The following is a 140,787-nucleotide window of genomic DNA, read 5'->3' as shown; positions in this document are numbered from 1 at the left end:
CAGCCGGTGGCTGGGTGTCGCGGGAGGAGCAGGGCGGCAGGGCCTGAAGTGCCCCTCAGGTCGCCTGCGGATGAGCCGTAGGGGTTACCATCTGTGTTTTAGTAGCGAAATCGGGCATTAAGATCACCGGAGGGCTGAGCAGACAGTTAAAACCGGCCCGTTGCCACACACCCCTTAGCCGCATGCTCCGTGCGGGTCAGTGCCGTACGGCTGGAGTGATGGAGGAGCCTCTGGAAAAGTTTGCTTTGGCACCAGCAAGGGAGACCAAGGAAACAGATTGTGTGAAATGATTTGTACTGTAGGAGGTTGGACATGGAAAAAGAACGTGGTCCCTGGGAAGAAATGCAGAAATAGATTGGAAATTTCACAGAATCAGCTAGGTTGGAAAAGACCTTTGAGATCATAGTCCAACCTTTATCACAGGACTGACAAGTCCACCACTGAACCATGTCACTGAGTGCCTCATCCACACGGGTTTTGAACACTTCCACTTCCCTGGGCAGCCTGTTCCAATGCCTGAGCACCTTGGTGAAGACATTTTTCCTAATATCCAATCTAAACCTCCCCTGGCATAGCTTGAGGCTGTTGCATCTTGTCCTGTTACGTGTAAACTGGGAGAAGAGACCAGCCCCCTCCTGGCTCCATCCTTTCAGGTGGCTGTAGAGAGCAAAAAGGCCCCCCTGAGCCTTCTCCAGACTAAAGAACCCCAGTTCCATTAGCCGTTCCTCATCAGTCTTGTGTTCCAGACCTTTCAGCAGGCTTGTTGCCCTTCTAGGGACCTGTTCCAGCACCTCAATGCCTCTCTTGTAATGAGGGGCCCAGAACTTGTAACCATAACAGTAAGAAAATATGAAGAGCATCTTCTAGCCATGTGACACTGCAGGGAGCAGAGGAGCATTTGAGATGATGGCTTGCAAGGGTCACTGGAAGAAGATAAAATAGACATTTTGTGGGAAGCTGTAAGAGGAGAGACAATATTTGTGTGGCTCATACCATGTGGGTTTGAGGCTAGTGAAATTCTGTGTCCTCTTCTAGCAGTGATCTAGGGGCAGATGCTCAGGGTGTGGTGTGATAACAAGGCTGTACATGTTGGCACTTCCCAGGAAGTGCTCCTCCCTTCCAGCCAGCTATGACACACAAGATGGTCATCCTCCCCAGTGGCTTCATCCTAACGTGGATTGTTGAACTGTTCTTCAAGGATCAGGTAGACAGTGGGAAGTTTTCTTTTTGTCCAGGAGCTAAGTCAGACTAAGAAATTGGAAAAACAGGAGAAGCTGCTTTGGTCTGACAACAGTGATAGAGTCGCAGGCTCTGCTGTGCTGCAGGAGGTGAAAAACTGAAGAGGTCTAAAAAGGAACTAGAAAGAAAAGTCAGATGACTTAATCCTTTCTGTTCCTTGGTGTCCTGGGTTCAGCAGTAGCAGTCGTTTTTCTCCTTCTTAGTAGCTGGTGCAGTGCTGTGGTTTTGACTTTCAGCCTGGGAACAGCACTGATAACAGAATCACAGAATCACAGAATCCCAAGGGTTGGAAGGGACCTCAAAAGATCATCTAGTCCAACCCCCCTGCAAGAGCAGGGTAACCTACAGTACATCACACAGGAACTTGTCCAGGCGGGCCTTGAATATCTCCAGTGTAGGAGACTCCACAACCCCCCTGGGCAACCTGTTCCAGTGCTCTGTCACTCTTACAGTAAAGAAGTTCTTCCTGATGTTAACGTGGAACTTCCTATGTTCCAGTTTACACCCATTGCCCCTTGTCCTATCACTGGATATCACTGAAAAAAGCCTAGCTCCATCATCCTGACACCTACCCTTTACATATTTGTAAACATTGATGAGGTCACCCCTCAGTCTCTTCTTCTCCAAGCTAAAGAGACCCAGCTCCCTCAGCCGCTCCTCATAAGGGAGAAATAACACCAATGTTTTTAGTTGTTGCTAAGTCATGTTTAGTCTGACCAAGGACTTTGTGAGTCTCATGCTCTGCCAGGAGGAGGGGAAGCCAGGAGGAAGCAGAGACAGGACACCTAACCCAAACTAACCAAAGAGGTATTCCATACCACAGCACGGCATGCCCAGGATGTAGAACTGGGGACAGTTACCTGGAAGGGCTAGATTACTGCCAGGGTCAGGCTGGGTATCGGTCGGTGGGTGGTGAGCGGTTGTATTCTCTTCCCTTGTTATTTCCCTTCTCATCATTATCATTGGTGATAGCAGTAGTAGTTTGTGTTATACCTTAGTTACTGGACTGTTCTTATCTCAAGCCGTGGGAGTTACATTATTTCAATTCTCCTCCCCATCCCTCCGGGAGTGGGGGGGAAGAAGGGGGAGGAGTGAGAAAGAGACTGTGTGGCTGACTGAGTTTAAACCATGACACTTGGTCAAAAGCAGAACATTGGAAATACTGTTGTTAGCAAAGTAGAGTGTTGGGTTTTGTGAAAACACTAGGATAAAGTATGAATAAAATTGGATGTCTGTAGGCTGCATCTCATTAAAATGGGTGCTGAATTTGTGGATGATACAAGAGCAAGAGCAGCTGAGAGAACAAAATAAATATCCTCATTCCATGTTCTAAAAAAGGATGTCACTAAAGCCTAATGAAGTAAATCCAAACGTTACGTTGTTTGTAAGGGTTGCATCAATCTTACATCTTTAAGTTTACTTCATATCAATGTTAGGAAATTCAAATACGTACGACAACTTGGAGCTTGAGAAAGATTGTATGATTAATATAGCAAAGCTAGTGGGTAGAGTCTCTTACGATGTTGAAATTGATGGTTGGACCTTGTTCTTTTGGGATAGCAAAGGTGTATTATGCCAGAGCGGCCATGAGCTGTTTCAAAGTCAGAGAAGTTTCTGAAGAATAAGAAATTAATTATTTATAAATTAAAGTTCTAATTCATTAAATGAAATACTGTCTGATCTTGTTGAAAAGTTGAATTTCTTAACAGTCTGTTCTAATGTGTGGAAAGAATAAAGTGTTTATTGTTACTTCAGACTGAAGGAAGTATGGTGGAGGAATTATAACCTGATAACTCTTTGGTAACATTTAAAAAACACATTTTCTTCATGTCCGTCACAGTGTACTTCACCCCAGTTATGATGGACAAGGAAAAGCTGCTCATTGACTAGAAAATCACGGGTGTCAAGATACATCAAAGTCGTTAGTGGTTACATACATACCATGGTTAGTGGTATAAATTTAGCCAGCTTCTAGTCAAAGGATCTTGTTATGCCATAGAGTTCATCTACATCTATGCCTTTGCAGGAGTTTTTGTACACAATGATTAATGCTGTCACATGCAATGTAGCAAAATATCATTCATATCTGCAGAATTCTTCAAGGCTATCATTCTAGGTACCCTAACAGGACTGTTGAATGGAAATCAAGGGAAGTGATACAGCACAATAAGTCATTACAGTCAAATGGATCCGTGGAAATTACGATGCCACTGAAAATCAGTATATGAACAAAGGATGAAAATGAAAAAAAAAATCAAAATGAATGAATGTACAAGTTGGTCAATAGGACCAATTCGGAGAAGTCCCATTGTCTACAAGTATTTAAAATAACTGTAGCCGTAGAGGATAAAGATCGTAGACAATAGCTTATTCATATCAGGAATAAAATAAAGGACAACCAAACCTAATGTTTGATAGACCGTTGCTAGATGCAAAATGGCAAAGTGTAGAGTGGAAGGGGTACATCTAAAGGACATTTGGCTTTGGAAGATCACACATGTATTATTTGGGCTCAAAAGTAGTCTGTAGCAGGGAAAAGCATTGCCCAACATTCAGTTTCATGCAACAGGACTTTATAGGTTCCACCCACGAGTGTCAACAGTAGCTAGCTGAGGAGGTCTCTGTTAATTTTTAACACACTTTGGGATATACCAGCTAGGGGATGTTGCTGAGGATGTTGCTTTATTTAGTACATAATAAGAGGATAACTCAAAAAGGTAGATCTTAGCAGATAAACATGAATTGTTTTCTTAGAAGTTAATATATCTATCTGTTGTTTGTACTGTGTTTACACCAGTTTTTTTTCTGTAAATTCGCTGAAATTAGAATGATGAAGTGAATGATTCAGAGGAGGACTGTGCAGTCATCGTAGACACTCATGGGAACCTTCTGCATAGTATGCTGGCAGGTGCTTTACTGTGACCTTAGGACTTGCTGGGAAATGAATAATCACACAGAAATAAGTATTGCTCTTGCCTTGTGACTCAATGTTTTGGAGCGCTTGTATGTCTTTTCAGGAAGAATATAGAAATTTCAGAGGAAATTTAAAGAAGGACTAAAAATAATCCTGAAGAGGCAGAAGAAATTTCAGGATGTGAGCTTAAGGATGTTAAGATTAAGAAGGGATTTAGGAAAAAAAGTGATACCTAAGTTAGTCTGGAATTTGTGTGCATCTTATCTGAAGTCATACATCATTATTTTCTGTTTTAAATTGAATGCATCCAATTTGCAGCCAGTGAATATTCTCATGCTATGAAATTCACCCACATTAGCAGTCCTTTTCATGTGCCAGTATCTCTACACATTGATCAGAGGTTAATTTGCACTACAATCACATACAGTAAAGCAAAACTTACTGTTGCTAACCAGCTAGCTCATGTCTTAGTAGATGTCTAGGCCCGCTACATGAAGCTTACTGTAGGCTGGCACATCTGTCTGATGAGCAGTGTGTGGTTTACTGATGCACTGAGAGAAAAACAAATGAATAATAATAATAAAGAAAGCGGCTATTGTGTTCTACTTAATCTCAGACATGATAGAGGTACCAATCAAGTATCTCACTGTTTTGCTGCACTGCTGCTGTAATTTCTTTCTGTACTGACTCTGTAGGGCCAGACCCCTGGCCCTTGAGTAGCACTGGGAGGAAGGGCAGGGCATAGCAATCCCTCCTGCAAGGTCTTCCTGCAGGGCTTTCGGAATGGTTTGAGAGAAGTGTTGTTTCTATGCTAAAGCCATTGTGAAGACTGGTGGGGAGGCAGTGTGACATGGGGCTTAGCACAGTCCTCTGTCCTTCTGCACTGGCCCAAAGATTGAAATAATACAGAAAAAAAGAATTTACATTTTTATTCTTCTTATTTGAGACAGGTGATTGACGTTTGACCTGTTGCAAATGGAGAGGAGGACAAGTTTAAATGACATGTATATTTGCTCAGAGAGCAATTTGATGAGAGGTATATTTGGTGCCTACGTGTTTAATCTGGTGGATATACTATGCTCTGTTTCCTAGGACAAAGGTAGATTCTGGCCAAGCCCTGGGCCCTGCTTAGATGGTGCTCCTGGCAATGAAACAAGAGGAGTGCCAGAAAGGTGTAGTGGGCTATGTCTCTTCTGCTGGCTCCTTTCTGTGGGAAGCATCTTCCTGTGTCATGGCACTTGGTAGAAATCCTCACATTCCTGTGAGATTGGTGGGTAAAATACTCTTGTCCTGGAGACTCCCAAATATATGTCAGATCTTAGGGCCTTGGGAATCACCTGCCAATTTGTGTCCATATTTTGGGGGAGTCGGTGTTCACAAAGCTCACAATTTGCTCTTTGCACCTTACAGAGCCTTCGTGGCAAAACCAATTTGGTTTGTTGTAGAGAAGTTGAATGTTGAATCCTTACAACAGTGTTGAAAAGAAGGCTGTGACAGGAATAAAACTGTGATGAAGTGCAACTGTAGAGCAAACCTGAGACTGAGCTTCCTTCTTAGATAACATGTAGAATCTCTCAGGTCACAACAGGCATTCAAGAGAATGACTTAGTAACTCTTCACCTACTGTGGAGGTCCCATTTAAAGTCACAGAACAGCCGAAGCTGGAAGGGGCCTTGAAAGATCATCTGGTCCCTTTGATGGGAAGGGGAGCATAGGTGAGATTATCTAGCACCCTGTTCAATTGCATCTTGAAAACCCCCCTCCCTCACAGTGATGGGTACTCTACCACTTTCCTAGGGAGGTTATTACAGTTAGTGATTGTTCTCACTGTAAAAAATATCTTTCTTATATCAAGATTTTTGTTCATACCTTAGAATTTACTGTCCTTTGGCTTCCTTTTTCCTCAAGTTCATGGTCTTGCTTACTGTGACATTTTTAAGATTGTCACAACATTCTTTATGCTTCACAACCATAACACTTTTACAAGTTTTATTAATTTTGCATCATATTCTGTGTTTTTCACAGAGACTATGCAATTCATAATTCTTTAGATGACAAACTCAGTATTTAGAGTGGATTTTTTTTGGCCAGTTTTAGGGGCCAATTTACCATATTTACCCTAGAAGCTCTTTCTAGGTTATTTTTAGGATTGCATTTAGATCTTATCCAGGCTTACTCTGTGCCTTTCTCCTCTGTTTCTATTCCTGGGAGTTTTCTCAGCTTCTTTCTCGAGCCCGTCCCCTCCAAGAATAGTCAGCTATATATTTTACCTTATGTAATTCAAATTCAAAGTCTTGTATTTGTCTTTCTTTTGACTTGTACCTATGTTTTAGGAATTAGATACCTATGTTGTTTCTTAGATTTATCTTAAAATGCAGGTCAGTAGTTTGCTTCACTGGTTGCAACAAGGCATATGTATAAATTCTCATATAAATATATAAACTCATATAAGTTGGGGTACTTCAAGGCAGATACAGTCTTTCAAGAATTAAGAGTGGGATTATTTATTTGTGATACTGAATTTTTATTCAAGGATGGGAATGTGCAAAAGTGGGGTGAAAAAGCGCAGGTGTTGAGCATTTTAGAGCGAGGCAACAAAAGAGAGGAAATACACTTAAGTCTTGCTGGCTGCTGTTGTTGTTCCAGTAGAGTTAAGGAAGCTGCAAGGTCTTTGAAGGCAACAGGCAATAGTGCAGTAGTATCTGCAAAGAGCTGAAGGCAACAAGGTGATAATGATGAAGTGCTGCATACCTAAACTATCTGCTTTTAGGTTCTAGGCTGTCCCAAGCTATCTTTTGGAATGAGCAATGCTTTTATAATCAAAATTCTGTACAGATTTTCAGAGGTGAAAAGAAATTATGTTCTACTGATTCTGAAACCTGTAATTTTAATACATGGAGTATGTGTCAGTAGGTTCCTGTTAACATGTTTGTTATCTTTGCTGTCTTAGCATGTTAGCCATTTAAAAGCCACAGCATTGGCTTTTAAAATGTTGTCTCTACATGCCAACTTCTTTTCTTCACCTGTACTTTGACTTTTTGAGTGTATTGTTTGCTAAGGTTGTCAGCCTTGCAAAAGCACTTCATCCAAAATTTCCTGATGAAAGAATCCCGATTTCCTTCTGAACTGTAAAACGAAGTAGTGTCAAGGAAAGAAAATTAGTCACTGCTTAGAAAACATCTTTCATTACACAGTATCTTCTCTTGGTGCCAATTTGTTTAATTCTGATGCGACATAAGGAACAACAGTGTAGTAAAAGTGATTCCTAAAAGTATTCTTGAAGTTAGCAGTGCATGATGGAGTGCAAGTACTGAGCAATTTTAGGGGTTTAAATTACAGCACCAAGGTTTTCAGGAAAAATAGAACAACTACAAAAGTTTTCTCTAGCATTGTTTACAGTGTCTGTGGAAAGGTTGTTAACATGAATATTAGTCTGTGCTACAGTGATAAATATTTTAGTAATAAATATCATAGTCATGTGCTGTGACAGTGCTTTGGAAAGAAGAGTGCTAGCTTGTCTATTTTACAGCCTGCTTTTCAAAGATAAATAAATTTGCTAGAGACAGGTATAGCTGGAGGGATTCTAAGACAGCATTTATGAATTGCAAAGTGTTCAAAGAATAATCAGAGACTGGAAAACGTGAGCAATACAGTTTATCAGCAAAAAGCTTTAAGATTTGTAAGTACTTAGGGAGATCAGAAAGTTATTAATAGGATGTTTTGATGTATTAGGATACTACAGGATTCATGGTCAGAAGTTAAAACAGGACAAATTCAGCTAAAAATAAACTCAGTATTAATAAATAAACTTAGTATTAATTGGCAGTGTAGTTGACTACTGGAACTATTTAACCAAGGCAACACTGGCACTAGCAATTTTAGTGTAAGGATTGACCATTTTTCTACAAGATATATTCTGCAGTTCAGCAAGGACTTAACGAGTCTTGTAGCCTGTGTTGCAGCAGAAGGTATCCAGGAAGATCCTGAAGCAATCCTCTCTGACACTGTATGGCACAATTCTCTGGGTACTTACCCTGTTCAGCAACTGATGGGGAGAAACTCAAGTGAGAACAAAAGTGGCTCCATGGAAGAGCCAAAGAAGACATCTGAGTATAGTTGGAACATAGTAAGGAGCTGGATCCAGCAAGAATGGACTACAGAAAGGGATCTGGCTTTTAAAAGGTGCAAAGAAGATGTACCAAGGAAATTACTGAGGTTAGGGTGTCTATTAATGAAACAAGGAACACCAGGGTCAAATTGAAGGTGTGTAAAAAAGTAGAGTATTGAAATGGGTTTATTTGGGGAGTATTTTTTACACTTAACATACAAACACCTGAGTCTCACCTGAGGACCCTCGGCTCCCATTACATCAACTGGGAGAAATAAGCACTCCAAGGGTGAGATTCATCTGACCTAGTTAAGACATCTGTCTTAGAATAAGATTATTGGCTATAATGAGGTGGCTAGTTCAGATCCAGCTGTCTAAATATTAGGTGCCTGTGTTATGACAGCCAAATCCCCTTTCAGTGTTAGAAGATCAAAGGGCAAGAAGGTGATGAACCAAGGAAGGGGAACAAGAGCTAAGGGAAAACCACAAGGGACAGCTGGAGTTACAAGGCTAAGGGAAGGGAGAAAGGACTATACTTGTAATTCAGCATTGCTCCGTGCTCCTCAGGAATCTGTAGCTGAGGAGGTAAATTACACACTTACCCACAATGGCCTTTGTACCAAGAGGTACAGTACTGTATTTCCGTACTGCCTTTACTGCAGCTCCTACTCAGACATCAGGAATGCTCTATCAATAGCTATTGCTAATACAGAGATAGAGCAGGATTAGGGTTAACAAAGGGAGAGAACAGGATTGGGATTAGGAGGTGTGGGGAGAAGCAAAGTGTAAGGGTTCTGCACCCTGTAATGGCTGAAGAGGGATTTTAAGATAACTGTGTACCTTACAATAGTTCGGAGACTTCTCCAATATGAACAAGTACAGCTGTTCTCTAGTGTACGTCATTCATTGGCCTTTGCTCCGTACTGGGGTAGATTGAGAAGGCAGGACCAGGAGAAAGCTGAAATGGTGCTAGGAGAAAGAAAATAAAATTGAGGTAAGAAAAGGAGCTGGAACGTTGCTCTCCCCAGCCATTAACTTGTTAAAAGAATAAAGCATTAACTCACAGGAATAGAGCAGCCAGCTGATTTTGAAAAGCTTCATGAGAAAACACAAAAATTACTTTCCTTCCCTCTCACTGAGCCTGGTTCCTGTTTATATTTTTAGTTATTCCTTTATGAAAAAGGAAAGTAGGCTTCTAGCTGGATTTATTTGTTTTCATTTTAAAGGAGACATTGTTTGGCAATTGTATTTTTCAACAGGAAATGGCAAATGTGCTGATTTGTTTAATGAAGTTGAGATTCACTGGAGGAGTCCAAATTTCTTTTTCTTTTACTCTCTGTATAACTGAATGTGTTAGAAAGATAAAATCTCAATAAAGGTAAACCATGCAAGCAGACGTGATGGAAGGGCTGAGAATTTTTGTGCCTTTGTAGAGAAAAATGCCTCAGAGCCAGTGGTTCTTCATACTGCTTAACGGTGGTGTGGAGAAGAAATAGTAGGAAGAGGAGCTGGAATTTTGATGTAAAGCAAAGTAATTTTACTTTTGATTGTTTGGCCCCTGAATGATGCACAAAATTAGTACTTGAGTATACTTGCTTCTGACTTCAGTAACAGTCCTGAACTCCTAAATATCTGTGAAAATTAGGACAGTGTCTGAGTGTTGATGTGTGAATGTAACTTCAGTCATCTACTTTTGAAAGAGTTACTGTTTTGTGTATTGATAAGATGACATCCATCTATTAAGAGAGGGTTTTTTTACTTAATTTATTCTGCACTGCTTAACGGAGGATTGGTGCAGATGGTGGTACTATTTGCCTATAGTAGTCAGAGCTCACCTGTGGCTTTGTGGAGTGCAAGATCTGCTTCCTTGGGAGATCTGTTATTTCTTATCTCTGCATAGGGATGCAGTGAAACCACTCAGATGTAAAAGGAACTGACACATTAACCTTACCATTTTCCTTTAGCCAATGTAGTCCTATGTATGGCTATAATAATTGCATTGTTCTCAATTTTCTGGTGCTCTAGAAATTAGTAAATCTCTGCCTGACTACAAGAGAGCCAAGATTTGAGCCACCTGGATTCTGAAGTTGATGATAACCATGGGCCTTTTCAGGTTAAGAGTAAATGATCAGGAATCAAGGGAGGAGGTTACAGACAAATGGGCAGTGTGTCTGTGTGAGGAAATGCCAAGTTTTATGTGTCTATACATTGTCTCAAGATAGCATTTATCTTGTGTGACTTCAGAAAAACCCCATTTTCTTATTTTAAGGCTTCAATTTTATGCTTAATTGGGTTATATAGTGCAACAGAGGTCTGTTGCAAAGAGCAAAATCAATATAAGAAGCATAAAAAAGCTCAGTGCAGGAATTATCCATCATTGTATTTCATGCTTGTTTTGTATTCAGCTGTGATCAGCCTTATAGGCTTCATACTGACACCCCTTTATTCAATGGTTTGCAAGGAAGAATTCCTACCCCCTTCTCCAAGTGTTTCTACTATTGATTATCATTATGGGAATGGGATTGTGATTAGGTTAAGAATTCTGTCTGTTCTTGAGAAGTCTGTAAAAGAGAAAGACTTTTTTTTCTATTTTTTTACAGTAAATTGGGATATAGGGCTAGTTGATCAAATTCTCCCTCAACTGGCATCAAAGGCAACTGAAAAAAGTCTAATGCTAAACCAAAGGGAATATGTCCCACCATAATACTCCCTCGAAGAAGTAATGTTTTGGTTGAGAAGAACAACTCAGAAGAAAAGTAACACAAAGATTAAATGTTAGGTTATACTACTTTAATTTCTCCCTGTTCAAGAAATACACAGAGGAGTAAATCATTATGTTTACTCTGAAAATAATGCTGCCTCTTTGTGATCCTTCAGCAAGTGTTTTGTGTGAACTGATTGGGAGTGGAAAGTGTTAAAACTAGAACTGTATTTTGGTAGTAATTAATAACTCACTATGAATTTTCAATATCCTGATGAAATATTTTGAACCAAGGAAAATTATTTTGATCTTGGAAAGGAAACAAGGTTTTATTCCACGTGTGCTTTGACTAGTTTTCTGATTTTTAGAGAATTGCATTTGCTGTATATATGTGCCTGTTTTAGCTCCTGTTGCTGTTATTATAATGATATCCCTGACTGATATATATCATTAGTCTGACAGAAAGTCTGATGTACTTAATTTCCAGATGGTAAGCTCAGGCTTTTGCAATCTGTGGAGAGTTCGTGCAAATACTGTGCTCCACTTCCTTCCTCACCAGAAGATTTTGAACTTCTGATTTTAGTCTCTCACGTCAAATCAGGATATACATCAAAATAAAGGAGTCTCATCCCTGTTGCGATGAGTAGAATGAAGTGATGAAGAGATGCAAACAGAAATATATCAGAAATATATATATATATCAATATATCAGAAATATATAACAGAAATATATGGGATATCTAGATATGTAAGGCAACACTATCTCATGTGATGAAGAGAGCTCACTATTCTCGTTATTCTCTTTCAAATTTTTGTAGCCCTCAAGTCAAAAGTCATTTTTTTGGAAATTGGCAAAAGAGAGCAGCAGTAAGCCTTTTAGAGATGTTTCAAGTGTAATACAGGAGAAGACAAAAGATTTTTCTTGAGAATGGAATGGCGGCAGGACGTGAGGCTTTGCTAACCTATGAAAGACCTAGAAGGAGCTATAACCAGGGAGGAGGTGGTGAGACACAGGAGAACCACTGTTTTCGTATGCTGTTTGCTGACATGATGACATGAAAAGCTGTTTCTAAGCCTAGTCAAACTTATTTGCCAGACCTGCTGTAACTGAGTCCAGCTTCTCATGTGGCTTGTGTCCTCCCACAGTGCTGGATGTTGTTTTCTGGATGTTTCTCTGTAACACTTGATGTAACACTTGATGGTTGGACCTGTTTCTGATAGTTTTTAGCTTTTCATTGCTATTTACTTGTTTCTGAGTTTGGCCTTACATTCCTTTTAGTCACCATCTTTTCTCTGGTCTGAATCACATCAGGTTGCTGCTGTCACCATTGCTCCCTGCCTTGAGTACTGGACTTCTGCAAGTCAGGGAAGGAAGAGAAGACCTAGAAAAGGAATGGGAAAAGGGGAGGGTGGGGAGGAAGGGAAGAATGTCTCATGTCATGTTTTTTCCGTACAGCATATTACCCTTCACAGTTTCCGTGCAATTCAGCCTGCTCTTGTCATGGGCTATATTTCAGGGAAGGATTTTTCAAATGGAATGTTAATAAACCTTTAATCCAGTTGTGAAAGTCTGTTGCAGATCTCTACACTTGGCAAATTTGGGGTTTGCTGTGTGTACAGTGGAGGACCTGGTGGAGTTACTTGCTGATGACCAGCCCTACAAATAGCCAAGGCTGAAAGGGGTGGTGATGAGGGCTTACTTCTGCCCATTGCACAGGGTAGAGAGGAGCAGACTAAAACAGTCCAGGTCTGTGTCAGCCCAAGGGTTTTGGTTTATGTTTTGACATTTACAGGAATTTCTGTTAGCCAGGCAAAACAGAACAAAAGGGAAACCAAAACAGGTAGTGAAGTGGTTTCAGTGGGTGTCAAGAATACTAGTTCCCTGATGCCAAGGAAGAATGTGGTAAAGAAGGCATAGAGAAATTTCAGTTTTGACTAAGCTGCAAAATATGAAGGATGCGTGCTTGACTACTGTGCACACACATCTGTGTGCTCAATGTCACCTGAGACGTGCTTGATGCTTTTTCGTATGGATTAAAGACTAGTGATACCAGGCTATGGGTGCTGAAAAACCCTGTGAAATATGAGTCCTTGGGGTGGAAAGGAATCTGAGGCAATTGGCATAGAGATTGTAATATTTCTTTTCCTGCTGCAGGATATACAGCCTTTATTTTGGGCTCCCTTTCATAGTTAAGAGCTGACAATGAATGTACATTAATCTAATGCAGAGGGCCAAGTATGATGCTATATGCAGTGGGAGGACTCTACAGGGTTTTGGGAAAAGGAAGCCAAGTCAGTATTCATTGTTCCTGAAAGGGAACATTTAATAATAGGGACATTAAAGCAGCCAGAGAGAAACTAAAATTGGGTGGCAACAAAATGGGAGAGCAATTCTGTGAACTTGTGACTTCTGTGAGGGCTCCTCACTTGGGTTGGACCCTGGCTCTTCTAGGGAAGAAGGTTTAGGTGCAAGCCCTGCATGCTCTGTCAGTGACATATGGGCAAAGAAAAGTTAATGGCTTACATTTTTCTGATAAAAATTATTAGTTCCCATTAGCAAGGAGTGTATTTACCAGGTCTTAAGCAGATAATAACTAGAAAAAGTTAAAATGGCACTGTCCTTTTTTGCTTTGTATTATTGCTCACTGGTGTGTGTATGTATCCATCTAATAAAAGGCCATAGAAGATATCCAGAGATTCTTATCTAATTTGTTTTAGTGCATATTATAAAGATGCCATTTAAAGATGACAGAGGTATTCCAGTGTATCTGTTTTGAAACAGAGCAGTTCAGAAACCCAAGAATTACTGTCAATACACAGCTACTAGTTAAATCTACTAATCAAGTAGGTTTATCTGTATAGTTTTATTAATTATACAAGTGTAAATAGGATTTAAGACTTTCTTCGCCTAAAAGTTATGCATTCCCCAAAGGTAAGCCTCGGGACTTCAGGCACATTGAGTTTGTTAGTAATTTATCAGTCCTTTTGTGTTAACAACTGAAATAAAGAATGATGTGACTGTGCCTTCTGCTCTTTGAACACAGCGATGCACTAGATGGCACTGTTGGTTTTAGTTTTACTGCTGTCTTCCTCTTCCAGGGAACTTGTCTTAATTAGCTTCCTTTTGAAAACAAACATGCTGTTTCAACAGAGGGTCAGTGTGCATTGTTCTGGGCTGCTGCTTTTATGTTTATAGTCATGTAATCAATATGTTGGAAGGGTAATTAATTTTTAACTTCAAGCCAATTGTAGATCAAATGCCAGTAGAGTCACTGGGTGGAGACAGTTTAATTTCTTTTGAAGCAATGATACTGATTAGCTGTAAAGGGTTTGCACGGAGTTGCTAGAGATCCAGAAGACCTTCCGCTTTGAAATACTGGTGTTAACTTTAAAGTAACATTATTACTGTGGTACAGATTAATGAGTTGTGGCATAATTCTGATAAAGTTCCTCTCATGTACTTTCTATATTTTGTCTTGTCAATTCCCATTTCAAAGCAGCTTTATTTGCTTTGACTATTCTGTTCCTATCAAAGGAATGGTACAAAGTCAACATTAAATTGATCAAACTCGCTTTCTGCTTTTTATCCCTTTTCTCTCATTATCTGTCTTCAGGGACTCTTGAGGGCCCACAGCTAACAATGAGATGTGCAGCAGCACATAGGATACTGTAAGGAGCTGGGGGATTTTGAAATCTCTCCAACCCATGCTCATGGGGCACACTGGTGTTCTGGCCTCCCTTCCCTTTCCTCTACTGTCTAGGGCAGCAAAGTCCATCTCTCATTTTCCTTACTTGGAGATACTTGCTAGCTCAATACTTGCAGTGCTTTCAGCCCATCCCCTTGACACTTCCATGTCCTCTGAGCTGACCTGTCTTGATTGTATTTTCATCCGTTCTCTCTCATCTTCTTCCTTGCCTCTGTTCTTCAACATTAAAACAAATGAGAATCTCAACACTCAGTTCTTCATCCCTGTCTTATGACTTTAACATCATCTTCCTGCTCTTTTTTTACAATGAATAAACAGTCTGTTTTCATGGATTGACATTGATCACTTCTCCAGGTGTCTGGATTCTTTCTGATCTAGTGTCTGTGCTTTTTGTTACATTAAAATTTCACTACAAGCTTGGCTATCCATTCTTGGGCAAGTCTTAGAACCTCTTTGTTGTCCTCATCTTCCTTGATCTCTTGGCCAACTTTTGATACTTTGATCATTTAATTGAATGCCATGCCAAGTAAAACCATGAGCACTGTTTTAATCTGAAATTAAACTTTTGTTTAGTCTAACTTTAAAAAATAAGGTTAATTTCAAAATAAAAAATATTTTCCTTTCTCTGAAAAAACCCAGCCTGCCTCTTGTATTTTTGGGCTTAAACTATTAATTGAATTCAGTCTGGACTGAACAATACTTTCTGTCCTTTTGAGTCATACTTTCTGTAAATCTTATCAGTTAATGGGACTGTGTTACTGAGCTGTGCTGCAAACGTCTCTGATTTCTGCTGGAACCGAGAATAGCCCTCAGTATGGATAGGCACCGCCATCAGCTATTGAGTCTTGTCAGATTTTTAACCTTTGCAGGAAGACAGAACATCATAAGTAGGATAATGGTCAGCAGAGGTTAGGGTCCACGCCGATGCATTTCCTGTCAGAAATTAATATTGTGACTAATAAAGGCAAGACTGCAGTTACTGCAGCAGACTGCTCTGTAGACTGTAGTCTACAGTTGTTTGTAAGATATTAGATTAAGAGCATGAAATTTATTCTAGTTTTGAGACAAACTAGAGATGGATATTTGCAGCATACAAGAAGATTGAAAATCCAATTATGATAACCACAAGAACTGAAAAGAAAAATCCATGCTGTCTTTCTGTCTGTTGGTTCTGCAGGATGCATTTTTCCAGTGATCTCAGTCATGGTGCTTCAGAGCAGTACTTTAATCAGAACTGACCGTTCTGGGAGGTGATGGTATGGCAGGCTAACTATACTGATGTATTTACAGTAGAGGGAGCTGATGTTCAGTGAGTGCATACATGAGATCTTACTGCTGTGCTAGTCTTTGTACAGTATGAGCCATCAGAGTGTGTGTGTAAGCACTGCTGAAGAAATAATCACCCTCTCTCACCACAGTGAGGGGGGTACCTCTGCATCCCTTACGCCCTGGCTGCAGGCATGGTGGAGCTCTCTGCCAGTACAAGTTGCCTCAGAGAGCACTTGTTAGGAAGAGGCACCTCCTGGGGCCCCCGGGCTTTTTTCCATGCGTCAGGTTTGACATGAGGGACAGACTGGCAGTAGCATTAGTATAACATTGCAAACACAGAGCCTCTGCACACCTCCTCCCTTACCTACCAAAGTCTGATGTTTCCATCTTTCCAAATATTGTAACTCCCTATTACACTACAAACAATGTCTCTTTTGTGCTCTTAGCTTTGCTCTGCTCCCTAGGTTTGGCCTGGTTTCTGCCTGACCCATCTAATGAGTAAGTGCTCAGAAATTCTTTCATTTATAGCACTCTTTAGAAACCAGAGATCTCTAGTTCTCTGGCACTGCCTGCTGGATTATGCAAGTTATTCAAAGTTAATTGATCTAGACTACTTAAAATAGAGACAAAGTAAGTGTGAAACAAGAGAATACATATGCATGCAAAAATATGAAGAGTTATAATTCTTTTAGTGTATTTAATTGGGTAATTCAGACCGAGGGATTGAAGGATTGGGGTTCCAACTAACATGAGTCCTGCTCCTGGCTTTGCTGTAGTGCTTTGTGTGAAAGCTGTTGGAACAAGTCCAGAGGAGGGCCCCGAAGATGATCAGGGACTGGAGCACCTCCTGTATGAAGACAGGCTGAGAAAGTTGGGGCTGTTCAGCCTGGAGAAGAGAAGGCTGCGTGGAGACCTAATAGCAGCCTTCCAGTACCTGAAGGGGGCCTATAGGGATGCTGGGGAGGGACTCTTCATTAGGGACTGTAGTGACAGGACAAGGGGTAACGGGTTAAAACTTAAACAGGGGAAGTTTAGATTGGATATAAAGAGGAAGTTCTTTACTGTAAGGGTGGCGAAGCACTGGAATGGGTTGCCCAAGGAAGTTGTGAACGTTCCATCCCTGGCAGTGTTCAAGGCCAGGTTGGATAAAGCCTTGTGTGGGATGGTTTAGTGTGAGGTGTCCGAGGTTGGAACTAGATGATCTTGAGGTCCTTTCCAACCCTAACTATTCTATGTTTCTATGAAAGCTGTCCTCCTGGTGAGGCAGCTTTCCTGACCACAATGTTTCAGCTAAGGTAATCACAAAAGAATTAATTAGGGAAGGGACATTGTCCTGAGACAAATGTAGGATATGCACTTAAAAATAGAGGAGTCAGAGAATTGCAGACCCAGCTAACTTGTATAACCAGAAAGATCCTCAAGCAAGTTAATTTGCTTTGTTAGCACCTAGACCCGTAGGTCTCAATTACATCTGTTTGTGGACAAAACCTCTAAGCACGTCATGTGCCAGATGTAGTGCCTTGCTTTTCCAGACTACTTGGATTGTATCACTGGTGGCTTTCTTTAGCCATGAGTGACAGAGCTGCTGACCTAGTAGTTCCATAAGCTAGTACATTTTGAGAGTACCAAGTTCATCCTTGGCACCACCCTTAAGAAATTTGGGTACACAGGGAAGAAACAGCAAGAAGAAAGATGTTTAGAAAATAAGAGATAGGATAAGTTTAAGGGTCAAAACCCACCACCTTTTTAGCTAAGATGAGATTAAGGTGGGACACCTTTGCTTAAAGTCTCTCCATAAATAACATGGCGATGATTTGTTCAATATGTGGCCAGTGCTGGGGCAAAAAGAAAGGGGGTGAGACCTGCTGCGGCAAGGGAGACTTAGAAAACAAATCCAGGAGAACTTTAACACTGCACAAATAACGAAGCCCTGACACCTTCGTGGCTTTTACAGGTGGTTTTGGTTTTTTTTTAATAAAATGTTAGTCAAGTTGTTGCCAAGGTGGCTCAGGTGCATTCACTCTGTCTTAGTGACATGGCATGGGCCAAATGATCTCCTGATACTTCTTCCAGCCCTAAATTACTGTGCAAGTGCCTTGAAATCTATTGGTGAAAAGCACTCTCTCTAAACTGAGTGCCACTCTTCTTTATAGTTCTTCTTCATGTAGTTACAAAGGAAAACTCGTATCTCCCAGATTGGTTCTTTCTGTTCATTCTCTGGTCATCTTTCCTCCTTTGGTCTTGGCATTATCATAGCAGGCTGGGTTTGTCTCTGGCTGTTTAAACAGAGGAGTGCTTGGTTAGAAGCATCAAAAGGAAAACAAAGAGGCTTTTACGATGACACTTCTATTAGCGAATTTTCCCAGTGTTTCAGTATTTCCTAATCACAATAATTTGGGTACTGATTTCCTTAACCAGTCCTCCTCAGAGTGATTGATTTTTGAGCTGTATGCTGTAGTCCCTGTTACTGGATAATAACTTCATGTTGGACAATGTACTGATGTTATCTCGACTGATCACAGAGGTAGGATGGATTTGCCTCTCTTTCAGCAGCCTTTATCAGTTTTCTCTTGTCTTGAAGTACGAATTATCTTTAGCTGAGGAACATTTCTCATATATTCTAAGTATATCTTGCCTCTCTGGGGAGATGTATTGTATATGCAATCTGTATGTAAAGAAAACCCACTCGGCAACATAAGCATCTGAAGTTGTGGATACCTTTCATGTAAATGAAAGATACAACACTGGCATTGCAAAACGGTGATAAGGCAAAGCAGCCACCCTCCTCATTCAGATCCCCTCTATCTGCCTGACAGCTTACTGCTCAGTGGTACTCTCCTACTAAATAGAAGTTCCCTTGCAACTGTGCAAGTCTGTCACTTGGATGTTTGGAACATGGAATACATCTGGAAAGTGAAAAACACTGAGAAGCATTTCAGATCTCGGAGGAGCTGAACACTTCAAACAGATGGCTTCTTTCCAGAGAGAGCTCTTCCAGCTTTCAGAAATGCTCCTCATAAATTTTGGCCTAGCTGTTAGGGGTACTATATAACTAAGTAAGGGGGTGGGGAGGAGTGGTATTAAACTGGTAGAAAATAGTGTCGGGTACCTTGAGCAGTAAAATCCTTTGACCTCACTGCAGTCTGTAATTTCCTGATTGTGGCTGAATGTATGAACGATGGACAAGGTTTCTGTAGTCTTATTCAGGTGGTAAAGAAAGTTTGGTTTTGGTTTTGGTTTTAGTTTTCACTGAAATGAGACCTTCTTAGTTTGAATTCAGGTTAAAAATTCCGGAGTGTTGCTCCTGTGTGTTGTACTTTATGAATGAGCCTGTTTTATAATATCTGCTTGGCAGAGCAGCGCATAAGTACAGTATGACAAATATGATCTAAACCAAGCATTTCATTAAGGAAGGACATTTGTTATTGGCTTTCAGTATGGGCCGTTAACCTTCATGGACACCAATTTCCCTGCAATGAAGTTACTATTTTAACACCATTCAAGGGTTTATGCAGTAAAATACAGGACTACATAAATTTTAATGTGGTTGTGGTAAGTACTGGAAGGGGGTGCAAGGGAAAAATGCCATGTTGATAATGATTTGTTTGGTGCAGCAAGAAGGATTTGTTTATATTGAGCATCACAATCCAAACATTATCTTCCTATTGAGTATTGTCTACAGAAAATAATATTGGGTAGATATTTGGACTCAGAGCTCCATATCGTGATGCTTTCTGGTAGAGTGAAGATAGTAGAGATGAGAAAGCGGGCAAAGTATTTGGTAAATCAGTTCTGGTGGATGGAAGAACCCTCAAGTATTGCTGAGAACTGTAGTTTATGCCAAATAACCCAAAACAGTTTCCCCTGCGCTCACCCCCAACCAACTCCGTTTTGAGAAGAAACAAAACCCATTTCAAGATGCTGAATGTCTAATAGAAGAGAATTCCCTTCATTTATCCAAATAAGCTGGTGAATTCACTCTCCTCGACATATAACATAAACATATTTTAAAATAACTTTCTTAGTATTTTTGTGGTGGCATTAAGAAAACCCTGCTGCTATAAGTTCGTATCAAGATACGTAGCAAATACATTTTATCACCGTAGGTGTGGATGTGCAAGTATTTTTCCAGGATATTTTCAAGTAAATTTAATATTCACAAAACAAAGGAGAAATAGTCCTGACCTGGATGCCCTTTATTTACCTGCATTGTCTATAGCAGGCCAGGTTATACTTGTTGATGAGGTGAGTTTGTTTTTGTCACTTCAGTGACACGATTCAACTCTCACGGGCACTGTGGGCCTGACGAACTTCTACCCCCTTCCCAGTGATTCAGAGCTGCTGTTCGAAAGTTCTGCCGATAGCTGCAACAGTTTGGTACCTGGAGGCGTACAGAGGACATGAGCAAAGCTGGAGCATTGACTGCTATTGAACTGTTGGCCTCTGAGGAAAATACTTCGACTGCTGTTCTGGCTCTTGTGACCAGGTGGCAGGTATAGGCCACAGGCATGGCCAGTCACTTTACAGACAAGCTAACTTCAATAGATATGCTTCCAGTAACTGACAATGAATGAAGAAGATATGCAGATAATTACAGTTCTCTACAGAACGCGAAAGTTGCACGGTGAGAGGCTTTTTGACTTCTGAAGATGGTTGTTCTTCCTGTAGCTGTAACCTCTTCTAAGAAAGAGCTATTCTAAGAAAACCGTTAGCATATAATTGGGGTTGGCTGTGACTCACTCCTTGCTATGTCCCACTTGCTGAGCAGCGTATGTGTGTTGTCACATCATCGCATGTGTTTGCATGAGTTCTGCACCATGACCTCGGCAGGCTGCTGCCTCTGTTAAACTGCCTTTACATTTTTCTGAGCTGCGCGAAAGATAGGGAATATACCACTGCTGTCTGAAGGCCTTTTTGCCTTCCTAATTAAAGCTCAATCTGTATTTTTAGCGTTGGTGTTCAGTTTTGTTGCGCTTGCAAAGCATGCCAACTGCCCCAGTGAGCTCCAACCTCACAGCAGCTGAGGTGTCCATGTTTGGTCATGCACCCTAGAGTTTTTGGCAATAACACTTTTCACATCCTAAAGGAGGATATTCAGCTGTCATTTGTACCAGAGACGGGAGCAACATGCGCTTGGCAATTAGAACTCTGGCAAGTGTTAATATGTAGTGTTTGTAGAAATGCACAGGGCCTCAGAGGCCAGAGCAAGGATGAATTCCATGCCGAATTGTCGCAATGAATGTGAGAAGACGTTCATCAGATACTAATGAACCTCCTAGCGGCACTAGGCTGTGTCAAAGTACTTACTACTGAAAGAGAATGGCGCATGGAAACCAGATTAAATAAGTCGCTCTTTGGTGTCTTACCTTGGATTGTGCAAACAAAATCTTATCAAGCCTGATTTACAGTTTCTGGCTATATTCACTTGAATCCCTAACTACAGCTGTGCTCCTTTGACCTCAGGAGCCTCGTAAGGCTGCAGACCAGAGGGTCAGTGTGCTGCTGGAGGCTTTTCTGGGTCAACTCCAGAGCTGGGAAGGAAGAGGTGAGGTGACAGCAGTGAGAAATCTCCTCTTCCCTGTAACCCCAAATAGGCTAACAACTGAAAACCCAGAAGTCCAGCAGGGTCTGCAGGTGAGAGTCTCCTGGTTAAGCGTGATTCAGCTGGACTGCACCTGATTGCTTTTTAGCCAGGAGGTTCTCCAAGGACTGACTGTGGCAGGGATTTACCCTCAGCTGAGGGTCTTTCCCTGGGCATGGTATATTGTGAGGAGGCTGCTGGCTCTGGGAAGGAAAGCACCAAAATTAATAAGACACCAGCCAGAGAAGCAGCGTTCCTTACAAAACAGAAACCTTTTCTCTCTGTCCCCCAGGAGGTCGTGGAGTGGCCACAAGTGCTTGACTGTAATCAGAAAAAGTCTTTTGGCATCCTCACTGGAAATGATTACACCTAGAGCGTTAGCAGGTGGATTGGGATTTCAACAGGCAAATTCAGGTTTAATGTCAGTTCCAGTTCCAGGGTGACTGATCTCCTCTGGGCTGGTGTAGTCAGTTGCTCTGAATCCTCCCTGCTGCCTGTGAGATCACAATTTCTTGTAAATGTTTTTAGTAATTGGTCTGGCAAAATCCTTAGATTTCCTGTGTCTTTCTTCGATGCTCGGAATACTCAGTTCATGACCTGTTTGTTAAAAATAATGGAAATTGGAATTTCTCAGTAGATGTTTTGTTTAGCAAGTAAAAAATCCATTAGCATTTGTATTTCATTTATCTGCTGACCTCCTGTGATACACTGCTATGGCTGGGTTGCAGAAATGCAATTTCTGAAGGGAGAGTTTTATGTTCGGGTTTAAAACTGTTCTGATGCCCTTTTGCAGTTGCTCACTTGTGCTGCTTCTGCCACTGTAACAAGAATTGCAAGTACCTTTCATCTATTCCCGTGGCGCATGTAGGTCCATTCTTCATAACTGAATTTGACACCAGAGACAGAAAATTACAATATGCAAAGCCTTAGCAACCCAATGGTAGTGTGTACCATTTCCCTTGATTTTAGAAACATTTAATATTGTTGGGTGTATTAAAAATCTTCCTTAGTACATGCAAATTACTGAAAATGGATAATGATGCACTAAAAAGTTTGTGTCAGATCAACAGGAAAATTTCTGTGGGGTAAGAATATCCTGCCCTATTTTTTTAACCTCTTGGCTTTTGTGTAGGGTATCTATTATGCAATGTTTTGAGCATGGGCCATGTTCCCTGTTAATATTCATGTGGGGAGAAGGCTGCCAATGGAAGTCAGCTGAAGATCTGCTGCAGCGTGTACCTGGTGTAAACAAAGCTTCTAGGATGAAAAACTGGGCATGGGAAGCTTGTGATTCTGTTGACCCTTTCAAAAATGCAATATATAGCATCCCTTGGAAATCATGAGGAGTAATCAGAGGAATGTGTTACAAATCTGGTATTTGAGTTCAGACCATCATTTGCTGGTTTAGACTGAAGACCCTGGTATTAACAGAGAACTGTGATAAAACCTGGGAGCTTTTTTACTGACTTTGCAGTGAAATCCTAAAAACTTAATCAGAAAATAAACTGGATATAAGTAATTAGAATAAAAACCTCAGACTTTTTAGCTGGCTTGGGCTTGTGATACAACAAAAGAATGTTTGCATCCTTAGCTGCTATTTTCAATGCCTTTCCCCCTGAAGTACACTGAGTTGAAACTTAGCATATACATTTTAAGAAGCAAATGTGTCTGGAGAAAATGTGGTTTGATATTGGTTTGCTTGGTATTTTAAATTACAAGGTCATATAAATGCTGGTTTTAATCAGCTGAGACTGTGTTAAAATATTTCTGAGTGAGTGGATTATAAAACGTACCCCTGAGATAAGCTGCTGGAGAGGCGCGCTTGTAGCATCCTCTGTTTAAGGGTGGCATGAGAGAGAGTGTGCTGTAGTGTTTGTGGGGTATCCACTCAAAATACACTTCAGGGAAGTGAACTTGTGGATTCAGTGGGAGGCATCTAATGCAGCTGGGAGGAAATGTGTGGCAGAAGAGCAGGGCTGGCTCCTGTTCCTTGGAAGAAACAAGACCCCTGGGGGCTGCCATGCCCTCTCTCTTCAGGTGTCACGGAACAAAGCATCTTGCAGAGATGAAACACTTCATGGATGACTATGAGGGGTATTATGTTCAGGTGCTTGAAGTTTCCTGTGGATGATTACTGGTTACGGACTCAGATGCTAACAATTTGGTTAGCAAGTGCTAGCAAGTGCTAGCATCCTTGCTGGGCCATGCAGGTACTCTTTATGATGCCTTAATTTTGAGCTCCAGATGTCATCCCCCAACTCTAGGATGAGTTTTGAAGATGAAGAATTTTAAGGCTTTGCATGGGTGCAGCCCGTGGTTAGGCACGAGACTTTCTATTCAGACTATGCCATAGTTGTTCACAACAAATATTCTGCACCCTCCTCTTATCTATTAATGGGTAGGAGGCTGACGAACCACGTGTTGGATTTATTGGTATGCTCTTTATATTATGTTTCTGAGTAGTTTCCTCTCTCATACACAGTTCTACAGGTGGTTCTTCCGGTGTTAGTCAGAAAAAGCATATGGACTTTTATCAGCTTAACAGACAAATGTTAGCAGTAATTACAGCACTCGAAGCATAAAGTATTCCAATTTTAATAACATGTTTATTAGGTCATAACAACAACTATAAACATAAGTACCATTCAGCTCTTTGCAGATATATGAACTTACTAACATCAAATCTTTACCAGAATCACGTATCCTTACAGGTGTCCCAGACACAACATTAACTTTATAAATAGTAAAAATGTCCTCTATTTCACATTGCAGCGTTCCTCAAGCATGTATGTACAAGTTTGGAGTATTTTCCCCAAATCTATGTGTCATAAACTTCCTTAGCTGTTTTAACAACCATAGAGATGATTTTTTTTTGCCTGCAGCAAAGCCTTTTGTCCTTGAGCAACCTACAATCAGTATTGCTCTCAGCAGATACGAAAGTTCGTTTCTGAAACGAAAGTGGTGATGAAACACAATACAATATTATCTGCTCATAGTTTGCCTACACACTCTGCCCTCATTATAAATCCTTCAGTTGTAACACTGTCTCCCACGAACAATGTGTCTCCCTTATATCACTTCTGTATCTGCACTACCTCTCTCTGAAGAGCTTCACATGGTTGGCTCACAGCAACAGAGACATTATACTTAGGGTGGAGTGTGTTTGCAGTCGGTTCTTTTCCTTTTTAATATTTACACAGTAATATTTTCTTAAGGTTGCTACAATTTATGAACCATGTATGTTGACATACATTTTCTGAAATGTTCACAGTGCAGTATTTTGTGGCCTAACCAAACTTTGTAAATGTCATTAAAAATAAACTTTTTTTTTTAAATATAAAAATAGAATACTTTATGTGTTTACACCAACAAACCCAGTTCTATCCTATACTCAACAAGCTATACAGTAGTATGCACAGAATTCCACAGGAACAGAAATGACATGTGATGCTTGCCCTAGAGCTTTAGTACTCTTTCCTAATGGATGAAAGTTTTATTTACTATCTCTTATCAAAGTTCTTTCTCTGGTCATAATTAGAAATGAACGCCGGTATCCTAATTTGCTGGGTTGTGTGATCCAAGGAGAGGCTGGGGGGGCTCTCTTTCTTCTTTCAGTCAGTATTCTCGGCTCGTTTGGGCTGGCACAAAGAAGTTATCAGCATTCCTGCTATGGCAGTGTTTTCTGAAGTCAGGGATGGCTGCAACGCCTCCACTCTTTACTCACCTCTGGCAGCAGCTCCACCCAAAGGTAGGTGGCAGAGCTTCAGCTGCTGCCATCTGACTCACCCAACAGCAGCTCCATAAGGCTGCCAACCTGCCTATCTTCTCTTCCTCACTAGAGTAATGCAGCCTGTATTACTGCATCCCAGGGATTAGCCTGGCACTGAATATGGATGGCTTCAAGTTTTTATTCTCAGAGAGTAGATAATTCTGTATTGCAAGGAATGGAGGCTTTGCATTTTTCAGTGAGAGATCTGTCGATATAGGCTGTTTGATTCAAAACAGTGGCTGAATGCTGGAACGAAGTTGACACTGGAATGCTTTAAGCTAGATGATTTTCCCTTCATTTTATGTACCGTCTAACTACTCCAGAGGACTGGCAAGGCTGGCATACTTATTTTACTGCACACCATTTTCTGATGTTGATTTCTGTTGGACATTAACCATGAGATTGGCTCTCCTGGTTGCCTGTGTTCTAAGAAACCTTGTTGATGTAGTGCAAAAATCCAAGTTTGTACTGTGCGGGAGGAAAATACATTTTAAACTCTTGCAACTCTCATTGTTTCTCTTAGCCTTTTGTGTGAAAACCATTTCTGCACTGCTCATTATCCTAAAGTACGTGCACAGTAACAGTCCTTCCACCTGCACTGATTGGTATTCTACTTTCTCCTTCATGGCATTAATGATAATCTTTGTTCTTGGGTCTGAGCACACATTAATGAGAGCCAGTGGGAACTAACTCTGGATAGTAGCACACAACGCTTCCATTCGGTAAATTGATGCAGTTGTCCAAATACTTGGAAACTACTGTGATGGTTTACAGAATCCCATAGCCTTAAAACAATCTGGTATCACGTTCTTGTACTAGTGCAACTTGGGCAACAACATAAACATGTGCAACAGTGTTCTCACAAAGACCGGGCAGTAAAAACAAGTGGACAAAATGTTTTGCTTTTTGTTCATCAACTAAGAAGGGATTTTCCTCTATTTCAGACCTACCCGTCATGTGTCAGCATCCATATCTGTGTTGTCTTGTGATGATAGAAGAGAAGGGTAGGGCGCAACGCACTTCACGTTGACATAAGTAGCATTGACATGAACATAGTGTTCCCCAATAAAAGTGGAGAAGATTGTTGATATTTTTGAAACAAGTTCAGAAAATGCTGGACGCATCTCAGGTCTGGGATGCCAGCACTTCAGCATGACTTCATACCTGCCATTCAAATAACAGAAGTGTTTAATTATGAAATCATGTAAAAAGAAGAAAGCCCTTTTTTCCTCCCACAGGCTTGCTTACTGCAACATCAGGATCAGCCTTGCAAACTGTTTACTTACAGTGGGTCGGGGCAGTATTCAGGTTGCAGCAGCCTTCTTCCTTGTAGTAAGTAAACAGTTATATCAAAAGAATTTACATCAGGATAAGGTGGTGCCCCTCTTGTCATAAGTTCCCATAACAACACACCAAAGGACCACTAAGAAAACAAAGAAATAAGTAGTAAGTTATAGGGTTGGAGGGCTTTACATTCCACTTTTAGAAGATGGTTTGACAGATTTAAACTTTCAAATGCACGGATTTTCCCTTTGAAAAGTTATTTTACTGCATTCAGCTTTCTTTTGAGTGGGCTAATAAATGCTGTGGGGACTTGAGGAGCCACTTAAAGTAGAGCCAGAGAAACTCAGCTAAGTAAATGAAAGAAAATAAAAGCCTATAGGCCAGCTACTTAGCTGGTATAAATTGGCAGACCTTATTTGAGGTTAATGGAGCTCTGCCAATTTACATGAGCTGATGATCTGACTAACCCTGTGTAAATATATACTGAAGAGAATATACGTGGTGAAAATTCTATGCATCACAGGCTAATTTGGATCTGGATTGAAAGGAGAGCTGAAATACAGAGTGATCCAGCCAACTAATGACTTCATCTTGTAATTTTTTCTTCATAAATGGCCAGGTAATACTTGAGATTGCTGTAGGCAGTCAGTAAGTATTTATAAAGTAAATAAAGTCTTTTTGAGAACTATTAAATTTCAAGAATCTCGAAGTTAACCTGTTCTGTCAAGCTTTCCAGAGCCCCTCCTATAGCAGGGTTCAGCTCCAACTTGGCTTCTTGGAATGTCCTTAATTTCCCCTGGAGTGGAATTAAACTCTTGATTCTTTCCTGAGCCGTAACAGATAATCAGGTCAACAACTTGTTGCTTTGTGATTGGCGCAAATACCCTTTTGGGATGTGAAAAAGCTTCTTATGTGAACTAAAGTTATACTCATATACACATTTTGGTTTGGAGTTAGTCCATTCATTAAATACTAAAGAGATGCCTCAGGCCATGTAAGAGAAATTAATAGGTGATACAAATATGTTTGTACTTTACCACATCTGACTTTGTTGTGAACTTCTGAGTTTGTAAACTTTCTAAAGCCATCCATTTCACTGGCAGTTTAGCACCTGTTTTATTGTGCACACTGTAGTATTCTTTATCATAGACATCTCGAGCAAGACCAAAATCAGCAACCTTGACAGTGAATTTTTCATCCAACCTAGAGAAATGACAAAAAGTATTATCTGCAACTGAGCAGGCAAGATTTACAGTGATGGTGGATTATAATGACTCGCATTTTTGAGACAGTGACTTTGGATCTATTAGCTAATGTAACAATGAAACAAAAAGTGCAGTGAAGTATATTTGACACCCATTTAACACAGTGAATGAACTCAGGAAATTACGGATATTGCTTTGATAATATAATTTGAATTACAGTTCTTTTAAAACAATTACTTTGTATAAAAATTTTTTTTGCTAATAGCCTATACATCCTGATTGAGTCTACATCATTTCTTCCTCTGCTGTTTTTATCTTCTGTATCCTTAGAAACCTCTTATCGTTATCTCCAAGACAAGGCACCACCCATCCTATTTACTCTCAGTTTTGATAAGGAAGGACCCATCGTTACCTCCATGACTGCCCATATATGATAATGTAGTTCTGTAACTAAGGATGTGTTTGGTGTCTGTACTTGGAAAGAATGGTGCATAAGGAAAGTTCTGCTGGGGTTACATCTCAGCCATACCAGAAGATCCCCGTAGCTCTGCTCCTCCTAAGCTTGGTGTCTGTCCTGGTAAGTGTTATCATTGTCAGAAAACAGTCAGAGCATGGGTCTTCGCATGCTTAAGCCTATCCTTCATTATAGTTGAAGACCTAGCCACAGCAAACACCCGTGTTGGGGCTTTTATACGCAATCACACAATCAAAGGGTGATGTTTGAAGGGACCTCTGAAGATCATCTAGTTCACCACTACCTCCCTTGCTGAAAGCAGGTATTTATACACATGGAAAAGATCACCCTGAGCCTTCTCCAGGCTAAACAATCCCATCTCTCTCAGCCTGTACATGACATTTCTTGAACTTATGAGGTTTCTGCCTGGACAACTCTCTGATCTGCTGAAGTCCCTCTGAGTGGCACACAACCATCTCCTGTATTTACTGACATAATAACCAAACCAGTACCAATGAAGGGAGTAGGAGGGAACTTTGATGGGTCAACAGGGGACAGTACATGCCACAGCAGCTTCCTGCACCTCTTCCAAGAGAGTGGAATAGAGTCAAGAGTCCACAGGGACTGCATTTGCATCCTGGCTTCCTTTCTGACAGATATCACTACTGTGGCCACTGAGGAATGTGGGTCTTCAGCCCTGCATCTTCTGCTCACATGGGAGCAGCTCTCCAGGCTCTGAAGTGCTGAGCCATTCACAAGTACAAAAGCAACCATTCAGTTGGCCATGTGAAACATCCTGACAGCTGTTCCTTCCTCACCCAAGGAAGAGACAGTAGGCCAGAGGGAATGTCCTGTTGACACTCTTTGGACTTTGATCAGATGAACCAGGACTTTTTTATCCAGTAACCCAATTCCTTTCTTCTTAGGAAACCTGAAAATCATGTTCCTTGCGGCTTTTTTCCTCCCTTAAAAAGCCAGCAGCTGTAAGAAAACATTCTTTTTCAGAGGCTGTTCAGTTGCACGAGTGTGCACCCTTTGAAAAAAGAGTAAGAAATCTGATGTCACAGGTAAATAACCTTTCTGCAGATAGAGTTCCAGATTATGATGGGCTAAAAATAAACTAATGTTTAATCCTGTACCTCATTAATTCACAGCGTAGGTATGAATTAGCATAATAGTATCAGCGCCTCCTGTATCAGTTAGTATGTGTGTGAACTGAACTGTCTGGCTACCCAGACACTAGTAAGATTCTTTGCACGCTCTGATTTTTTAATGTTAATCTGTGTGTGTAGTTGAGCTGAAGGAGGCTCATACTTATGTAATGAAAGACTGCTGTCAAGAGGTCTCACTGGTGTTTTCTTTGTGTTCCTGGTTTTCTCACAAAGTTCCTGTGTTCCTCTCCCTCCTTCTAGGTGTGGCAGCAGAGACGTGCTGCTTCTGAAGAGGCTGGGTGGAAGCACAGCAAGTTTAGACAACCACAGTTTAACTTCCCTTAGGAGATGCCTTTTAAACTCTCTCACCAACGATTTTGAGAGGCTACACTTTCACCTCAGCTTTTCTTATTTCCCACACTCGAAAAAAGCTTATGTGTAAGAAGCGAGCTCTCAGCAAGCTGAGTAGCTCATCAGTATGCAAGACAAACATCAGTATAATTACGGAAAAATGAAAAAAACACCCTGTTTTGACTAAAAAAGCAGAATCCTGAAAACTTTCATTTATCTCATCTCACTGTCTTTCTTGCACAGAAGAGTGTGATAATGTGGCTGGAATTGGATGTTTATACTTACATACAGTTTCTTGCTGCCAAGTCTCTATGGACAAACTTTTTGCTTGCAAGGTATTTCATCCCTTTTGCGACCTGAAGGCCAAATCCAATTAAGTCTTTTACTGTTGGGTTCTGTAAAACACAAACAGTTGTGATATAATGAATGCAGAAACCCAAGGAGCAGACTGTTTTTTGCTGTGACTCTCAAGTTTTGACACACCTATCTTGCCACCAGAATGATCAAGACAGGTTGGCGCTTGTAGGAAAACTGGTGTAAATTTAGGTCAAATTCTCACCTCCAGTGAGGAAACAAATTTAAGAAACCAAAGAACCTGACAGGCTCCCGAAGCGTGGAGTTTGTAGCATAAGCAGCATGACCTGAGCTAGGAAGTGGAACAGTATGCTGAAACCTTGGCATCACAGCCAATACACAAAACTCACATTTGTGAACTTGTAGTAATAGTGTGTAACTCAGTAGAAGGTGTTAACTATGAACATGGCACTCATCAACCTGAAATGATCAGGAAAGAAGAGCCCTATTTGGTGCAAAATGAGTGCAAGCTGTCATCAGTATAATACCATGGAAAAGGTAAATAAGACCTTAGCAGCTACCAGAGGAAGATTTTCCACTAAGATTGGCAACTCTTTCTGCTGGTCTATAAGAGTCCTTACTAAAAACGTTAAGTATCAAAAGAAGTATAAACATGAACCTCTAATTCTTGTATCCAGCAGCATGAATTGTTTTGTAATAGTAAGGTCCCACAGACTTTTGTGTTGTTGGCATTGCTCCATATAATTTTCTTCTCTGTAACAATCTGTTCAACTGTGGTCATTGTTATATGTATTTCAGAAAGGACCATGGCACTATTGGCTGAAAAGGGCCCTGGTGCTTGTAGAATGAAGGAAGCTCAAAAGTGAAGAGGTCCCTCCCTCAGAAAGTTTAACTCACCCAATAATGTGTCAAGATGCATTTTCTTTTTAAATGTGTCCTGGCTATTGTTGACCACTATAGTGACAGGGGCAAAATCCTGCTGGTTCAGAAATCACTTTCTATTGTCCTAGCACTGTGAACTGAGTAAAATACTACAGCATAGAGCGGGCTTACACTATCTGAGGCATGACCTGTGGTGTCATACTTGAGAGAAAGCACTGAGGCACATCTGGGAAATCTGCAGTCCTTCAATAGAAGCAGGGAAAACCTCTGACAATACAGTATTTGTAGTTTGTGCAACAATTGTTGGTTTTCTTTAAGATAAAAAGAAAAAATGTTGATAATAGCAGGACTGTGACACTAGCTGGACATGGAGATCCCTCACCTAGGAGCTGGAGGAGCAGATGGTGACGACTGGCACAGCTGTGCTGAAGTCAACAGAGATACGCCAGTTTAAACCAGCAGATGGTTGAGCCCCTTGACTTAGATTTCATAAACACATTTGTTTATAAAGGGGCTTATGGATGGGAAATGAGAAATAGTTATTGTTGATAATTTCTGGGAAACATTCTAGAGAGGAATTTGAGGGGGAAGGGAAGGAGTGGCAGTGCCGTGGTCAGGCTTGGTGCCAACCTAAGCAAGTGCCAAAGGTTAAGGTGTAGTAACAGCAGCAAGTTATGGATGTAATGTAATTGTCAGAGCTTATAACCTGTGGTGCTGGAGCAGGGCATGGCTAGGCTCGCATTACCATTTGGTAGACCTCACCACGTACTTACATGAGTCTCATTCCTAATGAAGTTTCGAAGATCTCCATGTTTCATGTATGGAAGAACAACCAAGGGGGATCCTTCATTGGGCAAACAGATGCCCAGAAGAGACAGAACATTGGGATGAGTGAAATCTTTCATTATTATTCCTTCTTTCAGAAACTGAGCTACTTCTTCCAGGTCTGTTATCCCTGAGAAATCCAGTAATAAAATGAGTTAATTAAGAGAAACCCAAACAAACTACATTTCATTTCTGTCCAGCATGTCATTGCACAACAAAGTGATCATGAGAAGCTACAAACATGCTCCCCACCGCCCGCATTACAGTGAGGTTATGTACATTGGTTTTCTTACAGTGACCAAATACAGTTTGTTGCAGATTTTAATTCCGTTTCTCCTTTTCTTATTATGAATTATCTAGAATTGAATAACGACACTTGAGTAAAGCCTTTAATAAATGTTGTTATAGTATTTTCCTGGTTTTCCAGCAGCTTCGCCCACTCTTTAGCAATTTAACTTCCAAAACCAAACCTTCAGTAGTTAGTAGAATAAAAAATGACACTGCCTTTCCCTCATTCTCCTGTGCCCTTTTCTTTGTAGAGGAAATATATGGGCATTTTGTTTGATGTACAAATATATACCAATGCCTTGTGGTAAACTGAGGACATTGAAATTGCGTCAGAGATAAATCTGATCCAGCTGCAACTAAGAATCTTTATTTGTGAAAGTACAGTTCACTGTAATAATTAGTTCACCCTGGTTACCTTTGGAATTACGATAATGTCTCACTATTAAACATGCAACTCACTGTTCAGTGACTTCACAGCACAATGAATCTTCCTGCCATCGTTATCCAGCAATGTCCCATGGTACACACACCCAAAATGTCCTGTGTAAAAAATGAGCAAGATTTAATAAGTAAAATTAGCTTTCTGGTATTTTCCACTGGGCAGCAATTATGCTTCAAGAAAGTGATCACACTGTTTCTGTCCAGTTCCCAACACTTGTAATGTATACTTCATCACTAACACATAAAACTACCATTACATAAAACCATCATTACATAAAATGAAAACTCTATTTGCAGCATAACTGGCATTTCTTAACCTAGATACAGAGTATAAATACTGACAAGGCTGGCGCCACAATTGCTTCATGTTCTTGTAATGACTATGCACACAAAAACCGTGCCAGTCCATTCCCACCTTACTCTCCTATGAGATACATGTCAAAGGAGGGCATTGGAAAGCCGAAGCAAGCAGTTAGGATCTGACCTGACCACTGGATTGGTGGTTCCAAGTGGTCTGTAAGCCCATGCTAAGTGGTCCACTGGATTGTACAGCCTTGATGCATCATCAGTAGAAAGTTGCATAAAAAGGGTCACTGTGGGCTTACAGTCTCTCAGGCTTTGCTATTCCATGGAGAACACTGAGTGCTAAACATGGTGTGTTGGCCATGAACAGGCTGGGAGTTGCTCTCCTGATCGCAGACTGACCGCATCACTAGGCAGCAGTCTTTGGCCTCTGCTGTGGTGTAGTTCTGACTGTAAAATGTCACTAAAATATGATGAGCTAAAAAAAAAATTGATGAGCTAGAAAAATTTGCCTTCTTTCTCACAGTCTAAGCAGTGAAATAAACTGCCAGGGACATAGAAATCCTTCCTGATCCTGTGCTTTCCTGCCAAGCAAATGGGGTAGTCTAAAGACACCTACTACGGGGATACCTGCTATGAGAAGTCAGGTGGACCTCTCTAGGAAACAGAGAACTTTGAGATCCAGGCATGTGCATGAATTTATCCAAACCAAATAATGGTTGCTATTCTTCAGAGATGTACTATTTACAGGATACTTTAAAAATATTAATATTTGCAGTTAGAGAGCAAAATAGGTTTTAGTCAAGTGTGACTTCTGCAGAGAACAAGACTATCTGATTAATTCTACTAGTTTCCAGTTGTAAGAGCTGGTCAGAGCTCAGCTGGCTTTGATTTTGGCTTGGGATAAAATTAATACAAAATTTGTTTTATAAAAGCAACTAAAATCCCATCAGACCACAGATTGTTTGGAGCCTGGGCACAAATCCTACAGCTTGGATTGGGTGTGTCTAAAATATGTTTGAGTTTAGCCCATTTCTAGTTATGGAGGAGAATTACAAATGGTTAATAATATTGGTGTCATTCCTGATATTTTTCAGCACTTAAAAAATGGGAAATTATTTCGACTTTTCTAAAACAAGAAATAATAAAAAAAAAAGGCCCACCCTTACTTTGGGGATGATGAAGTGTAATACATGGAAGGGAAACACACAGGCTGTTTGTTTAATTTGTGGCTATTTTCCTGCAGAAAAGGCATTAGCAATATAATTTATACCCTACTTTTTATCAGTATTCTGATACTTAACAAGAGACCCCATATGCATGATCTGCAGAAGTACTGAAAATCCAGTTTCTATTTGGCTTGCTAATAGGTACTTGATAGCACAGAGTTTAACAAATGCTCCTAACAGAAATACTGGCTTGGGCTATGAAAGAAGGAGGGAACCTGATTACAGAGAGGGATAGGAATGATGGGAGAAATTCAGGAAAATAAGTGACTCGCTATATCAGGGACAAAACTAAGGGGAAGTGAATCAGGAGCTATGCATCACTCCATCTGGGATGAGAGAGAAATGAGGGGGAATGAAGAGCCTCTGGTGGGAGGAAACAAACAGCAAATTCCTCAGAGCTGGGGGAAACCTGTGGAGGGAAAAGCCTATATCACCTGGTGCATGGGGACATTTACTGGCGACACTAGTGCCTGCAGTTTTCTGCATTGTGTCCTGCAGCTCTCAGGCTCTGAGTTTAAGACACTGGTGCCCCTGCCTCAGCATCCCTTGCTGCTTAGGTGTGTGCTTTAGGCTTGTCCAAGATTCTGCAGCACCCTCACTCCTGCAACTGCAGCCTCAGGGATCAGAAGCCCTGGCTGTGCTTTTCTGTAACCCTGAAAGGGATGAGAGTGAGGTAGCAGACAGGGAACCAGCAAGTCTCTGAGTTTAAAGGAGCTCCATCAACTGGCAGCCTCCTTCCTCCCTCTGGTGTCTTCTCCAACTGATGAAATGCACAACCCTTCATCTGACTTCACAGTACAGCCCCTTGGTTCCTCCCCGCTCCCATTCAGTGCATGGGATGCAGTGCTGTAAGAGGTAAAAAGCATGAAAAACCTCAGTGTAGGCACCTTATTCAGAAGGGTTTGTAATGAATGGGTGTGCAAAAAGAACAGCAGTTTGCAAGGTCAGAGTCGCAGTACCTACCTCTTCCTATTACTTCGCTGAAGTGCACGATCAGGCTGTCAGCACCGATAACCACATGCTGCACTTCTTTGACCAGGTCAGGATTCAAGGCACTGATGTCAATGTGGACATTAGTCTGGAGAAGTGGACTGGCTAAATCTGAGTCCCCACTAGACAGGATTGGGGAGAGGTCAGAGTGAGGATACTGGGTGGGTCTGCACGATCCATTCTGCGACATGCTTGGAAACTGATCTGCAAGATGAACAAAACCCATTATAATCCTTTCAGACTTCTCCTTGGAAAATGAAGAGGTTTATTGCATTGGTAAGCAAAGTTCCAGTTTATCAGTTTGGAAGTGGTTTGGCTTTGCGGAAGCTTTGGTCACAAAGGAAAAATGATAATATTCATTACTAAACTGCCAAACTCCAGGAAAACCGTGTCACTAGAAACTTATGCTTGTCTCAGCTCTACTTTTGTGAAAGCAAATGGCAAAACTTCCACTTTTCTGAGGGGATGGAAGGAAGCCTTGTCACTTCTTGCCAAGTGTAGGTTACAGCATTTCTAGTAATTGGGAGTAACATGGAAAAATGACAGCAATATGGCAGGAGGAAGTAGTGAACATGAAACTTTTTACTATTGTCATGTTCTAATGTGGTAGGGAACTTTACATGTCATAAGGTTTTCAAACTGCTGGTGACTAGCTATATTTATCCAATGGTAAATATTCAACCAGGGAAATGCCTAGAGGTGATTCATATCCTGTAACTGCTGAAGATAATACAGTTGGTGCTACTCATGAAAATAACATGAGCCAGCTGATTCAAAATAGCAGAAATTAAAATGTATCAGTGAAGCAAGGAGCATTTCTTGAGAAAATTATTTTTATCAACAGCATGTCGTTCAGGTATTTTAAATTGCTTTTGTTTAAAAGATTTTCTTCTAGTATTTTGTGTAATAGATTCAAGAACTAAGTTTAATTTACACCAATTTCATTCTGGAAGGATTCCAGTGGAGTCGATGAGCAGAATTTAGCCCAGAATCAAAAGGAAAAAAGGGGAATACATTTAACAACAGAAATTATCAGATATTTTATCACAAAAAGTTGTACACACATTTTATATATTCACGTATAAAACTTAGGAAATTATATAGTGGCTGTTATCACTCTAGCTGCTGAGAAAAACTCGTTGCTGCTTTATCTAGAAGCAAAAATACACTCTTTTACATTTACAAAGCCACATTTATGTCACCAAGGGCAAGTACCTATTTAATAATGACAGTAAAATACCCTAGCCATGGTTGTGAAATAATTTTTACAGCTGCTGCATGTACATTTGCATGTTTTCTAATGTCCCTGTCATTTTATTCTTTGACAGTAATTAACGTAAACATTCTTACAGAAACATTAACTGAATGCATCCCCTTCGTGGTATGCTCCCTGCTATGCTTTGCCAGTGCACAGTGGTCCCAGGACCACTGCAGATTTACCTTCCACCAAGTCTCTTTGCATAGTTTTGTCCCATGCACCACTTTCCCTTCTAACCAGTGGCACACTGAAGAAACTTCAATCAAGAAACTTCCTGTGTAAGCTGACAGCAGCATTTAAGGAATCATAAAGGAAGCTGGGAATGAGCCTGGCTTTCAGACAGCTCCACAATTGGTGATTGCAAAGGTGGAATAAGGATTTGGAACAATTTCTAGTGAATTGTATACAGCAGCACCTGAAATAGCATAAGACTATGTCTATACCAATGCTACTCACTCTAAAATGGTGTCACACGGCAAAAAAATATGTTCAGCACAGGGTTATTCTTCCCTCATGCCCACAGGCCTGAAAATTAACAGTGTGTTTTCTGAGACTGGCATCTCAGCACACATGGACTTCCACTCAATTTGTTGCAGTTTTCACATCCCTTTAGCTTTATTTTTAAAATTGACACTTTTGTGCCATACAACGTGCCATTTTATAGGAGAGACACGGACAGAAGAGTATCAACCTACAAAGCTCCATGTCACCTGCTGACAGAACTGCTTTTTAATGACTGTATGAAGTCACTGAGACACACTGAGCCTACAGCCACTCTTTGCTACCCTTAAAATTGCTTTTATTCAGAGTGGATTTGCGCATGGTGTGATGGACCTCATGATAACACAAAATCATTAAATCCACTAGCTCCTAATAAATTTTGAAGCATACTTACAGTGAGTTCTTACTAATGGTATTTTATTTATTCCTCCAACCTGAGTAAGAGAAAAATCCTTTGTACCTTAATCTTGGGAAGCACCTGAGAAGCTCAGTTCAAATAGCAAGCCCCTGAACACATGGAAGTCCCAAATAATGCAGACACAGACAAAACAGATGAGAAACTGAAATTCAGACACTGGTCAAAATGTCTACCATTTGAAGACATACGAAAAGCAAGATGTATAAAACACCATCCATAGGATTCGGAATAGCGGTGTACCTTCTAGAAAAGTTGATCTGTAGTCTACAGATTCGCTTGAAACCATTTCTGTGGTTGGACTTACACTCCTTGCGCTCACCAGCCTGTCAAGGTGAGGGGTGTGCACTCTGCCATCATAGCGCACTAGGTCACTTCCCAGATCTGAAGGGAGAGAAGTAAGAAATATTAGAAAACCCTTATGTTTACTGTGTGTCAACATTCACTTAGGTATTTATTTAAGTTTAGATGTTCTGCTCTGCTGGGAAGAGGGCTGGGTTCTTGCGGAAGCAGATATGTGCAGGACCTGAAACTGAGCTATTTGTACAGCACAAGATTTGCTGTAATTTGTGTTTACCCCCCCATCTTGGCCAGACTGGAAATTCCAAGAGAGCTTTGAAGCCTCTGGTGTCTGCTTCATGATCTGACTGGGTAAGTGCGTCAGGACAAACCCTGGTCTCCAGCTCTCCTGCTCCTTTCCCCTTGTGTAGTGCAGCAGTTCCTGCTGGAAGGAAACCCAGACATGGGGGCCAGAGAGGAGGCACACTCTGACCAAGTTCCTGATTTGGGTGAACTGGGGACCAGGATGCCGCAGCGCACTGCGTCTTGCACAACTAAGGCACAGCCTGGAGGACTACAAGGCAACCAGATGAAGCTGAAGTACTCGTGATTCCGCACGTGTCATTTACTCATTCCCTCTCCCAGGGCTGACTGATGAAGAGAAGTTACTAAGTTTTCTTAATAGCTCAGAGTTCCTCCCAAATCCTTCTCTTTCAGGCATAGTGTGTGGCCCTTCACCCAGTTCGGGCAAGAGCCAAGGGCTGAAATGCAACTAAACATTGGACTTGATTGTGAAACCTCTGCTGACAGGTTACAACAGGGCATTGTATGGCAGTTGAGCAAAACATAAACTGATGTCAGTTTTTAAAATCTAAGATATAATAACAGAATTATTTGATGGAATTGACTATGATGGACCTTTAATTTGTTTCTTCTTCCTTCTCCAGATGAAAATCACCAAAAAGATGAATATTAAAGCTGCTGTTGAAACTAGTCCAGCAATTAGTCCTGTGAAATTCTGATCTTGCTGGATCAGCACTTTTCCGATAACTGTTGACAAAACTTCTTGCTTCCACTGAAAAAAAACAAGAACCAAAGAAAAAATAGTATAATAGTATAATGATTTCAAAAGACAAGAACTAGATTATTAGTATTAAAGCAAGAGATTATACATCCCATATGTATTAAATCTTGAATTTGTGATGCTGTGCTACGATAAGACTGGGAGTGGAGAAACTGTTATACTGGTGTATGTATTTATACATGCAGATTTACATTTTGATGATTCATTACTTGTCTTCAAGAGCTCTGGTAATGACACAGCCATATATGTGCTACACCACACACACGGCATGCACACATGCACGCACCCTGGATAACAGTGTCCTGCTGTTACTTGTTAATTCAAAATGCTGAATTCATACTTTTACTCAAGTGGTGCATGCAAACGTATAGGCCTATGGATATATGAGCCGAGATGTATGTTTAGAAAACCAGACCAAATGTCTTTAGTATGCGTCCTTCTGGCATAAATAGGCTGTAATATCAAACTCTCTGTTGACAGCGTGCCTGCATTTTAGTTCCCAAGGTCACGTGAGCCTGTCCCTTGCCAGCTTCTCGCTTGTTGACAGTTTAAAGAAAGAAAACAAAACAAACAAGAAAAAAACACCAAAAACCAACAACCAAACAAACACCAAGCAGCTAACAGGGAAAAACTGTTTCAGGTCACACGGCGCTAGCTCAGTCAGTTGGAATGCATCTGGCCATCTTTTCTCTTCCTCCTGTGGAATTCATTCCTCTGGGTACTGTAATGATGGATTTGCCCGTCAAAAGAGCAAATTTTCTTCTTTGCTGGGCAGACTGCAATTTCTGAGGCTCCGTGCCAGTAAACAAGCAGAAACCTTATTTAACCCCTTTATGTTGTGTTCTTTTCTACATACAGAATACATGTCACATATCTTTTTCTAGAGATTAAGGAAATCTCACATCATAACACTGATTTAATCTAGTGCCAGTCCTGGCTGCATATGTAAAAATATGAACAGGTACAGAATGGAACATGTGCACAAGTATTTTATGAAACTAGGCATCTACAGGTCCAGGAAACAGATACACTATTAACTGTACTAATAAAGCAAATCAGTTATTGCTGTTTCCTTAGACTGCAGTAGCACTTAGGAATACCATTCACGGCCATCAATAGGATAGAATATTATCCTATTGAGATGAATGCCATAAAGACATAGGAAAAATAAATGGTCCCTGCTTCAAATTGCTCACATAGACTTTAATCCTAATCATGGTTACACGACTGGCTAAGTCTCCACTGTTTTCAGTGAATCAGAGTCCATGATAAGCAAATTTAGTAATTTAAAGGTAATCCCATTCTGCTGTGATTTTCCTTTCATTTTATATTTAAAAAAAAATCCAAATATATTGAAAGATTTGTGTCTTATTCTAGGAATCAAAGGTTGAAACTGCCATTTAAATTTGCGGTAACACTCTGAATGACTCTAGTGGGACCATCTTTAGAACAACAGTGGAACTCAAACATTTGCCCTAAGTGTCTGAGGCTTACAAAAACAATTGCAATGAAACTGAAAAAGCAGACAAAAAATTCTTTAAGAAAGGATCTACTCCTCCTGATTGCAGCAGAAGTTTTTGATGAAAAAAGAGTTTGTGTGCTCCACAGAAAACCTACTCCATTCCAGCTTCCCGTTCTTCCTCATATGTTTCTTCTTGTGTTTGGAATAGTAACTACCATTTTATTTCTGTGCTTAGTTTAGGTCCTACTTTTCACCTAAGGGTCCAGGACGTCTCTACACAAACAGGTAATAACAACAATGATGATAATATTCCTTTAAAGTAGTCAATAATATTTGTATTTCCATCCCAAACACCGCGAACAGGGATAGAGATATCTCTGTAAACAGGCTTAGGCTTGAATGTAAAGTTTCTAAGTTCAATAATGACATTGAGAATGATAATAAAAATGGCATTAATATCTCATGTGTGGTGTAGCTGCCTCACCTCTATATTTAGCTCACTGTTGGATTTCAGGAGATCGCTGGGAACTGTACACAGAATGGATTCTGATTGCAGGAGGAGGTTTTCGCAGCTTTTATTTCCAACTTTTAGCACCTCTCCTTTAACAGCTTCTGAATCAATATAATTTCCCTTGGAAAAAAAAAATCAATTTCATATTACATAACCATCTCATAAAAGTTAAGGAGAAGTCCTTTTATTACTTTGGAAAATGTTTTTAATGGAAAAACATTTGTGGAATAAAAGACTAATGCAAATTTACATTGCCCTGTCAATATGCAGGTATCACGTTTTTTCATGTAAATAGAAGTTTGACAGACAGGCCGAAGAGGGATGATAAAGTTTGTGGATAAAATCTGCTGTCACTAATATTCATACAGCCCATAGAGACTCCTAAAGATGTAAATGGTCTCCCAAAAAATTGGCATTATATTATCCACAAAATAAAGGCATCTCAAACGTTTTGCTTTGCAAGTGGTTATTGTAGCAGGAGTAAAGCTTTCAAAAATAACTAATTAATTATAATCAGAAAAATGCAAAAATCTGTTAAAATCACATTCACAGACCAAAAGGGAACAAACCCTGGTAAAGATGACAGCATGAAAAGTGCACTCCCTACTCAGAAAACCTGCTTTCACACCCCAGACTTGGATGAAATATTCCTTCTGGTAGTGTCCAAAGACCAAGTTCAGGATCGCAGCTACAGGTTGGGCAAAGAAGAGATTCAGAGCAGCCCTGTGGAGAAGGACTTGGGGGTGTTGGCTGATGAGAAAATGAACATGAGCCGGCTTCAGTGTGCGCTCGCAGCCCAGAAAGCCAACCGTGTCCTGGGCTGCATCAAAAGGAGCGTGACCAGCAGGTCGAAGGAGGTGATCCTGCCCCTCTGCTCTGCTCTTGTGAGACCTCACCTGGAGTATTGTGTGCAGTTCTGGTGTCCTCAACATAAAAAGGACATGGAACTGTTGGAACAAGTGCAGAGGAGGGCCACGAGGATGATCAGGGGACTGGAGCACCTCCCGTATGAAGACAGGCTGAGGAAGTTGGGGCTGTTCAGCCTGGAGAAGAGAAGGCTGCGTGGAGACCTCATAGCAGCTTTCCAGTACCTGAAGGGGGCCTATAGGGATGCTGGGGACGGACTCTTCATTAGGGACTGGTAGGACAACAGATAATGGGTTAAAACTTAAACAGGGGAAGTTTAGACTGGATATAAGGAAGAAGTTCTTTCTTGTGAGGGTGGTGAGGCACTGGAATGGGTTGCCCAGGGAGGCTGTGAATGCTCCATCCCTGGCAATGTTGAAGGCCAGGTTGGATGAAGCCTTGGGTAGGATGGTTTAGTGTGAGGTGTCCCTGCCCATGGCAGGGGGGTTGGAACTAGATGATCTTAAGGTCCTTTCCAATCCTAACTATTCTATGATTCTATGATTCTATAATCTTTTGTGCTCAAGAGTGCATCAGGATTTAAGATGTTCTACCTTCTATACAGGCCAGCTTAAGAAGAAACAACAGGCATAGTAAGCATGATTAAAAGGGAAAAAGGAAGATGGAGAATTACACTGATACAGGCTGTTTATGAAGGCTGGATGTGAGAGTTTTTCATGAGAAGGGAGAAAGGCACCATGTCTGACACTGCTATGACGCCCCATACACTGGAAAGGAAACAAGAATCTCATTCTGAGGGGCAAAGAAAGCTTACTTTGGCAGATGTTTTAGGTTTGCTGCAGAATCTGCCTGAACCCTGGGAAAATTTTAATAAACACGTAGGAGAGCCAGTTTAATGTCCTATTTTGACTGGCAAAGCCACACCCCAGGTAAATGCTTTTAATTGCTAGTCAAAAAAAAGGTCCATTTTGCATTCTGTTTTCTGCCTACTTGACGCCATTCTGTTTGGTGTTAATTAAGTAAATATTCAATGGGAACGGGCCAGGGAGCATGTGATTGACTGCTTATTGCTTATTAGTATGGAGACTTGCTGCAGATAGTGAGCCACTCATGTTCAAATCTTTCCTTTGAATGTTGTACCTCAGAAGACTTGAATGAGTTTTCCATCTTCAGGATAAATATGTTATCCCGGGGAGTGTGGGTAAGTGGCCTCTTTTTCTTCTACACCAAATCTTAGATTTTTTTTCTCCACCAAAGATGATACTTACACAAAGGTGAAGAAAAGTACACTGATGTTTCCTAAGGTGGTCCTTAGCCAGTTATAATGAAGATAATAGCTTTTACTTACTACCGCTACCAATATATTACCATTAATATATCATAGTTTCAAATACATTAACTATAATATCAATATATTAAGAATTTCAAAACTCTTTGAGTACTTGTTTTGCTCTGACCACAGAATTTGCTGACAATTTTAAGAAAAGGAGGAAACTTGCTCCTGTGAGAACTGGGAAACACTATTTCCTATTTTTAAATGCATATGTCTCCCTTCTCGCTGAGCAATGCCCTTGATCGCAAGCTGGTGAAGCTCACTGCTGGACTTAGTAGCTGTGCAAACCAAACTGGTGTATCAACTATCTCACAACTTTAGAGAGACTGGAATAATTTGGGTGAAAGTCTACAAGCAGTAGAAATGACGACAAATGAAGGTGTGGTAATTTGATATTGGTGTAAGGAGAATTTGTGAGTTTCCTAAGCAAAGTGGGTTGACCTGGGGAGAATGAGGAGTTACCACAGCTGCAGAGCTTCCTCCTTAGCTTGCTCTGAAGTTGTTTCTTTCCTTATTTATTTGTTTGGGTTTTTTCACAGATAGGACACACTGGGCTGTCAGCAGTCCAGCTTGCAGGTCTGGTTCAGTGGCTTATGTGGGAGGCATCAAGTAGAGACTGTCCTTTTCAGCAGACTCAGATCTTCAGTCATCACCAGCAGCAAAACACCAGAACTTCTGCCCTGACAGCTTCCCATGTTGGTGGGAGATGGGAGCACTTCTGAAGTGCTGTCTTCACAGTGTTGAAGAGAAGTGCATCAAGCTACTCTGCCATGACCCCTCTGACTGGGGCATGGTGGGCACTGAGCGACTTTGAAGACCCATATACTTGGCAGAGGATGACAGTGATGATGTGGGACCTTGAGAGATTCTGTAGTGTGGAAGACAAAAGGGCTGGCACTGAAGACAAGGGCTGGCATTCGCAGCACACGGTGCCCAGTGTTTTACATGGAAGACTTAATGTTTTCCTGTGTGTAACGTTTTCTTACAAAATCATCTTACTGTGATCAGGGGAAACCAAACAGAACCTTTCAATTGGTACCCACTGTCATTTGATGGAAGCCAGATATGTCACACTACATTAGTTTGATTGAAAAACTTGTGATAAAAGCTCCCTCCGCCCCTCTGAAACTAATTAAGAAAAAGATAAAAGAACTTTGGTTTGGTGGAACAGACTGTTCACTGAAGCAAGCTGCCATTTAATTTCATGCTGAGCTTGCTTAATTACCGCACAAAATATAACCATGAGGCATGTAAACTTGCGTGTGTGTGTTTCTGAATGCGGGAATGGGACAAGGGAAAAGCGTTGCCAATATGGCTTGTAATGATCTTTTGGCCCGATTATAATTTCTGAAAGTCGCCTCACTGTTTTGACAGAAGCATCCCACTAGCTAATTCTATTTAGATGAAGATGTTAAATTGGTGCTTGTTCATGCTTTGTTCTAGGAGACCAGCTTTCACTAATGTTATTATCCAGTTGGTTGCTGGGATATAACCAGGGCATTAGCTTTAGGCTGACATTTGCCTTGAGTACCATGACTACAGGTGACATCAATACTACAAAATTGTGTCTCTGGTCAGTTGTCAGTGGGACAGTCCTCTGCCAGCCCTTCTCATCTGAATGGCTTCTTCCCAGCAATACACGGAGAATTCCCTCGAGGAGAATAAAATGTTCAAGAGTAAAAGAAAAAGAGAGTTAAAAGAGCCACTGATTTTTAACCCTCAGTCCCTGGGAAGGCTATGGAGCAAGTCCTCATGGAAGCACTCCCAAGCAGAGCAAGGACAAGCATGTGATTGGGAACAGCCAGCACAGGTTTCCCAAGGGTGCGTTTCACCTGAGCAGCCTGATTGCCTTCTATGTGGAGATGACTGGATCTGTAGATGAAAGGAGAGCACTGGACAGTGTTTACCTTGATTTTAGACAGGTTTGCAACACAATCTCTCCTAGCAAGGCAAAACAAATTTGTATGACATGGACTGGATGGATGGACTCTAAGGTGAGTGAAAAACTGATTAGCCATCAGCTTAGAATGTCTAAAAACAGGCATTCGTGAATGGCTGATACTGGAACCAGTACCACTTAAAATGTTTATTGACAACGTGGACAAAGGGACAGGATGCATTGTCCTCGCACTCTTAGATGACATCAGATCTAGGAAAATGACTGATATACTAGACCACAAGGTGAAATAAGGCAGCAGAATGCCATTGTAATGATAAAGGCTTACCACATACTTTAGCAATAGCAAAGCCGGTAAATTGAAAGCGATTGTTATCCTCTGCTCAGCACTTGTGAGGCCACACCTGGAGAACTGTGTTGAGTTTTGAGCCTCACAGAAGAAGAGAGATACTGACAAACTGGATGAAGTACAGCAGAGGGCCACTAAGCTAGGCAGCGAGCTGAGACACAGGATGCACAATGCAAGGCTAGTGGAGCTGTGTTTCTTAAAGCTGTAAAATCTCAACTCCTGGAGATTTTCAAAACTCATCTAGACAAGGCCACAAAGGCAACCTGACCTAATTTTTAACTTAGGCCTGTTTTGAGCAAGGGGTGTTAAACTATAAAGACCTCCAGAGGATCCTTCCAATGCACGTTATTCTACGATTTGTCTCAAATTAGTTCTCTTTCCAACTGGTTGACATACATGACCTGGAAAATACTGGAACACACTGCTGTCCCTGCATGGAGGCACTGAGCCATGCAGCAGCTGTATATTTCCAGCTCTCCATTGACCTGCACACCAGAACTCTTTCTAGCATTTCTTTATAACTGAACAAGAGGATTGCTCTGCGTTGAGGAAGGAGTGACTGTACGGCCAAGAGTTCCAAGCAGAAAAAAAATAAAGGAAAAAAGAAAAATCAGACTGATTATTCTTTGGAATTTGCTCAAAGAACTTTATGGAGACAGATAAATATTCAGAGAGCTTGTCTGAAACTCTGGCTGACAGAAGCTCTGAAGTAATCCCCTGTGATTTTCTGCATCTCAGAAGCTGGCCCCCTGGACCATCTTAAAGACCTCAGAGCTTCAAGATTTCATGACTCTCACAGGGGAAAAGAGTTTTAGCTTACAGAACTATGGAAGAGCTACATGAAGAGATGACCCCAGCATTATGACTGATACTCTTCCGTAAAGCACTTTTTATAGGTCGTATACTATATAAATTATAGATACTCTATATAAGATACATGTACATGATAATAAATTTTCATAAACATTCACTGTAGATTAGAAATACCTGTGTTTTTACTCTGTTTCATACTCTGACTCACAAAAGCACTAGATTTGAAGAAATCAGACTCCCACAGGATGCATTTAACTTTCCCCACAGCACTGTTTTAGAGAGCAGCCTGTGCCTGTGAGGGCCCCGAATTCTTAAGAGACGTTTCTCAGAGCCATGTAGGCTATTCTCAATGCTCTTTTAAGAGGCACTTAGCATCAGATTTGCATTTTTCATGGATCTGTAAATATTTAGGCTACAGTGGTGACGGATCTTCCTAAGTGACTCTGTGCACAGGCCATAGTTTCTGTCAACTCTAGTGAGCCAAAGCCACTGGGCAATTTCTAAAGGCAACTCCATGTCTTTCATGAGGAAGGATACAAATCCGTGTTCCAGAGAGCCGGGCCTCGCGCACAGACCACACACTTCGGGTTCTGACCTGCTGGCCATGTTCAACCCTCAAGTGGTGACGCAGCCCATCGCAACCAGAAGCTGAGGCAGCGTGGTCCTCCCATGAGGATAAAGAAAGCCCCTCTCCCACCCCACCTGATGCCAACAACCACCCTGGTACGTATCTTTGTTTTCAGCTCTACACCTTTAAAGCTGTGACAGCTGGGGGCTCGAGTGACCGCAGAACTAACACCCTGCTCTCTCTGCCCTTTCCTCCTTGGAGTTTTCCTTAGTTCATCAAAATGTCTGTTCTACGCTATGCTGCTGAATAATTGAAAAACTTATTTCAACATTTCTTACCTTAATTTCCAGAACGTTATGGTTGCCTCTTGAGATGAACACTGGCTTTTCAAAATGCTTAAATACAGGATTATTTACGTAATCAAAATCAAAGTACAAAGAGCTGACACCATCAAAAATAAAGAACACTTTGGTTACAAAGGGTGGTTGGAGGTTGAAGGCTTTCAGTGAAGGAGTTGTACAGCAGATTATCTCTGAGCTGGAGCGGTGGCTACACGGCTAGAAGAAAGAAAGAAAGAGGTAATTGCAGTATGTACGTGCATAGGAAGTCACTGATGAACATAACTGTTCTTTAACAATGCACATATATATTGAGAAAATAAACAGCTGGGGTCTTGTTCTTCTTTGACCAAAGCAAAATCCTGATCAGTGCTACACGGCATTTATTTAGAGCTGGGAGAAAAGTATAAAAACTTCATGTCAATGGTGTTTGCACTCTTGTTGAGGAAATGTTCAAGTAAACAAACTTCCTGGCCTGATTGTTCACAGCGCTTTTAAAGTAAATATTTTGCAGATAATTAATGGAAAATGATTTCCAAAGCCAAGAACCATCAGGAGGCTAGCCTGGTGTACTGAGCAGCCATAATTCAGCTTACCCAGCCTATGTCAGAGTGATTGAGACATGGATTTTTCTTCCTTTTTTGCTACTAAATCAAGAACAAGGGACCAGAGGAGAAGGTAAATACAGGGCCAATGAATATGTGTGAAATAGAAGAAGAGAGAAGTAAAGCAACGTTTACTGACAGCGTAACTAAGTCACTATGATTCTGGAGAGGCACTATGAACTCTGTGAGAAAGCGCTTTAAAGCCAAAGCCACCATGGGATGCTGGGTCATGAAAGCTCAGCAAAGTGTATGTGTAAGGCCCCAGACGTGCGGCATTTAGTACTTAGGTACACAGGTGTCACGCAAGTCCCTCCTGGAGTGTTGACTGCTTCACACTGTATCTCAGACCAGTGGGGATGAGATGTCTGCCTCTTACTGCAGTGCAGGAGCTGCCTGACAACAGGCATGAAGCCACGCTTGCCCCACATTCTGCTGTCAGTCCTCACGAGGGCCTGCTCTGGAGGTGCTTCCTGGGGCAAACTGCTGGTGCACCCCACACTCCACAAGTCCTGTCAGAGCTTTGTGCCATGTGGGTGTGATGTGATCCAGTGTGAGAAGTCTGGCCAAGGTGCTTCCCTCTACCCCATACCACCTCGACACAGGGCTCGTGAGACAGACAAGACGGACCCAGGTCCTTCCTACAGGATTGCTGTGTTGCAAGAAAGGACAGAGGGGATTTGCAGGCAGCCTCATCTGAGGCTGAGTTTGGGCAGTTTGCAGGGATAATATGGATTCTTGCAGATGGGACTCAAGAAGCCTGCATCCAGACACTTGTGTTGCAGTTGTCTAAACTACCTTTATAGTCAGCCGAGGGAAAGAGGCTCACCTAGAGTGGGATTCATCTGATCCATTTTAGGCAACAGCTTCAATTAGATTAACGGTGCTCTAGAAGGGTCAGCTTCCTGCCTTGACTGTGAAGATTTCTATATAACTAATTTGATTATAATGTCAACAGCACATCTACAAGCATCGATGGGAGGCACAGTGGGTGCTGGGCAGTATCACGCAAACCGCAGAGCGGCCTGTTTGTGACTGTACTATGTACTCCCTTCACTGTGCCTCCCTTTCCTGATGCCTACTGTGGATATGGTTGAAGGACTCGGGCACAAACAGAGTTCTTTCAGCTTCACAGAAGCATTTCTGTTCGAATTGTATAAACCTTCTGGAAGTAGTTCCCTGGCAGCAGAAATTACCCTTTTTTTTTTAAATCTAAATATTATGTCTGACATATGCCCTGGTAAGAATGGGGCTTAGCTCCTCATCATCATAAATCTTACATTCGTTCCACAAGGAATTTTCCTGGAAAACCAACAGTGCTGTTGAATACCTTTGTGCATCCAGAGAAGGCCAAAAATTCATGTTTTTTGTTTGGTTTTTCAAATTAAATTGGTTCTCAATATAAAATGCTGCTGAAGGAGCTGTGAAATTAGTTTAAATTTGTCTCTAATATGCTAAATTAATGCAATTTTGCTGTTTCAAACGAGTGACATAACCATTCAAGTTGCTTCAGTTATATACCCACATTAGCGTGAAAAGCAGGATAAAGCTGTCTACAAATCAGCATTTTTTCTTATCGACACAGCACTTCCCGTTTCTGCACATAATATTGTGGAATCTTGAATCTGCCAAGGGAAACATTTTCAAGGCTCTGAAACTGGGCACTAGAGTTTTAGAACTCCACTACAAAGGTTACCTGCCTGTGAGCTGTGAGTTCGGCACTCAGTTAAGTAACTTGCTGCAGCTCTCAGTGATGCTAAAGGGACTTGCACCCGTGTGACAAACAGCCCATTTCGATTCCTAGCACAAATTAAGAAATATTCGTGCATCCCCCATGACAACAAGGTAATCTCTGGGATAAGGGATAAGACAAGGCAGATTTTCGCTCCATTTGCTTACAGTATTAGACTGTTCTTTCTCTTTTGGATACCTTGTTATACACCACTGACCGTATCTCAGGCTTCATTATATCACATGGACCTAGCAATGCATTTGAATCACTTTGGTAATAATAAGATGCATCATTAGTATAATGGATGATCAAGCTGTACTTTTCCATGATACATGAATATTCATAAAGATATATATCATACTGTGTCTACTCTAAAAAAGGATTACTAAAATACATATTGTTATAAAACCAAATATGTCCCAAGGAATCATTATATTTATTTGATTAATGTAAATTCATTAGACTTTTTATCTACTGTAGAATAGTGATGTCTCTTAAATGAATAGCAGTGGTATTCATAACTTTGTTTGTGGCTATCTATTAGAATCAGATACTTTACTTTATCAGGCTGGTCTCTGAAGTGGAAGCTTTCAGAAAATGATAAAAATCTAATAATACTCTTTGGAGGGGATGCAATGTGACTGATTGGTAAGGTCAAGAAAAATCTTATTTGCGATGCCCTTATTGGTACATGATTTGACATGACATTTTTACCTTGAAATTGGTTTTAGCAATTGAAGAATATGATGGTTTAGTTTTCAAGAAATATTGGATTGAGGATCTATAGGAAAAAAACCCTAATTCAATCTATTGCCTCCCCAATTAAGATACTGCCTATCACCCAGCACCTTTAACTTTTATTTAATTAGGCTTTAAAGTACATTCACTTTAAAAGCTAAGCCTATATTCTTCTTGTGACTATAATCTACACCTGAAGACAGTAAGGAAAAAAAGACGTAAAAATTATGGAGCACTTCACAAGCATAAGTAAATACTATACCCCAAAGGGAATAATAATCTATTGCGCAATGCACATGACTCATCACTTAAAGGAATGTATTCTTGTTTCATTTGTAAAATATGACCCTTGAAGCAATTAATTCGAACCTGACCTACTGAATCTGAACCTTGGTGCCCAATTCAATTTTTTTTCATCTGACAGAACAAGAAAAGTATGAGAGAGGATCCCTGAGCTCCAGAGGTCTCCCAGCAGCTGACCCAGGTAAGAGAGGGGCAGTTGGATGCGTATTACAGGATCTGCCCCAGTCATACGGCAGAAAAGGGCCAATTTGTCCTTTCACAAAAAGTAAACTTTTGGATTTCAGTGAGGAATGAAAGATGAATGAGGTTAAAGACAGAGAGACTCTCCAAACGTCTTTGCCAAAGAATGATTTCTAAATAGAAAGAGGTGAGAATTAAGGTCCAATTTAAGGAAAGCTCATTCAGAAGGCTTTTCTGCGTAGGTGAGAAACTGAGCAGTGCCACTCAAGCACTTCAAGTTTTGAAGAACTCACTGGCTTTTGCTGCCATTTCAGGTAATACAATCAATGGCCCTAATAGATTGGTAGCATTTGTATTCTAGTTGTCTTCTTGGATGAAGGCATGGGAGATGATACTTCTAGTCTGTCAGATCACTGGACCAGAAGGTAGAGTAAAACCTCCCTTGCTCCTGGGTCTGAAAGCCAGCCCTTCTCACAAGATGCTTGATACTGACCAGCAGTCTAAATTTCCCCCTGGGCTTTGGATGGTCTTGCTACCATCACATCCCTGGCATCCCGGTGATTTCAAAGCATAGACTTTTCCCTGACATTAGTTGCTGCACTCTTTCCTTGGCAGGAGATGTGCATGAGATGCAGTTTTGGCACACAAACAAAGGCCAATTGTTCCCCTTTGTGAGGGGAACTCTTTACTGGGTTTCTGAGGCAACTTTATGCCACAGAGTCAAGACAGACAGAGGACCCAACCCTGACTGTCTTTGGAGAGATAGTCAGGAAAATCTTCAGTAAACACAAGCTCACCATCCAGTTTCCAGAGAATTTCTTCTATCATTATTTAATAAATCCAGGGAAGACACTCGCAAGTGAATTCTAGGCATTTTGATGAGTATTAGACATATGGCTTGTTCATGAACTTGCAAATATTGAAGGGTGTTTTAAAATTCACCTGTAATAGAGCGGGAAATGGCATCTAGCAGGGAGCAATTAAGAAATGCTAAAGATCATTCAAGGGACTACTTACTAAAGAAATAATTAAAAGTCTGTGGAAAGAGATGATCTTGCATAACTACAGAGTCAGTTGTTCCATCATGTGTTTATGAACCTTAGGGAGAAGATTGCTTCTCCCTGATTTTACAACCATGCATATCTTGGGATATTTGTGTTTAGAAGAGATTAAACAGTGTGAATTTATATCCAAATGCTACAGCAAAGGATCCCTGAATGACCACTTATCCACTAGTGAGGAATCAGTGCAAAGTACAGGCTTTCAAAGAGAAAATATTGGCCTGGAGTATTCAGAAGCACAACTTACAGCAGAGGTTAGAAGACACTTATTTTGTAAACAGGCTTCTGATCAAACACTACTCCAAACCGTGCAGTTTCTTTACAGGCACAACGCAAAGTGAAAGGAAAGAACAAGCTGATTCTTTCCTTGTGCACCTCTCACAGTAACTGGACATGTGAGCAGAAGTGAGAGGGTTTGTGTATCCTTATGCATTATCTAGAGCTCTTGGGAATTTATGCAGCACTGCCTAAATTTTTTCTTCCTAGTCAAAACTCACGAGTCAAAAGAACTCATAGAAATTAAAAAGAAACACACTGCAAGTATTGAAACAGATGGTTCAATAAATCTAAAACCTTTTTTTTTTTATTCACTGAAATATCAAATTCGAAGAAGGCAAAATGTATTATTTTGATAGTGCTAACATAAAATGTAATATAAACACAAGTAGTGTGAACACACTATTGAACAATTTTAAGGAAATTTAAATAAATATGAAATGAAAATGATAAAGCTGAAAGAAGGCATTTTTGCCTTATGGAAGAAAAAAGTTTCAGAAATACTGAACTTCAAACATGAAAGCTGAAATGCTCAACTTACATGTTTCTTCTATAGGGGCCTGGCGTATTGCCCCCAAGACCTTTCAGTCTCAGTGAAACTGCATTTCTTACAGTATGTTTTTCCAGAAAAGCTCTTTTACCAGTTGAACCACTCATTTCTTCCACTGGGATGGAAACAGGCAGAGAAGAACAAACGCCCCAGGGCACATCAGCTGGCTTTGCTCCCTGAGGCTTTGGGATTCAGAGCATCCCCAACAGCTCCTGCTGCTTACAAAAGTGACCCTGTGCTCACACTGTGACTCTAGGCTACAATTAAGCCTGAGGGACAGGTAAGTTACAGGAAAAGCCGAGACCTCTAAGTTGGGCACCACCAGTCTTAGGCAAATGGGAGAAGGCCTCGGAGGTGGTGGGAAAAATGAGGAGAGCTCTAGGAAACAACACTTAGCAGGAGAATTTGGAGTGGTTTGGTTTGTTTTAACTGGAGAAGAGAAAGGCTGAATCATAATGTAGTGCAAATACGAAAAATTAGCAGGAGAGACTGGTAATCAGTTGTTTGTGTCCACTGAGGGTTAAACAAGAAGATAGCTAATTAGCAGCCAGGATTTGGGTTAATTATTAGAAAGGAGTCTTTCCAAACCACTAGGTAAGCAGGTAAAGCAGCTCTCCAAAGCTTGTTTAAGCAAGGTTGTGAAATTTCTTTCACAAGGAGCTTTATTAACAACCTAAACAAATATCTGTCAGGCAGTGGTCTGCATACATTTGCTCCTGCCGCAGGGAAGTGGGGCCAGGCTAGGTCTTTGTGGTCCCTCCCAGCTGTACTTTCCTTTGATGCTTTGGGATGTGTTTCAGTGCTGGCTTTGTTTTTCCCAAGAGCCAGAGTTTCTGAATGCTGACAAAAGCAGCTTCTTGGAGGAGGCTGGTGAGAGAAAACTGAAAAGAAAAACGGCTTAAATAACTATTAAAAAAAATGACTCAGTTAGCTGTCCTCTCCCCAGCTAAGGAAACAGAAAGATAAATAACCTCAGCTATAGGACTTCTTGATCATCTGGTTTGTATTGTACTGTTTGTCTGGGTTGGTTCTATTCAGGACCACACCTGTTTTCTCCTTTATAAATGGGATAGCTGGTCATTGCAGTGCTCTGGATCCCTGCAGGAAACAGTTCCTCATCATTGTTGATTCTTGTTTTGACTGGATGAAAGTTTGTTTTTTTGGCATCTCACTCATGCATAGAGCCCAGAATCTCCAGTGCAGGATGGGGCAGGCTGCAGCCATAGGCATCCTCCACCAGCAATTTCCCCAGTTACACAGTGCAATCTTGTTTTGCCACTTATAAATCTTCCTCTCTTCCTAAGAATTAATATCCTTCCTTGAGAAATAAGCTCGAGGCAAAGACTAATGGCAGAACAAATGGCAAGCAGAGCTGGGCTGTCACAGAGGTAGGGAAAGCCACTGAGTGCCAGAAGCCTTTAATTTCAATAGAGCAAAATATATTGCTTGGCAATGTCAAAGTATAAAACACTCCAGATTAGCTATTCCACCCTTTGTGCAGGGAGAATGAATTCGTGTACAGCTGCTTTACACTAGGGCAGATTCTTAGAGATCAGCAGTGGTGGGGGACAGATACCCCTATAGAAAAGGGGGTCAGACCTGCCTCTTCTTGTGTATCTGCAAATATCATGCACACTGCAAGGTATGAAAATAAAAGGAATAAGGGAGATAATTCTGTCTGTGTCCACTTGTTTTTTCAACAGCAGATTAAAAGGCAGGATGGCAGCAAACCGCTGCTAAAAGTAAAGATTGCTCCTGAATATTTGGGAAGAGAATAAACTTTACAGTGTTCATTGCCTGGAGTTGCAAGTCACTTTTGCATAGTGAATTTAGTTCTTTAAAACTTCCAATACTTTCAATTCTGAGAAGTCCCAAGTGTTTGACAAGCAAGGTATGCAGAACCAGGGCCTGAAGAGAAGCAGCACTGCACAGTCTCACAGAATAACAGAAAAAGTTGAATGATCTTTACTTCAAACAAAAGTCTGCTTGAATCCATATAAAGCAAAATCCAAAGAGCCAATTTCAGCAATGATCTTTTATTTGGACACCTCCTGTACTTAGAAATAATCATGCCCATATTACTTAAAACCTAATGAATTTTGAGTTTGGTTGATATCACTGGAATGTTTTGTTTTTTGACTTGTAGGTAAAGTGTCTTTTCAATAACATTGAACAATGTGTTTCATTGCAGGGGCACTGATTTTCAGATTAAAATCTGAACCCATTAAGTTATAAGCCATGATTACATCCAGCTGAAATTCAGGTCCTGACACTCATAGTATTATACAAATTAGGATCACGAAGAATATTATGACCTTGAAGCTATAAAAGACTGCAAATTTGCAGACATACGATTTAAAATGCTTTGAGCAAACCTAGGTCTAATACTTAGAATTCAATACAGGAAACAGTGTATGATGATCATTAGAAATAAGCCAGGAATATAAGCAGTCACGTAGCATGTCATCAAGAGTGTAGGTCAACTTAGCTCCAGTTAGGCTAAACAGGCCTTACAGGATAAGAAAATGTTGGAGGTGCAAGACAAATGTGTAAGCAAAAGCCTACAGGAAACAGTTTCAGTACAACTACCCAATAAATGTCATTGCTTTATAAAAATTGAAGTAGATCACATGGTCATATCTGAACACTTAGATCTAGACACTGTATTCTCAATGCAGGTAACAAAAGAAGGCTCAGATCCCTGACTGATGTTCTGTTCGTGCAGAGGTACCCAACTGCGAAAGCCTTAGCATGTCTTAAAACTCAGTGGCTGAACTTGGTAAATTAGGAAAGATTTGCTCCAGTAGGTAATGTGGCAATCAGAAATTCTTCAAAATAATACTTACTTTTGCTTTATGTGTTTACTTTTCTTCTTTCTTTGATGCTTGTTCCATTTTCCTCCTATATCCACAGTCACCATTTAAATACATTTCCTACCTATCACAGTAGCACCTGAACTTGCCATGTAATGTGACATACCTGTATTGCAGTGTTTCTGTTTAGTCTCTGGATTTATATTGTTAAACTGCAATATAAAAATCTTGTTATCGGATACTGTGAAAGCTTTATTTCTTTGGAAGAAGCTCCTTGGAAACTGTTGTTCTATAGCCAGCTTAATTTCAAATTTCTTGCTGAGTTTTGCCTATGCAGTGGAAACAGTCTGTGCAGAAAACACCAACATGTCGGTGGAAGCCCTGAAGTTCCAAGGCAAAACATCAAGGTTTTTTGACTGCAAATTCTGTGCCATTCACCACACAAAGATGACAAGATAACAGACTGTCTTCTCCAAGACTGACTCACCACAGAGAAGTTCATTCCCAGTTTAGGTACAGTAATCACCATCTGAGGAAAGCACACTGAGTTCAAGTTGATTCCCTGAGCTGTGATTGTACTTCCACCGCTAGGAAAGATTAAAAAAAAAAAAGGAAAAGGAAAAAGAAGATGAGTAGGATAATGATACATCTGCGATGATAATCTTAATTACAAATTATGTTTTAGAGTAAATGACAACATAAAGCCAGAATTAGGGATATATGGGGTGAATGCTAATACATGGCTCTTAGCAGTAAGATTATTTTTCTGGGAGACAAATTTTACACTTGCTATAACTACTAATCAAATACAAGAAAAATAATTCTTAAAATTGTGGCATCGCAGGATGTGAAACAAATGCGTACATTTTAAAGGAGGGTGTATACTTGGGCTTAGCATTTGCTAACTTACATAACTTATTGCTTTCAGCAGCGCTGAAAAAGGTGTCTTTTTTACTGCTGACAGTTTTTTGGCAAAGGAAGATGGCTTGGATTAGAGCTACTGAGACCATAAATATGTCACTTAAAAACACACATATGCTACCATACATATATATTCATAATATTTATGTAGGCCTGGATTTAGGCTGTTTTAAAATCCATTTGCTCTCCTGAGTCCTGCTAACTTGTCACATTAAATGATTTTCCTCACTCATCAGTGTGATGTCCAGACACAGTGTAGGAGACACGGTTAGCTGTACCGTATGCATCTCAGCAGGACATCACAGGTACACTCGGCAGCAGCTACGAGTTAAATCACATAAAGAAAAGAGGTGCCCTTCTCCTTTCTCCTTCACCTCTGAAAGGAAATGATCTGCCCTCTGCAAGTGCACCATAATAGAAGCAATTGGCATGGCAGATAGAGATAAAAATGCAATTTCTTTTAATAGATTGCTGCACAGCATAGCCATTCTTCTTTCATTCCCTACTTTACTTATTTCTGTAAGAAACTTTTACTCACCTAAGAAAAGATTTGGCCGGATGAATTTTTAAAACAACGGGGTCTTCTCTGTATGTGAAATGGCCGCTTGTGTCTCGAATGGCTTTGTCGATTCCTACCCTCACACGATATTCCTGGGGAATTCGTTGTGCCGGAGTGTAGCACTCCACAGTGCTCGCCGATACACTGGAAGGACAGAAAAAGGCTTGCTTGTCAGCACTGTAAAACATGTACTCAGTTTAAAACACTGCCCTTCAGTGAGCCCCAACCTCTCCTAAGGATCCACTTAGTATAAAAATGTCACTGAGACTCCCACTGGATGATCGTACTGTAACAAACATGCATGCTGTGAGGGAGAAACAGCAACACTGCTCAGGCTCAGGATTCATCTTAATTGGATTGACTAACACCTTGCCTGCTGGAAGGTATTTCCCCAGTGCTTGTGACAGACACGTCAGCCCCTGCACCCTATGAAGGTAGCTTCTATGAAGGCAGCTTCCAGCCTGGAAAACAACAGCACACTCCAGGTTTAAGGAGACTGACTTGTTCTGCTGTAACCATGGGATAATGTTCTCGTTGAAATCCACAAGGTTTACTCTGTGTTAAAAACCTCAAGAAAAGGTGTTGGAGGAAGATGAACCAGCATGTCCTGCCTTGGGGGCACCTGCTGACCGGGGGCGCTGCCGAGGGGTAGGCAGAGGGCAAGGAGAAGGGAAGAGAAGGTAAAAATTCAGGAAGAGCTGGCCGAATTCAGCACAGCAGCAGGGCCTCTGGGATATTCGCCTTTCCCTGGCTCTCTCATATTTGGTCCTGGAAGTCCTCCTCCTACACTGAGCTCAGTGGGTGAGTGGGCACAGAGGCGTGAAGTGCACGAAGTGTGGCTACAGGGAGCAGAGCATATGAGAAGCAAGGATAACAACTGTTAGGAGAAGAAAATGTAACTCTGCTACCTGGTTTCAGTGATTTGGGCCCCTCCAGGAGCCCTCCAAGTGAGGCCATTCTTCAGGGATGTGAGAGATTGCCCCCAGATTAGAAAAAAGGGATATTTGCTGGCACTTCTGAAGCTTTCCAGGAAGGTGGGATTTACCATGTGCTGTAGGGTTCAATGGAATGGCTTGTTCATATGTATCTGGAAGCTTTTTACCATCTTTTAAAGGGAAAAATAAACCCTTGATCTTGCTGCCCTCAGGACTGTGGAAAGCTGCCAGTTTAGGTAGAGAACCTGCCCTGAGAAACTGGCTAAGTCCTGTGGAGAAGTCTCCAAGGCTGGTGAGAAAGAGGGGTGCTGGCGATGCTAACTGGATAAGCCCCAATTATGGTTCGATACCTAGGGGTCCACCTGACCAAAGCAGATGTCTGCCTCTGAGCTGGCTGTCAGCTCACCCCCACAGCAGACTTCTCAAATGGATCAGACGAATCATTCCCTAAAGGTTTACATATTTATCCATTAGCTGACCAGCTGAAATGATGACATCAATAAATGCCACCCTAAACTATTAAGTAGCCATTGAACAGAAGTGCTGAAGATAGATCTTGTTAGTGATTAAATATCAGACTTGAATACCAAAATCCCCTTCTTGATTTAGTCAGTCTTAGCTGATTTGATCAAGAGCATACTATAAATCATCTAGCAGCAAAGAATAAAATTTATCTTTCCTGACTGAGTCTGATGTTAATTAATAGGCTATTGCTTCCCCACATTCTCTGCAAGTGTGACGTTTCACCACTACGACTTTCCATAATCATTAGAAGAGACTCAAAATTTAGAGGAATTGCTGGACATCCTCTTCCTGGAACACAGTGAGCAGGATTCTGCCCTTGGCCACAGAGGTGACAATTCTAGAGCCACCTTGCTGTACCTGAAAACAGGACTAAGAAGGATTTTCTTCACGGTAGAACAGCTACCAAATTCAGAATGTTTTTCTGCCCATAGGAGAGAGTATGTACTTAGTATTTAACATTTATATTCAGCTGGGATTGAAGGCATTTCCATACAGAGCATGTCAAAGATTCTTGACTGAACTTCTACTGGATCCAGTACAGAGCCACAAGAAATTCTGGCTTGATCCTCAAAACAATTTTACATACACCAGGAAAAGTCACAAACTGATGCTGGTTTGGAGGCTGTTCACTGATAGTAGTGCAGAAATAGCTGCTCATCTGCATGAGATCCACACTCCCACACTGGTCAGGTTTCCACAGAACAAACCAGTAGGAAATGGTAACCTACACCCACCGGATGCTCACTGGGAGCTCATACAAAAGTGGGGGCTCAGTGTATGGAAGTTGGGATGACAAAAGTGATGGGAAATGGGCAGCTTCTAACCCATTAGACTGATTTGCTACTTCTCTATACAACCTTTTAATGAGGTCAATGAAGGCTTTACAGAATAAACAAGTCTTCCAGGAAACCATTGTTCCTTCTAGAAACCTTTCAGATATCCTAAATTCAGGATGTAATCCAGAACTGAAGGCTATTGCAGTACGATTTGTCCGTTACGAAACACAAGGGGAGGACAGCAATGCATGTTTGTATTTTTCTTACTCCGATACTTTTTAATCAAGCCATTCCAATATCATAGGCATCACTTTTTAGTAAGTACATTACCTTTGCAAGGTGCACAGCTTTTCACCAACAAAAATCCTTCTGTTTTTTCCACTGTTTAGGTATTTTCCAGATATAGTAAGCAATGTTCCTCCAGATTTGGGGCCATAGGTGGGAGAGATACTTACTACTACAGGATTCTGGGTGGGGTAAAAATAAGAACAGTGTTACATTATTTTCAAAATGTGAAGAGGAAGACTCTTAAAACATTTATTACCGTTTCCATGAAGTAATAATAAAGCCAGCAGGAATACAGAATTACCGTACTGGATTAGACTCATGAGGAATCTCCTTCCAGTCAATATTGAAGCTAATTTTGACAACAAAGTTTGAATCATATACTTACCACATACGAAAATGTATTGAATAGTGTTTTGCCATGTCCAACAGAAACACTACTAGATATATTAAAACTTGGATTTTTTGCAGCGGGAACTGTGCATTCCAACCTTTGGAAAACAAGGAAAAAGATTGGATTACATCTTTTTTTCTGGCTTGATTTTCTGTATTAAAACAGGACCACTTTAAACTCATAACAATGGAGGATCCATACGAAACAAATCGTCTATCTGTGTGTGTCAGGAACATTTCAGAAATAACAGCTAAAAGAACTGTGGTTGTCTTTTTTAATGCTAAATACAAACATTGTGGTGTTTATACTTGGCCAGAGAAAATAATTTTAGTGTATCAAATGCATTTTGGATAAAAAGAAGCATGCTAGAGAAAACAAATACCTCCCATTCAATGGCTGAGTTGGTTTTTGGAATTTTCCTTATGTGCCAAATTTTGGCAGACAACAGGATTAGAAAAAAAATGCATCATATACACAAGTTTGTTGTATAAAATGAAATATTACCAAAAATCAAACTTGAGCTTTTGTGGCAGCATGTGTCAATGTATTACGTTACATCTACAAAGTCTCACATATGGAATTACAGAATCAACTAAGTTGGAAAAGACTTTTAAGATCATCAAGTCCAACCATTACCCCAGCACTGCCAAGGCAACCACTAAACCATGTTCCTAAGGACCTTATCTACATGGTGTGTGAACACTTCCAGGGATGGTGATTCCACCACTTCCCTGGGCAGCCTGTTCCGATGCCTGAGCATCCTCTCTGTGAAGAAATTTTTCCTGATATCCAATGAAAACCTTTCCTGGTGCAGCTTGAGGCCATTACCTCTTGTCCTATTGCTTGTTACCTGGGAGAAGAGACCGACCCCCACCTCACTACAACCTCCTTTCAGTTGTAGAGAGCGATAAGGTCTCGCCTGAGCCTTTTCTTCTCCAGACTGAACAACCTCAGTTCCCTCAGCGGTTCCTCATAAGACTTACTCTCCAGACCCTTCACCAGCTTTCTTACCCTTCTCTGGCCCTGCTCCAGCACCTCAATGTCTCTCTTGCAGTGAGGTGCCCAGAACTGAACACACAAGCTAGTCTGCTTAAATAATTTTGTTTGCATTAAGACTTCAGAATAGCAGATGGGAGAGTGCTCAGTACTTCTGCAGGGTGACCTTTTCGCTGTTATGTATGTGAAAATCGAGAAGCTGTGCCATGATTTGCACACTGCTTTGGTAGTAGTCACACGCTTTGAACTGAGAGAGGATGTTCACTGAATCTCACAACCAGCATAACCTCTGTCTTAAATTTAAACCATTATCCCACTGTCTCAAATACTTCTTTCTTCTTTCTGAGAAGGAGTGGTGCAGCTGAGGGTCACAAGCCTCTGGATGACAAAATACCTGCATCTTCTCACATTTCTCTCCAGCAGCTTCACAGATCAGGAAGACGGAGGTGACATAACTGAGCCCAGCGGGATCCTGGCCAAAGGAACCTGCCCCCTTTTCAAACCTTTGAATAGCTTCATTCTTGCCAGCTCCCACAGATGTTGAACAGCATTTTGCAGACAAACCAGAAAAAGCTGCTGTAGGAGCTATCAGCATTAACTAGATTTATTTGATCTCCATTTCGAGCCCTTTTCTTCTTGGGGAGCTTATCAAACCAAGGGATTGTTTCCTGTTTGAAATCTCAGGATCAGAGATGACACTTATAGACTGAACGTTTATACTGAAAATATATATTGAAAATCCATACCACATAAAGAACATCTGTATAAAGGGAAATTCTTATTTGAGGTTTCTTACTTGTTTTTATTACTAGATTTTGCTTCCAGGGCACAAATTTGTCCTCCGATATGGACTACTGTATTTTTTAATTCAAATCTACTGTTTTTGCTGAATCCGAAGTCCCATCCACACAGCGTCAGTTTTGTCCCACCTTCTAAGGGAGCGCTGCTCGGGAGAATCTGTAAAAAAAATATTGTGTTAGTTAAATCAGGTTTTCTTGAACTTCAAATGAAGTTAAAGAATGTGCAAAGGAATAATTGTAGAAAAGCATTTCTTCTGGTAGACTTTGTCCTACCATTCATCTTAATTGTTCTTCACCTTCCATTTGTCACATTATGAGCTTTCCCTGACAGTGGCAATAAATAACAAAACCTATACTAGAAAGCTTTGAAGGATAGTGTTTAGGGGCACTGGCCAAGCTGCGCATTGTAATAGCCTTTTAAATCCTACCGTTCTTGTCTTTCACATCTTATTTCTGGCACGTTAAACATACAACGTACTTATTTTTTAGAAGCTGAATGCTGAACACAAAAGAGCCCCAAAATGACCATTTCTTGTCAGCTTGATAAAAGTCAGGTTCAGAGTGAAGTAGCTTCAAAGACACCATAATCCGATATTGCATCGGCTGCGATAAAGTTAACGTTACTTCTGCTGTTCTTTCCTTAAATCTTTTACATTTGGTCACCTCTAACTCTGAGGTAAAAATAAACCACCCCTCAGAAACACAGAGACAATCTACAAAGGAAATGCTTTTTTTTTTTTTTTTTTGTATATTGTAAATTGTCCTGTAAAATATAACAATGGTGGGAAAAATGTAGGAACACTACAGAAGACTTACAAAACTCAGCCAAAGTACTGGTCAGTCCTGCCATTAGAAAAAATAAAAATGAAAAAGACATTGGTTCAGGGTTTATGGGGACTTTTAACAATACCGCTTAATTCTGCAAACATACCAGTACCACTGGACAAACAACACAGAATGAAAGACTGAACTTATACTTGTGGCCATAGTGCCTAAATGTCTTCGACTTAATGCTTTAGTGATACTAATTTTTCCCCTAAAATGCAATACAGCTGTGCCTTTCAAAGGACCCGACTTAATTTTCAAGCTGAAAGGAAAGTGTTTGAGAGATACTTGGCTATTATTTCATCTGGAAATCCAGTAAGACAGGACATTTCTTTTCAACTCTCTTGCAGCTATACTTCAAGACACTTACAAATGAACTATTGTAGATAGAAAGGCAGCTGAAGAATACTTCAAAAGAATTATACGATATATTCTATATAGGGAAATTTACTGCCCCCATTAGAAACCAGACAAAGAGTCTGATCCAAAATGCACTGAAGCCAGTAGGAATCTCTCCCATTTTAATGAGCTTTGAATCAGTTCTCAATAAGCAAAGAAGAGGGAACCTATGCAGGAACAGTACTTTTGCACAAAACCCATGAAAAGGCAGTGACGCTTGCACAGCCCCCTGACACACAGCACTGCAGCCAAGAGCGAGCAGTAAGTACCCCATGGAGTCTGTGCTATTCCCAACTTTAACTTTCCCTTATTTCTTTGAGTTTTTTTCTTCAAAATCTGGATTGACTTCAGATCCCAGTTTTCCACTCTGCCTAATATCTCAGCACACTATCTATTTTTGGAGTAACAAAACCCGAGCAGAAACTGAAATTGCTCTGTGGGGGTACAGGATGTCTCGATGTTTTGTACAATAAGGCACTGATGTGTGGCATTTGAAGAGTTTGAAATGTAATCTACAAGTTAGCAAAATAAGGGCGTTAAAATCAGGCTTCATTAAGCCATACAGAATAAAAACCAAAGACGCTTAACTGGTTTGGAGTGATCTTACCTGCCAAAAGAGACTTGTGATAGCAGCCCATGTGCCTTAACTGAGGGAGAGTAAAAGTATTTACTACCTTCTGCCAGCACATTTAGAAGGCAAGACCTCTAAGCAGAGTTTTGTAAGTGCAAGCTCTGCAGAAATTCCCCCAGTGTTTTTATTCATATCTTAATTTTTGTTCCATCTGTTCTGTACAATGAAACCTCTGAAAGTTAGATGAGATTTCCCAGACTTGGTCTTGGGAGTTTAGAGGAATGAATACTGAACCAATAGAGAACCTCCTGGACTTTGAACCAAGGTATACATAGTCATCTTCTGTGCGCTTATACTGCACAGGAAGTAGCAGAAAGGAAGCAAAACCCAAATCAGTTGCAAATGCTATGAAATTCAGGGTACAAAAGTTCCCCATAGCAAGAAAACTGCACTGATAACATAGAGCAAGTCCTGCTGCAAAGCCTGCCATTCTGCTTGTCCCTGCTGCTCTCTGGACTTTAAGGCTAATAAAGTTAACTTTCTTTTTCCTTTTGGAAAAAATTAAAGCATCATGTTTTCCTTTTGTTTATGTCGACAGCCATTATGCTAATATCCATTCACATACTTTATAAATTGTTGGAAGAAAGTATCTATTTATGCAAGTCTCATCAGCCCATTCATTTTAATTAAGAGGCAGGAACATGTACAAGGCCACATGTGAAATTTCCAGCAAAACCTCCAATCTAAACAGGCAGCAGAAGGCCTGATGTTCTCGATATGTCTGAGACGAAAGCCAGCTAAACTGACTGACTTTAAAAACAGCAACAAACCATGGCAGATTTTTGACCACAACAAAGAATCCAAAGGAAGACCAATTTATTTCTTCTTACATACCGTTCACCTTTCAGCGTGACCTGAATGCTGCAGGCAGATGCCTGCAATTTGTTCCAGCAACAAGTGATCTTCGAGGAGACTCCCTCGAGTCCCCCACCTCTCCTCTAGCACCGCTTGCCCAGTCTGACAAAACACACCTTGCTGTTGGCAGAGGTGATGGATGGGAGTGGGGTACAGTGCCAAGGTGTGGGGTGGGAGCCTGTGTCCCACTGCCAGCCTTGCTGTGCTGTCAGTAGCTGGGTGATGCCTGGGCAGAGCCCTTCAGTGCAGGGCTGTTCCCCACCACCCATGGCTCCAAGGAAAGTGCTTAAAGTAGGGCACAGAGACAAAGGTCTCCACAGGAGGACAGTTTCTTCCCTGCCATCACTCCTGAGATAAAAATCCAATTATTTTTTTCCACTGTGCACCACATTGTGCAATAACCTGGGAAAACTTTGTTGAAGACTTTAGCTAGCTAATGTCCACAGGACCAGACCCCTGGAGAAGATCTCTGCTCCCCTCAGGTTAAAGTGATCGTATGACATATCTCAAGCAACCTTTCCTTCTGAAAGCTGCAAAATATTAGGGAGATGCTCAGACTGAATTTCAGATACTATGCAAAGCATGTCATCCTCTGTTTGTTAGGAACAAAACAAGCTTGTTTCTCATATTTTATACATATGGGTTTAAAGACAGATCAGAAGATGATGAATAATCTGTTTTATATTTTTTTCAGTAATCATGTTAAATGTCATGGTCCAGTAGAGCATGAAATCTGTCTTAACAGCAGCAATCCAAAGGGATTTAAGTACTCAGCTGCATTTTTTCCCTTACAAGCCTTCTAGAAGCAACTTCTACCAATGTGGGCACGCTGTAATTTAAGATTCACTTTAAGATCTATCAGTGCCACAGATGCGTATTCATTACAAGGGCAGACTGGACTTGGCAGGGCTGAGCCACATGGGGAAGGGGAGCACTCACTGCCCCACATCCAAGGCATGCTCCCCTGGATGAGTCCTCGTCCACCCAGCAACTGCATAGGGATGCAGAGGTGGCCCTGGGGACTCACCTCTCTATCTAGGCACCTCCGCACAGGCTCCAAGCACTTGGTTCTTAAAACTGCTGAGTGAACAGACTCATAATTGAAATTAAAGAGGGCTATATGAGCTCAGCACCTCTGAAAATCAGAAAATAAGCAGTTCAGAGCCTTAGAAATCTTTTAGGAGGCACAGCAACATACAGCCATTGCTGGATAGTTTTGCCAAGAAGAAAACATTAAGGGATGCTGCTTGTGCTTGAGTGCTTGGGCAGACAAAACAAGCTGTGCAGGACGGGCAAGTCGCTTGGGCCTGCAGAAGTCTTCAAAAATGTATCCGGACTAACTCTGAGTGTAGCCCTTTCAATTAGTTTCATTCAGACTAAGGCCAGAAATGACTATTTGTTCATCTAATACGGCCTTTTGAAATAAATATGTTCTTGTATAAGGGAAAAGTAAACTATTCACATTTTGCATTAGCAATTTTTTTACATCTTCTTTGCCCAAAGGTAAATGGCAACAGAAGGCAAGGTAAACACACACACACCCCTTTCCATCTCTTTTATGTTTGATTTCTATGACGTTTCACTGTTCATTGAATTTTGCCTGTGTTAGTCCTAAATTTTACATCTGAAAGGTGAAAATGTAAAAGAAAAAAAACAACCCATACACATGTCTCTAGGCTTGTTTCTAGGCTATTAGCTGTTGTGCCTGCCTACTCTTTATAAAGTTGTTGTACATAAAATCATCTATCTGGTTGGAAGAAATACATGATTCTCAAAAAAAACCAACCCTTTTCTCTCCCTTTCTCTCTGAGATTTTAGCACGTCAAACTTTCCGTTTATAAGCTGTATGCCCATAAAGGAAATTCATTTTTAACTACATGTTGTAGGTTAAATGCACTAATAAAAGCAAACGGGTATAAATGCTACCAGAAAGTTTAATGCCTGTCCTTCCCTCAGTTTTCTGGTCTGTTAAGTGCCCCACAGACCTGCACCTTCACAGCTCTGTCACACTTCACACGGATGATTCGGTTATACGTACAGCCGGCCGGCATGAATCTTGCATTAACCATAGCTAAACTAAAACAGGATTGCATCAGCACGGCCCTCAGCTCATCCGTGCGGTTGTGTTCTCACACACCCTCGATGGGCTTTGGCTGGCTGGCAGCAGCCTCCTGCTGTCCCCTGTCCCAGGCAGGGGTGCAGCTACAGGCTCGTTCCCCTCAGTGGCTGGGGGTTCCCCCCATTGGATTGAGGAGCCAAAGAGGGAAGTTAGGAACAAACATCTCCCCCAGGGTGGTGCTTTGATTGCTCTGTCACAGAGCTGAGGTAGGACACAGAGGGACTTTTCCCTACACCACGCTTTCCTCCAGCACTGGAGCTGCATGGGGATGGAAGAGCAGCAGGGCTGGAGAGCTCCTGTGTTAGGTCAGGCTGTGGCAGCTGTGGGTGGGAAATGCTTGCCTCCACTTCCTCCCTTTGAGAGGATCCTGAAAGGAAGAGTGCTTCTTCACTGGCCTTTCCAATCAGATCCCTGCCAGGCTGGCTCGGACCCATGTTGTTTCCTCACTATGAGTGCTTCGCAGGGATAAGGCTCTCCTGTGGCAAGCCAGGATGATCAGACAGACCTGCCCACCACAGAATCATAGAATGGTTTGGGTTGGAAAGGACTTTAAAGATCATCTAGTTCCAAACCCCCCGCCATGGGCAGGGACAACTGATCAGGTTGCTCAAAGCCCCATCCAGCCTGGCCCTGAACACTGCCAGGGATAGGGCAGTCACAACTTCTATGGGCAACCTGTTCACTGGCTCAACACCCTCACAGTAGAGTTTCTTCCTGTCCTGGGTTTACCAGGAGCCGTTTTGCTCCTTCTTAGTAACTGGTGCAAGCTCTGTGTTTTGACTTCCAGCCTGGGCAGAGAGCTGATAACACCGATTGTTTTTAATTGTTGTTAAGTGATGTTTATTCTGGCCAAGGACTTTGTGAGTCTCATGCTCTGCTGGGGATGAGGGGAGGCCGGGAGGAAGCAGAGACAGGACACCTGACCCAAACTAGCCAAAGAGGTATTCCATACCACAGCACGTCATGCCCAGGGAGGTAACTGGGAGTTACCCGGAAGGGCACATTCTCTCTTCGGGGGAGAGGGGGGGTCGAACTCGTTCGGCGGTGGTATCGTATTCTCTTGTTATTTTCTCTTATGAATATTATCATTGGTGGTAGCAGTAGTGATTTGTGTTATACCTTAGTTACTGGGCTGTTCTTATCTCAACCCGTGGGAGTTACATTCTCTTGATTCTCTTGGTCGGGGCAGGGGTGGGGGGGTGGGGGGTGAGTGGACGAGCTGTGTGGATCGGTTTAAACCACGACACTTCCATATATCTAATGTAAAACTACCTTCTTTCAGTTTAAAGCCATTCCTCCCTGTCCTATCATTACTTGCTCTTATAAAAAGCCCCTCTCCAGCTTATATGTCAGCTCCTTCAGGCACTGGAAGCTGCTGTAAGGTCTCTGTGACCCTTCTCTTCTGCAGGCTGAACAACTTTAGCTCTCACTGCCTGTCTTCACAGGAGAGGTGCTCCAGCCCTCTGAGCACCTTCTTGGCCCTCCTCTCACGAGCAGCTGAGCCCGCCGCACTCAGTAAGAGCATACGCATCCAGCCAAAGGCTTTATGGACACTGGGTCCAAGGGGAAGTCAAGGAAAGTAGATACTTCATTTATCAGAACTGTATAGAAATAAACAGAAAATGTCCCCAGAGCACAGACAGCATTCTTCCCTCAAAGATAAATATGTGAACCCCCCTGTTTTACCTCATAAACCTTAGGCAAGCAGGTCTCCTGGGTCCAGGTGCCGCCAGCACAGGCAGCAGACCGGAGGCACTGCTGGTCACACCAGCCACACTCCATGAAGGGAGGTGCCAGCAGGCACTGGCTGCAGGACCTGAAGTGATGGCAGCCTGGCCCCTTCAGCGGGATCTTTGTTACCTGTAGATGAAAGACATGATGCACAGATCCTCTAAATACACACACTAAGTGGCAGAGAGAGTCTCTTTTTATGCAGCGCGCCACGGTGCTACTCAGATTTCAGATGTGCAAGCCACGGTTCGACTTCTCTTTAGCTCAGTAATTATAGGATCTTATAAGTAATTTAACTGACATGATTTTAAATTCGCTTGGGAGAAACCCTAAAGGCATCTTACTGTTATATACAGTTACTACCAGCATCTGGTGTTTACAGCAAGACAGCATTTTTTGCTGATGGAAAAAGAAAATAGCAGTGTGCTTCTCCCAGTTCTGCATTAGTTCTTGGAAAAAACAGTGTATCTCAGTGTGCCTTAGTTCATATGCTTGTAAAAATAGGCATGATGGGTATTTCAGCCTTGGCAAGGCTGCATTAATGTCTGTGACACATTTCCAGCACGTGACTGCCCTTGTACTTGTTTTTTAATGCTTATAATAAACCCCCCTATATTATACCTAAAATAGGAATTACAATGTATATTATTTAAAATATCAGGCTATTCCTGATAAGTCATTCTGAATAGATAACAATTACTTTTAGTCAAAATGTTAAAATCAACAATTACTACATAAGTACATCATACTTCACACCTCAGTCCATTCCTTGAATTTATTTTGGACATTTTCTTGAAGATTACCCTTGTAAATATCTCATACATTTCTAATAAATGATTAATAACCACCTTTACTAATGGCTGATGTATTTCTGTAAATCTTATAGAACTCAAGAAGTCAAATTATTGCTTACGATTATGGTTTAGATTATCTGTAACATTATCTGCTGATGTTTTAAACCTATTCTACAATGCATATCTACTTCTGACAATACTGTATTTATGACAGCTCTTCATCTTTTATTAACCCTCTGCAGACTACATGCTAAAGCAATTTCCAAACCTTACTATGAACACTGACTCCCCATTTTAAACAAACTCACATAACTCTTGCACACACCCCCCTCCTTCAAAAGTTATGATGTTATGACACAAACCAACAAAAGCCAGGAAACTGTGAGCACCATTCTTTTCTTAAGCCATTGTGTGTTTTTTCTTTGCAAGCACTTGAATTATGGACAGGGTTTCAGCCTTAAAATTTGCATTTCCTGGCTTTTGTTGGTTTATATCACAGCTCTTACATTATTTAAACATTTCTCAATATTAGGCCATCAGTTTGTTTAATTGGGGGGGGGGACATCTTGGAGGAAACTTACCCCTCCAATGTTCCCAAGGGAATGGCAAGGCTGGGAGGATGCAGAGCATAAAGCAGCAGCGTGAACAGTTGCTCTTACTGAAAGTTGCTGTTCTGAAGGCAAGTTTTCACAGTGCACAGAAGGGTTAGATTATGAACCACTCACCTTTTTCCCAGTCACTACCAGGGTATAGCCATCATCTGCTAATGAATTTTTGACGACAACATGGGGAGAGACAGGGTGGGAGTCAAGCTGAAAGCTGACATGTGGAGCTGTGGGTTCTGAACGGGAAACCACTATCTAAGAAAGAAAGAAATTGGGAAAGTCAGCAGGCAGTGTGTGACACAAACTCATGCTGCTCAGTGGTCTTGCATTCCTACCACTTCTCTGCTTGCATAAATTACTTTACATTACATTGCATAATATTTTGCATAATGTTCCATCATGATCTGATTAAAGAGCTATAAAATCTACTTTATTTAACACAGCAAAATCGTGGTTGTTGGAGGATCCTCACAATACATTGTATTTATTAAAATATGAAGGACTCATTGCATGTTTTATAGTCTTTAATTTCAGGTATTTATAAATCAACCCTAAAAAATGAAGATGGGTCACTTAGCCCTGCGCATTGAGGAAAGAAGAATTTTATCTACAAGGTCTATTTAAAAGAATCTTAAAACTCCAGGCCTTCAAAAGTCAAAGGTATTTCCATTTGTTTTCACTTTGGTCCTTCAGTTTGAAAAGTAAAGTTTACCCTGCGTCAGCCGTATCTGGTCTTGATGCACGTGGGGCCATTAGAATGCAAACCTATGGCAGGCCCAAGTCACCACTGTGAGCAGCGCTACAGAGCCAGAAATACATGGAGCTTGACTCCCAGAGCTGGTGAAGTGGCTGTTGCTGTAGGCAAGCTCCTTGCAAAATGTGTCTGGGCACCTTGAGGTCTGGGTCCTGCTGATTTCTGCAGGAGCCAGGTGTCCAGGACAGAGTGCTCAAAGCACATCTTAAATGATAGGGAGAGCTGGAGACTTCTTTGGAAGATGCTCCAAAACAGGAGCCTAATTTAGTTGTCCTGAAGCTCCTTTGCAACAGCCTTCTCTCTCCTCAACTTTAGGAGATCTTAGGGAGATTAGTCACACCAGCATGAAATTCCTCGACTAGTCATCTCTCTGCATCTTGAGTTACCTAAATACTTCTGAGAATCTGGGCCTACTCCTGCAAACACACGCTTAACTTTACTACTGTAACTTTGTTGACTTTAATGGGATGAGTCATGGCTGTTAAGCAGAGGCATAAAGCATCTGCAGATTGGGGTGGATATTTGATAGTGAGATTTTATAGGCTTGTGCCTGTGATCCAGAAGGATGCGCGCCCAAATGTGATAGCATCAGGCAACAAAGGCAGAGGATTGTTTACATGAGGGAAGATCATGTTCATGTTTCAAAAGCTGAATCATGTGTAGTTTGCTTAAGGACTTTAGATAATCAACATTTGCTGAGATTCAATGGGGTTCATTATTTAAAAAGATTGAAGCCATTCTGGAAATAACTTGTATGTCAAATGTTTAATTTTTCACCATAATGAAGCTTTTCTTTTGACGGTGAAGGCAGCATCAGAACAGCTAGGACATTGACTTACATGATTTCACTGGCTTTTCATACTGCCAAGGTCTTTCAACAAAATGGCGAACTCCAAAACGACTTAGAGATGCTGTAATTACAGCTGATGTTTTATTGTAATTCAAGACTTAAATAAAATATATGAGGAATTAATTCATGGCAATAAGTGCTTCACATCCCAGAGGTATTTATAGTTTGGTGTTACAAGAGTCTTTTCTTTTTCTTCAAAATGAACCTGGCTTTTTTAAAGACTGCTACAGGTTTGTTTCAAAGTACAGAAAGTGTAGCTTTCCAAAATCAATAAGGTCTGATCATTTTGGTGACACAGAAGTATGGTCCCTCACTCAGTGTATTAGGGCATGAGCTCTGTTTTTATATTCAGGACAATGAAAAATAAAATGGACTGCAAAGCTGCATGAAAAAACTTGATTAATGTTGGCATTATGAGGAGAGGTAACACCACAGCTGCAAATACCTTTTTCGTTGATCATTAGCCATGTCTCATCTCGAATACCCACTGCTATAAAATGCTAAGAATTCTTTTCTATCATTAATCCAGGCTTCCTCTTATTGCCAAGCATTCTTTCTGATTGAGCCACAGTGTTAACCCTTTAAACACATCTACATTGCAACCTCAGAGCAGTACATAAAGATTTGGATCTTATCTCTACAATCTTGGAAAAATTATTCGGTACTTTAAACACTGACTGACCTTTATTGTACTGAGGCTGATAGTCAAATCACCTGCTCAAAGATCAAGTAAAAAGACTCTGACCTTATGACATACAGGGAGCTCAAATTACACTTCCTAACTCATTTGGGACTATGGAATAAAAGTTAGGAGTTTGCTACCAGCCTACAGTGCTGCCATAACAGATAGTAGATGCAAAAATGCTCTTTTTGGTCTATGTAACACTGCATTTTTTGCACCATCAGCCCAGTCTTTGAAATTCTATCCTACCCTAATCCAACATAACCCTTAAGGAAAAAAGCAATTTGAAGACAGCTTCTACAGCAGGAAGAAGAGGCTACTTAGGACTTCAGAAACCTCTAATTTTTATTGCTTGGGACTGAACTAGTATGCATACAAGTGTGGCTTTAATCTGCCATGGACACACTATCATACACAGGCTACTTCTACCATGGAAATGCTTCAGTACTACAGAAGTGTTTCTCTTTGCAAAGACTGTGAAGTCCTGATTTAATTTTCTGCTTGTTTGTTTTTGGTTTTGTTTCTTTTTTTTGGGGGGGGTGGCGTTGGGGTTTCTTTACATTTTAATAATTAATTTAATAACCAAGCATTTTCCAGAGCATCAGAGAAGGGACATCTACATGCCTGCACTCAGGCAGTTAGGAGAGAGGGAACGTCTTGCACAACTAAGTAATTGACCAAAAGAGAACAAGCAGGTGTTAGCAGTAAATGGTCAAGCCTTGCAATAGTGAGAAGTCACCAGATGCGTTCTGCAAAGTGGCTGTGTCAGGAACTCTTCAACATATTCATAAATGAGTTGGAAATGTCATTGAGCACCCAGTGACAAACTTTTCTGATGATCTGAAGGTATTCAAGGTGATAAGGATGATGACAGACTATGAAGGATGGCAGAAGGACTTTACAGGACAGCATGTCAAGGCAATAAAATGGCAGCTAAAATACAATGAAGAAGATGAATTTAAAGTGGTATATGATAGATAGTTCCAAGAAAACATCATCTCACTGCTCAGCAGCAGTCAAAAAAAAAAAAAAAAAAAACCAACAAAGCCCAAACAAAGAAAAGCTTAGGAATTATTGCAAAAAGATTAGAAAACAAACCAGGAAACATTCTGATGTCATATAAATTCATGGCTTGCCCAAACCATGAATTCTCTGTGCAGTTCTTGCTGCCCCATGACAAAAGGAGTATGTTAAAATGGGAAAAGGTTCAGATGATGACAAAAGTGATGATAACAAAGGTAACAAAGATGATGAAAAGGCTGTAATGAACAACTGAGTAAGGGTAGGTGTGGAAATGATATGGAAAAGGCATACAGAATCATATGTGGGTAGAGACTGACTACCTACTCTCATCTAATAAAAGTACTAAACACCATGAAAAGACAAAAGTGAGAGTCATGTTCAAAGCAAACAAAAGAGTAAGACTTCCTAGCAATCTGTGATGACCTATGGGACTCCTTACTGAAGGATGCCAATGCAAGAGGGAAGGGGATGCATTCAAAGGGAAACTCCACATGTACATGGAAACCTGTACATGTACCCTAAACAGACAAAACCCAATAGCTCAGGAAATCCCCAGAATGGAAAACAGTTGGATACTTGGAGCAGAAGGTTTTACATATGTTGCCTGGGTCCCTGGACATCCGCTTGTCACCACTGCTGGAGGCAGAGCACTGACCTAGATGGACCTTTCATTTAAACCCATGTGGCTCTTCTGATGTTCTTACAAATAGCTCTCCTGAGAATTACATTCATTACCAGTAACTACAACCACATCCTTCTCAAAGCAAACATACAAAATAATGTCCCTCTAAGAGAAAACCAAACAAGTATGTGGTCTTTCAGCATAGCTCAAAGCACTTAAATGAAGGTAACAATGAACAGTTAGTTAATAAATATATTAATATTTTTTATATTTGAAGTCGGTGATCACTTAGTTCCATAAGTACGAAAATAATTCATTTAAGTATTATTTCATTGCCATCATCTAGTATCAATGTTTAGTAACAAGACTTGACTTCAGGTTTGTTTATGCATAATATAGCAAATTAAGACTGTAATAACTTGAGTTAAAAAACAGCATGCAACAGCTTCTTCTAAAAATCATTCTGGTGCTCAGTTCTGCTAGTCAGCAGGATTGAATTACAAATGTTATTGTCTACATGTTGAAATATCTTCTGCAAAAATGAGAGGCTTTCTAAAATCAATCCCATCTAAGTATCATATTGTTATTTTTTCCCTGGATGTCTGGCAGGTGTATGCCATTACCCAGCAAGAGATAGGCTCAGGGTTAGCTTTATTGTGTAATGCCTCCAATGCGCTGGGATATGCAGCATAGCCCTGCTAAAGGCACATATGTAGCTCTCTAAATGCAGTATATCATTCTAATCCACGGAGAGTATAATGGATCTCCTCTGAAAAGTGTAAGCTTTACTACTCAAACTGAATATTAAAACATGTGTGCTCTCAAAACAGTTATCTGGCACCAGGTGTTAATTTTAATGTGATGATATGGATTTTGCATTATGCGATGTTTGATGGGATTTTTTTTATGGCAGCATCAAGATACAGTCTTTACCACAGAAAGAACTGCTATTACAAAACTTTTAAAAGTTAAGCTATAGATATGAAAATGTTACTTATCAAGAGTTTGACAGTTTTCTGTTTGTTTAAAAATGACAAAGTGGGAAGGATTGCAACATTCCTATAAATGCACACACGCACAGTTTGCATTTAGCCTTAAATAGGTCAGACTGCCAGTACTGAAAAGCCAAGGGAATTGCTGGACCACAGAGGAAGGACAGCAGTGAGCATTGACGACAACCTTTGCAATGACTCCATGGGCATCCTACCACTCCTTCCTCCTTCTGGCTCCGTAAAGCTTAAGGTCTACGCTCATGTATTTCTTAACCTCCTCGCACTTGCTTCCAACATGCCACTTGCTGGCCACTCGCACTGGGGGGTTTTGCTATGACTACATTTGTCTGGTGGGACAGGAACTAAATCAAAAGAAGTTTGATCATTCTGAAGGTAGAAATGGCTCCCAGTACACTATGATATAAACTGGATCTGAACAACCATGCTGAAAGTCGCAAAGCTCTGTACTTCTCTGCTCTGTATCAACTCATTTTGCTGATAGGAACTATGGCTTTGAGCCTCGATTCCTGGAGTGGTGAGGACTTGTCACTTTGCTGTTTCCAAGAGGCGAGCAATGCTGAAGGCTTGGCTCTTTTCCTGCTGAATTCTGGGTGAAAGCTTTCCAAGCCTTGACTGCAGTTACAAATAAAAAGAAGATGTGATTATTTTTGTCTGTACTAATCTTCGTAGCATGCATTATGTTCCCTGGCATGTAATCTATGAAAACAGCTATGACACATGCTAATTTCTCTTTTCAGAGAAATGAGATGTGTGTTAAAGTTTGTTGGTGGTGATGGTGTTTGTTTTTAAGTGTTCCTAGGAAATGAATGTGACTATCAATTGTTCTGTCTACTTCAATGTGAAGCCAACAAGTTGAAGCTCAGTGTGTGAAAACTTCCCGAACCATTGATCTGTGAGAGCCCTGTCCCTATTCCTCATCAGACAGAATCAGAGGCACCAAATGAAATGATAAGGCAGCAGGTTAAGGAAACCCCAAAGGAAGCTCTTCGTCATACAAAGCAGAATGAAACTACGGGAGACACTGTCAGAGCCGACCATGGAGGGCAAAACAATAATTGCAAAAAACAATAAGCAAAATGGATGGAAAAGAAGTCCATAAAGAACTATCAAATGCCAGATACGGCTGCAGTTTCCAGCTCAGGGAACCTCTGGGCCACTGTGTGCCAGAAGCAGGAGAGTACTGGGAGAAGAATCACTGTGTGCTTTTACTTGGCTCATACCTCTCCTTTACCCATCTTAGCCTCTGAGAGAGACAGGAATAACTCTGCTCCTTGAACCTTTATTCTAACCCCATACATCCTTTCTCAGCTAAAAATCTGGCTTTAAAAAAAAAAAAAAAAAGGAATATAATTGCTCCCTAGAATAAGGCTTATGATTCTCTATTGTTTCATGTCTAACAAGTGCAGAGAGGCCCTGAGGAGGGTGAGTAGCCTGTTGCGTGACATGCTCTACTCCAGCAAGGCCTGTCTGTGTCATCATGCTTTGGTTCTCGTGCCCTAAGCCATTTTCAGTCCAGGATCTGTTGAGACATGACAGTGCATTACCATGTTTTGCTAACACTTGGCTTCACAGTCACAGCTGGCTCATGTCCAGCTAGATTGGACACGACTGCCGCCAGAATGTGGCTGACGGCATCTCACAGAGTATGTATGCCCATGGGAAAACCCCTTCCTTACCTCCAGAAGCAACTGATGGCTGTCCTGCTGGCCCATGAAGATGAGAGGGCACATGGGGGAACTCCTCACTCCACATGTGGCCTAGATGCTGCCCGACTGTGCACTGAGTTTCACTGGTATAGTCAGAAGGATGAGATGGCCCTGCTGCCAGAATTGCATCTGAAGAAAGTGGTTGCCCACAGTAGTTGTAAAACACAGGGTGAAAAGTTCTCTATCACTCCCTTCTTCATGAGGAGGATAGAGAAGTGGGTGCTCTGCTTGCACTAACAAGCAGTGCATTTGCTTGGGCTTTACCTTCAAGCGTAGGGAGCACATGCAGTGTTCTGCTTCCAAGCACAGCGTTATGCTGAAAACCAGCCTCTGCACATGTGAAGGGCATCAATCTCTTGTTCATTAAGGCCAGACCAAATGTGAGCTTTTCAGAATAAATCCTGCAAAACTTTCTTATATCCCACTCTCCCCAGAGCTATCAGAAAGATTTCCCCTTCCTGAAGAACTTTGCTCGTTTCTTCATAAGTCAAAAGTCACTCTCTGAAATAATACCGGGGGGGGTGGAAATCACACTGGTACTGAGCAAAACCAGAAGGTATTTTATCTCAATGTATCATGGGGGTTTTTATTTTACAAACCATAATTTCACCAAATTCTGCCTGGTATTGAAAGTGTCTTTTCCAGTTATGAGTTGTATTCTCAGCACAGCTTCTTTGGCTTGAGCAGAGCAAGGCTGCTCTACACCAGCTGAAAATCTGATTCGTCAACTATAACAGTGTGACTGGGTGCTGTTTTCTAATCAAATAACCACTGTGAAATACCTGATTCACTTTGCACCCAACAGCTGTACTTTCAGTCTGTGTTCCCAGTCACACTCTGAAAACAAGCACAATAAGAAAGGCTGAAACAGCTGCAACTTCTCAACAGAAAAGGGGGGGGGGAAAGCTTGTTGTCAGGCTCCAGCTTAGGAAGGAAGTAAAACCATTCTTCTTTTCTGTCTCATGCATGTCAGCTGTCTCAGAAAAATGATTACTGCTCTGTTTTGTAACAGAAACTCCACAATATTTGGTAAACTACAAACTCCAATCTATTCATGGCCAAATACAGATTTAACATTTCTGATGGAGCCAAAATATGCTCAGTATGTCAATGGGCTGCAATTACTCTCCAGGAGAGCTTCGGAATTCACCTCCTGGCCCCAATTATCCTCATTAAAAGAACTCATGAATCTTCTGTATTTGGACCATCCACATTGATTTTATTTTAGTTTTAGATTTGGGCTGAAAAAAACAAACATCTAGTGAAGGAGGTTGTATTTCCTTTCCAGTATTAGTGCTTTCCAGAGCTGTTTAAGTGAATAATTGTATTCAGTTGAACTAAAAGCGCAAGCAGAAAACAACAGGTGACTAAAAACATACCTGCTTTTGCATTCTGAATATTACTGTCTCTTCAGATTACTTCTTTAAAATAAGTGGAATATAGGTTATAGTCTGAGCTGGACCTTTAGCACAGTTTTGATGGGTAATGCCCTAAGTTTCAGTGGAATCACTTGTAAAGATAGGAACTATTAACTGTAATATGTCTCTAAATACTTTGAAATTCCAGAATCAGGTAGCTATCATCTACAGAAAGAAAACCTTTGTTCTCAGAAACTACATGCTAAACCTTCTGTTGACTTTTGCAGCAATGCTGTGCTATAGTCATGTGGTAAAGATAGAAAAATGGATGGAGATGGAAATAGAGACAGATTAGGGGGCAGTAGGAAGGCAGAAAGTGATGAGCAGAAGAAATGCAAAAGGAGATGGAAAGATGGCAAGAAAAGCGAAAGAAAGAGAAGAAGGAGAATGAAGTGGTTGGCTGCTAATCATGTATAAGCAAGAATATGAGAAACATTTTCAAATAGATTTCTTCAGGTTCAGTACCAGCAGCTTGCTGCTGCATCCACTGGCTGCTACAGCACAGGCTCAGAGCTTCAATTCAATTTTGGTGACATGACCACTATGTTTTAAACATCTCTCCCTTCCCCCCCCCCCCCCCCCCCACCGTTTCATAACAATTAAAGGAAACCCTAAATTAAGACAGCAAAAATGTTAATTAAGTGTTCATTACTTTCACTAAGCTGCTTCATATTTGGGCACTTCAGGGTGCAGTTGTCAGAGACAGAGCTACTGTACTACTATTTATTCTAATCTCATAGATGACTGCTAATGCTGAAATTGATGTCACAAGCTGAATTGTCTAAATATGGTGAGGTTTGGTATTTCAAAGAGGATACAAGATAAACTGAATTCACTGGAAGCGCTGGGCTTATTTTCTAATTTTAGAAATCTATATATGAATACATTTTTCTTTTGCTTTTAAATAGTTGGCATGAAAAATTGTTCGAAAGATGTTAATACAGCACAACCAGTTTTAAAACAGGTTCCCTGATAGTCAGAATTTTGCAGCTAGTGTTCTCTGAAAGCATACCTATCTGAAGGGATATAGTTAACTCTGAAAGAGATACAAGATACAAGGAGACTGCGCTGGAAAATTTATTATTTGCATGTATAAACAGCTGAAAAGATGAGTGCAAATGACTGTGCAAAAGTGAGGTGCGTAAAAAGAGAAAACCTGAGGCTTCTTTGTAATATGTTCCAGCAGATTTGTGAACGAAACAAAAAAGAACATCATTAAGTTTCTTTGCTGAAAATGTGGGGAAGTGTTTGGGGATATCTTTTTGATAAATTAAGTCACTGTTAGATTATCCTGATTTTTTTTAACCCACTATACTTCAGTAATGGTTGTTTAATAGCTCAATTTTTAATGATCTCCATCTCATTGCAGTTAATAGCTATATTTCCATAGAAACACTGCAAATCTGCTTTAGTTGGGCATTTGTTAATGAACATGTTTGAAAGCATTTCCTAGATAACTATTAGTGGGGAAAAAAAAAGATTTAATGTAAATGAACATTAAGTTCTGAAAAAGCTGTGCCTTCTGTATGCTACAGACCTGTAGCCTTTCCAAGATCATTTAAAGGCAAAACAAATACTAACCTTTTTATTTGGAAGTAGCCTCATCAAAGGTAGTCATTATGCTTATTCTCCTGCTGGCTTCACCAAACCCTCAAAGAAAGAGCTCCTACTTATTACAATATGAGCCCAATGCTGACTTCCCCCTGTAGCTCAAGCCAATCTATTTCAATGATGAGAATATTTCTGCTAATGGCAGTATGCAGTTTACACAATAGCCTTTCTTTTGATCTGTAACTGAACCTGGAATGGGAAATGTATTCTGGAAATGTTTTAATTGTTCCTTGAGTTAGGCAAATATCTGAAGTGTGTGGTGCAGGATTTGAATGAATAATTTAGAGAATGCTACAGATAAAAACAATGATGCGTAATGCTGCCTTGTGCTCTCCACCAAACCTCCCTAAAAGCTCTGTTACAGCCCAGAAGAAAAGCTGTAAGACAGTAGTTATTAACAGTATTTTGTAGATAAGGAAGTGGCTTCAGAAACGTTAAACAAATTGCTCATGTTTGCTGTGTGAGCCAGTTATCTACATTTAAGAACAGAGCACAGGCTGGTCCTGTGTTCAGTATGTAGATCTTAGCATTTGGCTTTCCTGCACTGAAGACGAACTGCAGCTCAAAGTTACGGTGGTCACTATGGGAAGTTCAGGTAAAACTGCCACGGCTGTCGTTGAACATTTTATTAAATTCTTATCTTTTAGGGGAAAAAAGAAACATGATTTTCTCCAGTTCTCCATCTGTCCTTTATGGTAAATCACTTGACTTCCTTCCCTGCAGAAGCATTATGGATTTGCATTATGGGGCAGGTTCTGTGTCCTGTCTGTACAGGAGATAAGATATGGAGGTGTAGGATTCCCTTTGTCCAGAAAGGGTGCATATACTGGGGACAGTAGGTAACCCTACTTACAGGAACAAGCAAGGGCCTGAAACTCTAAGACATGCTTAGAGAAACTTGAAAGTAGGTAGAAGAGGAACAAATCTCAATTCTACAGATCTGAGTCACAGGCTATGAGTACATTAGCAAGTAATTTGGTGCCAGAGGAGTGGATCAGTACATAGAAACAAGTAATGCTGAGGCTCCTGCTTCTACATTATAAGCTGTCTTGGCATTTTACACTGAACTAGATTTAATTTGATCCTCTAGGCTAAATGACCATATGAAGTGTATATCTGAAGCCGTTTGAAGAATCAGGCACTGTTCTGGACCTTTCTGCCCCATCTAGGGTTGTAGTGTATGTGCTGTGTATCCAAGACAGAGCTTTCAGTTTAGTTTCCTTTGAAAGAAATCTGGTTTGTATGGACCAAAACTGCTCTGTGAACTGAACCGGCTGGACTAAGTAGAGATCATGGTAGAATTTGCTCCAAAATCATGTTCCAGGCCGCAAAGCCCATATAAATAGTTAAAATGAATGTTCTATTAGGCACTTTGTTTATATTCCAGAAGCTCTATTTTACTCAGCAATTTCAATTTTATAATGCCCTCTTAAACTGGGCTAATATTGCTCCTCACTTACCACCATCCTGCTGAACTCTAGTATGTATTTTTATTGTGAAGGTGTAGCATATTTACCTGCATGAAGCGGCCCTCTGAAGTTCCCAGATTAGCAACAGTAAGGTTCCCTTTGGTGAAGACAGATATTGAAGTTAAGAGGACACTGTTGAACTGGCCCATGAACAAGTCAACCCTCTGCAAGGGAGTCGTAACTTCTAAGCGATATTCATCATCTTGTGCTCTGCAGTATGAAGCATTTCTTGAAAAAGCCTGTTAGAAAATGAAGTACAGATGAGTACTGTCTTTACGAGTAGGAATAGATCTTTGTCAGAGGGAAGTCATTTAGCACAAATGCATTTGACCAAAAGTATTTTAAAATGTTTCAAACTTAATTGCTCCATCAGTTATGATGTTCCATGAGGACGGCAACGGCTTCTTAATGTTACGGGAATGTTTCTTTTAACATTTTTCTTTTTATCCTGTCTGTTGGCTATAAGACATAGGATCTTTATTTAACCAGATGAGATGTGTAGAACATGTGTCAAGGTATCCTTTCTCTCAGTGACTTACATAACGCTGCTTCTCCAAGGGTCTCAGAATTCTTCTGCAAAGCCTGCCCAGTGACACACCTGCGCCTAGAACACTGATTCCTAGAAAATGATGCTCTGAAAATGCTGCAATTTTTTTTAACCCTTTTTTGCACTAAAATAACAATTTCCAGCACTCTTGTCCTCCTATTCTCTTTTCAGCACCTTTTTTTCAGTGATAAAACAGAAAAGAGGAGAAAAAGATGGAGAAAAAGAAAAGGGAGATAAGCCAGGAAAAATATGCTTCTGATTGTACATTTGAAAGAAATGATGTGGAAGACAGCTTCATATAATTACTTAGGCTATTGTATTGATCATCTATGCCTCATGCACTATTTTGTCCAATCTCCGTATGTCTTGAGTGTACTATAAAGTTGCTGCATTTATAGGTTTTTTCTCTTTTATTTTGGGAATAGAGATTACATGTTTTTAGTTTTCATTGGAAAAATTCTTGCACAGTACAGTTTAAATTATCTCTTGAGAAGAATATAACCTGCTGTCCTGACAATTCAATAGTAATCTATTAACTGATAATTCCATTACTATTGATACTACATCATCTGTTTTCATGAGATCATACAGATAACAACCAGGAACACCTTGAAGGATCTCTAACCAGCTTAAATTTGGAAGTCATCTAGCATGTTCCTACTATGACATATATTATGAATAAACATGTAGGGAGATTATAAAGGATCTTACGGTGGTTCCCTCTGCTGAAATCAATCGAGAGCTTTGTTTTTCCTATTTATTTAATGATTTGTTGTTGTTACAAACATGTTTTAAAAATTTGGATTAAACCTTTTAAAGAAAGTCAAACTCTTTCCACCAAATTCATTAGATCTGGAACATGCCCTAAAACAACATGTAGGAGTAAAATTTTATTTTCTTGTATTCTAGGTTCAGGTTGTTTTCCCTTAAAGTACTATGAGAAAGCACGCAATACACCAAGAGCTTCTTGCTGGCTCAACTCTGGCGAATTCCAGGAAAAGCCCAAGGCATTGAAAATGCTATTAACAAAATGCTAAACCTAATAGCTCAGTCCTTTGCTGTCGAATCGCAACATTTCTGAACTGTGCACAGCAACAGCACTGGCAGGTAGTTTTCTACAGTCTCTAGGAGCTGCAGCCAGCACTTCTGCCAGCTTTTCTCCAGGTGCCCTGTCCATTTACTGTATCACTTAGGTAAAACCCTGTGTAAGACCAAACAAGAGCAACTGAAATCTCTGCACAGTGCCTTAATGATGCAGAAAGAGGGCTTCCAGATTAGACCTGATATAGCAGTGCCTTAACAGTTTGTTATCCACATGCTAAAGGGTTTCCTGTATTAGTTTTGGTATTAATTGTTAATGTATGGTGTGTTTTGGACTAACACTTTTCACTAGGAACACTGAATACACTTTAAATATCATTTAACCCAGTATTTGACTGGGTTAAATCATCAACAGACAAATTTAGCTTTTCCTTTTTCTGGCCAGCAAACAAGCTAAAAGCTTTATTCTTTTGCACTCATATTCTACCCAGTCTAAAAGTATTTCTGAAACATCTGTGCAAAGATTACTCATACAATGAGTATGAACAGTTCAAGTGCAGAAAATGTACAGTTTTCATGCTTTTTGAAATAAGGCAGATTTGTGAATTTACCCTCCCCCAACCTGGGATCTCTGCTCTTTGCTGTAGCTCCTTTTCTCCTGTAAGCAAACAACTTTGGGGAGAGATGTTTCTGTGCTAAACTTAAAAAAGTACTTCCTCTTATGCAGTCATCTTGATACGATTTAAGCATCCTGACATGCCACATGAAACCCTGTTCAAGCCCATTTTAACAAGTGGCTAAATTTTCCTGTTTGCCCCAACACCTTTCCTAGCTTCCCTGAAGTCGGCTCAGCCACAGAGTCAGCTCAGCCTTCTTCAGAGATGTCGTAATTTTGGGTATCTGCCCAAGACCTGCAGATTGTTCCACATACGGCTCTCTTACAAAACCTGGCGCTTCATGGATTAACCATAATGTAAGGTTAGCTGTTTAAGAAATAGGAAGACTTTGATCTTTGAGTAGAAATGCAGAGATTAAAAGGCTACTTAGAAAACCAAAGGAAGATTGATAACACAGAAAACTTCGGCAAAGAAGCTGCTTTAAATTAACTCTTTGAAGCCTGACTCCCTCCCTTCTTTCCTCTCTCTCAGTATACACGAGTATCCATTTGGCTGCCAATGTGGAAAAATAACTGATGTCAGATGATGCACTCTGGATATTATGCCAAGTTCCAGTGACAAATCACACAACTATTGAAATGGACGATTAGAGTGGGGGTAAGTGCTCGGGTTGGGCTATACTGCTTCTCTTGTAGGATGAGAGGTGCCAGTCGTGCCTGTGATTCATAGTGAGGGCTTTGTGAAACTGGTGTAGGTGTGCCACTGGAATGCAATGAGGTGTGGGCAAGCCCTGCCTCTCAGAGTTCAGATGGGTACGGGATAGCTATCTTATTTGCTCATAGGGGAAATTGTGGTGTTCTGGAATTTACCCTTGATTCCGTGCACAGAAGATGAATGCACCTAAAAAGTCTTTCTAAATAGACATCATTGGGCTGGGCTATTAGGAGCTATCACTGTTTGGCAGTTAACTGATTATTTATATGTCATATTCAGTGAGTATAAAAATAATACTTTGGACAGAGTTGTACATCTGAAGCCAAAAGTGCAAAGCGGGGAGGAAATCTTCAAGTCCCTAACGAATATCTCAAAAAAATTACCCGGTTAGGTCAGTGTCAGAACCAATCAGTCTAGTCTCTGGTCTGAATACAAGACTCTGAGGAAAAAAAAACAAACAACAAACAATAACACAAGATTTTAACCATAAACTTTTTGTGAGCAAAAAAATTTATATTTGCAGCAACTACAGTGTGGAGAAACACTCCTTCAGGCTCATCCTTCCAGAGCTGGCCAAAACCTGTTCTTCTTAGTTAAGTGCAGGGCTCAATTAGAAAGACATATTATGTGTAATGTCCTGATGTTAAGTTTAATGTCTTAAATTAATGTCTTAATCATAGCGGAACATCTCATGCGTCTTGTGAACGATTTGGAAGACATCATTAAAATTAAAATTTAATCTGACAAATTGGGAAAATGGTCTGAAAGTAGGTAAAATTTCCTAGTGTCAACTGTAAAATACTACAGTTACAAAGAACTCAAGTGAAAGCAGGAATAAGCAGGAGTCTTATTTCCTGCTGGTTTGTTTATTTGACTTTTAACTTGTTGGCTGTCAGGAACCAGATTCCTAAGTATCAACTTTTGTTTTCTGCTATGGATCCTGGGAGTCTCTCTCAAGAGAAGTAGGTACCCACAAGTGTTGACAGCATGTCTCCTTTGAGCCTTTCCATGTATAACATGGAGCAGAAGGAAACAAGCTATTGCTAAATGAGCTGGATCCTGCTATCTGCAAATGGTAAAAATTCTTTCTCAAAGAAACTGCTGTAGAGCGAATGGATAGATGATTCTACATAACAAACTGATTCCCAAGATGATTAAAACCAGAGAGGGTGTATGAGTTCCTTATCTCTTCTGTTGTGGAGGTCAGTGAATTAAGATAAATAATAGAACTACAGTTTTCAGCAGTGTGTTCTATTGGAATCGGGCACATAATGGCGAAGAATTTACATGCACAGCAGACTCTGAACAGGAAGAGTAACTGTGAGGAACGCAGAAGAATCTTATCAGATTTTCCTCTCTAAATATTCTTGTGTATTTTTAGCCAACACAGTTTTGCTCTTCCATAATACATTTTAATTTTCTGGGCAGTTTGCAGTATTTCTTATCAGGTGAGAAGTGCATTCAATCACTGCTTCTCTCCATGTGAAATACAAGAAGTGAAATTCTGGCCCCAGTGAGTCAATGAAGTCAGGGTTTTGCCTGAAGAGGATGAGTGACTTGATCACCATCATGCTGGAGTTCTGTTAGAGGGCTGGATTTAGAACCTATATTGTCTGTTTCCTAGGCCCATACAGATTAAAGTGAGGGATGTTATAAATTTGACCTATCATTATCTTTGAAAGGAATTGCACCTTAAATTTCATAAACCTCATAAATCTTCCCAGCTGTCACATACCAGTCTTTTTAATTGTGAACTCAGTTAAAGATGACCACTAAGGTTCTTGTACTTACAGCTCTTTGACAAAATGGGAGAGAAGAAAAATAAGCAGGACAAACTTTCTGACTTCTGATACATTTACGTGTTCTGATCACTTCATGCCTTCTTCTGTCTCCTCCATTGCCAAACGGACTATCTCCCTCCTCCTTTCTTATGTGGTTTCATGCCATAGCTGGCCAGAGCGAGTAAAGAATAATGGAGAAGAGGAGAAACATATAAATAACTGTCTACTATGCTATCACAATGGAGTATTTTTCTTCTGCAATTTACAAGATAGGAAGTTTGTGAAATGGACAAAAATTTACTATTAGCAATTCAAAAAAGTCATAGTCACATTTATTGTTCTCACTATACACAACTGTCAGAGGATGTCTGAATTCTGTATGGTTATGAGCACATTCAGTGATGACAGAGAAAAAAAATATGGATGCATTTATTTTTTGGAAGTAATTGACCAGAAAAGAATCTCTTGTGAACAAACTCCAGCACTGTACAACAGGCAGAATAGAAGCCAGCCAGAACTGAGAAACATGAGAAACAGAAATTCTTTGGATGTAGCATGCTGGCTTTTGCCAACATGATCAACTGCAAGTCTACAGGGAGACTCCTCACCCCATGGGTCACTATAGATGCAGTGTGATTTCCCAAAACTTGCAGCTGCATTTCCAAGAGAAGCAACTGTGGGCAGCAAAACAGGGTTGGCCATGCCTCAGTACTAGTAACATGCACTGTTCAGTAGCATATGCACATGAAGAGTGTTCCTTATTGGCACCAACGTAACATTGCATTTATATTCGTTTCACTCTGTTTATCAAATATTCTCAATTAAGAGATCAAGTCTTTTGTACCAAGCTATTGCACATATTCACACTGATAGGGACAGTAAGACCTCAGAAAGAGGGATCCCAAACAGATGAGGCAGCTATTTGCAGTAGGGACTGCACAGAATCCAGCCTAGAGCAGTCTCTGGGGATATGCAGTGCTTAGCCCACTTGCTGCTCTCACAGCACAGAAAGACAGCTAATTTCCATGTTAATGTGGCAGTGATAGGTACTAAGTATGCTGAATTTCTTTCTTCTTCAAGTCCTATTCTTCTCAAGAACTCCATGTTCTTGAGAAATGTAACAGAAATCACTCAGAAAGCACATCACAAGAGAAAAGCATTTGAAAACTATTCAAAATGCTATGCGCTTTTTAAAATACATTTCTGCACAGTAGCACCAGACATCATTACCAAGCATTTCTTGTAATCCTAAGGAAGGGAAAAAAACAAATAATAAATGCAACAGCTTGATTTTGCCAGTGGACACAAATTTATGTGCTAAACACTTCCCATAGATGCAGATCGACCGTGTTTCTGGCTTCTTCTTGGCCAGTGAAAGACAACTCAAGGGTGTAGGTGCTGTGAACTCAGTCCAGTGTCCATGGAAAACTGAACATGCCTGGGGCAGGGTACTGGTTTCTCCTGTTTCTAAGAACTGCTGAGGCACTAAAGCTTTACTCTAAAAGGCTTTTAGAGCTTTTTCCTCTTTTTGTTTTAAACAAAGAATTGTTTCCCTCTTCTTCCTTCCTTCTCTTCCCAATATTCCTCATGTATTTGAAAGCAATTCAAAGGAGAGTTTTTTTATATAAAATATAGAAGTACGTTCCCTTTCTGCGAATAAACTTTTCAAATCTCAACTGTGAAGTAGAAGACGTGAAGAGAAAACAAGCAATTGGAAACAGTCCTTTAAGACGGAAACAATCAGGCAATCCTAACTATGCAGTGGCCACTACTATGAGTTGCTACTGCCTGGATATGGTCCGAGTTACACAGGAAACCAACCCTTCAAAATACCACTTGTTGCAATACAAGGAACAATTTAGAGGGTATCACTGAAGGATTAATTATTTTATGCTATACTTTCGATTTCAAGGACTTGATCTAGAACTCATTGATGTCAAATGGAAAGACGACACAAACTTTTATGACCCCTAGAGAAAGAGATTTTTTTTAAAGAACTCCATTGATGTAAAATTTCTGTAGAATCACAGAATAGTTTGCGTTGGAAGGAACTTTTTTAAATGTCATAATGTCCCAAGCCCCCTGCCATGGGCTGGGAACCTTCCACTATACCGGGTTGCTCAAAGCTCCTTCCAGCCTGGCCTTGAACACTGGCCAGGGACGGGGTATTTTACATAGTATCATCCCTCTAATTCTTAATACTCATTGCTTTGATCTACTTCACTGCTAAAATAAGAACAGGAAAGGAGGTTACTGAACTGGTGCTCCACTTAAGGCAATAGGTAAAAAGACATCCATGTTAAATGTAATTAGTTAATACAAATTAAGATAACTACATGTTCTATTGTGAAGATCATTCAAAGAGTTATTTGCTTTTGTCATTGAACAGTGCTGCATTAGTTCTCATAATTTGGTTAGTGCGTTAGCACTAAGTATATCCTATTGATTCAGCAGATAAAATGGACCTAAGTAATCTTCGTATTTTGCTGATTTCCCTTAGATTAATTTAGCATTTAACTCAGTATACAGATTATCAAAGGAGAGGTGTTGACTAATTACACATTTTGAAGAAATAAAATAATGCATTGGAGCTGTTGTGTTGATAAAAATTTGTAGTGTACATCAGGTGCATTTTTCATAGAAGCCCTTATTTACATGGAAGCTGTGATGAAAAGCTGTGAATTCCTAGTAGACCAGTTACCCTAAGATGATGCTGAGTGTGGAGACTCTTATTCCAATATTACATTGCACAACAACTGCATGTTTAGCCAAAACAGTGGTGCAAGAGATATGTGGGATACAAAGGAGTCCAAAAAGTAGGAGAAAATCATGCAATTTGCCTGATTTCCACAGGCTGTGTACAAATGCATGGTAACATCTGCCTGAAGAAAATGAAGCTCTTACTATCACTTCCCCCCAGATCATTCCTCTCCAACATTTCATTGTTTTCACCCACTCCACACAAGCTTTCTGAACCATTTATGCCACGGATCGTCTTCCTTAGCAGTATTTTTAAATTTATTTACTGTGGGATTTGATTCTGGTTTTACTTGCATGTTTGGAAATGAGGAGTAATTCCACTCTGATGCAAAAGCTGTCTGAGGTCAGAAACCCACATGCCACCTAGAAAGTTCAAGTAACACAACACTCTCTTGGATCATAATTACCTACTGTTGCTTTAGTGAGCAATAATGACGGCAATATGTGGTCCGGAGTCAGAACAAGTAGAGTAAGTAAAGAAACTGCTGAGGTAAGGTTGGTGCTGAGTGAGCTGAAAGGCAGATGTCTGCTTTGTCAGGATTTATATGTCTCTCCATCATTTGGCAGCAGAACCAGGGAAAAATTCATTGCTTATTTAGATGTTTCAACTACCTACCAAAGCCAGGTGGGATGAGTCCAGGACTTAGATCTGCATGAAGTGCACTGCAGAATCAGCATCTCTTTCTCTGGAACATCGAAATGTTTATAAAGAAATCCAGGCAGATCTCTCAGGAGGGGCTGACAGTCCCATTGCAGAATAGCCATGAGCAGATTAGACAGGAACTTACTCTGGGGTAAAAGAGCCTCAGAATTTGGTTTGAACCCAGAAAAAGTATCTTAGATCTGAATATTACACATCTCTAGTGAGTGTCCTTAGTGTTACACACCTCCTAGTCTACATTTTGGACATCTTGTGGGACTGTAAAGGTTTCCAACTTTGAAAGGTTACATAGGATAATAGAATTATTCTTTGCCCAGTTCTAGTCTTTAGAGTTATTTAAGGGCCTTCATAAACCCTGAGACATAAAATTCACATGTCCAGATATCCATGCTAAAAAAATTAAAATTACTTTCTGCCTGAAATGATTTCTGCGCAATTCCAGAGAAAAGCAGAAGAGTCACTCTTCTGCACTAATAACCAGGAGGGAACTCTACCTTAAGTGGAAGAATCTGATTAAAAAGTCTGGAAATGGAACATTATTAGTAACTCTGGCTGATAAAGCAGTGCCCTTTGCAGAAAATGGCAGTTTAACGGATACTACCTTTTCACAGAGAAATCCAGCTTTCATCAAGATGATAAACCACCAAGCAGCAGCACTGGGAGGCAAATGGAGAGAGGCCCCTAACAGGACATTAGGGTAAAAAAAAAATGTAGTTTTTGCAGCACTTGGGGACCACGAGGTCAGCCCTCAAGCTCCATAGCTCCTGGGGCTCGGAAAAGTCTTTAAAGATACCTACCACTCCAGGTGGTGTGATACTTTCCAAAGAAACTCCCAGACCTGCTTTTTCCTTGCCTTGCTTTTTTCTTGGGAACTCCCTTGTGATGGTGTCCACACGGCCAGTACCAAGTCCTTATGTTACACCATGCTATTTACCAAAGTTAGGGAGTCTTGCATGGCCAGGTACCTAGATGGTCGTGTACCTATTGGTGGTGGGGAGCTGGGTGGTGAGCAAACCCTGCCTTGCACTCCATCGTACAGGGCAGCACCCTTGGGGTACTGTCTGGGCTTTTAGCAGACAGGCAGTGAGTGCAGAACAGGAACACAGATGCAGCCTGTCAGCTTACTATTATGGTTTAAGCCTGTTTGAAAGGGTGTCAGTACACATTGCCCATCACCCAGTCCCTCTTCATCTATTCTTTTTCTTCAGGGTCTTCTTCTTCTTCAGGGTCTGTAGCGATAGTACAAGGAGTACTGGGTTCAAACTTAAAGAAGGGAGATTTAGGTTAGATATAAGAAAGAAGTTCTTAACTGTGAGGGTGGTGAGGCACTGCAACAGGCTGCCCAAGAGAGTTGTGAATGCTCCATCCCTGGAAGTGTTCAAGGTCAGGCTGGATGCAGCCTTGAGTAACCGGTGTCGCTGCCCATGGCAGGGGGGCTGGAACTAGATGATCTTAAGGTCCTTTCCAACTCTAACAACTCCGTAATTGTATGATTCTATTCTTCTGAGATATCAGAACTCCATAGAGAAGCCTGCACAAAATCTGTATGGTCAGGAGCAGGCTTTGTGCCCAGGCAGAGTGCTGTATGCCATTTGCTACAGCATTTCCAGAGGAATAAATGACCGAACCAATCTGATGGATTCTGATGCCTGACTTTTACGGAAAATATTCAGGCACATTCCACTCACAATATGAAAAGCATCTCCAATGCTGTGAGACTATCTAAATAAGCCACATCAACTCTTCCTAATCAGAGAGATGTGGTGTTATTTTTAAACCTGCCAAAAAATTTTAAGCCAAGTGGTGTGGGATGTTACGATTAAAGGGCCTCAAAAGAGTTATTCGTCTCTCTTTATTTTATTAAATATTCCTAGACATACCCTTAGGATGACGGATCAATAAGTGCCTTTGTGGTTTCCTGATAGAAGGCAGCAATTATTTTCTTCCATTACAATATAAGCATAACCCAATTTTACTCATCTATCATGTATGTAATGGTAATAAAGAAGCATCACCATGTGTTTATTTTACTGTCACTTTGTCTTTTGTTTTGGTGATCTTCTGTTTTCATTTCATGTTCTTCCAATTGTTTGTGCCTTTCAATTGACAGGAGTTGTGACCAGTTGGTCTTGCTTTAGGACACTTGCTGGGAACATGGTAGCAAAAGCCTGTTTCTCTTTTCCTGTAAGGTGAATGGAGTACTTAAGGCTTTCACGTGAACTTAGGTGCAGAAGAAACAAAGCCACAAGATCTTCACAGAGCTGAATTTGGATTTCATTTTTAGAGGTGCTTTTCCATGGAAGTCAATAGTGATTGAAGTCAGGTATCAGAGGACAGCTGGACTCCCAACCGTTTAGCACATAAGACACACAGTAAGGCTAAACAAAGCCTGTAAGATCATGAACTAACAATTGAAATGTGTAGTTGAAATTGTCAAGGCTAAACTGAACCTATTTCCTCACTTAGAGAATCACGCTTAATCCATAATAGAGGTGCACACTACTGAACTATGTCTTCAAATGAAGTAAGCAGCATTTGTCTCCCCCCCTAAGGAACTTCTCTGTTTTGAGGAGTACCATACCAGGGCTGATGGTGACTAACTGTGACCAAATAAACTCTGCTAAAAGCCTACATCCAGTTTTCTCTTCATTGTGGGTGAGAAGATTCCTGAACAGTGATTCAAAACCCTCCACAGCAGCCACCTTTGTCCTGACTCAGGCAATAAAACCCTGTTACTATTACTGCAACTTTTCCTTTTAATTCAAAGCCAGTTCTGTTTCCTCCTTGCTGTCACTCGAGTGACAGTTGTCACTCGAGTGACAGCTAGCTCTCCACTGAAGGAAATTATTAGGAAGTGCTAACTGGTCACAGCTCTGCTGAGGTACATCTGATATAAATGAGATGCGCCATCGGATTCACTTTTCCTATCCCTGACTTCAGTGAGCCCAGACTTTGACATAACATGTATTTCACTTAAATAGAACTGGAAATATTTTATTTTCACTTTGTAAAGTTTTCCACAAGCACTGGAATAATTAAAGCACAGTTGTTTCTGGACTTACATCTTGTGGTTGGTTGACTCAGCTAAGCTCTGATGGAGACTTTTCCCATAGGTGAGTAATACCTGATTTGGTCCCTGTGTGTCCTTTTAGTGTTTGTAAAGGGGCTCCTTACACTTCATCAGTTTCCATAGCCTGAGCATATACTGGATCTGTCTCTGGATTCACAAATGGATTCACATCTTTAAGATTTCTGATTGTTGCGGCTGTTAGGTCAACTGTCAGAAAGACAGGTATACAATAGCATAAGCACATAGCTTCATTCCTTTAGGAAACAAGGCTGAAAACTAGACAATTTTGTCAATCACATCAAGATGAGTTGAGATATTTATTTTTTTAATGTTTAGAATATGAGAAGAATGAGTTGAGAAGTGTTCTGGATGTTTTATTCTGGTTTATTTTCGGCCTAATTCTACCTTCAGAAGCTCCAGACTAAATAGTCCTGAGGGACAGCCACTTAAAAAGATGGACTACCCAAAGTCCAACAAAATTATGTACAATTGTCTTGTGGGACTTCTTTTGATAACATGAAATGGCCTTCATCAATCAAACTCTAACTGTAAATTATCAGATAGCAGTCTCTTGCAAACATTGCTAAAGGCTCATTTTTCTTTTTAACGTTGAAGTTAGTGGTATACCATATTCACTGCTGCTCTGTTTTCACTGTCCTATGACTTAATCTCACAGTGGTCAGTGCCTTTCACTTGCATCAGTGGTCTGTGGTTTCATTCTCTCGACATCAAAGAGAAAGATCATCTTGGCTACATTACAAAAAGCAAGTTTCGAAATTTGACAAAATAAACTGTGACAAACTCTCACAATTTATAAAAGCTTTCTTTTAAGTTGAAGATGGCTTACAAAAGGGGAAAAATGGGTTATAACCTCATGTACGTTTTTATAATATACAAAAAAGGGCCTAAGAAGAGTTGAGGGGTTTGGGACTCTTTCGTTTATTATTATTTTATCTCCAGCAAAATCAAGGAAGACCACATTTGACATTCCTGACACAGGCATAAGAAATAACGTGCTTTCCTCCTGCCTGCTTTTTCCCTTCCTTCATCTTCCAACCTTGTAGGTCTATTTTACACACCTGAGAAAAACAGGTGTGTAAAGGATGCTTGGCAAATACTTGCCAGCCTTTTTAACCAATTAAAACCCGAGAAAACTCAAAGGATGCTTTTTATTGGAGCCCTAATGAGTCCTCTGGAATAAAGCAAAGGAAATGGAACAACAAGCCTTGAAGGTCTTGATATTTCAGTGTTAAGCAAACAATCCTGACAAAAATTCTGCCTGCCTTTATGCCATTTAAAGGAACCACAAGAAATAACAGAAACGTTTTCCTCTGTATCAGTTTAATGCAGCAGAAATCAGGTTTCTGATGGCATTTCTTGAAAATGGGCAACTATAACAAACATGTCTGCAGTATGAGACATTCAGTTCTGATATGCAAAGCAGCAGCAGCCCCTGGAAAAGCTTTTGAAACAGGAAAGTACTTCCAGCATGTGAAAAGTGGCAAATTATTCTGTCAACATTTTAATGGTATACTTTGCTATGAAAAGATCACCTTATGAAACAGGTGTACAGGCAAGTACAGAATGAGATAAGTTAAAGGCTACAAGCTTTAAAGACAGTCACTCACAAATAAAATACCCCAGGAATAAGGAGAAAAAAGTACTTTCAGAGAAGAACAATATTCATTGTTAAAATTAACTGAAAAATATTTTAAAAAGGATGGTAAAACCTAAAATGAAAAATTAGGCCAGCAATAACAGTGAAGAAAGATAAGAAGTTACTGTGCTAAATGTCTGCTAACTGGCTTTTAGCTCCTGAAAATTGCCTTTCCCTCCAAAGAAAGGGAATAAGATGCTATGCCTGTTGTGGTTGCTGTATTAGAATCTGCTGGTGATGCCTATATCTGTGTCGAACACCTGGAGCCTGCGATAAGCAGCTGTCCCCCTTTGGTGATGAAGCTCAGACTGGGCTGGACCCCACCTTGAGCACATTCCACTGCTGAGGAGGCACCACAGAAGCTCTGTAATGTATGCTTCTCCCCAGGCCACCCTGTCTCACCCCTGGCAGTGACAAGCAGTCCTCTACGCAAGACACTTCCACCTCCAACCAGGGCATGTGTCAGCATCCTGTCCTGGTGCCCTATGCTGGGCAGCTCTGCTGAGGAGGACTCTGGTGGCACTGGGGTGATGAAAATCTGCAGTTTTCACCCTCACTCCAGCCATCCCAACAATGGGACCTGATAGATCCCATCCACCTTCACTGTTGCTGAACCCTGACACAAGCCTCCTCTTGGCTTGTGAGGCTCAGCAGAGCCCCATCCTCTGGCCCTGTCCTCTGGCAGAAGACCTCATGCCAGCTATGAGCTCCAATTTTCTTGTATTTGAGAAAAGAAAGCTTCCCAGGGAGGACATACAAGGCCCTGCTGCATAAGCAGGTACAATTCAAAGCTCTAATGTTTCGTGTTTCAAAATAAATGTTAAAAGTACCCGACTCCCAGATCCTGTATTTCCTTACAAGAGCTGACAGTGGCACAGACACTGGCCAGAAGGGAAGAAATAACTTCTGTACTACCTTCACTCACAACATTTCAGATGGTTGCAGAGCAGCAATCACGCAAACACACAGTGTACAGAAAGGCAACCCTCCCATGTGAGACTACCAGTGTCCTCATTCAGGTACACTTTCCATAGGTATTTCTTTCATTAAGAAAACTGGTTTCTGTGGGACTGTTTATGTATCAAACATGACTAACTGAATTACAATTTGGCTCTTCACGGCATGTTCCAAACAAGCTCTTTCATTTATTTTTTTTTTTTCTAAGGAGGGCACTGATTCAGCATTAACATAGTTTAAAATATGAGTGATATTTTCAGGGACTCCTCAGTGCACATGGATATGAATGTTACTGAATACTTTTCTGAAATATTAAAAGAAATAACTGCCTAAATATTCCATTTATCTGCATCACACTGTCAAGAAACACAATTACTTACAAATTACAAAAAAAAAACCAAACAGGGATTTTTTTCCCCACCGTTCCACTAATACTTTTTTAGTTCCATAATATGGACTTCAGTGATTTTCATACTCCGTTTACAAGAACTAAGCCTTACAGAGATGCATCAACAGCAGTGCCAAGTAATTTGAAATGATGAGGGGCTTACATTCTGTAACTGAAACTGATGAGATGGCTACTTGGCAATGGAGTAGGCAAAGAGATGAGGAGAATCCCAAAATGTAACAAATTAATTGTCACTTACCCTGTTCAAGCAGTATTTGCTCTCTTTCCCATAAAAGTGCTGGAGACATTTCATATTCTGCTTGTCAACAATCTTGTTGAAGAACTCATTGATGGTTCGCACGGAGACGGCGCAGACAGCAGATCTGTTGGTTGGTTCAGAGGAGTCCGGTTTGCTTTGTGCAAAAACACCGTAGAGAATATCATCGTTCAACCCAAGGCCCATTTCATAGGCTAGAGCTGCACCCGGCTTGCTTACGTAGGCAGCTTGCAAAATGTTGAATACCTCCTTTCGGATGGACCTCCTTCTCCGCTTTTCGGTAAAAATACACTCAAGAGGCATTTCCATGTATGAACGCATCTCTGAGTCTAAAGTGCAGAAGCGGATAATTCTAGTGTGAAAAGCCTGGGAGTCAAGAGATTCTCTCTGGACAGTCAGAAAATAGACAAAGTGATCATTTTCAAAGGCATGGACATACCTTATGGGATATGAGTCACGGAACTGAGGGAGGATATCTATGTAAGACTGATCTGTGAGAAATTCAAAACCATCTTGTGTTTCTTTTAACCTTCTAACCGATATTGAATGCAGCACACGGGGAGGTTGAAATGTGGATGATACGGTATTTCCAACAAAGAAGTTGACAAACCTGTCCTTTTCGGTCACCAAAACTTTGGTTCCTAAAGTGCTTACAACACAGTCAGGACAATTATCAGGTTCTCCGTCCACCCGGGGTGAATACATGCAGTGCACCTCACTTTCAATGTCAGCAGGGTTGTCAGGGTGAATGATGTGGCGGTGGCAGATGCCTCCAGACACACTACCACAGCTGATGAGCTGATCATCATAATAAGTTTCTAAGAGCAGCGCCATGTTGACATTATCCTTCCATATGCTGTTAGAAAGATTGGCTTTATCTCTGCAGTCTTCACATGGTGCACAGTCAGGGTTCTCCAAAATGGGCCCAGTCTTGTACACAGAAATGTTCTGGAGAGTTTCATTTAGTACATAAATCTTGTTGATTGCTCCAATATAAACATGTTGCTTGTATAAAACTACATTCTGAATTGGTGTTTCTGCGATGAAGTTAGGAAGATCATATTTTACAGTCAAATTCATCTCTGATTTTTTAGCTGCTTCTTTACATTGTCCATGGCTCCTCTGCAGCAAGGCAAACAGGAATACAATAAACCCAGAAGGATATGCAGTAAAAGGCTTCATTGTCAGAGATTTAATCTGTCAAAATATATTTAAAGGAAAGGAGTGGTTACATTTCATATACTAAACCATCAGTTTATCAGTCAACACAAATCTGTTTCTAGGCTGCATCTATTAGCACAACTATTTCAGTTTAAAAAGTGTTGTAATATTGCTAATTAATAGGCTTGTGCTAGAAACTGTTACAATTACTGGGTTTTGTGGGTACACATTTCACTGCTTTTAGAACAATTCACAGAAGGATTTTCTTACAATAAATTTTGCAAAACCCTTCTGTGTGCTGTACAACAGCAGAAGAGAGATGACTGCTTCCATACTGGCAATGAACGAGGTGACTGATAGGGTTTAGAGCAAGATGGTGCACAGGTAGCTAAAAGCAAATCTGCTTAGGACACTCAGGACACAACTGCACACAAAGCAGTTGTAGCACTTTGGTGTGCAGATTTAAGACATTTGGCAAGCTCCTCAAGGGGCTGAGCTGGTTCTTAGTGCAGCTGCTCAAAAATGATAAATAGAAAAGACACAAAATTAGGTGAAGATTTGAGCTGGAAGTGGGCTTCTTTATTCTGCTGACATTTTTGATTAACCAAGGAAGAGATTTTTTTCCACCAGACCAAAGGAAGAAACCCTCCTCTCTCTCCCTTGAGATCCCAAATCACTGACTTTCATGAGATGAGGGCCCAGTTTGGAAAAAAGAATGTTTTTTTTCAGCCAGCTCTACTTCTTGGAATAGTCATTTTCCCTAGTGTTGACAAGGTTTTGTAATATATTAGAATATTTTATGCATCATGTGGTGCCTGACATGTACAAGTTTTATTTTAGGTCTTGTACCACAGCAGTAAGTCACTCTGGTGAACCTTCACAAGATACAGGCGTATCACTCTATTGTAAACAAAGGGATATCAAGTGACCTACAGCCATTAACTGATGAAATCAAACAACCTAGCATTTTTCTTTCTTTTTTTTTACTTCTCCACACAATTGTTTGATGTGGCTTGAAAAACCAAGGGCAGATGACTAGTGTGATATTTCACCCCCTCCAAAGATCAATTAAATGAGCTGTGGTTATGAGCAGTGTCCACACTATGCCTTGTCACACCAGGCATTTTCTGTTAGTGCCATGACACAGTTCTTAAGCCAAATTTAGCTGCTTCATGGAGAAAACAATTATACTTTCTAACAGCAATATGATCACATACTTTTGGAAAACACTTCTAGTTTGGCTATAGTTAAGCAATTGCTGCTAATAAGAAAAATGCTTATGATTACTGAAAGGATTTAAAATAGACAACCTTCAAAATGACAAACTAATAAAAGGAATATGTACTGACTTTTTACTTCATTAAGACTAAGCAAAATGAAAATATGACTACAGACCAGAGCTGTTTCAGCTCTGTGTAAATTCAGTGTTTTCACAAGATTGGTTAAAACAGTCCATCAATATAATATTTCTCCTTCCTGCCTTGTCCATAGAACTCTTTCTGTGGATTGCCTCACTAATTACACAAAATAATAGGCTTTGGAAACAATTAATTGTTCTTCTTCCCTGTTATCTGATAAGAATAATGATTGAGAGCTGGGGATAAAAATCAGAAACTCAGGCTATTTGCAAGTATTAGCTGGTAAGAACAAGTCACACTTCTGCTACTGAGAATTAAGATCTTCCTTTAAACCAACAACATTTTCTGACATTAGTGATAACAGAATCCTGGAAACAAATCAAGCACGGATTTAAGATAAAAAGAAAATAAAACAATAATAAAAAAGAGCTGTGAGACTGCTCTAATTAGAAAATAGCCCCAGTACACAGAGCAGTGACTTCCGTATTGTACAGGGCAAGAAACAGTTTTCTCATCCTCTGAAACTTCTTACTGGTACAGAACTTTTCCTGCTCTGCATTGGGATGAAACCAAGAGCTTCCAAAGTTTATGTGAAACACCCAGAAGTCACACCGGATCCAAGAACGACCAGGTTCACATCCCTGCTTTCCCAGGGAATGCCAGCCAGGGAAGGTCCCCGCAGTGGGAGGAGTGGGAGCCTGGTGTGTCTGTCTGCCTCCCTCAGCCAGCACCTCTACCCAAGAAACTGCTACAACTGATGCACTCCTGCAGATTCACTTCTGACGAGCCAACGTGTTCTGACAAATACCAGATCAAGCAGAGAATTCCAAAAGTGCTCCATTTCTGACACAACGTGGAGGCAGGTACATCACTTACTGCAACAAGTTTAAACCCACGTAACAAAGGTGGGACTGTGGTGGAGAGAGAAGACAGTAGGTGGGACAATAGTTAGATGAGGCTGATCGACCAACACAGGAAAAAAGATGCAAGGTTACCTGGCAGACACTTACATTGTTGCAGTGTTATTGTGGGCTATGCTCCTGCTTTAATGTGTTCCCAAACAGATTTTCCACCCAGTATGACCCTTGGTCTTCAAGTTTACAACCCTCCCCATTGTTTCAGTGTCCAAAAGAGAAGATCCCTAGCTGTCCAACAGCAAATGCCAGTGTGCACTACAGAGACATTTAGTGCCATAAATACCAGCTTGACTTATTCTTTCCCTCAAACCACATCTTGGGATGTGAGGCCAGTATCCTCAGACAAGCTACTCTGCCTGCACTTGGTGAAACAGTGCTGGTTTGAATATGTGCCCTGGAGACAGAAAATTCCTCCTTAGAATCCTTCAGCAAGTGATACTGGAACCGAAAAGCCTAACAGCAAGAGCAAGGGCGGGACTCAGTGTAACACAAAGGATGCCAGGAATAATAGGTACTGTATTTCACCACCTCAGGAAGGAAAGTATGAGCAATAAATGAAAACCAAGTCATCTTTGCTCTCATATTTGAGCTCCAACATTGTGTCTTCCTTTGTACGCTTTTGAAGCATTTCAAGCATCTTCCCAGACAGAAATCTGCTGATTTGCACCTATGGGAAGCTCAGGCTCATATTTGTGGGCAGCTCTAGGGAAGATGGTTCCTCACAATGCATGTCTCCAACACACTTTGAATCTTTCCTCTAGGTGCCTGAAATCAGAAGGCACGTGCTCTACTGTGAGACATTTATAGCTTCGGGAGAACAAAGGAGTTATGTGAAAAGTACAATATGCAATTCCTTTTTTTAGGTATTTGTTTTTTCACAGTCCTCACACCATTTGAACTCCACTGTTCCTCAGTAAGACTCCCATGACGTTTGGTGCCTATTTTTACCTCCATTTGACCCCAGGGTCTTTCTCTATTGCACTGCTGCTACTTCCAGTGCAGAGCTGCTTTTTTTGTAACCTCCATACCAGGTCATTGCAAACATACTTTACCTGAATGCCTCCTGAAGTAAAGGAGAACTAAGGAGAGTTAAAAATTCAGTCTCACCTCTCTTCAACAGTCCCAGTTCTCCTTAGCACATACTCAAATGTAGTTTCAGTGAACTTAAGCACTTCAAATTCTGCTGAATTAAACCCAAAATACTTAGGCTGCAGATACACTTTTTGAGTACAGGTCAAAGAACTAGCTGCTATCACTTTCAGAAGGAAAACAAGTAATCCCTTTGTTTCTGTAGCTGGTTTGAATGATGGATGCTGTTCATTCTTTTGTGACCTTCCCCTGACTTGTGTGTCAGTGTGTCTTTCATGTGTCTACAGAAGACTTGCAAGCTTTGGCCTGTGACAACTATCAGCAAGCAATAGCTGTGGATGGATTATTCCTTTTGCAAGAGATATTTTCAAAGCCTGTGTCACGATGTGCTCATTTTTCCATCCCTCAGCAGACAGTAGCTTGTGTAACTGATGAGAAAATGGATTTTGGTCAACCGTTGCAAGTGGCTACTAATGATGTGTCATATTACTGTGCTTGGCAACCTCAAGTCCTATGGCTGACGCTTCCCACCAGGCTTGGTCTTGAGTGTTTGTGCACCATTAACGGCTTCCTAACGGCAATCTTTTCCTGACAAGTTTCATTCTCCCTAATTATGGCCTGGGTGATAATTTGTAAATATTGAACATCGTGTCTCTCTTTCACACTGTTTGCCATTGTACTGACAAGTCAGGCCTGGTCTTACTGTGGAATAATGTTCAAGCTGTCATATGCAGTGAAGCCAGAAAACACAGTCATGCTTGTTTTCCTAGCCCTCATTTCAGCAACTCAGGTCCCATTCGACTCTGATCACAAAGCACTCCATGGATCTGCACGGGCTAAAACAATACACTGACATGAAGGCATATTTTTAAGTTTGACGCATTTAATTTTTCCTTTTTTTTACTACAGAAAAGGAAATGACAGGGTCCTACATATCCCACATAGAGCGTGTTTGTATAACAGATTTAGTCCTCAGATAGGTCATGTAAGGTAACAGCAGAGCCATATTACTCCATATTTCAAAATCACTACTGTCAGCAAATGGTAGCCTTTTTCCCTCTTCGAAGAAATACTTGATAGTACAGTTTTATACTTTTCCAGTAGGACAGTACATTTTGCTACTTTGGGCTCTGACAGATTCATGCTGGCAAATTTATGTAGGATAACCCTAGTGATAACTGCTCCTGAAAGTTGTTTGCTTTTCTACCTTGATCTGAAATCTGTGCCAGTTCAGGACCTGATTCCCTGTGGATTAGAGGCCCTGCCATGGAGACAGCAGCATCATTTAACAGGAGAGGGCAAATGAGAAGGGGAGATGGTAACAGCTCCATCCATCCAGTTTAATCTGTTGTTGCAAATCTGTCACAGCACTGGCATTAGCTTCAACAGACTAAGCCCACAGTGGACATGTCTTCATCAGACTTTTCAATTACTAATTGCACATATTCTCTACGTCCACAGATTAAAAATGTTCTTAAGCCAGAATTGCTAGCCTGAATTAGCTAACTTTAGTTAAAATAACAGAGAGAACAAGGAAATTTGACAGAATAAGTGAGCAACAAACATAAAAACGATCCATGAGTTGATTTCAAATGGCTAATCTGAGTTCAAATCCCTGTTCCTTTGTCTTCAGCACTAGTTTCAACTCTAGTTTAGGGTACTCATGCTGACTAGGGTGGGAACATAATTTTTCTGCAGCATGGTACAAACATTAACATGATGCATTTTCCCAGTGCACAGAGTCACAGGACTGAGTAGCGGTGATTTAGGTCATGAATTCATTTGTAAAAGTACTGAGAGGTTTCTATGGTACTCCAAGAGGTAAGTGTGCGTGCAGATGGCTGATAGTGAAGAACTGGAGGCAGAAGATCTGGAGACTAGGCAATTTCTGGAGGATCTACCATTAACTAAGTCCTTTGCATATTCAGTGCAGTGATGTGTCAGAAGAAATTGCTTTCATTAGCATTGTCCAAATGATCTGTAAGCCTTTTCTTACAATATTCAAACACGCAAAAAGAATCTAAATTCTACTTGCATAAAATATACTCTTTAATATATATGGTCCATTACAGGGTCCAATATACCACTGAAATTTGCAGCAGCTACCAACTGAAGCATTTTCACTGTCTGCCAGGTTTATTTTTACCAGGCATTAAAGCACAAGAACACTAACCCATCCTTCACAGTGGAGAATATTTTATTCTTATACTCATCTAGAATTAATTTTCTATAGGTGTCCAGCATTGCAATGAAGCACAGACTGTTTTCTTTGAAACTTGCTTCAGACCTTAACATGCTGAAGCCAACTCATGTCTTGGGTCTGTAGCACAACTGGATTTATTTAATCATCTTCTGCTGTCATGGGCTACAATGGTGCTACAGGCTCTTTCATAACGAGCCTCAGCAAACACCACTATATTACAAATGAGTGGATCAGATCAAGAGCTATAGATTGCTCAAAAAGGCTAATTTAAAAGCTGGTATATAGCATTTGTTGTGATTCAGGGAAATTTCTCATGTGAGGAAGTGGTACTCATTCTAAGGGCTGAGAAATCAATTCCACAAAGAATAGGAACCAAAAGAGAAGTTCAAAATACACAACGAATAATTGAAGAACAGGGAGGAAATACCCACAATAAGGTAGGTCCTTCGTTTTTTGTTCATGCTTATATTTCCAGATGGATTTGGATCTTTAAACACAGGAGGACAGCTTTCCACATCTGGATGTATAAGGATGGGAGGATTTTATTATTACTATTATTCTATTGTTTAGTGAAAACATTATATTGTGTAGCAGGAAAATAGAAAGTGAACTTTGAACAACACAATGCTATCGATCTATGCCATTCATCTGAAATGCAAGTCAGCAATTGTAGACATTCATTAAGAAAATACCTTTGATGCTATTGTGGCCCATTATCACTACACTGGTAATAAAATAAATCCAGTTCTAGCACAGACTTAGGCTTGGCACCTGCAGCAAATAATTCAGCCTGACAACTGATCGGGGAGTATCTTATTCAGTCCAATCAAAAAAAAAGAGCTCTGTGTGTGTGTGTGTGTGTGTGTGTGTGTGTTTGCAGAATAACATGCTGTGCTTGTTATTTTACATGTCATGACCAGTAACACAGGGTAATGCTGGTCTTCTGCTTCAGGTTAGTGAATATACTAACCCAATTCACTAATTCCCTCCCATTTTTTTGTCTGCTTGGACAGACTAATTAATCTCTTAATATATTTTCAATGCATAAGCAATGCAAAGACCTTTACCGACTTTAGCTAGTTGAGATACATGCAGACATGTGCCATGGTTCACAGAGGAAGTCACACAAGCTCAGGTAAAGATGCAAGTACACCTTACAGTAGGAGAAAGAAGTTTTCTTGTACTTCTGAGTCAGTCCTGTTGATCAACTTTTTGCATGAATCTGAGCATTTTGTGGTTGTCTGTACGGAATGGGGACAGTGTAATTTCCTTGGAATGTAGTTCCTCCTTTCGTGAAGAGCCAAGCTGGCAAACCTGGCTGCGAGCACAATTTTAGCTCAATCCCCTAACTACTCTCAGCACTTACTTAGATTTTTTACTTTATGCTTTCTGGTTATAATATCCATCTACCTGAATTCTTGTATTGAAATGCAGAGCAGATTTTGGAAGCCTTTCCTGTCTTGTAAAGCTAATAGCTTTCCATACTGTGATAATTAAAGGAATGGCATGGGTCATAAAATGAAAAAGATTAAAAGGCAGATAGCCATGAGTAACTAAGACAGCATACAGATTTGATCTAAATGTTCCAACAGCAATTATGAACAATCTTGATGCAGGGCATTTCCTGCAGTTTAATTGTCAGTTGGTGATAATGGTTCTCAGGAGTCCCTGAGACAATAACTCTTCATAGGCAAGCATTAATCTCTTTTATGTTGTGGGTTTTTTTTAAATATAACAAGTTCTGTGCATCAATAGATGGTGATGATAAATTACATAAGAACTGTACCAAAGGATCTACATGCATACCAAATTATTCAGTTTTCTTCTGATGTCATAGTAAATACAATAAATATAATAATAACAGCAACTAAAACCCAGTAAGTCCCTGAATTCCTTCCAGGTGTGGTACAAACACCTAGGATATCAAGCAAAAGAAATTGTGCTGGCTCTGTTCTTTTCTCTGAAAGAGGTAGCAGGACAGCGTCAGGCAGTGGCTTTTCTGCTCCACAGGCACACATAAAGCATACCACGGGGTGCCATGACTTTGCCCTTCTCAGTCAGTGTGTCTCCAAGAGCCACAAGGCAAATTGGTGACAAAACCTGGGTCAAGGATTTCCAGTAGTTTGCTGATGCCTTGTTTGATACATTGCTCATGAAGCTGAGATGTCACGGTCAAACTTCGTGCAGGGCCCCAGTGACAGCAGCACATCTGTACACATGAGCTGGGCTCCTTGACTGAGAGTTCACCCACGGGCTGGAGTGAGACTGTCAGCTCTCCTTTACTCAGCCTGTTGGGGGTGGCTTCTCCAGTAAAGGAGAAACTGGGAAAAAGGTCTCTTTGTGTACCTGCACAGACGCCTTTAGGCTGCCTCCAAGCCCTCTCCTTGCATCTAGGAGCTTTTGCGAGGCTGCTGAACAAGTGTGGCCTGGCACAGCCCGCTGGCCTGATACTGTGATTTGTCCACATGTATTATATTTAGTGCTAGAAAGTAGGCTGCACCCTTTCCATGCCCAAGCTGGCTCCATAAGCAGTATAACCATGATCGTGTAGTACTGTGTTTGAGATAACTTACCCTGCCAAACACTAACTGCCTCTATGCAAACTAACTTGGTGGTCTTTGCCCCAAGTAAAAAAGCAGTGCAAACTCTCAGAGCAGCTACAAATAAAAGCGAATAGATTCTGTTTGTAAACCAGCAAATGAAAGCAAGTCTGTATTTATGCCTTAGCTTAGCAGAACACATCCTTTACCTGATATCAAAGTTAGTAACCTGATGGTCTACTTTGCTTCATAGCCGCTTTTTGATAATCAAAGAGGAGCAACGTGAAGGATAGTGTTCATTTCCCATCTGTGTTTGGTTAGGAGGTTATGACCTTTTCTTTTCAATGCTGACCTCACTTTTGTCACTGCAAGTTTACATTATTGCAATGCACTTTAACTGATGCCCTACTTTCACTCAGTTTAGAAACTGAGTTAATGATGGCTCATTGGCATGACTGCCGCTGTGCTGTGAACCTGTGATTCATGATCTGCTTCCAAGGACTTTACGGTATTGGTGTTCATAAATCCCGAAATGGCCTGGGACCAGCCTATCTGACATCCTGGCTCTCACCAGAGGCAACGGTGTCACAGCTGCAATCAGCAGAGTGGCTGATCTGGAGCAGCCTCAGCTCCCGTTTTTTTGGCAGATGTCCCTCAGTGAGGGTCTGTCAGCCATAGCTTTTATTCTGAAATATCGTGCTGACCTTCAGAAGATGCTGAAAAGCTCGCTAGTTTGAAGGTGTTCAGGGATGGCTGAGCAGCCTGAGATCTCACATGCTAACAGGGCCTTGTCTTTCTTCTTCTGAAAGTATTTTTCAGCTGCTTCATTTACTTCCTTTCAGCCTGTCCCCTCCCCTCATCCTGGGGAGACCAGAGGAACGTAAATGTGCAACTGGCTGCTCTCAGGGGTTCTCATTTGTACAGGGCCTGGTACCAGGGTTTGGGCTTGTTCAGATCCTGGAGTGTCTCCCTTGGAAATGTGGAGCCAGATTCAAGGAGTTTGTGAGATAAGCAAAGAGTCTGTTTCCAAACTTCAGAGAGTATTTGCCTTTCTCACAGGGGTGACATGAGGATAAATTTGCTTACTCTTACAAAACACCTCCAAAATATGAAGGGCTTAGTGCTGGTGTTTACAACAGGCACAACATAGCAAGGCTGAGCTGTAGGACACTGCCTGCCATAAAAGGGATGATTTAAAACCATGGTCTTCACCCCCACAAGAACGGGCTGGCTAAAGATCCAAACCTGAGCCTAGGGCTTGGCTTTGCCCCTCTCTGCCACCTGCCCTCCCTGAGTGCAGGCAGCCCCGGCTTGCACCTTCCTGCCATGAGAGATCCAGCACCCCACCCCAATGGCCGTTCCTTGCTCTCCTCCTCCTGTCCTGGTGGGAACATGCAGACAAACAGTGGAAGGCAGGGATGTGAATCCTCCCAGGCAAAGCGGTCCCCATGCCTTGCAGCAGAGTAGGCCAGCAGGAAAAGAGAGGACTAGAGGCTGCCTGTCAGCAAGGGGACCCGTCTGTGTGGCTGGCTCCACCCTGTCTGGGCACTGCAAACCAGCTTAGCTGGGAGCTGTAACCCAGCCAGGACCAAGGGCCTCGTCCTGCTCCACGTGATTGCTTCTCCTGTGGAGCTCAAGCTCAGGTGAGATCCAAGGAATATTCAGCACAAAGCGCAGATCCCGGTTAATCTAAGCACCTGAGAGCTTTATGGCTAGGAAGTGTTAGCTTTCTGGATCCCTTTCTTGGACTTAGGCCCTGAACTCACTCTAAACCCTATTTTAGATGCCAAAGCAGCCTGTCTGGATCTTACCCATAATTTTAAGCTTGGTCTACTTATCCAAAAGGAAAATAAAATGGCAGTGATAAAATTGGAAACGTCAGTTAATGTACGACTTAATATTACAGTTGCTTCTGAGCATGAGGTTTTGTTAAGCAGTTGATACCACTTAATTCAACACATTCTTTTACACACCTGCTCCTCCTTAAAATATTCAAATTATATTGTATTGCTAATTAGCACCATGTATGCCCTGTTCAGATAAAAAACTGGACTACTCGGGCCATTAATAATCGCTCACTTGAGCAATTAAAATTTGAACAAGATACAGCTGTTGCGGATGACAGTGGGACAGATCTAAACTTATGCAACTGGACTGTACACAAAAGCCTGGTCTCGGACCTAAGGTTTGTCACGGTAAGTTACATTCCTTTACTGTGAAGCTGCCACCTTTTCCAAGACTTGACTCCACAGTCTTCATGCAAACAATATTCTCATTGATTTCTGTGATAGTTGAGCTGACTCAGGACTAGAAAACGGGGTGCTTAAAACAGCCTGAAAGGCAGAAGATCTGTTGACATGACAGAATCTCAATATTACCTCATTTAAAATGAGCAATAGATGATACAGGGTAAATACTGAGACGTAGAAGGCATAACTTAACAGGGATGATAGGTGCAGAAGAGTGAATCTTTAAAAATCTTATATATTGTTAATGAAGATAATCATTACTCTTTAAAGAAAGACTGAATTAACCTACACTGCATTTCCAAGTAACTAGCTAATGGACACAGGCATTATCTTTTCATATGTCTTTGAAATCCCTATAAACCATGCCTAGCCAAATATTTGACTGATGGGCTTTTACCCCTATTAATAGCATGTGATGGAGGTCTTGGTAAATAACCTGCCTTTTCCAGATGGGAAAGTGGTACTTTCTTATTCTTCAGCCATCTCTCATTGCTCCTTGCTGCTTCCTGAAAGGCTTTTTGTACTGTGAAAACAATTCACTGGTTGTTACCTTGTTTTAGTGCCCTACAGGGATTTTGGGTGCGTACTCTCCTGAGATAAGCAGGAAGCCCTCCTGCTGCAGTCCAGGGAACTTTGGAAGCCATGTGTGCTTATCTGCAGGCAGAGATTGGCCCAGCTTGTGTTTAGTTTATAAAAGAAGTGTGGTATTATTTGCATAGAAGGAGCTCTTTCAAAGCATGCTATATGAAAACCTCTCGATTTGAAAACAAACAAAGGAAAAGAAAACACACAGCAATTTTCAGGAAGCAGCAAAGATGTCTCTGAGCTCTCCCCCAGCTGATTTTATCATGGCAGCTTACATCTGAAGAACAAACACATACTTATTTTCGTAAATGTGTTTTCAGAAGGAAAGAAAACTCCAGAGAACTGGTAAACAGTCCTTCTGACTGATAATGATGTTGCATGGTGTTTTCCCTTTTTAGCCCTGCAGGAAAAACATGGGATTCAGTTCTGAAATTAGAAGGTCATTAATGATTTCTGTGATTTCATGTGCTCTGTGATGACTTTACCTACCTCCTGCCTGGCTCTCATCTCTCCCAGCAGCTATGAGCACGCTCTGCATTCAGAGCTCCTCCTCTCACGTAGCCTGCCATAGCTATCCAGGAAAAATGATAACTGCTGTTGGTCAAATCTGTCTGAATATAACCAGGAGAGGGAAAGAATCATCCCTTTCTCACAAATGGACATGCCTTGCAATACATCTCTTCTGTATACACGAGATTGGAATAATAAGGGCAAAAATCCAATGGAATTCGAGATAAAGAATAGTAACTGAATTCTATGGGATTTAATGGAAAATAAAATGTAATGGGGTTTTAACATACTGCAGTTCTGAAGCATGAACAGAATCTATATTAAATTTCATAGAACAGTTCAAAACCTTATAGTAAGGTTCCTACACTGAGTATATTCAATAGGATCTTCCCATTGTGGAAAACTGACTAATGAGCCAAGGTGGCGATGTGGCAAGACCTGGACAATGTCAGAGGAGAGGACAACCCCAGAGAAGTTGCTATTTAATCCTCTGGGAAGGCAAAATGACACAGTGAAATACTGCCACTGTGCCACGTTCTCTGGTGATTCATATGTAAGGCCAGTGCTTGCAATACCAGGAAAACCAGACATTTGGGAATTTCAGATTCAGATTACAATATACTTAATAAACACTAAATACTAGCAAATGAAGAAAACAAAGCGAAGCACAGAAATAAAGCCATAGTACTACTGTGTATCCTGTACCTGTTCTCAGCACTTGCATAGTTTCCACTGAAGGTGATCCAGATACCCTGAGTTTAACTAAAGGCACCAGCATCCTGGCTGGGGGAACACCCCACTTAATATTTGGAAGCACTGCAAACTTAAACAAGGATAAAATTCATTATCATGCAGCACTCTGGCCTTGAGCACATATGGGAAGGCAACAGCAAAGTGAATGCCAAAGTTTTTTCTTTATCAGAAGGGTTAAACAATAGTTAAGATAAAGTTTTCAGTTATCCACTGTAGGTTAAACTGCATCTTCAAACACGCACAACATTTTTCACTGATTTGAATGGAAGGTAAACACATTTTTCAGAGTGAAATTTGGATTATTTTCTCTGCTGCAGAAGTCCCTAACCTCATCGGGAGCTCCACACTGGCTCACTGCTTCACTCGAGTCCAATACTGTTTGATTTCTACCTACTCTTTAATGCATTATTAATATTGTGATTTTATTTTTCTTTTTATTATTTATTTTTTACAGCAGCTTTTGGCATTTATAAGAATGATATTGAATACCAAGTATTAACAGAAAAAGATAAGCCTCTAATCCAAAGAGCAAAAGCAATAAACCTAGAGTTTAAGCAAAGGTTTTGCAGGACGGTAATATACAACATTTAAAATGAGTACCCACTTTCTAGAAGTAGACAGAAAAACTGACTATAACTCCAGCAATTCATTTAACACTTTCAGCAACATTAGGAAAGAGCAATTAATCAACTTTTGACATGAATTCAATTACCAACACCTTTCATTGTTTTCAGCAAAGATGCCTCTCTGCTTTATCCTGCTTTCTCAGACCTAACTAAGAGAATCTGGTATTTCTGGATGAGAAGAAACATGTCACGAAGACACATTAAAATGATATAATAGCACCCATAACAGATATGGAGATATATAATAACAGATAAAAGGATATACAGTTTCCATAACATAAATCCTAATACAGTTTTGGCTGTGTAAGTCTTAAAGAGAAATCCAAGCCTCAGTTAACCCAACACATATCTGAAAACAGGTGAAGCTTGTGAAGTTATTTCATTTTACGGAGCAAAACATGCTCTTTCCTAGTCATGCATTTGGGACAACCCACAGATTTGGGAATTTTCTTAAAAGCTAGGATTACTTGGAAACCTTCTACCTTTATCCTCATAGGATCATCCATGTTAAGGGTGTGAGTGGGGGAGAAGCCAACCACAGTGACTTAGTAAGTATCTCTTAATGGACCTGAAATTTTAGTGATTTAGTTTGGCCCAAACAATCCAAAAAGCATTCTTACTCATGCTACAGACAAAATAACATGTATGCCTCCAGACGTTCTGATGGCAGAGCAGACCTCTACCAAGACTGAAACCATGCTAGCTAGAATAGTTTCAATATGGAAAGAAAGTAAATGAATGGTGAGGCTCAGCATCCAGCTCAAACACACTAAAAAATCCCACAAAGAAACAAATATTTTATCCCAAAATAAGGGGAAAATAAGTGAGTTTGGAATTCTATCTGTAGCTGGTAATTATTTTCATCTGCTCTTTAGACATGCTCAGAAAGGATTTCTGTTTCCACAAAATTTCGACAAAAATAAATAGTTCCTGCAGGAATTATCAATTTGTAAAATATTAATGAGGAAAATTTCATGTGGAAAAAGATGCTTCAATCTCCTATTAAAGCTGAAGGAGAGGAAATCTTTTTGCCAATACTGTGCAAACACAGATAAAGGCAGAGTTAAACCCAGTGTCCATGGAGAGTCAGTGGCAGAACTCCCAGGGATGACCACGAGGCCACAGTCTTGCTCACAGTTCCTACCAGGCAAGTAGCACAACCACAAAAGGAGGTAGAAAAAGCAAGAAGTTGCTTAAGACCCACATGTGTTGTAGGTCTGAGCCACTGTGGTGGGTGATAGGGGGACTGGAATTCAGCTGTGGGCAATGTTGTGCCAGATGTGGGCAGGGGCAGCAGCAGCACAGCTGGGGCTGGGCGCGGACATCCCGCACCAGGGCCATGTGGCTCTCAGCCCTAACAAATGCCTGGCGTAATCAGTCCATTAGTCCAGGTTTCTCCCAGTCCCAGACAGTTGTTTAAAATGAGCATCATTTGAAGCAAACCAGAAGCCTTAACACTCTATTTAATAAATAACTATAACTTTACTGCCTAAATTCAGGGTGGTCCAGACTCGCTGCTGTTATAGGGAACATGCCTTTCTGAGTCTCATAACACCATCCCTCCCCTCTGAAGGGGGTTCAGCTATGGCATGTAGGGTGCGGAGGCAAGCTACAATGTCACAAACCTAGGCACCCTAGACCGCAAGAGGCAGGGGTATTATATATGCTTTATTCCTTGGTCACCTGCCCATGTCTACACAGCTGAAGGCCCTTCAGGTACTGCATGCAATCCTCCTGCAGTTGGGCTTTTGCCTGGAGGCCACCTGTTGGGCCTCTTTGCTCAGAAAGATTTTGATGAGACTCTCTTAAGGCGCAACCAAAGCTGATTCTAACCATTTTATAAAATAAATCATACATTTGGCAAATTTCGTATCCTTATGCTGAAAGATCATCTGCCCGAAGCCAAAAACTTCCTGTGTGGGAAGTGGAGAGCTTACATTGTATAAAATTGTCAATAAAAGTTAATTACTTATGGCCTAAATCTAGCTATCCTTATAACTGTGCCGCCTCAATTAACTGAGTCTGCCTGTAGAAGTGTAACTGTGAGGCCCCTATGCTTGCTTCATCATCAACTCCAGAGCCATGCTATTTTGAAAATAAAAGACCTGTATCCTGTCCAAAAAATAACCTCTGAAGGTGACTTGCCATGTTGCCATTTTGGATTACAAAAAAAAAAGTAAAAATACTCGGCCAACACACAAGGGAAGGCTTAATTCCAGCAAACACACACATAAACAGGAAATCTCTCTCCTGTCAGAAGGTATTTTTCCTTCGTACAATGGGGTTCAAAGATGTGTCATCATATAGTTTAAAACAATTGCTAAGGAACCTTACCATTTCCAATAGCTTAGGAATAGAGTTGGCTTCCATGGCCTGTCCGAACTTGCATGGGAAGCACACAAACACTAACAAATATGTGCTGGCTTAGGCCAGTGTAGAGTTCTTAATCAATAAGCATGTCAAGCTGGGGGACAGGGAAGGGAGGGAATCAATTTTCAGAAGGCAAATGGTAACAACTGTAGATTTAATCAAATTGCAGATGCAATCCCTTACTATTCTCAGTATTTTTGAAAGAAAGTATCTCCATGGCAAAGAATGAATTTCAATAAATGTCACATATTTAGTTATATTGCTGATTTTTTAAATTTATCAAGCTGGGTCACTGAGCCTTCACAGAAATGATACCCGCACATGTCAAAAAGATTCTGATACTATTTAGCTGGATAAACGTCAAAATGAAGGAGCTATGGTAGAGGAAAGCAACTTACATAGAAATTGTTATTTCTCTGTGACTACAGGAATAAAGATATGCCGATGTGACCCTTCTGAGAGAGGTTAAAGCTACAACGCACACAACAGAATGGATAGCTATCAAATACCATGGTGATGGCCACAGCGTGAACACTTGAGCAAAATGAAAATCTTCTGAAAGCATTCAGCAATTTTCCTTTTGCATGCATTTGTGACCAAATTTATCATGAATTCAAACAAGATTCCTTCTGCTGCCTCCCATTCAAAAGGCCAGTTGCATGTTCATTTTCTTGGGACGAGCACAAAAGACTATCATAGAGCTGTGGGGTGCAAAAAAAACAGTATTCTGTTTAAGTATTTAGAGCTTATTAAACTCCTCAGCATTACAGAAACTCTTCTGTTATTGACACCTGCTTGAAAAATGAAATGCTCTGAGGCATTTGCTTCCCTGGAGACTGGTGTACAGGGAAAGGCGGAGGAGAGGGTTCAGGGCATTCACCACTTCCTTGCTTGCACACGGCCTCTCCTTAAGATATGAGGGTTATAAACCCCTTAAAATTTGAGGGTCATAAACACCTCAAATTCTTCGTCTCCACTTCTGTTCTCCACTTTGGTATACTCAATCACAACTAATTCAAGGAAAATCCGTCTAGGCCTAGGGGACTCAGTCACCATCCAGCCACATCAAGTGGCTGAAAAAGATCACAGCATGACTAAAAGGTCTCAGAACAGATCAAAAAAGTTGGCAGTCTACTTGGGAACAGTGTTTCCTTCAAAAGAGTTATATCCTAGACCAATTTGGTCTGATAACTTTACCTCTCCTTTATTTTTCTAATGTTTAAAATTGGAGGAAAAAAAAAAAAACTTTATCTACTTGTACGACATCATAGTTTTCCTGAAGGCAAATAGCTTGGCAATTTGCGAGATTTGTTAATGCTAGAGGAAACAAGTTAGCACACATACCATGTGTTTGAATGCCTTTGGAAATTAGATTGAAACACTGATTTGATTTCCTAAAAGGTACCTTAAACAAGGCAAGGTTAGAGATTTGGAGAGTAATGAGAATTTGTGTGACTTCAAACAGCTCTACATAAAACAGACCTGATATTCTGGGGGGAAAAAGGTCACCTAATTATTCGTTTCCTGAAGGCCCTGTCTATACTACATTTCCCCTGGGTAAGGAAACTGATTTAAAAATGGCTTCTGCGAACGTGCTTGCATCAGTCGCTATGTATGATATACAGATCTGTTAGAACCATTGCCAAGAGAAACACAACATTTTTACAAGGAGAGAACAAGAGAACCTGCCTGGCTTGGCCATGGCAAAGAGGTGCCATCTGCAGAGTCTTCCACGACCCATGGTCCTGCCTCCTTGCTGATGGTGTGCTGCTCAGGACCACATGGTGCGACTATCAGTGGTGAGCTGCACAGGTTTAATCACCAGCTACAACCTTCTTGTGGGAGGCAAAATCACAGGCTGTGGCCATGGTGGACAAGATTCCCAGGTTGATGGCTCCGCTGAGGGTAACAGCCTAGTGAAACATGAAATTGTGACTTTGGCTCAAAGGCCAGCCAGAGAGGCAGCAACAGGGAAGTGAGAAGCCTGGACACAATGGTTTCATAGGAACCAGCCATGAAGGTGTGGTTGCCACCCAAAATCTTAGAAAGGTTTGTTTGAAACATCACACACTGCAACCCATTCCTTCTCTTTTGCACCAAACAGATCCTGGAACTCCCTCCTGGGTTTTGTGTTCTTGTAGTTTTGGAGAACACTATTCAGCTACCCTATTGCTTCCTCACTTGAGATGATGTGTGTTTTTGTAGGGCTGAGAGAGCCCAAGCAAGATCTCCCTTACACTAGATAATCCACAAACACACATGGAGATGCAGAACCTCTCCTTGCTTTCCGTCTGAAGTGAATAAAGTCTAGACACACCACCACCACCACAAAGCAATTGTGGTACAAAGCAGATCACCCTGAGGCCTGGGACTCCCACCGCCATAGTTCTGGCTAGTTGGCTAGCCCAGTGCAGCATGCTGCCAGCATTAGGTTCTCTTTGCGGCTGTGAAGGCAAGGCTGCTGCTCCTGCACTGCAGCCAGCTGTGCCAGTTGGTCTCTGAAGTCCTGGAAGCCAGATTTGGGAGGCAGCAGCCTTTGAATTTCTCCTCTGAGTTGAAAAACACAAAGCAGGTCCTTGCAGATCACAAAAGAATGAGAGTAGGTGGGTTGGCCCCTTCAACTGCATTGGACCAGCAGGAGGAGGTTACAGGTCATCAGTTAAGGTACCGGAAAACGATAAATGCAGGAAAATCAGGATGGGAAAGGCAGTCCTGGGATGACAACGTTTGCACTCAATTTTGCATTCATGAGCTGTTCATTGAACCTCTGCTGAATTTTGGCTTCCTGGCTGGCTTGCCCTGACTCACTGTGCTCCCGGCCATCTACAGGCTGCACTGCCATCTCCCCGGAGCAAACGGCACCTCCACGAACCACACTCCAGCCACATGTGCAATTTAGTTTACCAGTAAAGAACTGCCATGCAGTGGTTATCCTTTGGAGGAAGGACAAAAAAGCCCTATAGGAAAAAAAAAAGACAATTCATTCCCTCCCCACCAAAAAGGCAAAGAAGCTGACTCCCTTTTCTGTAAATAGAGAGATGAATGTTTTACACAATATTCCTTTCTCCAAATGATTCAGTTTGCATTAGAAGACAGTCACAAAAAGAATCCGTCAGTGCTAAGAAGGATTAGGGCACACAAAGAACAAGCGAGACAGTCATTCTCTAACTTACTTTGTTTTCAGTGTGCAGCTCCTGCCAAAGGCTGGCTTTTTGCTCTTGCAGTGTATGATCTGTAAACATTTAACCAGCTCTTAGAGAAGCAGGCGAGACACTTTATCTTGCCTGATTATGAATCCAAACCTCTCAGATCTCAAAAAAAAAAAAAAAAAAAAGAAAAAAAAAAAAAGGAAAAAAATCACCATGCTGTTTTTTTTGGTGGACAATGCAAAAAGCACCTGTAGGATGAAAGCAAATGAACTACCGCATATGGCATAGGTTCTTTGGGAAAAGCATGCATTGCAGCTTGAATAACCTCCTACAGGTTACAAACGCACAGTTTGTTAAACATCGCTGTCACTTGATTATTAAGCCCTATTTTAAGACGTATGTGCGAAACTTCCAATTTCTCAGGAGTGCATCGAGTATTTATAAAGCCAAAGACCACCTAGTTTAATGCTGACACAGAAACAGTGTGGAATGCCATTCTATAGCGCAAATTATTTACCACTGTAAAATTATGCTTTAAAAAATGGGAAAAAATATTTGAAAAAAGGCCAAACAGCCATACGAGTGTGAGGAAGGCTGCGAACGCTATACAGCCACAAAGTCCAAGTCCCCAACTCAGGGAAAGCTCAGGGCTCACCCCGAGAGCTCAGCCTCACAGCCGCTGCTGGACCGGCCACCATCAGCCTACACCTCGGAGCCACCGTTCACGAGTGGGCACTTCCACGCCGCGCTTGCAGACAGCCCCGCTAAACAGCCGCGGGCGCTCCCGCCGCGCCCGCGGAGCTTCCCGCAGGAAAGGGCGCAACGCAGAGAGCTCAACCAGCGCGGCCGCCGCCGAGAGCAGCCCTGGAGCGCTCGCCGTGCTCCGCCCGCCCTGTCCTGCCCCTGCCCGCTGCGGCGACTTGGCGGCCGTCCTGTGGTGCAGGCAGCCGGCGGAGCCCGGCCAGGCAGGGGCAGCTCCGCACCGCGGCTCACCTGCCCCGCGGCACCCGCCCGGCGCGGAGCCTGCCTGCCCCGGGCTGGGGGCAGAGGCGGCCGCCGCGCTCCCGCGAAGTTACCGGGCAGAGCAGGGCACAGCACCCGGGCCGCTCCCCGTCCTACCCCCTGCCCCGGCTCGCTCCCCTCCCGCGTCCTCCCCTCGGTCCTTACCGGAGCGGAGCGGGCTGCGCGCCGGCACCGCGGCCGGAGTGGCGAGCGCTGCACCCCGGCGGGCTGGCTCCCTCCCTCCCTCCCGAGCTCCTCGCCCATTCACCCGGCCCGGCGCTGGCGGGGCGGGGCGGGGCGCACCTCCGCGACCCCGAGTCGCTCTGCCCTCGCCCGTCCGCCCCGCGGCCCCTCCGCCCCGCCGGGCGCAGCATCTCAGCTCCGCAACGCCATCCCTACCTGTGTCAGCGGGGCTGCGCGCCCCGGCGAGCAGGGGCCTCCCGCCCGGCACCTGGGCTGCGGGGCGGCTCTGCGCGCCCTTCCCTCCGGCGCCTCCGCCGCGCTGGTGGCGGCTCCCAGCGGTAAATCAGCCGGTCCCCTCGGCTCCCTCCGCCCCTCCGGCGCGGTCCTGACCTGCCTGTGACTCACCACATCGCAGGAGCCCGGGTGCGCGGCGGGGGGAAGGAGGGAGGGGGCGCCTCCTTCCTTCCCTCCCTCCTTCCCTCTCCCCTCCCTCCGTCCCTCCTTCTCCCGATCCTTCCCGGCCAGGCTCCCCCAGCCCGGGGGCAGGACGGACGGCTGTCTTTCCGTAGACGGGACACGGGGGACTTTGGGGGACCGTACCCTGCACTCGGGAGCGCTCGGCTGCTGGGCCCGGCAGGTGCCTGCGCCAGGCTGATGCTGAAGCCTTACCCTGAGAGGACAAGCCCTGGGCGCCTCTAGGGTTCTCCTCGGAGCCCTCGGAGTACAGGTTGTGTAGCAGCGAGCAAATTCAGCCCGTGTTGCCCCTGTCATGATGTCAGCGCTGACTGTTCACGTGGAACCCAGAGTAAATGACCTCAGTTCATACGGACTATCACATAGCTACCTCCCACCCATATGTGCTTCCCTCGGGTACTTAACGACGCAGGCTGGGATCTCTCTCTCTCTAGGTTTGCAAAGCAGATGGTGTCATCATCTTTTAGTGGTGCAGAGAAACCTAGTGACTAAGCAATGCCACGGACACTTGTGGGGCTGCTGAAGGTCCGCAAGTCTCAACACCGGGGCCTGCACCAGAGAACCCCTCTTTTCTGTGGTAATAAGTTTCAGCAGCTCCTGATTTAAACCAGATTTTAAGTGGAAGGTTCCATATTCCAATCGAAGTTATTGGAGACATCTATTTTCCCTTTGCATGCCTCCTTTTTTGGCCCCAGCTCTGCTGCCCTTAATCATACCGTTTAAACTGATGAGTGTTTTGCATGAGTAAAGTACGGGGAACTGCAAGAAACACTGCTTGGTTTCATGATTAACCATGGGAAAAATGTCAGACTTCACATCAATACATTTTGAAAGTAGAATTAAATAAAGTATTGTATGTTTTTGGTTTAAGCCTGGGATGTCACCGTGATGTGTGTACAGGCAAAGCTGTACATCAGAACAAAATGCTTTTAAAAAGCAGTTAGCCAGCCTTCCACTAATCTGCATCAGCAGCACTTTCACAATTTGTTTATCTGTCTCCTCTTTCCTACGGGCTTTTTGGCACTGCTAATAAAGACATCTAACCTAGCTATATGCCAATTTTCCGCAAAAACAAATGTGTGATCGAGGCAGCATGTAACCTTTTATGTATTTAACTTGTGAAATTCTTACTCTGCGGTATCTTCTGACAACAGACAGTAAGACAGCCCATTTCAATAAGGAAAGGAAAGTGTAGGATGGCTACAAGTGAGGTAAGTGAGGTTATACTTATTACCTCCTCATTTCATTGATGTGCTAAAAATTATACTGAGTGAAAATAAAGCCAAGTCCCTTCTCCTCTTCACTGCTAGAAAGCTAACCAGTGATACAGATGTTCTGACTGATCTGATTTCATTTCTTTGAAGTCCCTGGAAATCTGTCCATTTGCTTCAATGACTTTTGCTTCAATCAGTAGTCAGTAGTATTTAGAAAAGACTGAGAAGCGGCACACACAGTGCCAGCACCTACAGGGAAAAGCATGGTTGTGGTTAGATTGCACTCCTCCTTGGGCTTCAGCTGGTGATCAGCTAATTGGTGTGCATCCATGCAGTTACACCAGGCTTAGAAGAATCTTCCTTATTAATATTGAAGGAAAATGGTAAAGAAAAGGATTTCAGCTTGGTGTTCCTCCTCTTAGGGACAGCCCCGCATGTTATCTGTTCCTGGTCTTCTCCTCAGTTCCCCGTGCACCTGCCCAAGCTGAACAGCCAGAGCCCGGGCTGTTATCAGTGGGACAGCCTGTGCTATTCTAAAGCTAACAAATGGATTGTCACTAACATAAAAAGGAGAAACAGATGTTTCCTTTCCATTTTGACCATGCTGATGCCATGTTATTTTAGGTTAGCTGTATGAGACAACTACACTGCAGCAGGGCTTTAATAATCCTCAGATAGTCCCTTCACTGTGCTTCCAATGATATGCCCTCACCATAAACAGCTTCTCCAGGGCCTGAAGCACCTTTAAGGTGCAGGAACTGGTGAAAAAGAAACTATGACCTTCTTATTTCTGATCCTGTTTTTCTTATCACTTTCCCTTGCTTCTCTCTCCTTCCCAAATGGAGTTGCTCCTCTGCAACCTGTTAAGGCATCTGGAATAAGTATGATGGTGTGGCACATTTTAGAAAGCTGACGGCACTGGAAAAAACAATTCAAAAGTGTAAAGGAGAGTCTGACGGGTGATCTATTCAGCAAGAGAACTGGAACACACTGGAGAGAGTATTGGCACGTGCTTCCCAGCCCTGACGTGTTTCGAGATAGGGAGCTGATGAGAAAACACTATCGCTTCTCCAAGGATACAAACATACAGTTAGAAAAATGAATTGCAAGGCTGTGTTTAAGTTAAACTTTCAAATATAAGGATGAGGAATGAAAACACAGAACAATTTATATTTCCATGCAGCAGTGCACTCTCAACACACTAAGGGGCCCTGTTCAGATTGTGCCTTTGTGAGCTTAAAAAAGGATTTATCATACCTGCAGGTAGCAAAATGGAGTCCAAAGACCTAGGTAGCCGATTTCTACTTAATTTCAGTAAGGAGAAGATATTTAAACATTTCTGTAAATCTGATCTAGCCACTTTTTTTAAATCTACAGAATCAAACAAGGGTGCACTATGCATTTCTGCAGGATCACACTACGCTAAGTAGCATCACAGCTGTATGATACCATCAGTGGATTTGCTCTTTGCCCTCTGCTGCAGTCATTCACACCTTTGGGAGCAGATATAAAATGCAAATGTCATTGTGAGACTCCAGAGACTTCTGCCTTAGCGGGGCTTACTCATGAGTAAATGATTTCACGAAGAGCAAGACTCTGGAAAGGAATTAATTTAATGCTTAAGAACACATGAGACAAAGATCTCTAGACCTGAGCTCGGTAGCAGTAGGTAACAGGTACCCTCCTATCTCAGTACCCTGCAGCACAGACTGCCAGTATCTCAGTCTGAGCCTCCCTGGAGGGTGATACACAAAGAAAAGAGCATTAGATGACTCCACCCAGCCCAACTGCCTTACAAACCAGTGATCCAAGGGTAAAATATCAGTGCAAGAGGCTGCTGGGGCAATGTGGAACTGTAATTCCTGCAGACCCGTGTTTACTGGAAGGCAGCCTGGCTGCAAATGCCTGGGGCAGCTCGGCGAAGGGGTTATGCCTGAGGCACATTTCCCTCTGACTACATTTGTCCTGTCAAGTCACTCTGACATCATCTGTCTTTCACTGTCTTTCCTGGGCTCAAAAAGCAGATGGTGGCCAGGGACAGACGGTGCTGATGGGGGCATTGGGCTGTGGAGAAAGCATGCTTGTGGTGGTTGTTCTGCCTCTCTGGAAACCAGACTTAGTATCATAATCACTACTTATATCTGTAGGCTCCAAAGATTTGATCATCACTACGCTTTATGGCTATTTACTAATTATCTAGTCATTTATTAACTAAGCCTGTAGATTTTGCAAACTAAATAAGTACTTTCTGTTTGTTTGTGAGAGGGTCAACAATGGCACCAGAAGAAATTTCAGCCTGTGGCTGAAGGTTGCAAAAGTTCCTTGCAAAGCCAGAAATAGAAGACCACATTTAGAAATCTTAATCTCTAACCACTAAGCTACTCCGGGCAGTTCTCTGTTTGCATGCAAGTACAGATAGTAACCAAAGGTGTTTCCACTCATTGCACTGTGGATCACAGGTGATCTCTTGTCTCTATTTATTGACTGAGCAAAGGGAAGTCCTTTGTTTAACTTGATGGGGTTTTTCTCCTTCGTTGTCTTTCTCTTTGTAAATGAACACCACAAATGAGTGATTCTGAAATGTGAATAGTGCAGGCATCAACTAACTGGACTGCTTGAGGATGAAGAAAAATATGGATGGGTTAGTGCATCTCAAGTCTGAATTGCCACTGTCTGTGTCCCTGTTGTGCCAGCCCCAAAGCCTCAGTGACCATGTGAGAAGCTGATACATGAAGTTCAAGAACCCAGCAAAAATTAATCACTCAAAAGAACAAAGATTAGCTTACAGACAGATCAGCTCTTCAAATCCATCTGCTATGCAGTAACATGAGTGCTAGCGCCTGCAAAAGGACGAGGTCAGAGACTGAGGAGGAGGGTGTCTTGCAGCAACCGTGATTAACATTAGTTTAAACTGAGGAGGGACCTGACCCTTGGGAAAGCAGCAGGGGAACTAGGAGGAGATGGTGTGGATTGCAGTGCTGCTCCCCAGCTTAGCCTTGCCTCCCTTCCTAATGTTGTTGAGATGCCTGGCTAGATTTGCTGTTTGCAAACAGAGAAGGACTGGTGGGTGATGTGATGGTTGGAGGCCGTCTTGGGAAAAGTGATCACAAAATAATTGAATTTTCAATCCTTAGAGAAATCAGGATGAAGGTCAGCAAAACCTTCACCTTAGACTTCCGAAGGGATGACTTTGGCCTGTTTAGGATGCTGGTTGGCAGAATTCTGTGGGAAACATTACTGCTTCTGAAAGAATAAGCTTCACTAGAGATAATCAGATGCTTAAAGCTAAGTACATACCTAGGTTTGGTGATGCCAAGAGCCACGGGCATTTGCAACCCGGTTTCTGCAGTTGTGCTCAGTATTGTAGGCCACGATGCAGCTCCACAGTGTGCCATTTGCACAAGTATTACCCTCGTGAGCTTCTGCACGTTGAAAGAGAACTGTCACCTGCAGATTTCTTCTTTCACAAAATCAGCTAGGTTGGAAAAGACCTTTAAGATCACATAGTCCAAAGTCAAGTGCTTTATCTGAAAGCATCTCAGAATGCTACTGCCTAAGGTAATGCTGCTGTAACTATGCTGCGCTATCTCAGAGGAATGAAACTGACAGATCTGAGGGGAAAGAGAATTCCCTTTATTTCTGCTGATTTCTTGCATTTATAGCACTTTGCCTGTTACCAGATTAACTTGAAGAATTATTTTGTTCAACATATGAGAGGAAAGCACTTTAGAAAGAGAAATTATAATTGTAAAACTTCCATAAAACACCAGCAAATGCACACACACAAAAATATAGATCCTTATATATACAACTTGTATTTCCTTGTCATACTGTTGAAAGGCATCAAGTATAAAGAAAGGCTAGGCATCACAGAACATGTTTGTTCATGAAATCAATTGCATACAGAAGTTCTTGCAGACTTGGGAGCTTGCATCTTAGCTCTCTGCAACTACCAGAGTGGAGGTCTTTGGCAAAACCTCAGACTGATGTAGTTTATAGTGGGAATTTGCTTGGCATGCTTAGTTTTTGAGAACTGTGTCTAGGTTTCATCGTCATCTTTTCACCACCTCTAGGGGCTTATACACAGAATTATTAGTTGATTTGGAAAACCTGGTCCTTTACGCACATATGAGTGTATCAGATTTGTCTTCTACATGGCCAGGAAGAACACAGTTCTAACAACTCATAGTGACTTTTTAATTAATGTCATTAAATATGAGCTATTTCGCAGATGTGGTTTAGAATGTATTGCATTTTATGTACAATGTGTCTTCTGATACATTTTTAAAGATAAAGAAATGTATTCTGTGGCCAAGCCAATTGTAAGTTCAGCCTGGGTTTGGTTCATTATCATGAAAGAATCTGCATTTTTAAGTTCACTTTAGAATAACATTGTTGATTCTGTAGTGATGTAAGTATGAGGTATTTGCCAAAAGCTGTATTTCATAAGGCTGGTTTAGGATATGGCCCAGCTCGTAAGAATCTTGATAGGCCATTATTCCTTTCAATAACTTTCATAATTTAATTAGACACATGTGTTGATTATGAATCTAATACTATGGAGAATAAAGTCAATGTTAAAATCCCATTATTTTAAATTAGGCAGGAGCACACCCATAATGTGTAGCCAGGAAATATTTGTGCCCTTCAAAATCCATCTGTACGGCTAGCACTATGTTGTTTTTTTTTTTTTAAATAAACATAAAAATCAGAATGTCCTTGTACGATTATTAAGATTTTACCTTTTGTATTGCTTTGGGACCTAGTAACACTGCTGCATAGCATCCAGAGAGAAGGCACATTTAACATACCAGCACAGACTTAGACGAGTTTAAAGTTTAACTTTGAGTTTGGGAACATTTTCAAATCAAATGAAACTAGGAGTTTCTAGGTAATACTGAGCCAAACCAAAAGTGATTACTTCAGCACTGTATTTTTATGTTTCACTTTCGTCTATCTGCTGTGAGTTTTTAACAAAGGCAAAATTCAAAGTTAAAATGTGGGTTTTGTAAGAACACCCTCCTGGTTTCGGTCACTTTCATAGATTTAATTTTATCTCTAAGAAGGAACAAAAGCACCCCACCAAGAAGTGGGCAGCAGGAAAGAGGGGACCGGTAGGACAAAACCCATCCAGCTCAGGAGATATAGCCTTATAATGAGTACATCAGATATGAGGAACTGGAAGGTGATGCTTTGTTTAAAGTTAAATCACAGTACTGGCCCTGCCTACCTGCCCAGCCTGCTGCAGAGGGCCAGGGAACACTCGGGCATTGTGTGCTGCTCTTCACCCGGCTCAGTGGTAGCTGTGCATCTATGCCAGTCCCCTCATAGATATGGTGGCTGTGTCTGCCCTCGGTTTGGCAGGGGTGTTTTTAATAGCATGCTCATTATACAGAAATATTTTCATTTGACAGACAATTTAAATGATCCTATAAAAGCTGCAATTACCATCAGGACAAATCCAGTTCTGATTGACTCCCACGTTAGCTCCCAAAGTTTGACTCCTAAGTAAGAGACAAGAAAGGTTTTACCTTTTCTTTTTTCCTTCTTTCTCATATACCCTCTTCTCCCTTATAGCTGTCTCCCATGCTAACATGCTGAAGAACATCGCAAACTCATGCTGTCTTAATCCTGCCCCTAAACCACTGCTGAGAAGTCCTATTAGGTTCATTTTACTAACAAAGGACTGAGGAACAGAGAAAACCACTGTCTTGTCAAAGGTAAAACAGGAAGGAAATATCTAGAGAAGCAGAGGGAGGAAAGTAGGTCTAATGTAGAATTATCTTTCCGAAGGTCCAAAAATCCTAAGGGAAACATTTTTTGTTGATGCCTGAATAGATCAGGGTGGTAAGACTCATGTGAAAATAAAATTAAAGACAACTTTGAAATTAGGACCTTGCGTTATGAAGCTAATCCTGCAAATATTCAGTTTGCCAATGTTGTGTTATTAATCTGTGCATTAGTAACTTATTTTCTTATCCGGCTGCTCACATATCTGCTTTTTTTGTGAAAAACACAGATTTTTGTCTGCAACTGTTTCTAGAGAAACGGGGAAGAAATCAGAATTGCTTGGAACATGTGCCTTGAGCATCCTGATCACGAGATGAAGAAGGTCACCTTGGTTGCTGTGGTCAAGTCAGCTTGTGAAGTCAGCTGGCCACTTTGAAGCATCCTGGTCACTTCAGCCTATCCTCTCAGGCCCCTGAGGAATTAAGTGTCAGTTCTGCAGAGCTCTCACAAGTTACACTGAAGGCAATGTGGGAAGAGTGGCCATTTGTTGGGGGCTTTCAATTTCCTCTGAATGTGCAAGCCTAGACAGATCTTTTACATCTTAAAGTACTTTCTAATGCTTTTCTCAGAGCTAAAATGTATTGCAAACATTTTGCTGGTATGTGTTAGTGTTTTTTAATGACAATAACTGTTGTAACTGATGTAATAACTGTTAACATTATCCTAAAAGGCTTCAATGTGTCTCATTGCACACATCCTTTTGGCATTAATCAGGAAAGAGGCCTAATCTCAACCCAAACATGTCAGGGGAGTAGTTAGGGTGGAGGTGTGGCTGGAGATAGAAAGGAAACACTGCTCCTTTCTAGGACGGAAAGGAAGGTCTCCAACCCCATCACCCCACTGGCTGTAGGGTGGCCTCTGTCTCTGGAGTGGGTTTGCCTCTGCCACCAGCCTCTCCTCTCACCTGGGCAAGACTCAGCTCACTTTGTGTGCCTTTTGAGATGCCCAAGGTAGGAATCTTGTCATTCCAGTCTCCTTTTACAGTCAACAGCAGCAGAGAGAAAAATGCCTGAAAAATGTAATTCAGCACATCTAAAATACAAATCACTGTTTTTCTTCATACACTGCATTCAAGATGCAGGACATCTAATGCTTCCTAACTGGGTCTCAGTTAAAAATGGGTAGTCATACAACAAGAGCCCAGCTTTTTGCCTGGGGTGCTATGAAGGAAGCACTCAGGCAAATGTAAGAGATGGAAATTTCAAAACCATTTAATTTAGATCAAGTCTCCATGGAAATATTCTCGCCAAGCTTTGCTATTTCTAATGTTGTCCAAGGCATTTTGAAGCAGGTCATTTTGGTTCCGAGGGAGAAAGATAAAAACATAAAACCCCAACGCTTACACAGCTCCTAAATTTCTCCTAAATTTCTTGGATCATGACTGCTGATGTATTTTCTCATTATGAAAGGTAACTTTAGACCTCACTGTAGAGCTCTGTCTCTTTTTTTTTGGCTTTTTTTTCTTTTTAAGATTAAAGATGCAGCAAAGTATACAGGGATAATTTCACTAGTTGCGATAATTAGCAATTTCATGAAAGTTTCATTAAGAGTATGACTAACGAGAAACCTTTGGCCTGATATATTTCTGACACAATAGTTTTGGAGACAGTTCTTAAATAGACATGAAAAGATGACAGAGATTTTTGCTCATGGACCACTTTGTTTCTCTTCTGCTGTTCATATCCTGGCAGTTCTAATAGTCTGTTCAACATTTACTTTATGTGGATCAGGTTGCCAGTTTCAAATTTGAAAGTTTCCAGTAAGGAATTTCCTAATCAATTCTTGATGTTTTTTCATCAGCCTTAGTGTAAACCTCACATGCCTCTTTCCTGGATGGGAAGCAGCCTCCATGCATTTTGCCGGGATTCGGAGTTGGTTCTGCCTGTCCTCATTCCCTTTGCACAGTCTTAGAGCTGAGTGCCACTGCTCTGAATACCTACAGATGGGTTTGAAAGGCTACAGAGGTCTCCCTCAGACAGAACCCTCAGTTTAGGGACAGGTCTGAGCATCTGGAGGTAGGTTTGAGGTGCTGGCATGCTCTGGGCTTGTGGCAGGACATGGATGACAAAGCTTTGAGGAAGGCTGAAAGCTGTGTCTTAACCAGGTTTGACCTGAGCTGCTGTAAAAGGGAGGTATTCAGAGAAGCTGAAAAGCTGACTTAGACGGTGAAGTGTGGCTTGTGGATGCTGAGACTCATTTTAGACGTCTGGGTGTTTCCTGAACTGATTTACTGTATCAATTACACCTCCATACGCAGCTCACACACAGACAGCTGCAAGTGGGCACCTCCACATGGGTGCCTTCACTGAGCTTAGTCCAGAATGGCAAAAGAGCTGGGACCACAGCTGATACATTACATATTGGCAAGATTACTCCAGGAGAGAGACCAGAGAAGGGGATTAAGAGGCAGAGCCATGTGGAGAGCTAGAGAAGATCACACTGAGGAGTGGTCAGGAGAGAAGGAAGAGGTACAGTCACAGATGTGAGTTTTCAAGGTGACTGTAACTGTCATGGAGCCTAACCGGTTGTTTTGGAAGGAGGTGGCAGGTTAAGCTAGCCAGCTATGCAGCCCTTGCTCCAAAACGTGGCTAGGAAATCCCAGTGCCAGCTCTGCTGAGAACGTTTGTATATTCCTGGCCCCACATCCCTGGTGTTTCATGAAGAGCTTGCTAGAATAAGGTTGGAAAGCTCACATTGGATGTAGGAAAGATTGGAATTGATATACTGTGTTTAAATAAGATTACACTAATTAATCATTCTCCTGGGAATCCGACAGATCCTGACGGATGCAATCTATCCAATCACATTAATCTTCTCAATGCGACAGCAACTCTGCATGGGCCACCCTGCTCCACTGTGGCGCAGAGCCAGCAGCCAGGGTGATGGCCACAACCCTTAGGACAGAGCAAAACAGCCTGTGAGCTGCCTTACCATGGGTGCAAAGGCAGTGGCAGCCAGGGAATTCAAATGAAACCACTTGCTAAATGCTGAGTGACCTTTTCCTTCATTTGCAATAGGGATGTTGTGTTTCCAGGGGAAGACTAGAACAGGACAAGGGTATCTCTCCCTTTAGACGTTCTTAGTAGTTCTGCATTCTCAGTGTTTTTCAAAATATGATGCAGCTACATTTTCAGGGATATAGGGGCATGTTTTATATTCCACTTTTAAAATATACCTTTTATAAAGGTATCTGATATAAGCAAACATAGGCCTAACATTCACTTGTTTGGCTAAATAACAAAGTCAAGGCTTTCTAAATAAGACTGAAATAGGGAGAAATTGCCGTTAATTTCTATTTTACTTTTACTACTGTAAATGAAAGTATGTTTTGAGGAGTGGTGGATTTCAGGGTGTGATGTTCTGATTTTTGTGCAGGATATGATCACATTTGAATTCAGCATTCACAAGACTCCATAGGCACCCCAGCACTGAACACCTAGGAACAGGACAGATGCCTCATAGGAAGCCAGCTCCTCATCTTTACACAGTAGTCTCTTCTTTTTCTTAGGAATATAATGGTGAGGTTTTGGAAATGAGGGAAATGTCTCAAATACTTCAAAATTTGTCAAAACTGAGGTGATAAATATCACAATGACGTACATATTTTAAAAGAAAATTCATGCTTCAGGGTGCAATACTAAGAAAACTGTGACAGTGCCACCTCGTGGATTCTGAGATAACATCTCGATCATATTTTACAATCATTATTTACATGATGGAATAAATATGTCACACTTCATGGCCAAATAATAGCGTTTTTCTTATCCTCCGAATTTTGGAATCTAAAATCCATATGTTTGTAAATATTTGAACTTTTAATGGTACAAATGAGCATCTCACTATGATTTATGTACGCAACTCCTTACGTTCTGTTCCTAACTCTTTCTTTCTGTTTGAAAGTTAGAAGGCATATTCTCACATAAACAGTGTTTTAAAAAGCAGTAGTGGTCTAAACTTGCCAATTAGTTCCTCTATAGCATCCGTAAAAACTAATATTGCATTGGGATGTAGTGATTCTTGCAAATTGTGCATGGGATTTAATTCTTCTAAAATTGTTGAAGTCTGCTAATAAAAGACTTCTCCATGTGTAATAGTTCATTGTAATATAAACTGAATTTCATAATTCACCTCTGAGATAGTCTGAGGTATATGCATCTGAGGAATACTTTCACCTGTGGTCTTCTGGTATTTATAAACAACATGGACTGACGAGTTCTCTAGTCTGTTGGACCAAATGAATCAAGAAAAAGTAAAAAACCCCCAACAGAATCTCTTTATTCCTGAGCTGTTCCTTCAGGACTTCACCAGTGACTGCCTAATGAATGGAGGCACAAGGAAAAAAACACATATTACAGCAACTTCAGTGCTGCCCTTGCTTTTTGAGTTTACTGAGAACAGCACCAGGATGGCCAAATCCCATACATGTGTCAGACAGCATCTGAAGCAGAGCTTCTTGTAAAGCACTGCTGCAGCTTGATGTGCAGCATGAATCTGTTCTGAGACTGAGATATTGGCAGCTGTAATAAAACAGTGATATCGATATTTGTATCAAGATAGCGCTTCGCTTTAGTGGAATGAAAAATAGTACTTCTGTGTATTTAAAATCAGCTATGAAGACATTAGTGAAAGAAAAGCTGTTTAGTTGTACAAAGACAAAGCAGAAGCTAGGGGAAGGACGTTAAACCCTTAAAGAAACAATGCCTGAAGACTGCTTTAGTAGAAAATGGGAAAACAGACACCAGCACTAAGATAAACTCCATTATGGTTTATATTTAAGGCTAGACAGTGATTCATACTGTTTCACTAGACTCAGCATGCTGCAAAAGGCACTTGAAATAATTAACACTTAGAATTAAACTACTTAGATTTCACATCATCAAACATTTAACTTTCTGTAATTCCCTCTGCAGCTGTGATTTATTTGCATTTATTATTTTCTCTATTTACTGGTTCTTGCTTGCTTTTAAAGTTGCTCATACTTCCTTTTTCTGAAAGTCTGAGCACTGGCTTATTGTTTTCGTTTTAGCTCTTGCATCTTACTCATGATCACACTTCTGCTGGCTAGTTAAAAAAATGCATTGCATCAAATATGGTCCTCAAACTGCTGAAAGGAGTTTTCTTTTTATGTATTTTAATCATTGCTTTTGCCTTGTTTGTTATTCATAACATGCTTACTCATTACTGCAGTTTGATTGTTTAATATTGGCAAGAATACCAGTAAATATATTTTTCCTATTTCCCTCACAAAAAATATTCATTTTGTTTTGATAAGGTTTAAGAAAGAACACATGTGAGGAGGAAGTCTCATTATATCCAAAAGCTTGTATCAAGAAATATAGATCAGAGTGACTCAATACAACAAAGTTAGTGAATTTGTGGAGACAAAGGCCTGATAGATAACTTGAGAAGAATGGACCTGGGAAATATTAGAAAATTCACCAGCTTTGGCAAAATGCACTTTGAAAGTGTGGTTACACTGGCAAACTTCAGAAAGTATTTATAGCCATGGCAATGAAAGAGAGATCCAGAAAGAGGCACCGAATACGTAAGTGCATAAAAACTGCTACACTGGATTAGGACAAAAGTCCAAAATACCCATCAGACTTCTGACAGTCACCACAGCATATGTTTGGGGAAGAATCACAAGAACAAGGAAAACAGAGAGGAATGTTTTCCCCAGTTTTGCTGCCCAGTTTCCAACAGTCTGTGTCTGGAGAACATTCTGAGCTCACTGTTGATTCCTCAAGATTCTGTTTCTTTACTCTTGGTGGACATTTCTTTGATCCATTTTTCCTGCCATGTTTTGTACTTGTGTATACTTCTGGCCTTCAGTGTCCTCTGCCAGTGAGTTCTACTGTTGAGCTACAATCTGCATGGGAAAAAAGTCTCCAACACTTCCTCCTGTATGTTTTAACCCCTCTGCCTTGTCATTTTGGTTGATCTTTTCTCCTATATTTTTAGAATACTGAATATTTTTCCTTACATTTTTTCTTTTCTCTGTGATGCTTTAATTTCTTTGCATCTCTTACATTTTCCTCTCATTGTCACTTTTCCAAGCTTTCGCTTTTACCTACAGTGTTTTATTTATTTTCTCAGTTTCATTCTTTATTTTTGTTCTTAGGTTATGTTTTCTTCTTGGGTTCTTTCTGGAATTTATAGTAGTGTCTTGCCTCCAAACACTCTTTAATAGTATCTTTCCTCTCTCAAAAGTACTATGGTAGGCAAATCTTAACCAATTCAGGTTTTTTTGAACATCATCTTTGTCATTGTATTTGAAGCCTTTTTATTTTCCACCACGCTTTTATGTCAGTCCCAGAAGCCCATGAAAACAAACCTCTTCCAAACCAATAAACTTTCCTTCATAATAATGTAATGTTTCACATTTTGAGAATATACAGGTTTCTTCTGGAGTATGTTTTCTTTCAAAGTTAGCCTAAGAGTTCATCACCCAGGTCTCAGAAGCCAAATTAATACAAGCTGGGTGTGAACTGCACACCCACATGTGCACAACTTTCTTCCCTGTTTTTACAATTTATTTCATTTATCTGGCTGCATAATTCCCAGCCATTTTGCTTTATCAGTGAGTTTGGGGAGAATTTGTTTACCCCTCAAGGGAAATTATGGCAAAGTACTAGCAGACTATCAGCTTTCAACAGAGTTAGTCAGCATCCTTGCTGCAAAATACCAGGTTGAAAAAAATAAATGAGTCTAACTGTAGTCTGCAGTGGGATAATTTACTTGCTCTCAAGGTACTTCCACAGGAGGGTAACATTTTTTGTCTGTGTGTGTAGGTGGACTTCAGAGTGAAAAATTGAAGAAGTGCTTTGGTTTATACTGCTGTCTCTTCACAGGCTATTGTGAAGATATTTACTAACCTCTGAAAATGCTGCTGTTATTACCCTAGGTATTATTGAAATAGTTATAGTGAGAAGATTGCCCAGAGCACACTTAGGTTAAAATCTGAAGTAAAGACAAAAGGTGCTGGTCAGCACCTCACCTTTGAACAGAACAGGGGGCTCAGAAGAAACCATGTGCTTGGATCTATCTCCTGTTGATACTCACTGAGGCTGTTAAGCTGACATATGCCCCCAGATTTCGTTGATGAGCTTCTTTTCACAGAGCTCATCACCTCAGAATTCAAAATGTAAAGCTCAAGCTCTTGTAACTGCTGAAAATGAGATTCACCTCGCCTAATTTTGAGAGTGTAAAAAGCCTGTTAGTAATGTAGACTAGTGAAATCCTATCTGTAGTCTACAAAGAGAGATGGATCCATCTGAAGAGTGGCCATTCTGCCTACTTCCACCTTCACTCTTAGCTTTTTCAGCAGCCCAGACAACAAACGTAGAGCTGACTCCTTAGAAAGTTAGCATTAATGCCAGATGAATCCCATCCTGAGAGCCATTGTGACTGGTACTCAACTGGAAAACAAACTTACTTCTAAAGGGGACAAGCTTACTTCAGAAAATGAGAAACCTAAGGGGAAGCCTGACGCGTAACCTAGGCAGTCCCATTATTGTCAAGGCAGCTGGAGCCACCTTGTAACTACACTCCTCACCCGAAGTGCAAAGTATAGGAGTAGAAAGATGGTCATTATTCAAACTCTTATAAAAGCTATAACCCAGAAAGATGTAAACTAAACGATAAGTCAGCAATGATTCTTAGACAGCAGATATTAAACGTCCTATATAGCTCTATTTTCTTGCAACTTCAGCTCTCTCTTGGCATTTTCCAGACTGGTATAATTTTCTTCCCAGCAGCTCACTGGGTGGACATGTGGACACATGCTCTGGTTGAGTTCAGGGGCTGGATGAAGTGAGCAGCATCCTCAGAAGGCTCAAATTCCTTGCCTTCATTCCCTTCCCCCAGGGGCACACCTTACCTGTCAAGGAGTAGGTTTGGTGCAGGATACTTGAGGCTGTGTGGCTGTGCTGCAAGACAAGGTGAGGCTTCACGATGAATGAATTAGTCTATGTGAGGCTGACTTCTCCATAGGGCAGTGGCTCTTGTCTCAAGGCTAACTCCCAGCACTGCAAAAGAGAAATGCACTTCTTAATGCAATGCTTCACATAAACTGAAGAAACTACCATAATACTTTTGAGAGTGGAAAGATGCTATAAAAGAGTGTTTGGAGGCAAGACACCACCATAAATTCCAGAAAGAACACAAGAAAAAAAAAAGATAAAAATAACCTAAGAACAAAAAGAGAGAAAAAACCTGAGACAATAAATAAACACTACAGGTAAAAGTGAAAGGCAAACCCAACTGTCATAACTGTGATAATATTTTGAATCTTACAACTGTAACTAACTATTTGAAGAGGCACAATGGTTTTTTATGAAGGCAGGGAGGACTTACATGATTAGGCAACCATGAAACTAGTTTATTACAGACTTTGATAATAAATTTTTCCATGATCGATAACTGCACTTCGAACAGTATTTAGGAGAAATCTGAGAGTGGGGAATCATTTAGGAAGTGCATTAGAAAAAGATTTCATCATTTTACTTCATGCAAGTCAGCTTTGATATACCTTGTAATATTTAATTTTAAAAGGAAAGTTTGTAAATTTGGATAAATAGAATTTTTTAAAAAATAAGTTTTCAGGAATGAATTGTCAGTTTTTGTAACTTACCCTTTCATAGTGAAACAACTGTTTTTCTGGAGGCAAATATACTGCCTACCAAGTAGCTTTCCCATTTTCCGCAAGAGAATATTGTTTTCTTCAAGGATGATGCAAATATTATTAAAATGGATACCAGGAGCTTATTATTGCTATTTTTTTAAATTAGCCTAAATATTAGTTGATTTTTTATTACTTGCAATAAATATTAAAGTGTGAGAACAGGAGTGATTACTGTCATCTCAAGTCTGATATTGCCATTTTGATGTTCTGTTTTAGAAAGAAGTTCCAGGTAACAGTTATGCCCTTATAACTGATACCTTCCATGATACAGTCTAACTTGTGCTCTAGAAAGCACAGGAAAAAACACACAGAATAACATTATGCGGTATGTGTTGTAGCTGGTCTATACAATCAGAGAGAGCTACCTCAGGCCTTCTCTTCCAAGGCTCCTGCGTGAAAAGCCGCCATTGTACTTGACAATGAATCCAATCTTCTCTTTAACACAGGAAAGACATCCTGTAAAAGAACACCTCTCCTCTCCTCTCCTCTCCTTTCCTCTTTTCTTTTCTTTTCTTTTCTTTTCTTTTCTTTTCTTTTCTTTTCTTTTCTTTTCTTTTCTTTTCTTTTCTTTTCTTTTCTTTTCTTTTCTTTTCTTTTCTTTTCTTTTCCTTTCTTTTCTTTTCTTTTCTTTTCTTTTCTTTTCTTTTCTTTTCTTTTTTTCTTTTCTTTTCTTTTCTTTTCTTTTCTTTTCTTTTCTTTTCTTTTCTTTTCTTTTCTTTTCTTTTCTTTTCTTTTCTTTTCTTTTCTTTTCTTTTCTTTTCTTTTCTTTTCTTTTCTTTTCTTTTCTTTTCTTTTCTTTTCTTTTCTTTTTTCTTTCCTTTCCTTTCCTTTCTTGTTTTTTCTTTTCTTTTTTGAGCTCCTTTGAAATAGCACCAAGAAACTTGTAGGTAGGTACTCCATAAAAAGGTTCAGAGTGTACTGTAAAACACAGCTTGGGACTAGAGGGATTGTCATCAGCATGTTAACATGCCAGTGTTGCTTTATTTGAAATTACCTTTACACTTAGTTCTCTAAATATGCACACACACATACATATGTACATATACAGATATATAAATACATACACTTTCTTTCCCTTATGAAAGGAATGGATTTCACTAGATGGTTGCTTAATTAATCTGGCTTTGTTTGTCTGTGAAGACCAGAGAAACTCTTATATGGGTACATCATCTAACCCTGATTACATTTCAGCTGCAAAGATGCAATTGAGTTCATGAGTAAGACTTTGTCTGCTACTGGCTATCCTGTCTTCCTTTTCACAGAAACACTGTTTTTGTTACTTTAAGAAATATGGGAGGTGAAAATGTATTATTTCAGGCAGTTGTAGCTTAAGAAGTTTAGAGACTTGACTTGTTTATAGTCTTGAAATAGGGAGGGGTTGCTTAAAATTTTACTCCCTGAAGCAATGCCACTCCAAGTATGAAGTTTTCTTTCTGAAGAAGTTAATCACATTCTCCCTAACACTGTTGAACCAATGAACTGCAGCGAGAGAAAGAGGAGCTATTTCTCAGAGCAAAAGGATGGTCCCTCTGGAACTGCTCAAGGGAGATGTGAGAAGGTACAAGGTGTGACAGTGTTTCTGTGGTCTGAACATGTTTACTTGAAAATGGGCTTAGACTCTTGAAATGGTTTCAGAAGACAGCAGTTGATGGATGGTTATACGCAGGACTGAACCTCTTCCTCATGTTTTACACAACATAAGTTAATGATCAGTGTTCTCGGCAATAAGGAACTGCCCTTCTTGTAATGAGCTTCATTATGAACTGTAAAATTGCCAGGAACCTGAAGTATTTTGACCTGTTAAAGTCCATGTCTCCTTAGCTCTGCTGTTGTCTGTACTCAACATAACTAAGCTAAAACTATCTTGGAAACATCATTCAGAACTGGAAGCATTCCTAGTAAGTATAGTGGAGATGTATCCTAAGGTTATAGCATCCCTGAGATATTCAGATTTCAAACATTCTCATTTCTCAGGACGATTTTTAGCTTGATCACATGCATATGCAAAGGATTTTAGGAAGACAGCACAGTTTGGTTGTGACAGTGAAAATGCACATTTATGTGTTATATCCATCATAACATGAGCCTCTGCTCTTGCTGGCGTAACTCTGCTTTGGATAATTCTCAAGAGAAAAGGTAAGAAAGACAATAATCAATTGTATCATCAGAAGGAGATGAATTGTAGCTAATCCTCCAGAGACTCCTGGCACAGGAGCTGGCAGAGACCTAGCCAGCGCTGTATGGCCACCTTCCAGATTACCCCATCCCTGGCTGCCAGGTTTCTTGTCTGCTCCTCTGAACTTCTGCAATGCACCCGAGGCTTAGTTACAAGCTATGCACACTCACTGCTTCCCTACGTCCTGGGAGATTGGTGGGACCAACACACCCTCTCTTCAGAAGTGGTCAGCGCACCTGGTTAGGAGTGTTAAAACCACTGGTGCAGCTCTGTGCATACTGAAGGCAGAAGTTAGTTGACTACATTCTTTCAGATAGTTTGACTTTTCTATCATAGTCTTTACCTATAATGCACAAATGCACATGGATGGCAGTATTATTTGGTTTTATGTAGGATGTGCATTATGTTTAAGAGGTATTAGCTTGATTTCAAACAGAAATAAAATCACAAATTTTACTGCTATAGACCTTGCTGTTTATGTGATAAAACCACCCCAATTGTGCTGAAATAAAATGAAAGAATGCAGATGTTCAATAGTATGGAGGAAAACTGTCTGGAGTTTACATTCTGAAGCTGGGAGCCAGCCTGAAGATGAATAAAACAATACATGACATATTCTTGGTGATTCCAGTCAAGACAATTTCTTCTACCTAGTCTATTTTAACATGTACCTTTATTTTTTTTCTCTACTACCAGCTTTATTCAAATGCAAATCTATTGACTTTAGCAGAGTTCTGATATTTATCTCATTTCCTCAGTGTATTTTCCAGCCTTATGTATGACTTTTCTCTCCAGAAATACCCAAGGAAGAAAAACCCACCAAGGTTTATTATACACAAACTGAATCTCAGCATCTGCAAACTGCTGGAGGCTGAGGGGGTATTACTGGGTGCTGACCCTGTTTCAGCACCCTTTCATAGGCCTCTGAGCTAGCTTGTCAGATAGAGTAATGGGCGGGGTGGACCTACCTATCTAACATGGCACAGCTTTTATCATATTCTTCTGATGGCTGCTCCACTGTTAAATTATTTGAATTCCGTCTTAGGGAGGCTAATCTAATTAATCTGGCTTTTAGATTTTTAAAAAACTGACATGAATTACAAACCCGAGCGTAATTGATAATTAGCATTTTTTTCCTAATAAAAGACCAATACCCAAAATAGAAAAAAACCCACCAAACTCCATTCCTCCTTACTCTGCAATGATATATGGCTAAACACAAGAAAGAGAAATAGTCTTTTCATACGTGACAGAAGAGTTCCTACTGGATTTATCACAGCTCCTTTGATGAGCCAGAAAACATGGAGGCATCCTAAGGAAGAATTTTTGTTTCTAGGGAGAATGGTTAAGGTCACTGGGAAAACAAAGAAGAATGCTTGTATTCATACTGCTGCTACTAGATCCTCAGATTAACATTTGGGGCTTTAATTTGAGCAGTCTCAAATACCATAGTGCATAGAAGCAGAAGTGCAAATATTTGCACTTAGAATTAAGGCTTTTATTCTTTTATCATAGCGTATGCGCTTGTACATTTTTAAATATAGGATCGCATATGAGATAAACCTAGCAGCCAGGGATGCTAGAAGATAGCAAGGTATCATATCCAGGTACAACACTGCAGGCTGGAAGCTTGGCAACCTTGGATAAGTTAGGAGCTGAGATTCCCCCATCTCATTTCTCATCTAGAGCTTTCCTTCTACTTTTTTTGTCTGGTAGCCTGGCAGTCTGCAGACTCACCTGAGGTGAAGGGGATTAGCACTCAGATCCTTCCACTGCCTGGTGGGATGGGATTCCAGATCTCACATTTCCAAGGTGTTTCTGGCTGTTTTCTCTTGTGCATATGCTTCTGCACAAATATTTAGCATTGTAAGAATGGCAGTTAGGGCTTTCACGTAGGCTGTAGAAAAGCCAGTCTCTGCCTCCTCTGAATGTTTTATGCTTGTGATCAGAAGCATCCTCAGATGGGAAGAGCTAAGGGCACCTCTATTTAGGTCCCAGCAGTCCAGTTGGTAACACTGGAAGGTCAGACGCAGCCACTGATGGGGAGAATACTGGTGTCACTGGACCACTGATCCAGCTGCATATGGCTTTCTTGCAGTTTTATTTCTGCTGTCAGGAAAGCACTTCTGCCATCCCAAATAGGTGCAAATAGGTACTTCATCAGAACATTAATTAGGATATCAGTACATTCACCACAGCATGGTTTTGATGGGATTAAATGCAATCCCAGGTATAAAGTCAGTTCTCAAAGGGTGGCCGAAGCATTGTGGTGCTAGTTATAGAGCAGTGTTACTGGGATTTAAACGAAAGATGTGTGTGTGCTCAAGCAGTTCAGTGTTACCAAAATGTACGTGGTTCTGGTATACCATCTACAGAAATGTAGAAAGGTAGGAGGGTTGTTTTTTGTTTGTGTGTATCTCTAGTGTAAACGGAGGTTTGAAGGGAGTTAGTTTGGGACTTCAGGAGTCAGGTAGCAGGCTCAGTCCCTGTTGTGAAGACAGTGATTGGAGTCAAAGAGCTTTCCCACACAGTGTAAGTCAGATTGCTTGGACTGCATGCATGCCTGGTTCACACAATGCAAAGTGTCCTCATAATTGTACCCGCTCAGCTGTGGGCACCAAATGATAAAGAATAGCTGTCTGACAGGCTGCTTGGCCTTTAGCTTTTTTTCTAAGCCTACAAGGCAAATTTGGCCAGCACAGTGGGAGAGCAGCTACACCCAAGTAAACAGTCTGATTCAGAGTTTCTTTCCTTTGCCTAAATGAAATGTGCACAGGAAGGACTTGGCAACCCCCAGTTTGGAGATCACAGGAATCACAAATAGCATCTTAATGCAGAAATACACTGTACTGGTGAGGAAAGCTTTTTTCTTTTTCATTTTTTCATCCAAGATATAATGATCATTCTGAAAGCATGATGGTTATTCACCCTTTCTGGCCTGGCAATGCTGGCACTCCTGGTTTCCAAAACTATTCCAAGAAATAGCTCTCATCATTGCCAGGATGTCTGTGGCCTCTCCCAAACTCCATGGACTATCCAAGGTGCATAACAGAACAGGGTCTCCTGGGGGAAACACCATGGGGGAACACAGCACAATGTCCTGCAAACTGCCCTCCATCACCACTGGCCCAGGCTAGCTTACTGCTGCAGAACAATGGGCTGAGCTGTATTTCACTGTCAGCATGGTGACAAATGGTGGCCCACTGAGACTCTGAGACATATGTAACTTGGCTAGCAATCAATGGCAAAGGTCACGAGTTGTCGTCTTACATCTTAAAGCTCAATGAGATGGTTTTGTGCCGTATTAGTCTCTGCGTATTAAGTTTCAGCAAGGAGGGGGCAGGGGAGGAGGTAAGAGATTTTTATCTGGGGTTAGGTGATGTTAAATGTTCTGAATAATTAGATAAGATTGTGTGTGTCAAACTCCGTGAAGAACAGATCATGTTTTCTGATAAAGCGTCTCTGATTCCCAGTGCCTCCCTGCCTTCCAGTACATACATGCATGTATGCACACACACGCACTTTTTAAATGCTTTCAGGGCTCATTAAACAAGCTGGGCTGATAGCTCTGGAAAATATTATTTCTCAACAGGGCAATGAATACATGCTCTGCACATTTTTTGGAAGCCTCAGAAAGTAGCCAAAGTAGGTGAAAATTCACTTTCTATGGCTGAGTTTTTATTCTAGTATGGAGTTCTTAAAGCCTGACTGAGCAGCCATTGCCTGGGCAGTGTCCCAGAGCTTACACCACAATGACTGCCACCACTTCAGCTCCATTTACTTTCAAAAGTCCTATTGAATTTCCAAAGAGGTGTGCAAACCTTACCAGGAATAGGTGTATAAGGATACCCACCATGTTCTTCTGGTCTCATTTTAAAGGAGCTTTGACCTGAAAAACCTGATGCAACGATGTAATTATCCAGGGGTGTCCCCATGGGCTGCAGCTCCTTCTGAGACTGGAAGAGAAGCCAAGAGGAGGACTGGCCTTATGCCTTCTGCCTGAAGCCAAGTCCACCCCCACCCTAGGACTTAGCTTCTGCTTAAGGAAAGAAGACATCTTCCTGAGCAAAGCGGCATTTTGAACATTTCTTTTATTCATATTGTCTTACTTCCCTGGTTGCTGTCACATCGATGTTATTAAATTGGGATCTATGGTAGTTTATCAGGCAGAATGACTGAAAGCTCCTGTAAGCAAACACATGACAGAGGTAGAAACACTGGGGAAATCACAAGAAAATCATTAAGATGAAGAATGTTTTAAAGACAGTGCCACCACTCCAGAGGTCTACCAGCCTGGGAGCTCTGCAGCTTAGCTGTTTTAGTTCATTACAACCCAGTAAATCTGGTGTCAGTAGAAAGCATATCTAGGGATGGACTTGCTGTCACTCTTTCCAGACTGGGATCTTCTACAGCTGAGTAAGTGTTTCTTCTTACACCCTACTGTGTGCAGGCGGAAACATAGGGAGCATCAGTTCCTGTCTGCGGGTTGCAGAGGAGCTGTTGTGTGGAGTGATAGCTTGAGCATCCTTCTTTCACAGGGTGGGCAGTAGGACCAAGCAGGGAGTTTGTGTACTCCTTTCCCACAGATATGTTGGCTGATGGCTCCCACTTGTGATGGGGTTACAGTTTCTTGTGTGGTCTCATTGCAGTTCACTCCTCACGTATCTGCTTGGCAAGAGTTTGGCTTGCTCTAGGGCCTGATTACTACGGAGAAAGGTGAGGGACTCTGGCTCAGTTGCATGCTGTGCTGGGCTGTGACAGGAGTCCTAGGACGCATGTGAACAAGTGCTCCCTCATGGCTGATTTGGGGCACCCATGGGCAGCTGCACTGTGGCTGATCATGGTATGTTATGAAAACTTAGACCACCATACTCTCCTAAAAACTGATAAGGGAGAAAGTGAAAGCAGCCATCCACATTCCCTTTCACATTTTTTTTTCCAGTGCAAATACTTTTATGAGTACAAATGGATGAATGTTAGGCATGACATTGTTATTCACTCCTTCAGGCTCCTACTTGTCTGTGAATCACCAAACTATTAGAGGAGCCATATACGCTGAACAAATCCAGCACCCAATGGATATGAACAGGTATGCAAGGCCCCAGGTCAGGGCAGGATTCCGCAGGGTGAGTGGAAAACACTCCAAGATGGTGCTCATTTGTAAGAGATGCTGAACAGGAGTAAAGTCAACCCCCTGCTCTTTCCTGACGGGAATTTTGCACTTTGTATTGATGCATCCTTGAGGAATTAAATACCATTTGAAAATATCTATACATACAGGCTTACTGCTGCCACCGGAGCAGAGGGAGGGCACGGAGGCTCCCCCCTTCCCCCAGCTGCCGTGCAATGAGACAATGCCAATGAGCAAAGCCTTTGCTTACAGCTTTCCCAAGGATAGTTTAAAATAAAGAGAAAGATAATACTTTTGAAACCAGGGCATAATTACTATTTATTTCAACAGCAATTTGCCTTATTATGGTGCACAGCATTTGTTACCTAGGCAACAGGTTTCTGTAGAGGCCCGGCTCAAATTAAAGTAGAACAGGCAAGATCTAAAGTCAATATCAATAACATATTTTAAAACCAAAAGACCAGGGAGTCAGCAATTTCACCTAAGTGTTGTATTTTTATTGTTGTCATAGGCAGATACGAGCTGCACAGTTTGCATCCAAGTAATAGTTTTCTCTACTGTGCCTGACTGATCGCATACATTTGGAAATAAAATGAATTTTACAGAGACCTGCTCTTTCCTGAGGAAATAATTGTGGACATGGATGAGTGACGTGCAATAAACTTCTGCAGCTGTGTGGAGAAGAAGCACCACTGACGTGTCTAACTTGCTATTTTAGTTTCAAACTCTTGCTCAAGCCCAGCCTCCATGTTTATGAGCAGGTATGAGTTTTGCTGTGAGCTCAAATGAATATCTGAGTGTATACCGGTGTATACCTGGGAGGAAAGCTTGGGTCTGGTCACCACCTTGGTACCTATGCCTTCTTGGGTGCCCTGAACAGATGAGCATGAGGAGGTCAGGCCCCTCGGGCCAGTCTATGGCCAGAGCTTGTTTGTGGGTTGCCCTAAACACAGTTGCTTTGAATGAAAAAATAAGCAGGGATATGCATGGAAAGCATCTCTGTGTAGATGGAAAGCCTGACATGAGGTTCCATGTCCTCATGCTTGTCTGCAAGCCTGCCTTGATCTCCCAGCATGAGAAGAAGCCTAACACTAGTTTATGAATTCATAAATAGTGTGGGGTTTAATGTTTTTCTCATCTATCAGCAGACAAACTAAAGGATGAACATTTACAACTGGGATTTAGGGAATAGTATGCAGATATACTTTCAAATGTAGCTTCTGGGGAAGAAAGTGTTGTATTTTAGGACTATGTTTTATCTGAAAGGAGACTGAAAATGTAAATCAGTGAAGGTATAAAGATTTTAGGAAAGGAGTCTGACTCCAACAGATCTTTTAGAGTAAAGGCATAATGAATATACAAAGATAGAGCTAAATACTATGAGCTATAAAAACTATAAATATATTTATCTATAAATTCTGCTTTAAAAAGTTTTAGGCAGCAAACACTAGACAGCTTAGAAATGAACCATTGATCATTCTAATCTTCTTTATTGCACCTTTTTTCATTTGATTTATTCTGTTTCGTCTTTTTTTAAGTATAGAACTTCTGTGAAAAATCTGTCTTGAAAGTTTGAATGGGCCTAGAAAAAATAATAGGAAGTTTGTAGTCAACAACAATGTAGGAAGGCTCGGATATTCTCCTCTTTTAGACAGCTCTGCAAATATAATCCTTTAATGGGGGATTTTGCCTGCAGTTTCTTGATTTATGATATAGATTTGACTAGCTATTATAGGCTTTCCTTTTTGGATTTGGCTTTTACTCTTGGCAAGCCACCGTCTTTATTACTTAACCCTTCCCTAATGTACCTCTGTAAGCTTTTCTGCATCCCAGGGCTGCTGAAACATCAGGACTGTTGTAGCAATTACAGACAGACTCCCTGGCTGCTTTGTGGCTGTCTGTCCGTCCTGGTCACCTGTC

The 140,787-nt window shown here is 41.1% G+C and overlaps 1 protein-coding gene across 7 annotated transcripts; it reads right to left on the bottom strand.

Annotated features, from left to right (window-relative positions):
- Nucleotides 1–21,973: 21,973 nt before the first annotated feature.
- On the bottom strand, nt 21,974–116,164 carry MET (MET proto-oncogene, receptor tyrosine kinase). Of its 7 annotated transcripts, XM_065699190.1 has the most exons (23): nt 114,239–114,376; nt 94,687–95,901; nt 80,282–80,473; nt 69,207–69,341; nt 67,643–67,816; nt 61,124–61,284; nt 59,326–59,428; nt 58,983–59,119; nt 56,396–56,560; nt 55,424–55,523; nt 46,682–46,900; nt 40,490–40,636; nt 38,378–38,534; nt 37,424–37,564; nt 34,980–35,210; nt 32,503–32,583; nt 31,704–31,885; nt 30,019–30,128; nt 29,546–29,677; nt 27,610–27,775; nt 26,575–26,711; nt 26,239–26,452; nt 21,974–22,116 (listed from the first exon to the last, which is right to left on the bottom strand). In XM_065699190.1, the coding sequence occupies exons 1-22, from the start codon at nt 114,305–114,307 to the stop codon at nt 26,242–26,244; spliced, it is 4,365 nt and encodes a 1,454-aa protein (XP_065555262.1). In that variant the 5' UTR covers nt 114,308–114,376; the 3' UTR covers nt 21,974–22,116; nt 26,239–26,241. The 7 variants fall into 7 exon arrangements, with proteins under 7 accessions (XP_065555262.1, XP_065555622.1, XP_065555563.1 ...); XM_065699550.1 differs by lacking the exons at nt 21,974–22,116; nt 114,239–114,376 and adding an exon at nt 116,069–116,164 and having other exon boundaries at nt 24,106–26,452; XM_065699491.1 differs by lacking the exons at nt 21,974–22,116; nt 114,239–114,376 and adding an exon at nt 115,616–115,846 and having other exon boundaries at nt 24,106–26,452.
- Nucleotides 116,165–140,787: the final 24,623 nt, after the last annotated feature.

Source organism: Lathamus discolor, chromosome 1 (assembly GCF_037157495.1).
Source record: "Lathamus discolor isolate bLatDis1 chromosome 1, bLatDis1.hap1, whole genome shotgun sequence".
Classification (NCBI taxonomy): Eukaryota; Metazoa; Chordata; class Aves; order Psittaciformes; family Psittacidae; genus Lathamus; species Lathamus discolor.
The sequence above is the reverse complement of the archived record's forward strand: the minus strand, read 5'-3'. Positions and strand labels throughout refer to the sequence as shown.

Excerpts from the sequence above, each read along its gene's own strand:
- MET (XM_065699190.1), bottom strand. The coding sequence starts at position 114,307 with ATGTTTACAGATCATACACTGCAAGAGCAAAAAGCCAGCCTTTGGCAG. Across the intron at positions 59,429-61,123 it reads AAATCTAGTAATAAAAACAA|GTTGGAATGCACAGTTCCCG; the intron begins GTAAGAAACCTC and ends TGTTTTCCAAAG. Across the intron at positions 55,524-56,395 it reads CCGGCCAAATCTTTTCTTAG|CGGTGGAAGTACAATCACAG; the intron begins GTGAGTAAAAGT and ends AATCTTTCCTAG.